This window comes from Ascaphus truei, unplaced genomic scaffold (assembly GCF_040206685.1).
Source record: "Ascaphus truei isolate aAscTru1 unplaced genomic scaffold, aAscTru1.hap1 HAP1_SCAFFOLD_380, whole genome shotgun sequence".
NCBI lineage: Eukaryota > Metazoa > Chordata > Amphibia > Anura > Ascaphidae > Ascaphus > Ascaphus truei.
The window spans coordinates 100,203-228,079 of record NW_027456710.1 but is presented as its reverse complement, the minus strand read 5'-3'; the positions used below and the strand labels follow the sequence as shown (position 1 = coordinate 228,079).

Sequence of the window (127,877 nt, the reverse complement as noted above, 5' to 3'; positions counted from 1 at the left end):
GGTGTAAACAGTCTTAAATCTATTGGTTACCCTCTGTAGCTAAACATCTATAGGGTCTCTTCTGGTGTTTCCTTAGTTATCAGAAAAGGTAGGTCAGTTGTAGGCAACATGAAATACTTCCAGGACCCTATGTGCATCCCTTACACGCAGAAGAGATATTGCAGCTGTGGGAACGAGCGCCTCTCCAGTCAGCTTCTTGAAGCTGTGGGAACGAGCTTCTCCCCCTGCAGTCAGCTTCTTTGTGCCGGCGCGCTAATGAATACGGTCACCAGGTCACAAGCCGCGGAGCGACGAATACAAGCCCGCCTGTTGCCCACCAATTGTCCGAGAGCAGGCGTGGCGAACAGACGCTTCTTTCTCAGTATGACTCCTGACAAAGCGAAACGCGTAGAGTTCCTAAGGCCTCGTTCAGGGTGCCAGAGGCAGGAGTTGGAGGGCGGGCGTTCGCGTGTGCGAGCGGCAGTCTGCTGGGCGATGTGTGCACATCAGCCCAGCAGACTTTTTCAAGAGTTGAGGAGGCGGGGAGGGGCCGGGGCTACAGACCTCAGCTTAGGGATCAGAGTTGCAGTCTTGAAATCATTCTCAAGAATGATCTCATTGGCTGCCGAGGTCCCAGTGACGCTGCTGCAGCTTCAAAAAACGACTTGGGTTGTTTATTGAAACTGTAGCCAGCGTCAACCCCGTACTTCGGAGACAGGGCAGCTGCTACCTTGACAACCGCAATTCACTTTACATACATTGTTTCGGACTGCCGCCCTCACGTAAGCACGCCCTCCCTCCCTCCGAAGCCTGCACCCTGAACGAGGCCTAAGAAAGAAGCCTGCGGTTGGGGAAGGAACTCCGGTCAAGGCTACCGAGCGGTCACTACCGGAAGCAACACCAGCCGGCATCCAAACAGCTACCCATCAGCGTCGCGTCGGTGGCGAGATCTCCGCTCCAGAGAATCTGTTTTTATTGATATATGCCCAAAAGATTTGCCATATTGTAAGTGCGCATTTGATAGGCTTGTGTTTATTACCTTATAAAGTTTATTACATGTATTTTGCGCGACGGTGTTATCTTCTCCTGAGATAATCAGCTGCCTGCCGGCACTTGCCACAGATTGTGATAAGCTTATTGGCACTCACTAGAATGTGAGTATAACTTTCGGAGGTTCTTCTTAACACATTACCATTGATTTAGACATTACTAGTCTATGGTCTATTTTTTGTTTCCTTGATATATTTTTGATGTCCCCCGCTCCCTCCTGGAATACTGAGAGGAACTGGAGAATTGTTTCTCATTGAAGGTTGAGTGGAGGACTCAACATTTTTCACATCTTTGTGTCACTTCCACTATCCACCACTATGTGGCAGCAGTGGTCTCAGTCATTGAATAAATCAGAGGCACTTGTACTATGTGTCTGGCCATGTTTACTGCTTGCTGGCGGAAGCGTGCTGACGCGCGCTCCCGCTCAGCACTGAGCCCCTGCAGAGCGGCTTTAGTAGAGGCTCACCTGCGCTTGCGGAAGCGCAGGTCTTAGGGGAATTTAAAATTCCCCCGCTTGCCGGCGCGACAGGCCGGTCACGTGAGCGGTTCGCCCAATGAGGGCGAACCAGCTCCGTGACGTCACTGGCCCGCCCCCGGCCAGTGACGTGCCCGTCCCCGGCCCGCCCCGTGATGGCCCGCTGACGGTGCGTGCGGTAAGCAACCGCAAGGCCAGGGAAAGCACCCGCTTTCCCTGAGCCTCAGCGCGCCTCAGCGAGCAAGCAGGGAGCATGGACTCAGCCTAAGGCCTTGCCCCCGCTGTCTACTACAGCGTCCGCTGTGGCGGACGCTGCGCGCACGAGAGCTCTCCCCGCAATGGCGCAGGGCCCGCTGCGAGGGGGGGCCGCAGCGCTCGCGCGAGAGCTATTCCTGCTCTCAATAGAATTGAGAGCAGGACTCGCGTCGAGCGATTAGGCACGCCCCCCGGCGGTTCAGCCAATGAGGGCGAACCTGCCGGGTGACGTCATGGCCGCGCCCCCGTCACTCCTCCGCCACGCCCCCCCCCCCCGGTCTCTCCTCCTGCAGTGAGCTGCAGACCGGGGAATCGGCTGAACGCGCCGCCAAAAGCGCGGGCGCGCGTTACAGCGTCGTGACCGGGGCCTTAGCCTAAGGCCTCGTCCAGGGTTGCTGCTTGCTGGCGGAGGCGCGCTTCCGCTCGGCACTGAGCCCCTACAGCCGCAATTAGAGCGGCTTTAGTAGGGGCTCGCCTACGCTTCCGCAAGCGCGCAGAAGCGTAGGTCTTAGCAGATTTAAAAATTTCAGCGCTCGCCGGAGCGCAGGTCCGGTCATGTGAGCGGTTCGCCCAATGAGGGCGAACCAGCTCCGTGACGTCACTGGCCCGCCCCCGACACGCCCCCGGACGGTGCGCTGTCTAAGGCCAGGGAAAGCACCGCTTTCCCTGAGCCTCAGCGAGCCTCAGCACGCCAGCGGGGAGATTGGCCGAGGCCTAATACAACCGTGAGCAAAGCCTCAATAAAATGTCCCGTTGCTCCAATGTTTGGTGTTAAGAGCAACGTGGGACTCGGCCTATGCAATGAGAAAAACCCACCAAACACAGTGTAATGCTGTGCGATAAGAACAATGTTTAACCTTATGGTGAGTGGTTAATGAGATCCTCTGAGGTAGGAAATAAGGAGGTAGGAACTGTATTGCACATTGAATTGCGAATCTCTGCTGGGGGCGGCTGCTTTTCTTCTCCGGATAATGCATCTGGTGTCCTGGGTACGGCTTTTCCGGACCCGCTGCCGTATGCAGGTTCTCCTGTAGCCGCCGAAGTAGTGTCACTGCCTCTCTCCCCTTCTACCGGCGGCGTCCTGCAGTCGGAGTTGTTGTGCTCACGCGAGATCGGGTGATAGGGAGGGTCGGTTCCGGGTCTCCTGCAGTCTGACTTGTGCTCATGCGATTTTGGGTGGGTCCCTCGTGGATTGTACCACCGCAAACAATGTCTTTATTAATGCAGGGTGATCTGTGTCCTGGACCACAGGCCGCAGCCACCGTGCGGCATCTCCCTGTGTCCCTCACACTAATATTGCTAAGCAGGGCAGGGTCCCTATCTGAGGGGCAAGTCCCTATCGCAGCCACAAACTATGTGGGAGTCGGGGCCTAGCTGGGGCATAATAGGGGGTATCTGGCCTAGTGGAGATGTCACTGATATCTGCACATATAACTTACGCCTTCCTTATCCCAACTCCAACTGCCCCTCTCCGAACTGTCAGCTCACACGTCAAGCCCACCCAAAGTACCAATCTCCCCTCAGGAGATTCTAGCAGCCCTATTGGCTGTACTGAGTCATGTGTTGTGCAGCCCCTGGGGCTGCTGGAACCATTGCATGCGCGAACCTTTTCTGTGCATGTGAGCGCACAAACAAAATGGCGGCGCCCTTACCGGCTACCCGCCTGCAGCGGAGGCGAGCAGAGCTAAAGGGAGGACCAGGGTACATCTAGTATTTCGTACCTCTGAGGATCTCATTAACCACTCACCATACGGTTAAACATTGTTCTTATCGCACAGCATTACACGGTGTTTGGTGGGTTTTTCTCATTGCATAGGCCGAGTCCCACGTTGCTCTTAACACCAAACATTGGAGCAACGGGACATTTCTATTGAGGGCTTTGCTCACGGTTGTATTATTAAGACACATAGTACAAGTGCCTCTGATTTATTCAATGATGTTTTCCCATTAGTTGCATTAGAAACGCTTGCACTTCATTCCTAGTGAATTATTACGCTGTTAATATTAGCGCCAGGCGCTGCACAGAATCTGTTTTTCACTATAGTTTCCCTATCTGACCAGGGTGGTCAGATTCACTGATTGGCAGCCACCAATCACTACATCATTTAAGTTTAGATGTTTTTATCACAGTGCGCCATTTAGTCACGTGCTCCTACCACGGTTAGCGCAGTACACGTTTCCTTTATTGCACGGCCTCAGGTCTTGACCACACTGCTCTGCACGGGTTTTGTTTTATACACAGCATTTACACGGAGGATTGTTTGATCTGAGTGCACATCACTGTATGATTAAGCACGATGACTGAGGATAAAAATAACAGGAGTGGCGCTCTCAATCATTGACTGAGCCTCCTGTGCTGAAGCAGGGATAGCCTTAAAAGCCTGAGCTGTTGGGGGCCCTTGAGGACTGGAGTTAGCCACCCCTGGTCTAGAGGTTTTTTTTTTTATTTTTATTATGACCCTTTCCTCAATGGGGAAGAGATGAGCTGCACCCCACATCTTGGGTCTGGAGAAAGGGGGATTCTGACCGCTCCCTTGTATAACAGCAGATTCTTGCTATTCCTAGGGGGGGGGGGGGGAAACACACACAACCTTTAAAAATGTCATCTTCAAATACGTGGGAAGGATACAGGCACAACGCTCCTTCATGGGTAGCTGGGAGAATTAGATTTGGAATAATAGTCCTTTTGCGAGTCATGTTAGTTATTGGATGGATGGTATCTTGGTGCTCTCCCAGGAGATCCGCTTCTCCTCTACCTTCCAGAAGGGACACAGAGTCTGGAGACTGAGAACTATGGAGGCAGCGGTGTGCCTTCGCTGAGCCACTTTCTTATTTTATGTCTGTAAGTGCATTACTTACCTAGTGACTTCTCTGTATTAAAACTGTGCTTCACCATTAGCATCAATTGGGCTGCGTTTTATTCTATATAGAACTAATAATAACCCTGATCCTCCTACATACGAACACCATGATACAGGAATGTCACCACTGTGTCTTTCAAAGTGTCACCTTACAATGGACGGGTCCCCATGGTCTTTAGGTCGCTGCTTTCTGTCACTGTAAAGTTGATAGAGGCCTTTGGCCTATTCAATCCTGTTACCCACTGCGAGAGGGGAAATACTGAACTGGAATGTGTCATAGGTCCCCTAATTGTGGACTTGATCACACACACACACGCACACGCACACGCACATCATATATGTCCCTTTTTCTCAGCCAAGGAGTTGTATAAAACAGGTACATTCCAAGGGCCGTGGCTCCCATGCCACGAGAGAACAGGGTCACTTTGTCTCACCCTAACATGGGAAAGGGTGTCACTTCTGTGTGGCAATGCCACCTGAGTGGTAGGGTCAGACAGCGGGTGCTATTTTACCTGCGTCTCTATCACACTGGCATGGACCACCGATTCCTTGGACTAGAAGTTGTGTCTGTTTCTATGTTGCCAGTGCCGGGGCGCACACATCCCGTGGCTGGTCACACACATCCCGTGGCTGGTCACACACATTACGGTGGAACAGTCGAATACACTTTGAGAACATTCTATCCTCGTGTGACATAGAAATGGAAGGTCCGTCTGACACTGGGTACCTGAACATCAGAACTTCACACACTTCTACCAACCGCAGAAAGCATAAAAATCCTGCTCCGGCTGCAACAGTCACACAAGAAACTCAACAAATAAGTGCGGTGACAACCCCATCAGTGCAACACATTGAGACGCTAGGTGTTGCATACGCCTCTGGAACTGTAAGGGTTAAGCCGGATTTTTGGCAACTCTGCATGGAAGACATTATAACAGCGTCCAGCAGCAAAAGGAGATTAATACCACGACGGTCTCCTGTTTGTATGTGTTGTGTCAGAAGACAGCGGTGATAGGCACCGGCCCAGAGTCAAAAGATCAGACCCGGAAAGGGATGTGTTTGGAGGATTCTTAAGGTTGTTTTGTGTAAGCAGACGTTCCAGGGGAGCGGCAATGTATGGAAACGCAGTGCAAATGGCCAGACAAAACTCTGCGTACACCTACCTGTTACTTTATATACAATACAACCTTAAAAACTCAACACACCTGTGTTACGATCTCCGCTAGACACCCATGGACTGGCTTACACTTCTTCCATATCATTCATACCAGGGGTGGGCAACTCCAGCCCTCAAGGGCCACCAACAGGTCAGGTTTTCAGCATATCCCTGATTCAGCACAGGTGGATCAATCAATGTCTCAGTCTTTGACTGAACCACCTGTGCTGAAGCAGGGATATCCTGAAAACCTGACCAGTTGGTGGCTCCTGAGGACTGGATTTGGGTACCACTAATTTAGCAGGATACAGTCCAATAGGAGATGGTGCTCAGACTGGGTACAGGCCCCAAGTTAATAATGATATAAAACCACATAATGTCCAGAACTTCCTTAACAGAACATATAGTGGATATGCAAAGGCTTCAAGTCCAAAACAGCCACCAAAACCATGCAGTGTAATAAACATCTGCCACCATACAGAACGTGAAAACCCGCAGCTTAGGACAGAAATACAGCCATAAAAACTGGGGGCCCTCATTCCAGGCCGCCCGTCGTGTATCCTTATCATCAACTGGGACGTTCCGACGTGGGTCAATGAAAAGGGAGTTTCTTGCCTACAGAGCTAGTGTCCAAAAAAAATGAGGTGAAGTGCGGAGCGCCACCATCGATGAAAAAAAAGAAGAAGGATTGAGATCAAGAGACGACTCCAATAAAAAAACAAATGTATTAAATCAGATGGATTGCAGAGGTAAAAATGCACCTACGCGTTTCACACAACCACACTGTTACGCACGGTTGACAGCAGCTCTGAAACCTGGGCCAGGTCAGAGGGTCTCATCTACCAAGTCTCCGTTTCTGCAACACACACACGCACTCACAGACACGCACTCACAGACACACACACTCACAGACACACACACTCACAGACACACACACCTCCTCCTTCCCCCCCAGGCATCTAGCAACCCTCAAGACAAAGAAACGGGGGTACGAAAATCTATTTTTATATTAAGTTATCATAACTCTAAAATAACCAACTTAGAGGTTAAATAAAATAGAAAAATCATACCCAAAAATCGGTGTTAAAAACATTACAAAATGATCCCCCGCCCACTGCCGCCTGAATTTTTTTTCTTCTTTTTTTTCCGGCTTAGTATAAAAATTAGATTTTTTTTTTTTTTTTAAATCTCCTCTGAGAATCAGTGCTTAACCCTCTGTGTGCTGGTGGGATCTCCAGAGAAAGGCTCCGCAGTGCTGTGCAGGCCAGTCCACGCGCAACGCTCCGCAGTGCTGTGCAGGCCAGTCCACGCGCAACGCTCCGCAGTGCTGTGCAGGCCAGTCCACGCGCAACGCTCCGCAGTGCTGTGCAAGTTACTCGTTATACGTATTCCTGCATTCCTGGGGATTCTGGTCCAGATGTCGGGAGATTTGGCAAAAGTCACAGTATCCACCCAACGTTTGAGCAGTGGGCAGAGACCGTCACTGCATGGGAAGACCCAGGTCAATGTCACCCTGTTACCCAATGCCACATTGCAAAGGGCAGCCACCGCCAATGGCTCAAGTGGCATCTGGGAACAGAACACGTATCGCCAAGGTCACAGAGGTCAAACGCAGGTGTGGTGACCTCTTGACTGTTTTTCGTCACTTCTGTCTTCACATGCACCAAATAACCCCGCTGAGATGCACATCCAGGTCATAACACCAACACGTGACAACTGAAGTGTCCTCCCCCACAGAGGCACCAAATCACCTCTGCCCAACAGTGAGAGAGTCCTAGAGGTTAGTCCAGCCAGGGGCATGTTACACAGGAGGACTCGGTGTGCACACATAAAATCTTTCCCAGAATGCCGGCTCCCTCCTGTGCCCCCCTCACATAGCCCCAAACAACAGAACTGAAGTCCAGTTTCATCCAAAGAGGGAGGGAGGGAGCCGAGCGCCCACACAAGATACTATGCCTTCTGATTAGTTGAGTAATGTTGGGAAGGAGTCAACAGACTTCATGTATCCCGTCCTCCCCCATCTCATGTCCTCCGGTGCCTCACACCTCGCTCTCGGTGGAAGGTATGTGCTTGCCGCTCCAGCCCGTGTCGGACAACGAGACGTGGCGTTCAGGGCTAGGGGGCAGCGTGACACTGCCGCTCTCAGACTGTTCCTCCTGCAGTAGCTGCTGTGTCTCGGTCAGGTCAAGAGAGGCGGTACTGGCCTGCAGAGACACCGTGTCCGTCTTGATACACACATGGTCCCGCAGGATGCTGCCACGAGACGGCTTCACCTGTTTCAGGTCGTCCCAGTCACACTCCTCCCCTGACAGCAAACCGAAGCCCTCTAAGATCCGAATCTTCTCTTTGGTGTAACCACTGTCAGGAGAAGCCTGAGGGGAGAGTAGGGGAGTGAGGAAGGAGAGAATGACCTTACCTTCTGTTGTGCGGAGAGCGAGCGATAGAGAGATGGAGCGAGAAAGAGAGAGATGGAGTGAGAGAGAGATGGAGTGAGAGAGAGTAATGGAGCGAGAGAGAGAGCAATGGAGCGAGAGAGAGAGAGTGATGGAGCGAGAGAGAGATGGAGCGAGAGAGAGAGAGAGAGAGAGAGAGAGATGAAGCAAGAGAGAGAGAGATGAGAGATGGAGCAAGAGAGATGGAGAGATGGAGCGAGAGAGAGATGAAGCGAGAGAGTGATGGAGCGAGAGAGAGAGAGAGAGAGATGAAGGGAGAGAAAGATGAAGCAAGAGAGAGAGAGATGAGAGATGGAGAGAGAGAGAGATGGAGCGAGAGAGAGAGAGAGATGAAGCGAGAGAAAGATGAAGCAAGAGAGAGATGGGGAGAGAGAGAGAGAGATGGAGCGAAAGAGAGAGATGGAGTGAGAGGGAGAGAGAGAGAGAGAAATGGAGCGTGAGAAAGCGAAGTTGCTCAAATCCACACGGTTTGAAGAGTGAGAGTAGGCAAAAGAAACAGGAAAGAAGCGGGATGCAGGAGAGAACTCAACACTTCCAGCCATGTGGAGAAGAGAGAGACGAAAGGAGAAAAAGACATAGAGGGACAGTGAGAAAGAGACGCAGGGAATAAAGAGAGCGAGTCAGATGGGAAGAAGCAGCACATGTCAACACTCACAGCACCCAGACTGAGTGGATAGAGAGGCAGGAGGGGACAAGGTGTTAAGGGGCTGAGGGTGGTAGAGGAGGGTGAGAAGGGCATAACGGGAGTCACTATCGTGCAGCAGCCTCTGATACCTGTGTGTGTGACGGCAGGACTCAGAAGAGGAAAGGAGAGAGACTGTCAGGGGGAGCAGAGCGCTGCCGGGCGAGACAGTGTGACTTAGTCAGACAGGTGCAGGGGAAGTGACCCATGCGTCCTTTTCAAAAGTGTGCTAATGCCTGCAACTTCCACACAGTGACAAGCACCCCACAACATACACACACGTCACACGGCTCCCCACCACAAACACACACACACACACACCTTTATGCTCTCACCTATCACATAGTTCCACAGCACACACACCGCCATCCCTTCCATATACACACACTGCACTGCTCTCCACGCGCACACACCAGCCCTGCCCTCCGTGCGTGCACAAACATGCACACGCACCCTCAATGCGTGCGCGCACACACACACACAAACACACACACACTTCCCCAGTCCTCACCTCTTTGCACTGACACACATACACAAACACACACAAACACTTCCCCAGTCCTCACCTCTTTGCACTGACACACACACAATCACCCCTTGATGTGTGTATTTTAGTAAATGCAACATGTAATAATCTACGTAAAAACCTATATTTGAATCCTGTCTCCAATCGCCCCTTGATGTGTCTCTTAATTAAATTCAGCCTGTAACACTTAAAGCAGGACAACAACCTGTTCAGAAATACCATTTGTTTTAAGGTGCCTCACATGTGCTAATTAGGCTGGCTGGGCTGAACTTAATTCAGTCACGTGACTTTTTAGAGCTATATAACTAAAAGCACAGCAGCCTATGCTGTCTTGCAGCTAGATTTTAAAGCAGTCCTTGTTTCAAGTAGCCCATTTTAAGTAGCTTACAAAGTGGAGTTTAACAGGGAGTTCAAAAGGGGAGAATAAATGGACAACACAACGCCTACTGGCCCTGATTCCTGAATTTGAACTATGCTGGAAAGGAGGATATTATCTATCTCAGACTGCACATCTCAGCACTTTACTATTTATATTTGCTATGGCCTCACTTCTTCTCAAATTACACACTTCTTTCTACAGCCTCAGTATGTCTCTAACTCTATTCATATATCTCCATCTCTCCTATCTTCACCACTTCTCAGTTCACATGAACTCCTTTCTTACCTGCGCCCTCTGTCACCACACAGCTATACACCCTGCACTAAAATACACCCCTACAAATCATCCTCACACATTCTCTTTCTTTCCATGCTTCTCCTCCTTGCTTCTGGGGATATCTCTCCCAATCCTGGTCCCTGCCTTATTCCTACATGAGCTCGTCCTCGCCTGCCACATGCAATGTCTACTCCTTCTGGTGCCAACCCCTCTAACCTCATACCCATCACCTGCCACCCTCCCCCCTCTCTCCCTTTCTCCTGTGCCCTTTGGAATGCTCGCTCCCTTTCTAACAAGTTCCTCTCTGTGCATGACTTCTTTCTCTCTCACTCTCTGCTCCTATTTGCTATAACTGAGACCTGGCTCACTCAGTCTGACTCTGCTCTGGAAGCTGCCCTCTCATGGTGGCCTTTCCTTCTCCCACACTCCGCGCCCTGATGGCAGGGGTGGAGGCGTGGGGCTACTCCTCTCCTCTCGCTGTCGTTACTGTACCTTTCCTATTCCTCCCTCTCTTGCTTTTCCCTCCTTTGAGGCTCACACTGTCCAGATCTTCTCTCCTCTCCCGGTCCATGTGGCGGTAATCTATCGCCCACCTACCTCTACTCATCCCCCTTTTGCCTTTCTCTCTCACTTTGAATCCTAGCTCTCTTTCTTTCTCTCAGACTCCCCCCTGTTCTTCTCCTTGGGGACTTCAACTGCCACATTGATGACCCCTCTCTCCCTTGGGCCTCCCGCTTTCTCTCTCTAACCTCTTCTTTTGGCCTTCAACAGTGGACTGCAGCCAGCACCCTCAAGGATGGCCACTACCTAGACCTGGTTTCCACTAAAAACTTTTCTCTCTCGGATTCCTCCATTTCCCCCTTTCCTCTCTCTGACCATCACCTCATCTCATTTTCTCTCTCTCGCTTCTCCATCTCCATCTATCCCTCGTTTCTGCCGAGACCTGCGCTCTATTAACCTACCCAGCTTTTGATTCCACTTTACGCTCCTCCCTCTCCTCTCTCAGTTCTGCTCCAGATCCTGACAACCTGGTCAGGAACTACAACTCTGCCCTGTCCTCACGATCTACATGCCCCGCTTTCTCTCTGTCGTTCTCGCCCTTCTAACCCCAGACCCAGGCTAAATTCCCACACGTGCATGCTGCGTTCCTCCACTCGTTCCTCTGAACGTCTCTGGAGGAAATCTCACACTCGCAGACTTCCTTCACTACAAATTTATGCTGTCCTGTTTCAACTCTGCCCTCTCAAAAGCCTAAACAAACCTACTTTTCTTCACTATTCAAAACGCACAAATCTAATCCAAGCCGACTCTTCTCTACTCAAACCACCCTCAGCTGCCTCTTCTTCCTCCATCTCACCTCAGGACTTTGCTGACTATTTTAAGGATAAGGTGGAATACATACATCAGGACATCTCCTGTTTTCTCCTCCCATCCTACACCTCTTCCAAACTCTCCTTCCTTGACTCTTTTTCTGCTGTCATAGAGGAGGATGTGTCACTGTTGAAATCCTCTTCTCCCTCTACCACCTGCCCTATTGATCCCATTCCCTCCCATCTCCTAAAACCTCTTGCTCCTACAGTACTATAATCCCTACGCTCACACAGATTTGTAACTCCTCCTCCTACTCGGGTACCTTTCCCTCCTCCTTCAAACATGCAACAGTCATACCATTACTCAAAAACAGCAAGCTGGACCCTACCTGTCTTTCCAACTATCGACCTGTCTCCCTCCTGCCTTTTGCCTCTAAACTCCTTGAACGTCTTGTATTCTCTCGCCTGCTCCATTTTCTCAACACCTATTCTCTCCTAGACCATCTACAATCTGGCTTCTGAACTGCTCACTCCACTGAAACAGCCCTCACTAAAATAACTGACGACCTCCATGCTGCCAAAGACAGAAGTCATTACACTCTGCTCATATTACTCGACCTCTCTGCAGCATTTGACACCGTCGACCACCCTCTTCTCCTTCACATTCGCCATACCCTTGGTATTCGTAACAAAGCTCTATCCTGGATCTCCTCTTACCTCTCCCATCGTACTTTCAGTGTATCTTCTGCTAAAACCTCCTCCTCTATCGATCTCTCTGTGGGGGCACCAGAGGGCTCTGTTCTGGGACCTCTCCTCTTTTCTCTGTACACTCTCTCTAGGTGACCTAATCACATTTCTTGGGTTCAAATATCACCTCTATGCTGATGACACACAAATTTACTTCTCAGCCCCTGACCTTCCACCTGCTATACAGACCAAAGTTTCTGAATGTCTCGCTGCGATATCATCCTTGATGGTCCTCCGCCGACTTAAACTCAACATGTCAAAAACAGAGCTCCTCCTAATTCCTCCCAAATCTGGCCCTACTACCTCCTTCCACATTACTGTTGGAAGTTCAGTCATACAACCAGTGGCGCAGGTACGCTGCCTAGGGGTCACACTCTACTCCTCGCTCACATTCAAAACATATCTAAAACCTGCTGCTTTTTCCTCCGCAATATTACAAAAACTCGCCCTTTCCTCTGTTTCTTGACTGCTAAAACTCTGACACAGACCCTCATTCTCAGGCACAGACCTGTTATTTGTATTATTTGTTATTTATAAGATTGTCACATGTATTACTACTGTGAAACGCTATGTACATTAATGGCGCTTTAGAAATAAAGACACACACACACACTTTCCCAGTCCTCACCTCTTTGCACTGACACACACACTTCCCCTGTCCTCCCCTCTTTGCACTGACACACACACACACACACACTTTCACAGTCCTCACCTCTTTGCACTGACACACACACACACTTCCCCAATCTTCACCTCTTTGCGCTGACACACACACACACACACACTTCCTCAGTCCTCACCTCTTTGCACTGACACACACACACACACACACCCCCAGTCCTCACCTCTTTGCACTGACACACACACACACACACACACACACACACAACTTCCTCAGTCCTCACCTCTTTGCACTGACACACACACACACACACTTCCCCAGTCCTCACCTCTTTGCACTGACACACATACACAAACACACACACTTCCCCAGTCATCACCTCTTTGCACTGACACACACACACTTTCCCCAGTCCTCACCTCTTTGCGGTGTCGCTGCAGGTGGCACGGGGCGGCTTTGTGCACAGCCTCGATCTTTACCTCCTGAGTGGACGTGCGGTATGAGGGGTTACTGTAAGTGAGAGTGCCCAGGCCGGGGTCTGACAGCTTTGCACGGCGGTGCCTGTGAGAGACGGAGATTAGGGTGGGACATGACAGTGAGGGGGACTAGTCAGAAACGGGGGGCAAGGTGATGGGGGGCACTGACCTGTAGATTAGCAGAGCCGAGAGGAGCAGGAGCAGGCAGAGCACAGACAGAGACCCAGCAATGATATACGGCACACGTAGCCTGTCCCCTAAAGAGACACCGAACCATCAGGGAGATGATCACTCAGACACCACCCACCGTGTGCACACCCCATACTCCAGTATTAACCACACGTCCATACACAAGCTAACCTGCAGCTTAGGACATGCACTTATAGACACCCTATATCCCCCCTTACATCTATTCATAGATAACACCCTATACTCCAGTATTAACCACACGTCCATACACAAGCTAACCTGCAGCTTAGGACATGCACTTATAGACACCCTATATCCCCCCTTACATCTATTCATAGATAACACCCTATACTCCAGTATTAACCACACGTCCATACACAAGCTAACCTGCAGCTTAGGACATGCACTTATAGACACCCTATATCCCCCCTTTATATCTATTCATAGATCACACCCCATACTCCAGTATTAACCACACGTCCATACACAAGCTAACCTGCAGCTTAGAACATGCACTTATAGGCACCCTATATCCCCCCTTACATCTATTCATAGATAACACCCTATACTCGGCCCACATCACACCAAAACATTTGCCTCCTGTTGCTGCCCTCACCGGCACTGGCTGGCACTGCCCCATTGGGCTCACAGAGCCCCCGCGATGCCTCCTGGTCTGAGCAGCTGCAGGAAAGGAGAGAGGACTGGTCAGAGAGATGGGGAGTTGGGCGAGGAAGGGATTGGGCAGGTGAGGAAGACATCGGGATGGCACACAGTGACACCGCCCTATACCATCCCACACAGCAATGCCAGGCAGTCTCCGTGCTCCCATACCTTCCTCTCGTCACCCCCAGAGTGCTGTCCCCTCGCCCGCTCTGGGTGTTGGGGCTGAAGGAACCGGAGCTCCTCCCGCTGCTGTCTGTTGGCACTGGAGCCGAAGCCAGAAATCCAGGGACTGTAAGACAGGAGTATGCAGGGATTAAGCAGGGAGGGAAGCTGCAGGAGGCAAAACAGCACTCCCTGCCTACTCCCAAGAGAGGATTGTGTGAGAGTGAGTGCGCTGCCTACAGGGGGCGGCAGGCAACAGTATAAAGAGCAGGGCACTCAGTGAGGGAGCTGTATAATGGGGAGAGCAGTATAAAGAGCAGGAGACTCACTGAGGGAGCTGTATAAGGGGGTAGGACACTCTCTGAGGGAGCTGTATAATGGGGGGGGAGCAGTATAAAGAGCAGGACACTCACTGAGAGAGCTGTATAATGGGGAGGAAGCAGTATAAAGAGCAGGGCACTCACTGAGGGAGCTGTATAAAGAGCAGGGCACTTACTGAGCGAGCTGTATAAGGGGGAGGACACTCACTGGGGGGGCTGTATAATGGGGGAGCAGTATAAAGAGCAGGGCACTCACTGAGGGAGCTGTATAAGGGGGAGGGCACTCACTGAGGGAGCTGTATAAGGGGGGAGGGCACTCACTGAGGGAGCTGTATAAGGGGGAGGGCACTCACTGAGGGAGCTGTATAAAGGGGAGAGCTGTATAAGTGGGGAGGACACTCACTGACGGAGCTGTATAAGGGGGAGAGCAGTATAATGGGGAGAGCAGTATAAGGGGTGAGAACACTCACTGAGGGATCTGTATAAGGGGGGAGGGCACTCACTGAGGGAGCTGTATAAGGGGGAGAGCAGTATAAGGGGGAGAGCAGTATAAGGGGTGAGAACACTCACTGAAGGAGCTGTATAAGGGGGAGAGCAGTATAAGGGGTGAGAACACTCACTGAGGGAGCAGGGCTCCGAGTCCATCTCATCAGGACAGGCGCACACAAAATCACTGGTACGAGCGAAGCAGAGGTGGGAGCAGCCACCGTTACTCACTCCACAGGGGTTACTACCTGAGGGGGGGGAGAGCAGAAAAGGAGGGAGAGTGAGACGCAGAGCAAGGAGAGAGGGTGGGGGGGGGGAAGCAGGGAGAGAGGTGGGGGGGAAGCAGGGAGAGAGGTGGGGGGGAAGCAGTGGGAGAGGTGGGGGGGAAGCAGGGAGGTGGGGGGGAAGCAGGGAGGTGGGGGGGAAGCAGGGAGGTGGGGGGGGAAGCAGGGAGGTGGGGGGGGAAGCAGGGAGAGTGGTGGGGGGGGAAGCAGTGAGAGAGGTGGAGGGGAAGCAGGGAGAGAGGTGGAGGGGAAGCAGGGAGAGAGGTGGAGGGGAAGCATGGAGAGAAGGAAGCGATGGAGAGAAAGGGAGAACGCTAGGGCAGAGCAAGGAGGGAGGGAGAGCAGGGAGAGCAGGGGGGAGCAGGGAGAGAGAGGGGGAGCAGGGAGAGAAGGGGGTCAGGGAGAGAGGCAGAGCAGGGATAGGCAGAGCAGGGAGAGAGGGGGAGCAGGGAGAGAGGTCGAGAGGCAGAGCAGGGAGAGAGGGGGAGCAGGGAGAGAGGGGGAGCAGGGAGAGAGGCGGAGCAGGGAGAGAGGCAGAGCAGGGAGAGAGGCAGAGCATGGAGAGAGGCAGAGCAGGGAGAGAGGCAGTGTGACGTTCGTGAGGATTTGGCCCGGGATTAAAGGGGTTACACCCCAATTGGCCACCCTCTAACCTCACCAGGGAGACAAGGGGTTAACTGGGCTGAGGTCCAGAAATGTGATTCAACCCTTGTTATAACATGAAAATGTATATTCCCTTGCTCCCATGTATTATTGTTATATCAGTGTCTGCATAACACACACACTGGGGCTTAAGGGGTTAATATTATATGCATTGCTGTCCCTATTTTGGCAGGCTAGTCACTACCTGCAGGGCTGAATAACAGGAGCCGTTCCGTTAAGACTGCTAATGTAGGAACGTAGTGAGCCAGCACCCTGATTGTTGGTGTGCAGCCTCAGGGTAACCCCCCAAGAACACACCTATTAAAAATATAACTTTGTCATAAGGGAAACATATATTTTTGATAAAGTGCCTTTCTGTTGCAGTTTTAAAATGTACAGGCAGGATGCTATTGTTTCTGCCTGCCTTTGTAATGCATTAAGGAACAAATGTTATGCATACCAGAACCAAATGTTTTGACACCTATGAGCTGGGTCACTTGCCTATGCAAGCAGAACAGCTTGCTAGAATTTACATAGCCTGGTGATCAAAGGCTAATTACCTAATTGTTTATGCGGGACCCAGGAACTGGAGTGGGTTGTGAGCGTTAAAACTCACACTTACAAACGAAGGTATCCTGCAAGAATAAACATAACACAGGGGACAAATGTCCCCCCCCCCCCCCCCAGGGGTCCCTGCTTCAAAGGATTTATTGATGGGGCAAGGGGTAGGGCTACCCAAGAAGAAAATCAGAATGAGTGACCTTATTAAATATAAGAATATTATGAGATGTCCTTGGCTGAACATGCTAAGAGTTACATATGTGTATTCATGGGACATACCCACAACTAACGGTTACAAACACCTGATGTTTAGCCGGTTCGAACAGACAGATATTAATATCTCTCTTAATTTTAATATTACACTGTAATATTTAGTCTCTTTGGGAGCGTCAGGTGTGACGGAATGTATTAATATGTCTTGCATGCCAGTAAGTACTACTGAACTGAAGTTATGAAGTTATTTAGATAGGGATAAGCAGTTTTTAAACGTCGTGGGGTGGGAGGAGTTTTACTCTGAGGAAAACTGTCAACTTCACCACTGATTTATGAGAGGGGCTGGGTTTAGGTGGTGTTCAAAGGGAAATAATTGTATAAGAACCAGACTCAGCCTATGGCTATTGTCCTTCATGTCTTCATGCAAAAGTCCTTCATGTTCTGCGTGTGTCCTGCATGTATTGCTGTGATGACTACATCTGAACCTGAATTATGGAACAAATGGCCAATCCTGTAAACTGATGACTTTCTTGTCCTAAACCTTAAGTAAGTGACTATATTTTGCCTGTTATTTGTATATTTTGTGTGTTCACCTTTATCAAGGAATAAATTATATTTTATCATATCTAAGTCTCGTCCCAGTTCAAACCCAGTTATATATATATATATTATATATTTTTGTGTAAATTACAGCCTGTCATAAAGTCACCGTGACAGGCAGAGCAGGGAGATTGGCAGAGCAGGGAGAGAGGCAGAGCAGGGAGAGAGGGAGAGAGGCAGAGCGGGAGAGAGGCAGAGCAGGGAGAGAGGCAGAGCAGGGAGAGAGCAAAATGAGGTGGAGTGTGAAAGACAACAGTAAATGGAAAGAGGGGAGAGAAAGGATACGTAACAGAGGGAGAGAAGTGGGGAAAACAGAAAGAGTGAGATTGAAGGAGAAGAAAGGGAGGCACAGGGATACTTCACACCCTTGGAGGTGCCCGTGGTACCTGTCTGTCTGTGAGCCGACACCACGATAATGTCCATCAGCCCCTCCACATTCCCCAAAATAGTCTCCTGGTTCCGCCCAGAGTATTTATCCACCCGCTGGATGGACTTGGTCTGCCAATCCGTCCAGTAGATAAAGCGACCCTCCTATTAAGGGAAAAACCATAGTATGTACCCGGGTACCAGACACCCACTCCTACCTATCACCAACCATAGAGATCCCCAGATGCCCACACACCCGCCCCTCATCTCCTCACATGTGATAATGATGCCACAGATAGGACCACGTGGTCCTCCTCTCCCTTTGTTCTAGTTGACGTTGCAACTGGTTAACATGACATTTCAGTGGCATATTTCTCAATCCTCTTGGGCACGGGTGAACTGGAAGAATGCTTTAGGCAAGTTCAAGGAGGACCACATACTCAAAATGGGAAGAGACAACAGGTAGACACGGAGCGCTCACCTGCGTAAGGGCAAAAGGGTGGGAGATCTGACTGACCAACACCTGCCGGAGCTTCCCGTTCAGGTCAGAACTCTCGATACGATCCAGGTGGGCATCCACCCAGTAAATCCTGCAAGAAGAGAGAAGGCTTGACCTGCAGTTTGGTCACCTTGGAATAATGGAAGCACCAACCACAGCAGGTGAGGTGGGCACTGACCTGCGAGTGTCATAGTCCAGCGTCAGCCCGTTGGGCCACCCCAGGTCGGTATTAATGAGGGTCTTGCGGTCAGAGCCGTCCAGGTGAGCTCTTTCGATCTTAGCAACATGACCCCAATCAGTCCAGAAAATGAAACTGCAATGGTGAGAACGTAAACAAAACCCACTTCAAACTTGGGACCCAAACCAAATGCCCCTCACAACATCGCATGCAAGCTAAAATCTTCTCTCCAGCTTGTCTCCTAAATCACTCCCCACCCAACATGGCACCTTCTCCGGCATCTCCTCCCCTCCTCATCGCTGTGACGGCACGTTGTCATGGCAATGTGATGCTGCGAAGTTGCAGAGATAAGGAGCAGGAGTAGCCATAGAGAAGGTAGGGGACACTTAGAGGCCTCGCGCTCTTCCCCAGCAATCAGTTTAAGAGTTGTGGGGAAGAGCGCAGGGCCTCTGTGTGCGCGGGGGGCCTCTGTGTGCGCGGGGGGGCCTCTGTGTGCGCGGGGGGCCCTCTGTGTGCGCGGGGGGGCCTCTGTGTGCGCAGGGGGGCCTCTGTGTGCGCGGGGGGGTCTCTGAGTGCGCGGGGGGGCCTCTGTGTGCGCGGGGGGGGCCTCTGTGTGCGCGGGGGGGGCCTCTGTGTGCGCAGGAGGCCTCTGTGTGCGCGGGGGGGCCTCTGTGTGCGCGGGGGGGGCCTCTGTGTGCGCAGGAGGCCTCTGTGTGCGCGGGGGGGCCTCTGTGTGCGCGGGGGGGGCCTCTGTGTGCGCGGGGGGGGCCTCTGTGTGCGCGGGGGGGGCCTCTGTGTGCGCAGGAGGCCTCTGTGTGCGCGGGGGGGCCTCTGTGTGCGCGGGGGGGGCCTCTGTGTGCGCGGGGGGGGCCTCTGTGTGCGCGGGGGGGCCTCTGTGTGCGCGGGGGGGTCTCTGTGTGCGCGGCGGGGCCTCTGTGTGCGCGGCGGGGCCTCTGTGTGCGCGGGGGGGCCTCTGTGTGCGCGGGGGGGCCTCTGTGTGCGCGGGGGGGCCTCTGTGTGCGCGGGGGGGCCTCTGTGTGCGCGGGGGGGCCTCTGTGTGCGCGGGGGGACCTCTGTGTGCGCGGGGGGACCTCTGTGTGCGCGGGGGGACCTCTGTGTGCGCGGGGGGACCTCTGTGTGCGCGGGGGGACCTCTGTGTGCGCGGGGGGACCTCTGTGTGCGCGGGGGGACCTCTGTGTGCGCGGGGGGACCTCTGTGTGCACGGGGGGACCTCTGTGTGCACGGGGGGGCCTCTGTGAGCGCGGGGGGCCTCTGTGTGCGCGGGGGGGGGCCTCTGTGTGCGCGGGGGGGGCCTCTGTGTGCGCAGGAGGCCTCTGTGTGCGCGGGGGGGCCTCTGTGTGCGCGGGGGGGGGCCTCTGTGTGCGCAGGAGGCCTCTGTGTGCGCGGGGGGGCCTCTGTGTGCGCGGGGGGGGCCTCTGTGTGCGCGGGGGGGGGCCTCTGTGTGCGCGGGGGGGGGCCTCTGTGTGCGCGGGGGGGCCTCTGTGTGCGCGGGGGGGCCTCTGTGTGCGCGGGGGGGGCCTCTGTGTGCGCGGGGGGGGCCTCTGTGTGCGCGGGGGGGCCTCTGTGTGCGCGGGGGGGTCTCTGTGTGCGCGGCGGGGCCTCTGTGTGCGCGGCGGGGCCTCTGTGTGCGCGGGGGGGCCTCTGTGTGCGCGGGGGGGCCTCTGTGTGCGCGGGGGGGCCTCTGTGTGCGCGGGGGGGCCTCTGTGTGCGCGGGGGGGCCTCTGTGTGCGCGGGGGGGCCTCTGTGTGCGCGGGGGGGCCTCTGTGTGCGCGGGGGGGCCTCTGTGTGCGCGGGGGGACCTCTGTGTGCGCGGGGGGACCTCTGTGTGCGCGGGGGGACCTCTGTGTGCGCGGGGGGACCTCTGTGTGCACGGGGGGACCTCTGTGTGCACGGGGGGGCCTCTGTGAGCGCGGGGGGCCTCTGTGAGCGCGGGGGGGCCTCTGTGAGCGCGGGGGGGCCTCTGTGAGCGCGGGGGGGGCCTCTGTGAGCGCGGGGGGGGCCTCTGTGAGCGCGGGGGGGGCCTCTGTGAGCGCGGGGGGCCTCTGTGAGCGCGGGGGGCCTCTGTGAGCACGGGGGGCCTCTGTGCGAGTGAACTGATTGAACCGCCAGCCAGCCCTGCTTGTGTGTTTATAGGGGTGTTACACGTGTATTTTTTCTTTTATACTTGAAATATTTTGCTCTACTGCAGGGATGACAAAATCCAGTCCTCAAGGGCCACCAACAGGTCAGGTAGTAAACATGTATGTATGTATGTATGTATATATGTATGTATGTATGTATGTATGTATGTATATATGTATGTATGTATGTATGTATATATATATGTATGTATGTATGTATGTATATATGTATATATGTATATATGTATGTATGTATATATATATGTATGTATGTATGTATGTATATATGTATGTATGTATGTATGTATGTATATATGTATGTATGTATGTATATATATATGTATGTATGTATGTATGTATGTATATATGTATGTATGTATGTATGTATGTATATATGTATGTATGTATGTATATATGTATGTATATATATATGTATGTATGTATGTATGTATGTATATATGTATGTATGTATGTATGTATGTATATATGTATGTATGTATATATGTATGTATGTATATATGTATGTATATATGTATGTATGTATATATGTATGTATGTATATATGTATGTATATATGTATGTATATAGCTCTATAGCTTAGTTTTTTGCGTACCCTCTTTTATTATTACCACCCCAAGTAGTGAAACAGATCTGACCCCAGCGCCCCGGCGGTTCTCACCCCTTCCTCGGGAACACCGCGATGGCGCGAGGCTCGTCCAGGCTGTTATTAATCAGCACCTTCCGGTACTGGCCGCCAAGCCGTGACACCTCGATGGTGTTCCGTCCGGTGTCCGTCCAGTACAGGTTTCTGGCCACCCAGTCTACAGCCAGCCCGTCCGTGGTCTTCAGCCCCTCGCCGATGACCGTCTCCATGCTGCTGCCGTTCAGATCCGCCCGCCTGAAAGGAACACAGCCACCGGCTGACATCGCTTACAGAGAGGAGCATCTCACACCATCCCAGAGCCCCGCAGAGCATCGCTCGTTCAGATCCGCCCGCCTGAAAGGAACACAGCCACCGGCTGACATCGCTTACAGAGAGGAGCATCTCACACCATCCCAGAGCCCCGCAGAGCATCGCTCGTTCAGATCCGCCCGCCTGAAAGGAACACAGCCACTGGCTGACATCGCTTACAGAGAGGAGCATCTCACACCATCCCAGAGCCCCGCAGAGCATCGCTCGTTCAGATCCGCCCGCCTGAAAGGAACACAGCCACCGGCTGACATCGCTTACAGAGAGGAGCATCTCACACCATCCCAGAGCCCCGCAGAGCATCGCTCGTTCAGATCCGCCCGCCTGAAAGGAACACAGCCACCGGCTGACATCGCTTACAGAGAGGAGCATCTCACACCATCCCAGAGCCCCGCAGAGCATCGCTCGTTCAGATCCGCCCGCCTGAAAGGAACACAGCCACCGGCTGACATCGCTTACAGAGAGGAGCATCTCACACCATCCCAGAGCCCCGCAGAGCATCGCTCCATGAACCGCTTCACGTCTGCAGACTGTCGCTGCTTGTACTCCGTTCTGGTATTAACCCTTGCCCTACTACTAAAGGCCCACAGTGCTGTGCCATAAACAGTTCATCTGCTTAATGAAGTAACAGCGTCGCTCTTTGAGAAGCGAATCTCTCCGGGGGGGGGGGGGGGGGGGTCCCTCGCCTGGCTTCCTATTAACCCTTTGGGTGCCGGAGGGGCCCAGCGTCACACGGCCCCTCCGGAACTCGCGATCATGTGATTGCTCCATCACTGTTGATGGAACAGAAAGGGAGAAGTCACACACCCCCCCGCCCCCCCAATGCCGATCATGTCCGGATCGCTCCATAGCTCAGGACGCCCCTCCCCATAGGAACCGGGGGGGGGGGCTCTACTTAGGGCATCCAGGGTGCCAGAACCCATAATGTACCTACGACCTAGGGCACGCACAGGGTTAAATCCCGTATTACTTACTTCTTGTGTGGATGTCTAATTTTATTATTATAGTGCCAACGATGTACTCAGTGCTTTACCCTAATATCTCGCTGTACACCCCTCTGCCCCTCCTTACAGCTCACCCTAATATCTCATTATGCCCTCCTCTGCCCCTCCTTACATGTCACCCTACACCCCTCTGCCCCTCCTTACATCTCACCCTAATATCTCACTATACATCCCTCTGCTCCTCCTTACAGCTCAGCCTAATATCTCGCTATACCCTCCTCTGCCCCTCCTTACATTTCACCCTAATACCTCACTATACACCCCTCTGCCCCTCCTTACAGCTCACCCCAATATCTCACTATACCCTCCTCTGCCCCTCCTTACATCTCACCCTACACCCCTCTGCCCCTCCTTACATCTCACCCTATCTCACTATACCCGCTTCACATCTCACCCTAATATCTCACTATACACCCCTCTGCCCCTCCTTACATGTCACCCTACACCCCTCTGCCCCTCCTTACATCTCACCCTAATATCTCAGTATACATCCCTCTGCTCCTCCTTACAGCTCAGCCTAATATCTCACTATACACCCCTCTGCCCCTCCTTACATCTCCCCCTAATATCTCACTATACACCCCTCTGCCCCTCCTTACATCTCACCCTATCTCACTATACCCTCCTCACATCTCACCCTAATATCTCGTTATACACCTGCTCGCCTCTTGCTAAGGGATGTCTTCTGTCTAACCCTTTTATATCTAAAGCCCTAAAACCCTCCTTTCTCACTGCCCCACGCCTCTGGAATGCCCTACCCTTCAATATCTTAAAATACACCTTTTTAATGAAGCATTTTGGCAGCTTAATTTGCTGATATATAGATATAAAAAACCAAACAGCAGCAGCGCGCCCCACAGTGCATAACAGTGTAATACATTTATTAGGTGGAAGAAACCTTACAAATACACACTCACAAACAAATGTATTAAAATCGCATTGTAGAAAAAATACATTTGTTTGTGAGTGTGGTTTCTTCAGCCTAATAAACGCATTACACGGTAACACCGCGGGGCGCGCGCTTCTGCGGTTTGTTTGTTTTTAGATCCCTTGGAACTCGGTTTATTCCGCAGAAGCTGCTCAGACCCCAGGAATTTGAACCCAGGAATTATTTGAGCCATCTTCTCCAAATCCTTTTTTTCCAATTCACCTGGACTGGTTGTATTGATCAATATCCTCTAATAGGCATACTATTGGAAGATTAATTGATTAATTGCTATATATATCTATATATATATCTATATATATGCATTTACTGAACCTTAGATTGTAAGCTCTTCGGGGCAGGGACTCCTTTCCCCCACTATTTGTTTGTATGCCTGTGGCGCTTATTCCCACGATGACGTGTATTACTGCTGTAATATATATATATATATATACGCACACTCATACGTGAACCTTGTCACTGCGCACTACTGCTCCAATAACCACAGGTGTCACCGGATCAGCCCTCTAACCCGCAGGTCACTGCGAGGGTTAATCTTAACACATCCCCTTTCCGATCATTGACCCCTTCCCTGCCGGCCCTGCTCAGCACCTGATCACATCCAGCAGGACGTCGGTGTAGTAGATTTTGCTCTCCACGCTGTCGTAATCCAGGGAGATGACATTGTGCAGCTCTGGGGCGGGGATGTACACATCTGTGTGGTCATCAGTGTCCAGCGAGATCCTGCGTATGGACCCCCGGCTGGAGAACAGCAGGTAGGTGTCCGGGGAGGGGTCACATGTCGTCCCGTCCTCTTTCAGCTGGATACCAGTGGGACAGGCGCAAGAATAACTGGTGGGATTCGGCAGACACAGGTGGGAGCAGCCCCCATTTCTGTCCCCACACTTGTTATACCCTGTAAGGGGCAGAAGCTTTGCTATTACATGTATCAAAGGGGCAGGGAAGAGGGCGCCGGAGGGGGGCAGCGAGGCTCGGGGGCAGTGCGAGGCCCGGGAGGAGGGCGCCGGAGGGGCACAACGAGGCCCGGGAGGAGGGCGCCGGATGGGCGCAGCGAGGCCCGGGAGGAGGGCGCCGGATGGGCGCAGCGAGGCCCGGGAGGAGGGCGCCGGATGGGCGCAGCGAGGCCCGGGAGGAGGGCGCCGGATGGGCGCAGCGAGGCCCGGGAGGGCGCCGGATGGGCGCAGCGAGGCCTGGGAGGAGGGCGCCGGATGGGCGCAGCGAGGCCCGGGAGGAGGGCGCCGGATGGGCGCAGCGAGGCCCGGGAGGAGGGCGCCGGATGGGCGCAGCGAGGCCTGGGAGGAGGGCGCCGGATGGGCGCAGCGAGGCCCGGGAGGGCGCCGGATGGGCGCAGCGAGGCCCGGGAGGAGGGTGCCGGATGGGCGCAGCGAGGCCCGGGAGGGCGCCGGATGGGCGCAGCGAGGCCTGGGAGGAGGGCGCCGGATGGGCGCAGCGAGGCCTGGGAGGAGGGCGCCGGATGGGCGCAGCGAGGCCCGGGAGGGCGCCGGATGGGCGCAGCGAGGCCCGGGAGGAGGGTGCCGGATGGGCGCAGCGAGGCCCGGGAGGGCGCCGGATGGGCGCAGCGAGGCCTGGGAGGAGGGCGCCGGATGGGCGCAGCGAGGCCTGGGAGGAGGGCGCCGGATGGGCGCAGCGAGGCCCGGGAGGGCGCCGGATGGGCGCAGCGAGGCCCGGGAGGAGGGTGCCGGATGGGCGCAGCGAGGCCCGGGAGGGCGCCGGATGGGCGCAGCGAGGCCTGGGAGGAGGGCGCCGGATGGGCGCAGCGAGGCCCGGGAGGGCGCCGGATGGGCGCAGCGAGGCCCGGGAGGAGGGTGCCGGATGGGCGCAGCGAGGCCCGGGAGGGCGCCGGATGGGCGCAGCGAGGCCCGGGAGGGCGCCGGATGGGCGCAGCGATGCCTAAAGGGTGCAGTGAGGCCCGGGAGGAGGGCGCCGGAGGGACGTAGCGAGGCCCAAAGGGTGCAGCGAGGGGGGACAGGGGCGGGGAAGAGCACATGGGGGTGAGACCAAATGCAAGTACAAAAGAAAAGAAGACGCGAGGAATAAGGCCGAAAGAAAGATTTGAGGACTGACCGAGGGGACGTGTCCTGTCCACCGCCTGAATGTCCATGAGTCCGGGTAGGTTGTCTCGGACCACAATGACGTTCCCCCCAGTGTCCTTATCTGCCCTCTGGATGCTGCGCGTCTGCCAGTCTGTCCAGTATATGTGCGCGTCCAGCAGAGTCAGACCGTACGGATGCTGGACCGGAGACACCAGTATCCTTCTGTTCCGCCCCATGAGATCGGAGGCCTCTATTCTCTGGGGAACGTGGGAGGGAGTGAGGTTGGGAGGCGGGAGAGACAGCGAGGAGACAGATAATGTACGGAGGGGATAAAGAGGCAGAGGGAGACACAGAGAGATGCCAACATATAAAGACTACCGGAGAGAGGAAGGGAAAGCATGGAGGGGAAGTGATTCTGTGTGCTAATCCCCTTCCCATAATACAGAGACCCCACTTCATCTGCATCCTCATCCCAAACTCTAGCTTACTTATGCCTTCCTGAGCACTCAATAGTCACTCCCTGACCGTACCTCTGTGTGTGCGTCTGCCCACAGTAGCTGCGATCCAGCCTTGTCCACTGCCAGCCCATTGGGCCAGCCTAGGTTCAGGCTTATCAGAACCATGCGGTCGGAGCCATCCATTCCTGCCCGCTCCAGCTTGGCGTTCTCCCCCCAGTCTGACCAGTACATGTACCTGTAAAAGCGCACAGGTCAGCAGGGGAGTAGCAGAATATAAACCCCATGCCGGATACTCGTTGACAGATCAGGAACATGGTGCAATGCTGGAACACAGCCGTGTAGCAGATGGAAAGTCTGAAGCACCAGGTGTTATTTAGGACAATTGGGGATTTAAAAATGGCCACCACTTCTTTATATCAGTGGCCATGTGCTCTGGAAGGGTAATTGATGCAAGTAGGTTTTTTTTACCGAAAGGAGACTCGTGGCACAGGGCAGTCATCCCATCTCGTGGCACAGGGCAGTGGCTCGGGGACTGGGCAGTCATCCCATCTAGTGGCACAGGGCAGTGGCTCGGGGACTGGGCAGTCATCCCATCTAGTGGCACAGGGCAATGGCTCGGGGACTGGGCAGTCATCCCATCTCGTGGCACAGGGCAATGGCTCGGGGACTGGGCAGTCATCCCATCTCGTGGCACAGGGCAATGGCTCGGGGACTGGGCAGTCACCCCATCTTGTGCACAGGGCAATGGCTCGGGGACTGGGCAGTCATCCCATCTCGTGGCACAGGGCAATGGCTTGGGACTGGGCAGTCACCCCATCTTGTGGCACAGGGCAATGGCTCGGGGACTGGGCAGTCACCCCATCTTGTGGCACAGGGCAGTGGCTCGAGGACTGTGCAGTCATCCCATCTCGTGGCACAGGGCAATGGCTCGGGGACTGGGCAGTCATCCCACCTCGTGGCACAGGGCAATGGCTCGAGGACTGTGCAGTCATCCCATCTCGTGGCACAGGGCAATGGCTCGGGGACTGGGCAGTCATCCCATCTCGTGGCACAGGGCAATGGCTCTGGGACTGGGCAGTCATCCCATCTCGTGGCACAGGGCAATGGCTCGGGGACTGGGCAGTCATCCCATCTCGTGGCACAGGGCAATGGCTCGGGGACTGGGCAGTCACCCCACCTCGTGGCACAGGGCAATGGCTCGAGGACTGTGCAGTCATCCCATCTCGTGGCACAGGGCAATGGCTCGGGGACTGGGCAGTCATCCCATCTCGTGGCACAGGGCAATGGCTCGGGGACTGGGCACTCACCCCATCTCGTGGCACGGGACAATGGCTCGGGGACTGGGCAGTCATCCCATCTCGTGGCACAGGGCAGTGGCTCGGGGACTGGGCAGTCATCCCATCTCGTGGCACAGGGCAATGGCTCGGGTACTGGGCAGTCACCCCATCTCGTGGCACAGGGCAATGGCTCGGGGACTGGGCACTCACCCCATCTCGTGGTACAGGGCTATGGCTCGGGGACTGGGCACTCACCCCATCTCGTGGTACAGGGCTATGGCTCGGGGACTGCCCAGGTTCTGCCACACAAGCACCCTCCGCATGGAGCCATCCAGATTCCCCACCTCGATCCGATTGGTCCCTGTATCCGTCCAGTACACCTTCCGGCCAATCGCATCTACTGCAAGACCGTCTGTGGTCACCAAGCCTAGAGAGAGAAGGAAGAATAATGACGCACGAGCGGGCAACATGACTGCAGTGGAGAGAGAGAAATTAAAAGACCCCTCCCGCTGAAAGAGCCCCCCTCCTCACACTTGGACCCCCTGAGGAAGAGTGTGATGAAGTTACCGGTGGTAATTATGTCCTGGTGATCGGACCCATCCAGAGCTGCTCTGCTGATTCTCCGCAGGGTGCTGTCTGCCCAGTATACGAGCCCTGCGAGGAGACCGGCACAGTTAGAGACCCCCTCACCAAGCAATCACCTGATCAACACAGCCAGGGACCCATCACACACTGCAGCAGTCACCCTCCGTGTAGAACCCCGAGACCTCCCCACCAGGGAATCCCTCACCGTTACACACTAAAGTGAACATACTGTATACCAATCACCCCGATCACTCACCCTCCGTGTAGAACCCCGAGACCTCCCCACCAGGGAATCCCTCACCGTTACACACTAAAGTGAACATACTGTATACCAATCACCCCGATCACTCACCCTCCAAGGGATCCACGCCAATGGCAATTGTGTTTTTCATGGTCACATTGATGGGAAACACAACATCCGCGAAATATGGGATATCCAGAGAGACGGAGCGAATATCTGTCCGCCGAGCAAAGATAAGGAAGCGATCCATTCCTGAGAGGGAGGGGACGCAGGAGGGGTGAGAGAGAGAGCGCGAGAGAGCGCGAGAGAGCGCGAGAGAGAGAGCGAGCGACAGGGACGAGAGAGAGAAAGAGCGAGCGACAAGGACGAGAGAGAGAAAGAGCGAGCAACAAGGACGAGAGAGAGAAAGAGCGAGCAACAAGGACGAGAGAGAGAAAGAGCGAGCGACAGGGACGAGAGAGAGAAAGAGCGAGTGACAAGGACGAGAGAGAGCGAGAAAGAGAAAGCGACAATGATGAGGGAGAGCGACAATGACGAGAGAGAGGGAGAGAGTGACAAGAATGAGAGAGAGAGAGAGAGCGACAAGCACAAGAGGGAGAGAGCGACAAGGACGAGAGAGTGTGAGAGCAAGAGAGCGACAAGGACGAGAGATTGTGACAAGGACGAGATAGTGTGACAAGGACGAGATAGTGTGACAAGGACGAGAGAGAGCAAGAGAGCGACAAAGACAGGAGAGTGCGACAAGGACAAGAGAGCGCGACAAGGACGGGAGAGCGCGACAAGGACGGGAGAGCGCGACAAGGAAAGAAGAGAGCGCGACAAGGACAAGAGAGCGCGAGAGCAAGAGAGCAACAAGGACGAGAGAGTGTGACAAGGACGAGAGAGAGCAAGAGAGCGACAAAGACAGGAGAGTGCGACAAGGACGGGAGAGCACGACAAGGACAAGAGAGCGCGACAAGGACGGGAGAGCGCGACAAGGACAAGAGAGCGCGACAAGGACAAGAGAGCGCGACAAGGACGAGAGAGCGCGACAAGGACAAGAGAGCGCGACAAGGACAAGAGAGCGCGACAAGGACAAGAGAGCGCGACAAGGACGAGAGAGAGCAAGAGAGCAAGAGAGCGACAAAGACAGGAGAGTGCGACAAGGACGGGAGAGCACGACAAGGACAAGAGAGCGCGACAAGGACGAGAGAGCGCGACAAGGACAAGAGAGCGCGACAAGGACAAGAGAGCGCGACAAGGACAAGAGAGCGCGACAAGGACGAGAGAGCGCGACAAGGACGAGAGAGCGCGACAAGGACGAGAGAGCGCGACAAGGACGAGAGAGCGCGACAAAGACAAGAGAGCGCGACAAGGACGAGAGAGCGCGAGAGCGCGACAAGGACGAGAGAGCGCGAGAGCGCGACAAGGACGAGAGAGCGCGCGACAAGGACGAGAGAGCGCGCGACAAGGACGAGAGAGCGCGCGACAAGGACGAGAGAGCGCGCGACAAGGACGAGAGAGCGCGCGACAAGGACGAGAGAGAGCGCGACAAGGACGAGAGAGAGCGCGACAAGGACGAGAGAGAGCGCGACAAGGACGAGAGAGAGCGCGACAAGGACGAGAGAGAGCGCGACAAGGACGAGAGAGAGCGCGACAAGGACGAGAGAGAGCGCGACAAGGACGAGAGAGAGCGCGACAAGGACGAGAGAGAGCGCGACAAGGACGAGAGAGAGCGCGACAAGGACGAGAGAGAGCGCGACAAGGACGAGAGAGAGCGCGACAAGGACGAGAGAGAGCGCGACAAGGTCGAGAGAGAGCGCGACAAGGACGAGAGAGAGCGCGACAAGGATGAGAGAGAGCGCGACAAGGACGAGAGAGAGCGCGACAAGGACGAGAGAGAGCGCGACAAGGACGAGAAAGAGAGAGAAAGAGAGCGCGAGCGACAAGGATGAGAGAGAGCGACAAGGATAAGAGAGAGAGTGACAAGGATGAGAAGGAAAGAGAGCGACAAGGACGAGAGAGAGGGAAAGAGCGACAAGGATGAGAGAGCGTGACGAGGATGAGAGAGAGAGAGAGACAAGGATGAGAGAGAGCGTGACAAGGATGAGAGAGAGAGAGAGAGTGACAAGGATGAGAGAGAGAGAGTGACAAGGATGAGAGAGAGAGAGTGACAAGGATGAGAGAGAGAGAGTGACAAGGATGAGAGAGAGTGCGTGACAAGAGAGAGAGAGCAACAAGGATGAGAGAGAGAGTGCAACAAGGATGAGAGAGAGTGCGTGACAAGGATGAGAGTGAGTGCAACAAGGATGAGAGAGAGTGCAACAAGGATGAGAGAGAGAGAGAGAGAGAAAGAGAGCGCGAGCGACAAGGATGAGAGAGAAAGAGCGACAAGGATAAGAGAGAGAGTGAGGGAAAGAGAGCGACAAGGACGAGAGCGAAGGAAAGAGAGCGACAAGGATGAGAGAGAAAGAGCGACAAGGATAAGAGAGAGAGAGAGAGTGAGGGAAAGAGAGCGACAAGGACGAGAGCAAAATGTGACCACAACGACAGCAGAGATTGGGCATCACAGACATACACTATACACAGTGTCAGACCAGTGTCACTATACACAGTGTCAGACCAGTGTCACTATACACAGTGTCACTATACACAGTATCAGACCAGTGTCACTATACACAGTATCAGACCAGTGTCACTATACACAGTATCAGACCAGTGTCACTATACGCACAGTGTCAGACCAGTGTCACTATACACAGTATCAGACCAGTGTCACTATACACACAGTGTCAGACCAGTGTCACTATACACAGTGTCACTATACACAGTATCAGACCAGTGTCACTATACACAGTATCAGACCAGTGTCACTATAAACAGTATCAGACCAGTGTCACTATACACACAGTGTCAGACCAGTGTCACTATACACAGTATCAGACCAGTGTCACTATACACAGTATCAGACCAGTGTCACTATACACAGTGTCACTATACACACAGTGTCAGACCAGTGTACACGTGGAACTTACCTGAGGAGCAGGTCCTGCCATCTCCAAGCAGATTAACCCCCGTGGGGCAGGCGCAGCTGTGGCCTTTCGGGTGGGGAGAGAGGAGGCAGATATGGCTGCAGCCTCCGTTATTAATGGAACAAGCAGATCGAACTGTGGGGAAGAGAGATATACATACACCTGTCAACGGAGTGTTATAGGGAGAGGGGGCCCTGTAATAGAGGGGTGAGAGGTACAGGACAGTTATATGGGGAGGGGGCCTGTAATAGAGGGGTGATAGGTACAGGATAGTTATAGGGAGAGGGGGGCCTGTAATAGGGGAGGGATAGGTACAGGACAGATATAGGGTGAGGTCCCTGTAATAGAGGGGTGATAGGTACAGGACAGTTATAGGGTGAGGGGTCCCTGTAATAGGGGAGTGATAGGTACAGGACAGATATAGGGTGAGAGGTCCCTGTAATAGAGAGGTGATAGGTACAGGACAGATATAGGGTGAGAGGTCCCTGTAATAGAGGGGTGATAGGTACAGGACAGTTATAGTGTGAGGGGTCCCTGTAATAGAGGGGTGATAGGTACAAGACAGTTATAGGGTGAGGGGTCCCTGTAATAGGGGAGTGATAGGTACAGGACTGATATAGGGTGAGGTCCCTGTAATAGAGGGGTGATAGGTACAGGACAGATATAGGGTGAGGTCCCTGTAATAGAGGGGTGATAGGTACCGGACAGTGATAGGGGGGGGGGGGTCCTGTAATAGAGGGGTGATAGGTACAGGACAGTTATAGGGGGAGGGTCCCTGTAATAGAGGAGAGATAGGTACAGGACAGTTATAGGGTGAGAGGTCCCTGTAATAGAGGAGTGATAGGTACAGGACAGTTATAGGGTGAGAGGTCCCTGTAATAGAGGGGTGATAGGTACAGGACAGTTATAGGGGGAGGGGTCCCTGTAATAGAGGAGGGATAGGTACAGGACAGTTATAGGGGGAGGGGTCCTGTAATAGAGGGGTGATAGGTACAGGACAGTTATAGGGGGAGGGTGTCCTGTAATAGAGGGGTGATAGGTACAGGACAGTTATAGGGGAGGGGTCCCTGTAATAGAGGGGTGATAGGTACAGGACAGTTATAGGGTGAGAGGTCCCTGTAATAGAGGAGTGATAGGTACAGGACAGTTATAAGGGGGAGGGGGCCTGTAATAGAGGGGTGATAGGTACAGGACAGTTATAGGGTGAGAGGTCCCTGTAATAGAGGAGTGATAGGTACAGGACAGTTATAGGGGGCGGGGGCCTGTAATAGAGGGGTGATAGGTACAGGACAGTTATAGGGGGAGGGGTCCCTGTAATAGAGGAGTGATAGGTACAGGACAGTTATAGGGGGAGGGGTCCCTGTAATAGAGGGGTGAGAGGTACAGGACAGTTATAGGGGGAGGGGTCCCTGTAATAGAGGAGTGATAGGTACAGTACAGTTATAAGGGGAGGGGTCCCTGTAATTGAGGGGTGATAGGTACAGGACAGTTATAGGGTGAGGGGTCCCTGTAATAGAGGGGTGATAGGTACAGGACAGTTAGTGGGGGAGGGGGTCCCTGTAAAAGAGGGGTGATAGGTACAGGACAGTTATAGGGGGAGGGGTCCCTGTAATAGAGGAGAGATAGGTACAGGACAGTTATAGGGTGAGAGGTCCCTGTAATAGAGGAGAGATAGGTACAGGACAGTTATAGGGTGAGTGGGTCCCTGTAATAGAGGAGAGATAGGTACAGGACAGTTATAGGGGGAGGGGTCCCTGTAATAGAGGAGAGATAGGTACAGGACAGTTATAGGGGGAGGGGTCCCTGTAATAGAGGGGTGATAGGTACAGGACAGTTATAGGGGGAGGGGGCCTGTAATAGAGGGGTGATAGGTACAGGACAGTTATAGGGTGAGTGGGTCCTGTAATAGAGGAGGGATAAGTACAGGACAGTTATAGGGTGAGTGGGTCCTGTAATAGAGGAGGGATAGGTACAGATCAGTTATAGGGTGAGGGGGTCCTGTAATAGAGGGGTGATAGGTACAGGACAGTTACAAGGGGAGGGGGCCTGTAATAGAGGGGTGATAGGTACAGGACAGTTCTAGGGTGAGGGGGTCCTGTAATAGAGGGGTGATAGGTACAGGGCAGTTACTGGATGTTAACACGCCAGCGAGTCTCATACCTGGGGTCCGGTGACGGTGGAACACGTGAATGTCCATCAGGTTCTCCAGATTCTCCCGCACAGTCTGACGCCCGAGCCCTGTCTTGCGATCTGCACTCTCGATGCTTTTTGACTGCCAGTCAGTCCAGTAAATACGGTCCCCATACAGGGTCAGGCCAAAGGGGTGTGGGAGGTCGGTCCCAATCAGCACCTAAAAGCCCCTCAGAGCACAAGGGTTCCCCTTTAATATTTCTGCTGCCCTAGTGATATAAAACACACACACACACACACACAGAAAATGGAAGGGGGCCGGACATACAGTTCGACAAAAATGTCGACCAAAACGAAGATAGGAGTACGATCAGAAAATGTGTAGCAGCGACACGGAGGAGAGAGTCTGGAACCGCAGTACCTGGAACGTCATTGGAGAACTCTCCATCCAGCGGGGGCGAGATGGGGGCTGAACATTATGACACACGCGCAAAGTCTACATAGAGAGACTTATGTCAGGTGCGCTCACCTGTCGGTCGGTTCCGTCCAGCCTAGCCGACTCTATGGTTTTCATGCCGGCATCGGCCCAGTACAGGCGCTCTGACTCGTAGTCTATGGCCAGTCCATTGGGCCAGGTGAGGTTGGACGAGATGATAACCAGGCGGCTTGAGGCGTCCATCCCTGCACGCTCGATCTTTGGGCTGGCTCCCCAGTCTGTCCAGTACATGAACCTGGGGGCAGACACACAGCTTGTAACCGCGCAGGGGGAATGGAGGGGCCTAGGAACACACACTCACCCCAATATGTAAAAACTTGCCCCATACTTACCCAAAAGCAGACACACAGCTTGTAACCGCGCAGGGGGAATGGAGGGGCCTAGGAACACACACTCACCCACCCCAATATGTCAAAACTTGCCCCATACTTACCCAAAAGCAGACACACAGACACACACACAACCCCCACGTGGAAAGCTGCCCCCAACACACAGACGCACCCTCCTATCGGATCCACCACGATGTCCCGGGGTCGGTCCAGGTTCTCCCAGATCAGCACGCTGCGCAGGGACCCGTCTGTGTTCGCAACCTCAATGCGGTCTGTGCCTGAGAGCGAGATGGAGGCGTCACAATGGCCAGGACCACCTAACAGACGGCAAAGCGTCTCTCCCGCGCCCTTGTGTTCATCGTGATGCTACGCTGCATTGTGACATTGTTCCAGCATTTCCAACCATGTCAAATTGTTTGTGGGCGGCTTCTTCAAATGGGACTGGATCACTTTTTTCACACCATTTACAAAGCCAGGCCCGTTCAGGGCTAACTGCAGAGTTTTCATTAGGCCCGGGGCCTATGGCGGCAAAATTTGGGGGCGGCAAAAACGTCTGCCCCGGTTTACAAATACCGCGCTTTAGGGCGACACTTACCCGTGGTGGCTGCCTCCTTCCCGAATCGCAGCGGACGTCACCAACGTGATGTCACACGGCGTCATCTTGCCATGGCAATGCGAAGCCGTGTGACGTCGCGGTGGTGCCGTCCGTAGCGTCATTTGACGCTGTGATTCGGAAGGAGAAGCAGGTCGGCCCCGGGGGCCGAGAAAGTTATATTTGGTGAGTTTTCCAGCCTAAATTTGAGCCGTTTTTACACGTTTGCGCCATGATGTAGGAAATGAAGGTGTCTGATGGCGGGGTGTTTGTAAGGATGTGTGGTGAACTCCGGCAGTGCCGGGCGGCTCAGTAACAAACTCCTCCGTCGCGCAGGTGGGGTTAAGAGGCAGCATGTGCTGGTACAGCACCGAGTATAATACCTGCGTCCGTCCAGTAGAGCTTGTGAGTCACCCAGTCGATGGCCAGCCCGGCCGGACTTTCCAAGCTGCTCTCTACGACAACCTGGGGATGCAATGAGAAAACACAGGTGAGGACTGCAGAGCATCTCATCAACACGGGTACAGAGCATCCCTCCTTTTACACCAGACATTGTAAAAACAAAAAAAAAGCATTGCACACCATTGATCTAAACCAGGGGCGGCCAACTCCAGTGCTCAAGGGCCACCAACAGGTCATGTCTTACGGATATCCCTGCTTCAGCACAGGTGGCGCAATCAGTGGCTCAGTCTTTGACTGTGCTGAAGCAGCGATATCCTTTAGACATGACCTGTTGGTGGCCCTTGACTGGAGTTGGCCGTCCCTGATCTGTGAAGGTTCCCTGTGAAGAGTCCTGCAGAACGCTGCAAAGCCCTATCACAGCTAAACCCCTACATTACCCTGTTATATGCTCAATGAATCCCTTTGCCACTAACCCTGACCATTGACCTGCCATGCTAGCCATCGCTCTGCAAACCTTTCCATGCCAGCCACCTGCCGTGCCCCAACTCCCCGTCACACCAGCGCAGAGCGTCGCCCCGCGTCCCCCCCCCCCCTCACCTCCTGGCCGCTACCGTCCCACTTGGATCGGCTAATGGAGTCGGTGGTGATGTCGCTCCAGTACATGAGGTCAGTGGCAGCGTCCCAGTCCAGCGCCACCGCGCTGCGCACGTCGGACAGCGGGATGACGTCATCGGACAGGTCGTCCGTGTCGAAGCTGATCCTCCGGATGTCCGTCCTTCGGGCAAAAAGCAGGAACTTGTCAAGACCTGATCAAAGGTCAAAGGTCGTCTTAATTTCTTCAGCTTCAAAACAGCACAAACAGAGCAACAAAAAAAAAGGGGGGGGGGTGGGGACGAGCAGTATATGGAGGGAGGGAGGATGGAAGAGCAGTATATGGAGGGAGGGAGGATGGAAGAGCAGGCAGCTGTATTAACAGGGGGGAGGGGAGAGAGCATGTTTAGCTGTTAAAAGAGGAATGCTCATGGAAATCAGCTGTATAAAGAGGGGGTAATGAAGGAGGTAGGTCCAAGTTTTTATATATATTAACACAGGAGTGAAGCAGGGGGTCTCTATTCCTTTCAGCTCCGGGACCCCCTGCTCCCAGAGATACCTCGCTCCGTAGCGGGAGCCGGTACCGGTGGAATTTAAATGTCATCGTCAGACGAGCCAATAGGAAGCTGCACCGGATGATGTCACATCTTCCTATTGGCCCGCGTGACGCATTTAAACGCCGCCATTTTGTTAGGCACACTGTTCCCCGACTACATAGATACCGACCGGCACCCCCTACAGACGTAAGGGTCTGTGGAAGCAGGGGGTCCCCAGAGCTGAAATTCATGGGGTTCAGCTCCCGAGACCCCATGCTTCAAAAACAACCAATGAATGAAGGCAGTGTTGCTGCATTAAAAGGATAGAGCAGGGTAATCAGCTGTATAAAGAGGGATGGCCGAGATAATCAGCTGTATAAAGAGGGACGGCCGAGATAATCAGCTGTATAAAGAGGGGTGGCCGAGATAACCAGCTGTATAAAGAGGGGTGGCCGAGATAACCAGCTGTATAAAGAGGGGTGGCAGAGATAATCAGCTGTATAAAGAGGGGTGGCCGAGATAATCAGCTGTATAAAGAGGGATGGCCGAGATAATCAGAAGTATAAAGAGGGGTGGCCGAGATAATCAGCTGTATAAAGAGGGGTGGCAGAGATAATCAGCTGTATAAAGAGGGGTGGCCGAGATAATCAGCTGTATAAAGAGGGATGGCCGAGATAATCAGCTGTATAAAGAGGGATGGCCGAGATAATCAGCTGTATAAAGAGGGATGGCCGAGATAATCAGCTGTATAAAGAGGGATGGGCGAGATAATCAGCTGTATAAAGAGGGATGGCCGAGATAAATCAGCTGTATAAAGAGGGGTGGCCGAGATAATCAGCTGTATAAAGAGGGGTGGCCGAGATAACCAGCTGTATAAAGAGGGATGGCCGAGATAATCAGCTGTATAAAGAGGGATGGCCGAGATAAATCAGCTGTATAAAGAGGGATGGCCGAGATAACCAGCTGTATAAAGAGGGACGGCCGAGATAATCAGCTGTATAAAGAGGGACGGCCGAGATAATCAGCTGTATAAAGAGGGATGGCCGAGATAATCAGCTATATAAAGAGGGATGGCCGAGATAATCAGCTGTATAAAGAGGGATGGCCGAGATAACCAGCTGTATAAAGAGGGACGGCCGAGATAATCAGCTGTATAAAGAGGGACGGCCGAGATAATCAGCTGTATAAAGAGGGATGGCCGAGATAATCAGCTGTATAAAGAGGGATGGCCGAGATAATCAGCTGTATAAAGAGGGATGGCCGAGATAAATCAGCTGTATAAAGAGGGATGGCCGAGATAATCCGCTGTATAAAGAGGGATGGGCGAGATAATCCGCTGTATAAAGAGGGATGGCCGAGATAAATCCGCTGTATAAAGAGGGACGGCCGAGATAATCAGCTGTATAAAGAGGGACGGCCGAGATAATCAGCTGTATAAAGAGGGATGGCCGAGATAATCCGCTCTATGAGGGGCATTGATATGGGAAGAGGGCAGACTGGCGCATCGGGCTGGAAGGAGAACACGTGGTATAAAGAGGGGGGGCGGGCTCTAGCACGGCCCTCTCTGTATATATAAAACCCGCCTGTTCCCGGTCACTCCCAGCCCCGTACCCCCGGCCCTTACTCTTGGCGCAGATCTGCGGGCTGGTCTTGCGGAAGCCGGTGGGGCAGGCGCAGGAGAAGGTGTCCACACTGGGGAGGCAGAGGTGGGAGCAGCCGCCGTTATCATCACCGCAGCGGTTTGTCCCTAGAGAGAAGAGGGGAAACAACTCTGATGAGGGACAGAAAGCAAGGAAAATGGGGCTTCTGTGACCAGGACGGAGTACACTGCCAGCGCTGGGCGACACTATACACACACACACACACACACACACTGCCAGCGCTGGGCGACACTATACACACACACACACACACACTGCCAGCGCTGGGCGACACTATACACACACACTGCCAGCGCTGGGCGACACTATACACACACACTGCCAGCGCTGGGCGACACTATACACACACACACACACACACACACTGCCAGCGCTGGGCGACACTATACACACACACACTGCCAGCGCTGGGCGACTCTATATACACACACACACACACTGCCAGCGCTGGGCGACACTACACACACACACACACACTGCCAGCGCTGGGCGACTCTATATATACACACACACACACACACTGCCAGCGCTGGGCGACTCTATATATACACACACACACACACACTGCCAGCGCTGGGCGACTCTATATATACACACACACACTGCCAGCGCTGGGCGACACTATACACACACACACACACACACACTGCCAGCGCTGGGCGACACTACACACACACACACACACACACACTGCCAGCGCTGGGCGACTCTATATATACACACACACACTGCCAGCGCTGGGCGACTCTATATATACACACACACACACACTGCCAGCGCTGGGCGACTCTATATATACACACACACACTGCCAGCGCTGGGCGACACTATACACACACACACACACACACACACACACACACTGCCAGCGCTGGGCGGCTCTATATACACACACACACACACACACACACTGCCAGCGCTGGGCGACTCTATATACACACACACACACACTGCCAGCGCTGGGCGACACTATACACACACACACACACACACACACACTGCCAGCGCTGGGCGACACTATACACACACACACACACACTGCCAGCGCTGGGCGACACTATACACACACACACACACACACACTGCCAGCGCTGGGCGACTCTATATATATACACACACACACACACACACACACACACACTGCCAGCGCTGGGCGACTCTATACACACACACACACACACACACTGCCAGCGCTGGGCGACACTATACACACACACACACTGCCAGCGCTGGGCGACTCTATACACACACACACACACACACACACACACACTGCCAGCGCTGGGCGACACTATACACACACACACACACACTGCCAGCGCTGGGCGACACTACACACACACACACACACACACTGCCAGCGCTGGGCGACACTACACACACACACACACACACTGCCAGCGCTGGGCGACACCACACACACACACACACACACACACACACTGCCAGCGCTGGGCGACACTACACACACACACACACACACACACACACACACACACACACACACTGCCAGCGCTGGGCGACACTATACACACACACACTGCCAGCGCTGGGCGACTCTATATACACACACACACACACACACACACACACACACTGCCAGCGCTGGGCGACTCTATATACACACACACACACACACACACTGCCAGCGCTGGGCGACTCTATATACACACACACACACACTGCCAGCGCTGGGCGACTCTATATACACACACACACACACACTGCCAGCGCTGGGCGACACTATACACACACACACACACACACACTGCCAGCGCTGGGCGACACTATACACACACACACACACACACACACTGCCAGCGCTGGGCGACACTACACACACACACACACACCCTGCCAGCGCTGAGCGACACTATACACACACACACTGCCAGCGCTGGGCGACTCTATATACACACACACACACACACACACACACACACACACTGCCAGAGCTGGGCGACACTATACACACACACACACACACACACACACACACTGCCAGCGCTGGGCGACACTATACACACACACACACACACACACACACACACACATACTGCCAGCGCTGGGCGACACTATACACACACACACACACACACACTGCCAGCGCTGGGCGACACTATACACACACACACACACACACACACACTGCCAGCGCTGGGCGACACTATACACACACACACACACACACACACTGCCAGCTCTGGGCGACTCTATATATACACACACACACACTGCCAGCGCTGGGCGACTCTATACACACACACACACACACACACACACACTGCCAGCGCTGGGCGACACTATACACACACACACACACACACACACTGCCAGCGCTGGGCGACACTATACACACACACACACTGCCAGCGCTGGGCGACACTATACACACACACACACACACACACTGCCAGCGCTGGGCGACACTATACACACACACACACTGCCAGCGCTGGGCGACTCTATATACACACACACACACTGCCAGCGCTGGGCGACACTATACACACACACACTGCCAGCGCTGGGCGACACTATACACACACACACACACACACTGCCAGCGCTGGGCGACACTATACACACACACACTGCCAGCGCTGGGCGACTCTATATACACACACACACACACTGCCAGCGCTGGGCGACACTATACACACACACACACACACACTGCCAGCGCTGGGCGACTCTATATACACACACACACACACTGCCAGCGCTGGGCGACACTATACACACACACACACACACACTGCCAGCGCTGGGCGACACTATACACACACACACACACACACACACTGCCAGCGCTGGGCGACACTATACACACACACACACACACACACACACACACACACACACACACACACTGCCAGCGCTGGGCGACACTATACACACACACACACACACTGCCAGCGCTGGGCGACACTATACACACACACACACACACACTGCCAGCGCTGGGCGACTCTATATATACACACACACACACACACTGCCAGCGCTGGGCGACTCTATACACACACACACACACACACACACACTGCCAGCGCTGGGCGACACTATACACACACACACACACACACACTGCCAGCGCTGGGCGACACTATACACACACACACACTGCCAGCGCTGGGCGACACTATACACACACACACACACACTGCCAGCGCTGGGCGACACTATACACACACACACACACACACACACACACACACACATACACTGCCAGCGCTGGGCGACACTATACACACACACACACACACACACACTGCCAGCGCTGGGCGACACTATACACACACACACACACACACACACTGCCAGCGCTGGGCGACTCTATATATACACACACACACACACACACACTGCCAGCGCTGGGCGACTCTATACACACACACACACACACACACACACTGCCAGCGCTGGGCGACACTATACACACACACACACACACACACACACACTGCCAGCGCTGGGCGACACTATACACACACACACACTGCCAGCGCTGGGCGACACTATACACACACACACACACACACACACACACTGCCAGCGCTGGGCGACACTATACACACACACACACTGCCAGCGCTGGGCGACTCTATATACACACACACACACTGCCAGCGCTGGGCGACACTATACACACACACACTGCCAGCGCTGGGCGACACTATACACACACACACACACACACTGCCAGCGCTGGGCGACACTATACACACACACACTGCCAGCGCTGGGCGACTCTATATACACACACACACACTGCCAGCGCTGGGCGACACTATACACACACACACACACACACACTGCCAGCGCTGGGCGACTCTATATACACACAAACACACACACACACTGCCAGCGCTGGGCGACACTATACACACACACACACACACTGCCAGCGCTGGGCGACACTATACACACACACACACACACACACACTGCCAGCGCTGGGCGACACTATACACACACACACACACTTCCAGCGCTGGGCGACTCTATATACACACACACACACACACACACACACTGCCAGCGCTGGGCGACTCTATATACACACACACACACACACTGCCAGCGCTGGGCGACTCTATATACACACACACACACACACACTGCCAGCGCTGGGCGACTCTATATACACACACACACACACACACACACTGCCAGCGCTGGGCGACTCTATACACTCACACACACACACACACACACTGCCAGCGCTGGGCGACTCTATACACACACACACACACACACACTGCCAGCGCTGGGCGACACTATACACACACACACACACACACTGCCAGCGCTGGGCGACTCTATATATACACACACACACACACACACACACACACTGCCAGCGCTGGGAGACTCTATACACACACACACACAGACACACACAGCCAGCGCTGGGCGACTCTATATACACACACACACACACACACACACACACACACTGCCAGCGCTTGACGAGGGCTATCATGTGCCCGTCTATTCCTTGCCCGGCTATTTCTTGCCCAGCTGCGGCTATTACCTGCCCGGCTATTACCTGACCGGCTATTCCTTGCCCGGCTGCTGGCTATTACCTGCCCGGCTATTCCTTGCCCGGCTGCTGGCTATTACCTGCCCGGCTATTCCTTGCCCGGCTGCTGGCTATTACCTGCCGGCTATTCCTTGCCCGGCTGCTGGCTATTACCTGCCGGCTATTCCTTGCCCGGCTGCTGGCTATTCCCTGCCGGCTATTCCTTGCCCGGCTGCTGGCTATTACCTGCCCGGCTATTACCTGCCCGGCTATTTCTTGCCCAGCTGCGGCTATTCCTTGCCCGGCTATTCCTTGCCCGGTTGCTGGCTATTCCTTGCCCGGTTGCTGGCTATTACCTGCCGGCTATTCCTTGCCCGGTTGCTGGCTATTACCTGCCGGCTATTCCTTGCCCGGCTGCTGGCTATTACCTGCCCGGTTATTCCTTGCCCGGCTATTCCTTGCCCGGTTGCTGGCTATTCCTTGCCCGGCTGCTGGCTATTACCTGCCGGCTATTCCTTGCCCGGTTGCTGGCTATTCCTTGCCCGGCTGCTGGCTATTACCTGCCCGGTTATTCCTTGCCCGGTTGCTGGCTATTACCTGACCGGCTATTTCTTGCCCGGCTGCTGGCTATTACCTGCCCGGTTATTCCTTGCCCGGCTGCTGGCTATTACCTGCCCGGCTATTCCTTGCCCGGCTGCTGGCTATTACCTGCCCGGCTATTCCTTGCCCGGCTGCTGGCTATTCCTTGCCCGGCTATTCCTTGCCCGGCTGCTGGCTATTACCTGCCGGCTATTACTTGCCCATCTGCTGGCTATTACCTGCCCGGCTATTCCTTGCCCGGCTGCGGCTATTACCTGCCCGGCTTTTCCTTGCACCGGCTATTCCTTGCCCGGCTGCTGGCTATTACCTGCCCGGCTATTACTTGCCCATCTGCTGGCTATTACCTGCCGGCTATTCCTTGCCTGGCTGCTGGCTATTACCTGCCCGGCTATTCCTTGCACCGGCTATTCCTTGCCCGGCTGCTGGCTATTACCTGCCCGGCTATTCCTTGCCCGGCTGCGGCTATTACCTGCCCGGCTTTTCCTTGCACCGGCTATTCCTTGCCCGGCTGCTGGCTATTACCTGCCCGGCTATTCTTTGCCCGGCTGCTGGCTATTCCTTGCCTGGCTATTCCTTGCCCGGCTGCTGGCTATTACCTGCCCGGCTATTCCTTGCACCGGCTATTCCTTGCCCGGCTGCTGGCTATTACCTGCCCGGCTATTCCTTGCCCGGCTGCGGCTATTACCTGCCCGGCTTTTCCTTGCACCGGCTATTCCTTGCCCGGCTGCTGGCTATTACCTGCCCGGCTATTCTTTGCCCGGCTGCTGGCTATTCCTTGCCTGGCTATTCCTTGCCCGGCTGCTGGCTATTACCTGCCGGCTATTCCTTGCCCGGTTGCTGGCTATTACCTGCCGGCTGGCGCTGTGGGTGCAGGGTGTGGATGTCCATGGGGAAGTGCAGCTTGCTTCGTATCACCTCTTGGTTCTTCCCGGTGAATTTGTTGGCACTGTTGATGCTCTTTGTGTGCCAGTCCGTCCAGTACAGGCTATCCTCAAACACTGTGATGGCAAAAGGGTGCGGGAGACCTGAGGGTCAAGAGAGGAAAGGTCAGCAACCCCAACAGCCACCGAGCGCACTTCCAGAGCATGGAGGAGCCAAGTATTGCTGAGACAAGGGTAGGTCATGTGGTAACGCTCTGCAGGCTTCCTAAACTGCCCAGCAGGGCGACGGGTTGGGCAAGCCGTGCTCTGCAGGGCGACGGGTTGGGCGAGCCGTGCTCTGCAGGGCGACGGGTTGGGGCGAGCCGTGCTCTGCAGGGCGACGGGTTGGGGCGAGCCGTGCTCTGCAGGGCAACAGGTTGGGCGAGCCGTACTCTGCAGGGCGACAGGTGGGGCGAGCCGTGCTCTTCAGGGTGACAGGTGGAGTGAACCGTGCTCCGCAGGGCGACGGGTTGGGGTGGGCCGTGCTCTGCAGGGCGACGGGTTGGGGGCGAGCCGTGCTCTGCAGGGTGACAGGTTGGGGCGAGCCGTGCTCTGCAGGGCGACGGGTTGGGGCGAGCCGTGCTCTGCAGGGCAACAGGTTGGGCGAGCCGTACTCTGCAGGGCGACAGGTGGGGCGAGCCGTGCTCTTCAGGGTGACAGGTGGAGTGAACCGTGCTCCGCAGGGCGACGGGTTGGGGTGAGCCGTGCTCTGCAGGGCGACGGGTTGGGGGCGAGCCGTGCTCTGCAGGGTGACAGGTTGGGGCGAGCCATGCTCTGCAGGGCGACGGTTTGGGGTGAGCCGTGCTCCACAGGGCAACAGGTTGGGGCGATCCAAAAGATGTGAGAGAAAGAATGCTCTGCAAGCAGGAAGGTGCTGGGGAGTGATGCTCTGCAAGCAGGAAGGTGCTGGGGAGTGATGCTCTGCAAGCAGGAAGGTGCTGGGGAGTGATGCTCTGCAAGCAGGAAGGTGCTGGGGAGTGATGCTCTGCAAGCAGGAAGGTGCTGGGGAGTGATGCTCTGCAAGCAGGAAGGTGCTGGGGAGTGATGCTCTGCAAGCAGGAAGGTGCTGGGGAGTGATGCTCTGCAAGCAGGAAGGTGCTGGGGAGTGATGCTCTGCAAGCAGGAAGGTGCTGGGGAGTGATGCTCTGCAAGCAGGAAGGTGCTGGGGAGTGATGCTCTGCAAGCAGGAAGGTGCTGGGGAGTGATGCTCTGCAAGCAGGAATGTGCTGGGGAGTGATGCTCTGCAAGCAGGAATGTGCTGGGGAGTGATGCTCTGCAAGCAGGAATGTGCTGGGGAGTGATGCTCTGCAAGCAGGAATGTGCTGGGGAGTGATGCTCTGCAAGCAGGAATGTGCAGGGGAGTGATGCTCTGCAAGCAGGAAGGTGCTGGGGAGTGATGCTCTGCAAGCAGGAAGGTGCTGGGGAGTGATGCTCTGCAAGCAGGAATGTGCTGGGGAGTGATGCTCCGCAAGCAGGAATGTGCTGGGGAGTGATGCTCCGCAAGCAGGAATGTGCTGGGGAGTGATGCTCCGCAAGCAGGAAGGTGCTGGGGAGTGATGCTCTGCAAGCAGGAAGGTGCCGGGGAGTGATGCTCTGCAAGCAGGAAGGTGCTGGGGAGTGATGCTCTGCAAGCAGGAAGGTGCTGGGGAGTGATGCTCTGCAAGCAGGAAGGTGCTGGGGAGTGATGCTCTGCAGCAGGAAGGTGCTGGGGAGTGATGCTCTGCAAGCAGGAAGGTGCTGGGGAGTGATGCTCTACAAGCAGGAAGGTGCTGGGGAGTGATGCTCTGCAAGCAGGAAGGTGCTGGGGAGTGATGCTCTGCAAGCAGGAAGGTGCTGGGGAGTGATGCTCTGCAAGCAGGAAGGTGCTGGGGAGTGATGCTCTGCAAGCAGGAAGGTGCTGGGGAGTGATGCTCTGCAAGCAGGAAGGTGCTGGGGAGTGATGCTCTGCAAGCAGGAAGGTGCTGGGGAGTGATGCTCTGCAAGCAGGAAGGTGCTGGGGAGTGATGCTCTGCAGTGGCTCTCCTCACCTTGGCTGATCACAGCCTTGCGGTTGGCCCCGTCCAGGTCTGCACGCTCAATGACATGGTGCTTAGCGTCCACCCAGTACATGCGTCTCCCGGCGTAGTCTATTGTCAACCCGTTGGGCCAGAAGAGGTGAGTGTTCGCGATAACGCGGCGGTTTGAGCCGTCCATGCTGGCGTATTCTATGCGCGGCGTGTTACCCCAGTCTGTCCAGTAGATGGTGCTAGAGAAACATGAGACATAAGCCTCAAGATGACCCCCCAAAAAACAGTGGTTCTCAATATTTTAATCTACCCCCCCCAAGTAGAATTTTATTAAAGTCGGGGTGCTCAGGGGTATTTTTTTTTTAAATAGAGGTGCAGGAACCCAAAAAGCATCTAACCCTCCCTCCCAGACTGCTGCATTCCTACTAATAGTTTCAGAACCACTGTATGGAGTTTTTGTATTGATCCCTAAAAAAGGCGCCAGAACTGTTCCCCTGATACACCCCAAAGAAAACCCTAGGGCAGGGGTGGGCAAATACAGCTCTCAAGAGTCACCTACAGGTCAGGTTTTCAGGATATCCCTGCTTTAGCAGAGGGGGCTCAGTCAGCCCCCTGTGCTGAAGCAGGGATATACTTAAAACCTGACCTGTTGGTGGCTCTTGAGAATGGGAGTTACTCACCCTTGCCCTAGGGTTATCAATGGAGGGAATCTGACTTCTCTCTCCTATAGAGTAGAAATGACTTGCTGGCCACTCGGGCACTGAAATGGGTAACATACGCCTCCATGGGGTGCAGGGCAATGGCTCGAGGCTTCTCCAGGTTGTTCCACAGCAGGACTTTGCGATGAGACCCATCCAGATTGGAGACTTCAATGCGTGAGGTGCCAGAATCCGTCCAGAACAGCTTGTCGGTGATCCAATCAATGGCCAGACCCCCTAACCACAAAGAGGGGGTCAGCAGAGGTCAAAAGGTAACTCACAGTCCCTCCGTGCCACCCCATTTGTGCCCACGTAGTGTTCATCTCCCCATCCTGAGTGGCACTGCGTTCTTCTAAACTGGACTGCCCCACAATGGGCTGTTGCCCTCCTCACTTAAGACTTCTCCACCAACTGCAGACCCCGTCCCCCCATCCTCACCTCGCTCTGTCCACTCTTGGCTCATCCTGACACTAGGTTACCCCTCCCCACACTCACTCCTTGGTCCCTTACACACCTGGACTCTCCAGGCCGGTGGACACCACCTCTTCCACGTTGCTCCCATTAAGGTTGGCTCTCATAATACGGTCCAGTGTGACGTCTGACCAGAAGACCAGCTCGTTCCGGTGGTGGAAGTCCAGCGCAATGGCATTTTCAAGGTTATTGAGCAGCAGGGTGTACTCGGAGCGGTGCGGCAGGACCTGCCGGATGTCGATCCGATTGGCGAAAAGCAGAACCGGCTCCGGCCCTTGGGGAGGTCAAAATATATACATAGCAGCGCTGTACGTAGCATTTTGCTGATACCAATCCCTGTCCTGAGCACATGCATGCACACACACACACACACACACACACACGCACACGCACACACAATATTTTGCTCCAATTGGTTTGGTAACACATGCTGACCCCTCAATAACATGATCGCGGTCAGCCATGTCATTTGATAACCTAGGATATGTTCGAAACGTTGCAGACTTCAGAATAAAAACGACACGATGTTAGAATACTAGAAGATGTAACAGGGACTCGGGATCAGCGGGAGGTGCCGATTATTATATACATTTCAGGGTGTTTATTTCATTGTGATTGGTGCTGCAGTGTAAGGGTGTCACAGTGTAAGGGTGTCACAGTGTAAGGGTGTCACAGTGTCACAGTGTAAGGGTGTCACAGTGTAAGGGTGTCACAGTGTAAGGGTGTCACAGTGTCACAGTGTCAGGGTGTCACAGTGTCAGGGTGTCACAGTGTCACAGTGTAAGGGTGTCACAGTGTAAGGGTGTCACAGTGTAAGGGTGTCACAGTGTAAGGGTGTCACAGTGTAAGGGTGTCACAGTGTAAGGGTGTCACAGTGTAAGGGTGTCACAGTGTAAGGGTGTCACAGTGTAAGGGTGTCACAGTGTAAGGGTGTCACAGTGTAAGGGTGTCACAGTGTAAGGGTGTCACAGTGTAAGGGTGTCACAGTGTAAGGGTGTCACAGTGTCACAGTGTAAGGGTGTCACAGTGTCACAGCGTAAGGGTGTCACAGTGTCACCGTGTAAGGGTGTCACAGTGTCACCGTGTAAGGGTGTCACAGTGTCACTGTGTACGGGTGTCACTGTATACGGGTGTCACTGTGTACGGGTGTCACCGTGTACGGGTGTCACCGTGTACGGGTGTAAGGGTGTCAGTGTCACTATGTAAGCAGGGCATCAGGCCCCCATTAAGCCCCCTGCTGTATGATGCACTATACGTCTGTCCAGCGATGAAGGGGTTTAACGAGTCCTATGTATTGTTGGGGGATGTAACAAGGTCCCTTACCCAGCGCCTTGCAGCTGCGTCTGTAACAAGGTCCCTTACCCAGCGCCTTGCAGCTGCGTCTGTAACAAGGTCCCTTACCCAGCGCCTTGCAGCTGCGTCTGTAACAAGGTCCCTTACCCAGCGCCTTGCAGCTGCGTCTGTAACAAGGTCCCTTACCCAGCGCCTTGCAGCTGCGTCTGTAACAAGGTCCCTTACCCAGCGCCTTGCAGCTGCGTCTGTAACACGGTCCCTTACCCAGCGCCTTGCAGCTGCGTCTGTAACACGGTCCCTTACCCAGCGCCTTGCAGCTGCGTCTGTAACAAGGTTCCTTACCCAGCGCCTTGCAGCTGCGTCTGTAACACGGTCCCTTACCCAGCGCCTTGCAGCTGCGTCTGTAACAAGGTTCCTTACCCAGCGCCTTGCAGCTGCGTCTGTAACAAGGTCCCTTACCCAGCGCCTTGCAGCTGCGTCTGTAACAAGGTCCCTTACCCAGCGCCTTGCAGCTGCGTCTGTAACAAGGTCCCTTACCCAACGCCTTGCAGCTGCGTCTGTAACACGGTCCCTTACCCAGCGCCTTGCAGCTGCGTCTGTAACACGGTCCCTTACCCAGCGCCTTGCAGCTGCGTCTGTAACACGGTCCCTTACCCAGCGCCTTGCAGCTGCGTCTGTAACAAGGTTCCTTACCCAGCGCCTTGCAGCTGCGTCTGTAACACGGTCCCTTACCCAGCGCCTTGCAGCTGCGTCTGTAACAAGGTTCCTTACCCAGCGCCTTGCAGCTGCGTCTGTAACACGGTCCCTTACCCAGCGCCTTGCAGCTGCGTCTGTAACAAGGTTCCTTACCCAGCGCCTTGCAGCTCCGTCTGTCCGGCCGCAGCTGGTATCCCGTGTCACACGAGCACTGGAATCCTCCCTCCGTGTTACTGCAGCCCTGGCTACAATACCCCTCCTCATCGCACTCATCCACGTCTGTGCGGGGCAGAGAGTCATGGGTCAGCCTGCCCACGTGTGGCACGCACATCCCAAAACATGCAGAGAGTCAGGGGTCAGCCTGCCCACGTGTGGCACGCACATCCCAAAACATGCAGAGAGTCAGGGGTCAGCCTGCCCACGTGTGGCACGCACATCCCAAAACATGCAGAGAGTCAGGGGCCAGCCTGCCCACGTGTGGCACGCACATCCCAAAACATGCAGAGTCAGGGGTCAGCCTGCCCACGTGTGGCACGCACATCCCAAAACATGCAGAGTCAGGGGTCAGCCTGCCCACGTGTGACACGCACATCCCAAAACATGCAGAGTCAGGGGTCAGCCTGTCCACGTGTGACACGCACAGCCCAAAACATGCAGAGAGTCAGGGGTCAGCCTGCCCACGTGTGACACGCACATCCCAAAACATGCAGAGTCAGGGGTCAGCCTGCCCACGTGTGACACGCACATCCCAAAACATGCAGAGTCAGGGGTCAGCCTGCCCACGTGTGGCACGCACATCCCAAAACATGCAGAGTCAGGGGTCAGCCTGCCCACGTGTGACACGCACATCCCAAAACATGCAGAGTCAGGGGCCAGCCTGCCCACGTGTGGCACGCACATCCCAAAACATGCAAAGTCAGGGGTCAGCCTGCCCACGTGTGACACGCACATCCCAAAACATGCAGAGTCAGGGGTCAGCCTGCCCACGTGTGACACGTACATCCCAAAACATGCAGAGTCAGGGGTCAGCCTGCACACGTGTGACACGCACATCCCAAAACATGCAGAGAGTCAGGGGTCAGCCTGCCCACGTGTGGCACGCACATCCCAAAACATGCAGAGTCAGGGGTCAGCCTGCCCACGTGTGACACGCACATCCCAAAACATGCAGAGTCAGGGGTCAGCTTGCCCACGTGTGACACGCACATCCCAAAACATGCAGAGAGTCAGGGGTCAGCCTGCCCACGTGTGGCACGCACATCCCAAAACATGCAGAGAGTCAGGGGTCAGCCTGCCCACGTGTGGCACGCACATCCCAAAACATGCAGAGTCAGGGGTCAGCCTGCCCACGTGTGACACGCACATCCCAAAACATGCAGAGTCAGGGGTCAGCCTGCCCACGTGTGGCACGCACATCCCAAAACATGCAGAGTCAGGGGTCAGCCTGCCCACGTGTGACACGCACATCCCAAAACATGCAGAGTCAGGGGCCAGCCTGCCCACGTGTGGCACGCACATCCCAAAACATGCAAAGTCAGGGGTCAGCCTGCCCACGTGTGACACGCACATCCCAAAACATGCAGAGTCAGGGGTCAGCCTGCCCACGTGTGACACGTACATCCCAAAACATGCAGAGTCAGGGGTCAGCCTGCACACGTGTGACACGCACATCCCAAAACATGCAGAGAGTCAGGGGTCAGCCTGCCCACGTGTGGCACGCACATCCCAAAACATGCAGAGTCAGGGGTCAGCCTGCCCACGTGTGACACGCACATCCCAAAACATGCAGAGTCAGGGGTCAGCTTGCCCACGTGTGACACGCACATCCCAAAACATGCAGAGAGTCAGGGGTCAGCCTGCCCACGTGTGGCACGCACATCCCAAAACATGCAGAGAGTCAGGGGTCAGCCTGCCCACGTGTGGCACGCACATCCCAAAACATGCAGAGTCAGGGGTCAGCCTGCCCACGTGTGGCACGCACATCCCAAAACATGCAGAGAGTCAGGGGTCAGCCTGCCCACGTGTGACACGCACATCCCAAAACATGCAGAGTCAGGGGTCAGCCTGCCCACGTGTGGCACGCACATCCCAAAACATGCAGAGTCAGGTGTCAGCCTGCCCACGTGTGGCACGCACATCCCAAAACATGCTGTTTACTTCCGACCACCAGTGTATTGGCCCAGCCCCCATTAACCCCTCGGCTGCAGGGCCGGTGTAAACTGCGCACATGGAAATGAAAGCATTGAAGCCGTCCCACATTATTATGTATGGGGGGACATGAGAGAAATATGAATACCCTTCCCCAAGAATGTCTCCGCCCTTGTGGGCCTTTCTGGCAGCAAAGGGGATATGTATTCGTGATCCCACGGGATAAACCCAAGGCCCAAACCCAACAAGCGTCTCATTAGACCGCGACAGAATGAGACTGAAAATCAGGTACAGCACTACAGGTGAAGAGTGCCAGGATCCCTGCAGACAGCGTTAGGAGTGGGCAGTGACAGGGGTACCCGTTGATAATTTGGGGTTTTGTGTGTGTGTTCTCACCCTGGCACGACCTCCTGTCCTCCATCAATCTGTACCCAGTCTGGCACGTGCACTGCACCAGCCCCCGCACGGTCTGACACTTCTGAGCGCAGCCCCCGTTCTCGTGGTTACAATTCTCCTCCACGGTGCGAGGTCCTGGTGAGGAGGCGAGAGGACGGCGGGGAGCAGCGATCACAAGATGGAAAACGGCAGGGGGGGGAGGGGGTACGGGGTCAAAGAGAGAGAGCGAGAACAGGAAAAACAAGGAAGCAGAGACACATGGGCGCGTGTTGGGGTGCAGGTAGCTCCCCTCCGGGCAGTGACACTCACGGCAGTTTTGCTGAGGATTCTCATCGCTGCCGTCGCCACAGTCATTGACCCCGTTGCATAACTTCCTCTGCCCGATGCAGCGGCCGCTGCTGCAGAGAAACTGGTCCTGAGCACACTGCGGGGTACCTGCCAGGGAGGAGGCGTACAGAGGGGCTCAGGGAGGAGGCGTACAGAGGGGCTCAGGGAGGAGGCGTACAGAGGGGCTCAGGGAGGAGGCGTACAGAGGGGCTCAGGGAGGAGGCGTACAGAGGGGCTCAGGGAGGAGGCGTACAGACAGGCTCAGGGAGGAGGCGCACAGAGGGGCTCAGGGAGGAGGCGTACAGAGGGGCTCAGGGAGGAGGCGTACAGAGGGGCTCAGGGAGGAGGCATACAGAGGGGCTCAGGGAGGAGGTGTAGAGGGGCTCAGGGAGGAGGCGTACAGAGGGGCTCAGGGAGGAGGCGTACAGAGGGGCTCAGGGAGGAGGCATGCAGAGGGGCTCAGGGAGGAGGCGTGCAGAGGGGCTCAGGGAGGAGGCGTGCAGAGGGGCTCAGGGAGGAGGCGTACAGAGGGGCTCAGGGAGGAGGCGCACAGAGGGGCTCAGGGAGGAGGCGCACAGAGGGGCTCAGGGAGGAGGCATACAGAGGGGCTCAGGGAGGAGGCGTACAGAGGGGCTCAGGGAGGAGGCGTACAGAGGGGCTCAGGGAGGAGGCGTACAGAGGGGCTCAGGGAGGAGGCATACAGAGGGGCTCAGGGAGGAGGCATACATAGGGGCTCAGGGAGGAGGCGTACAGAGGGGCTCAGGGAGGAGGCATACATAGGGGCTCACGGAGGAGGCGTGCAGGGGGCTCAGGGAAGGCGTGACTTCAGCACACACCGCGGGGCTCTCGGTTTAAACACACACCGCGGGGCTCTCGGTTTAAACACACACCGCGGGGCTCTCGGCTTACACACACCACGGGGCTCTCGGCTTACACACACCACGGGGCTCTCGGCTTACACACACCACGAGGCTCTCGGCTTACACACACACCGCGGAGCCCTCGGCTTACACACACACCGCGGAGCCCTCGGCTTACACACACAGCGGGGCTCTCGGCTTACACACACCACGGGGCTCTCGGCTTACACACACCACGGGGCTCTCGGCTTACACACACCACGAGGCTCTCGGCTTACACACACACCGCGGAGCCCTCGGCTTACACACACCACGGGGCTCTCGGCTTACACACACCACGAGGCTCTCGGCTTACACACACACCGCGGAGCCCTCGGCTTACACACACAGCGGGGCTCTCGGCTTACACACACCGCGGGGCTCTCGGCTTACACACACACCGAGGCTCTCGGCTTACACACACACACACCGCGGGGCTCTCGGCTTGCACACACCGTGGGGCTCTTGGCTTACACACACACCGAGGCTCTCGGCTTACACACACACACACCGCGGGGCTCTCGGCTTGCACACGCCGCGGGGCTCTCGGCTTGCACATACCGCAGGGCTCTCGGCTTACACACACACCGAGGCTCTCGGCTTGCACATACCGCAGGGCTCTCGGCTTACACACACACCGAGGCCCTCAGCTTACACACACACACCGGGGGGCTCTCGGCTTACACACACCACGGGGCTTTCGGCTTACACACACAGCGGGGCTCTCGGCTTACACACACCACGGGGCTCTCGGCTTACACACACACACCGCGGAGCCCTCGGCTTACACACACAGCGGGGCTCTCGGCTTACACACACCGCGGGGCTCTTGGCTTACACACACACCGAGGCTCTCGGCTTACACACACACACCGCGGGGCTCTCGGCTTGCACACACCGTGGGGCTCTTGGCTTACACACACACCGAGGCTCTCGGCTTACACACACACACCGCGGGGCTCTCGGCTTGCACACGCCGCGGGGCTCTCGGCTTGCACATACCGCAGGGCTCTCGGCTTACACACACACCGAGGCTCTCGGCTTGCACATACCGCAGGGCTCTCGGCTTACACACACACCGAGGCCCTCAGCTTACACACACACACCGGGGGGCTCTCGGCTTACACACACACCGAGGCCCTCAGCTTACACACACACACCGGGGGGCTCTCGGCTTACACACACACCGAGGCTCTCGGCTTACACACACACCGCGGGGCTCTCGGCTTACACACACAGCGGGCTCAGGCGTGACTTCAGCAAACATGGGCTCGCGGGGAGCATGACTTCTACATACACACGGGGGGGAGACACGACCCCCCCACACATAGGGGCAGAGGTTTAACTCGGCGTGTCCGCTCAGGAGACACGACCCCCCACACATAGGGGCAGAGGTTTAACTCGGCGTGTCCGCTCAGGAGACACGACCCCCCACACATAGGGGCAGAGGTTTAACTCGGCGTGTCCGCTCAGGAGACACGACCCCCCACACATAGGGGCAGAGGTTTAACTCGGCGTGTCCACTCAGGAGACACGACCCCCCCACACATAGGGGCAGAGGTTTAACTCGGCGTGTCCGCTCAGGAGACACGCCCCCCCCCCCACACATAGGGGCAGAGGTTTAACTCGGCGTGTCCGCTCAGGAGACACGGCCCCCCCCCCCACACATAGGGGCAGAGGTTTAACTCGGCGTGTCCGCTCAGGAGACACGGCCCCCCCACACATAGGGGCAGAGGTTTAACTCGGCGTGTCCGCTCAGGAGACACGACCCCCCCACACATAGGGGCAGAGGTTTAACTCGGCGTGTCCGCTCAGGAGACACGGCCCCCCACACATAGGGGCAGAGGTTTAACTCAGCGTGTCCGCTCAGGAGACACGGCCCCCCACACATAGGGGCAGAGGTTTAACTCGGCGTGTCCACTCAGGAGACACGACCCCCCCACACATAGGGGCAGAGGTTTAACTCGGCGTGTCCGCTCAGGAGACACGGCCCCCCACACATAGGGGCAGAGGTTTAACTCAGCGTGTCCACTCAGGAGACACGACCCCCCCACACATAGGGGCAGAGGTTTAACTCGGCTTGTCCGCTCAGGAGACACGGCCCCCCACACATAGGGGCAGAGGTTTAACTCGGCGTGTCCACTCAGGAGACACGACCCCCCCACACATAGGGGCAGAGGTTTAACTCGGCGTGTCCGCTCAGGAGACACGGCCCCCCACACATAGGGGCAGAGGTTAACTCGGCGTGTCCGCTCAGGAGACACGGCCCCCCACACATAGGGGCAGAGGTTTAACTCGGCGTGTCCGCTCAGGAGACACGGCCCCCCACACATAGGGGCAGAGGTTTAACTCGGCGTGTCCGCTCAGGAGACACGACCCCCCCACACATAGGGGCAGAGGTTTAACTCGGCGTGTCCGCTCAGGAGACACGGCCCCCCACACATAGGGGCAGAGCTTTAACTCGGCGTGTCCGCTCAGGAGACACGACCCCCCACACATAGGGGCAGAGGTTTAACTCGGCGTGTCCGCTCAGGAGACACGACCCCCCCACACATAGGGGCAGAGGTTTAACTCGGCGTGTCCGCTCAGGAGACACGGCCCCCCACACATAGGGGCAGAGGTTTAACTCAGCGTGTCCGCTCAGGAGACACGGCCCCCCACACATAGGGGCAGAGGTTTAACTCGGCGTGTCCACTCAGGAGACACGACCCCCCACACATAGGGGCAGAGGTTTAACTCGGCGTGTCCGCTCAGGAGACACGACCCCCCCACACATAGGGGCAGAGGTTTAACTCGGCGTGTCCGCTCAGGAGACACGGCCCCCCACACATAGGGGCAGAGGTTTAACTCGGCGTGTCCGCTCAGGAGACACGGCCCCCCACACATAGGGGCAGAGGTTTAACTCAGCGTGTCCACTCAGGAGACACGACCCCCCCACACATAGGGGCAGAGGTTTAACTCGGCTTGTCCGCTCAGGAGACACGGCCCCCCACACATAGGGGCAGAGGTTTAACTCGGCGTGTCCACTCAGGAGACACGACCCCCCCACACATAGGGGCAGAGGTTTAACTCGGCGTGTCCGCTCAGGAGACACGGCCCCCCACACATAGGGGCAGAGGTTAACTCGGCGTGTCCGCTCAGGAGACACGGCCCCCCACACATAGGGGCAGAGGTTTAACTCGGCGTGTCCGCTCAGGAGACACGGCCCCCCACACATAGGGGCAGAGGTTTAACTCGGCGTGTCCGCTCAGGAGACACGACCCCCCCACACATAGGGGCAGAGGTTTAACTCGGCGTGTCCGCTCAGGAGACACGGCCCCCCACACATAGGGGCAGAGCTTTAACTCGGCGTGTCCGCTCAGGAGACACGACCCCCCACACATAGGGGCAGAGGTTTAACTCGGCGTGTCCGCTCAGGAGACACGGCCCCCCCACACATAGGGGCAGAGGTTTAACTCGGCGTGTCCGCTCAGGAGACACGACCCCCCCACACATAGGGGCAGAGGTTTAACTCGGCGTGTCCGCTCAGGAGACACGACCCCCCACACATAGGGGCAGAGGTTTAACTCGGCGTGTCCGCTCAGGAGACACGACCCCCCCACACATAGGGGCAGAGGTTTAACTCGGCGTGTCCGCTCAGGAGACACGACCCCCCCACACATAGGGGCAGAGGTTTAACTCGGCGTGTCCGCTCAGGAGACACGACCCCCCACACATAGGGGCAGAGGTTTAACTCGGCATGTCCGCTCAGGTGACACGATCCCCCACACATAGGGGTAGAGGTTTAACTCGGCGTGTCCACTCAGGAGACACGGCCCCCCACACATAGGGGCAGAGGTTTAACTCGGCATGTCCGCTCAGGTGACACGATCCCCCACACATAGGGGTAGAGGTTTAACTCGGCGTGTCCGCTCAGGAGACACGGCGCCCCCCCCCCCACACATAGGGGCAGAGGTTTAACTCGGCGTGTCCGCTCAGGAGACACGGCCCCCCACACATAGGGGCAGAGGTTTAACTCGGCGTGTCCGCTCAGGAGACACGGCCCCCCCCCCACACATAGGGGCAGAGGTTTAACTCGGCGTGTCCGCTCAGGAGACACGGCCCCCCCCCCACACATAGGGGCAGAGGTTTAACTCGGCGTGTCCGCTCAGGAGACACGACCCCCCACACATAGGGGCAGAGGTTTAACTCGGCGTGTCCGCTCAGGTGACACGCCCCCCCCCCCCCCCCACACATAGGGGCAGAGGTTTAACTCGGCGTGTCCGCTCAGGAGACACGACCCCCCCACACATAGGGGCAGAGGTTTAACTCGGCGTGTCCGCTCAGGAGACACGGCCCCCCCCCCCCACACATAGGGGCAGAGGTTTAACTCGGCGTGTCCGCTCAGGAGACACGGCCCCCCCCCCACACATAGGGGCAGAGGTTTAACTCGGCGTGTCCGCTCAGGAGACACGACCCCCCCACACATAGGGGCAGAGGTTTAACTCGGCGTGTCCGCTCAGGAGACACGACCCCCCCCCACACATAGGGGCAGAGGTTTAACTCGGCGTGTCCGCTCAGGAGACACGGCCCCCCCACACATAGGGGCAGAGGTTTAACTCGGCGTGTCCGCTCAGGAGACACGACCCCCCCACACATAGGGGCAGAGGCTTAACTCGGCGTGTCCGCTCAGGAGACACGACCCCCCACACATAGGGGCAGAGGTTTAACTCGGCGTGTCCGCTCAGGAGACACGGCCCCCCACACATAGGGGCAGAGGTTTAACTCGGCGTGTCCGCTCAGGAGACACGGCCCCCCCACACATAGGGGCAGAGGTTTAACTCGGCGTGTCCGCTCAGGAGACACGGCCCCCCACACATAGGGGCAGAGGTTTAACTCGGCGTGTCCGCTCAGGAGACACGGCCCCCCCACACATAGGGGCAGAGGTTTAACTCGGCGTGTCCGCTCAGGAGACACGGCCCCCCCCCCACACATAGGGGCAGAGGTTTAACTCGGCGTGTCCGCTCAGGAGACACGACCCCCCCACACACATAGGGGCAGAGGTTTAACTCGGCGTTTCCGCTCAGGAGACACGGCCCCCCCACACATAGGGGCAGAGGTTTAACTCGGCGTGTCCGCTCAGGAGACACGCCCCCCCCCCCCCACACATAGGGGCAGAGGTTTAACTCGGCGTGTCCGCTCAGGAGACACGGCCCCCCCACACATAGGGGCAGAGGTTTAACTCGGCTTGTCCGCTCAGGTGACACGATCCCCCACACATAGGGGCAGAGGTTTAACTCGGTGTGTCCGCTCAGGAGACACGACCCCCCACACATAGGGGCAGAGGTTTAACTCGGCGTGTCCGCTCAGGAGACACGACCCCCCACACATAGGGGCAGAGGTTTAACTCGGCGTGTCCGCTCAGGAGACACGGCCCCCCCACACATAGGGGCAGAGGTTTAACTCGGCGTGTCCGCTCAGGAGACCAGCTCACACAGGACAATGTACAACTCCCTCCCCTCTCTCTCACCGGTTTTCTCACAGGCACTCTCATCGCTGTTATCCGAGCAGTCGTCCTCGCCGTCACAGCGCCACGAGAGTCGGACGCAGCGCCCCGAGCTGCAGCGGAACTGGTCCGCCGTACAGACGGAGGTCGCTAGGGGAGTGAGTAGTAGAACACGCATCACGAGCTTCATAAATACACGTGTACAGTGTGCAGAGCAGGACCCTCCGGCTTCAAATGGGTTAACCCAGGGGCTCTCAACTCCAGTCCTCAAGACCCCCCCAACAGGTCAGGTTTTCAGGGTATCCCTGCTTCAGCACAGGTGGCTCAATCAGTCCCTGCTTCAGCACAGGTGGATCAGAGGCTCAGCCTTTGACTGAGCCCCTGATTGATCCACCTGTGCTGAAGCTGGGATACCCTGAAAACTTGACCTGTTGGGGGGGGCGGGGGGGCGGGGGTTGGGGACTGAAGTTGCGCGCCCCTGGGTTAAACGTTTTTAGCACAAACCTAATTAAGAAAAGGCCTGCACAAGACACCAGCTGTAATTCCACATCCTGCCTGTACCACACGTAGGGTACAAAGCGCCAGGGAAAGATTTCGCGTGCTCGGATTGGTTGTTACAGATTCTGCTTCAGCACAGAGTTCATTATTCCGATCTCCACCAATTCTGAGCGAAATCTAGAAATATTTCAGGTGTTTTTTTTTAAGCCTAATTACACAAATAATTTTATAGTTAATGGCGCTATTAAAGTTGTAATTCCCGTTAGAAACGCGCGGTTCATTGTAAATAGAAAGTGCTAGAAATGACCAGACTGTTGTAAATAAGAACCAACAGGTGGGGAGGGGGGAGTGTACCCCCCCTCTAAACATTAACGGGTCTCTCATGCTGACTGTAATAATTAAGCGGACAGGTGTACGAGAGCAGGCGAATGCTCGGTGACTCGCCCGGAGGAGAGACGCCAAAGACGTGATAGAAACTGGCTGACGATACAGTAACAGCGTTAGTGTTTTAATAAACAAAGTGGGAATTTACAAAATCTGCAGAAACAGAATGGAATATTTAAACGAGGAACGTGCTGTGTTATGTATGAAGGAGAACGTAACGTACAAGATTCTATCATTTCCAATAAAAAGATAAGAAACCGCGCGGCTTGTGAAACTCACTGCAATTCCGCTCGTCGGATTGATCGTCGCAGTCCGAGTCGCCGTCACAGCGCCAGCCAGAGTTGATGCACAGGCCGCTGTTACACATAAACTCGCCCGACCTGCAGGGCTGGTGAGAGGCTGGAAGACAGCAAGGGGTTAATATGGAAGGAGTGGGGTGTAAGACATAGGAGTGGAACGGGCATGACAAGGCAGGTGACAAACTACAACACACAGGCCGGTGACAAAGTCACAAGGAGCTCCGGTCCCAGCAGGGTATAGGGTGAGAAGGGGACACAGCCAGACAATGACAGAATACAGGAGACACTGGGTGGGACATGGCAGGACATGGTGCAAAGCAATGACGGCAGTAACCGGCGTGAGGGCTAAGCAGGTGAAAACAGACACACGGAATGGGCAGGTGACAGGTGCCCGGGTAATCAGGCGACAGCCGCACTTACAACAGTCGGACTCGTCGGACCAGTCCCCGCAGTCATCGTCCCCATCGCAGTGATAAATGTCCAAGATGCAGCGTCCGTACGCACACTGAAACTCCTCCACACTGCAGCTGGGGGCTGGGACGTCCGAGGCTGTGGGGGGCAACAGAGGGCAGGTCGCAGGGCAAGAAGAGCGAGTAGTCCACTGAACCACCCTCCAGTGCCATGGTCAGCCCTCCCAGTAAAAATCCATTGAAGATCCTGAGAAGGTCGTAATCACCGACCTCTCCAGCGGCATTCAACCGCTGGACAGTTTGCAGGCGAGTCCCAACCCGCACGGAGCTGCCAGAGGGGCAGCTCAAGAAACGGGGTCACGTTTCCAAAACCAGAGATTAAACCCTTCGGTGCTGATGGGCTAGCAACCCAAAAGCACCGAACGTGAAAAATAACAGTTTGTAAACGGGTCAGGTGGGGCAGGAGGGGTTTTGGGCGAGCTTCGGGTCAGGGAGGGCAGGAGGAGTTCGGGGCGAGCTTCGGGTCAGGGAGGGCGGTTCTGCAGCCCGGAGCCAAGCTTTAAAAAGTCACAACAAGATTCAACCCTTGGGCCGCCTCCAACCCCTCCCAAAACACATTAGTTTTGCCTCTTGCACCCCTCTTCTGTATTCAGTGTGCAAAGGTTTGGATCCCCCCCAAAATCCAATGTGATGAAGTATCTCACAGTGGAAAGGATATTGCCACAGGGGAACGCCCTCCTCTCCAGCACTCCTCTGTCTGTCGTTCTATGGCAGGGCGGCCAACTCCAGTTCTCAAGGGCCACTAACAGGTCAGGTTATCCGGATATCCCTGCTTCAGCACAGGTAGCTCAATCAGTGGCTCAGTCAAAGAATTCACCACCTGTGCTGAAGCAGAGATATCCTCAAGAGCAACCAACAGGTCAGGTTTCCAGGACTGGAGTTAGCCACCCCTGCATCTCCAGGTGTGTATATCCTTCCAATCACTGAGCCCCCCCCCCCCCCCCCCATATGCAAGTCTTCTGCGCCCACCCCCACCCTGGGAAACAGCTTTAACCCCTCGAAGGCTGGAGGGTCCTTCCTCTACCCCCAGGACACTTACGGCAGGATTCTTCATCCGACCCGTCCTTGCAGTCAGTGTCTCCATCACAGAACCAGTGCTCGGCGATGCAGCTCCCGTCTGTGCAGCCAAACTCCTTCTCTGAGCACTTCCTCATGTCTGTGAGGGGGGGGGGGAGGCGTGAGAGCAGGGACGCCACGCTCACCAACAACATCTCGTGTAAAAGGGCACACTCACGGGGTGTCCGTCTAGTACCCCAAGGCCCGATACTTCTCCCCAAGTAATAACTTTACAGCATGGGATAATAGGCGGGAATGTATAGACAAGCTACAATAATAAGGGGCCCGCTTGCTGCGATGAAACTATCCGTCTGTATCCTCTGCGGAACGATCTGAATAGATTGTGTATATTTTTATGCATCGCTACACTGTTTCCTTGTACACTTATTCCACTCACTGTTCGGTATATACACTTACTGTTTACTATGCAACAATACTGGTGCAATTTGGTGCCAACAGTTCCCGCGGTTTCCTGGAAGGCGGCGGGGGGGGGACAGGGGTTATTAACGTCTTTTCATTCTGTTTACATCTCGAAAAAATTAGCGACCAAAAGGGCGATCTTATTAATAAACCTTTTTTTTCACCATTCAGTCGACGTGAGTTTCTGCGGTTTTTATCCCTTCTATGAAGTTATGCTCACTTGCGTACTCACTGGGAAGCATACTCGCTCACTTCCTGTGTGCTCACTGGAAAGCACACTCGCTCACTTCCCTCGTGTACTCACTGGAATGCACACTCGCTCACTTCCTGTGTGCTCACTGGAAAGCACACTCGCTCATTTCCCTCGTGTACTCACTGGAAAGCACACTCGCTCACTTCCCACGTGTGCTCACTGGAAAGCACACTCGCTCACTTCCCTCGTGTGCTCACTGGAAAGCACACTCGCTCACTTCCCTCGTGTGCTCACTGGAAAGCACACTCGCTCCCTTCCCTCGTGTGCTCACTGGAAAGCACACTCGCTCCCTTCCCTCGTGTGCTCACTGGAAAGCACACTCGTTCCCTTCCCTCGTGTGCTCACTGGAAAGCACACTCGCTCCCTTCCCTCGTGTGCTCACTGGCAAGCACACTCGCTCCCTTCCTTCGTGTACTCACTGGAAAGCACACACACTCACTTCCCTTCTCTACTCACTGGAATGCACATTCGCTCACTTCCCTCGTGTGCACACTGGAAAGCACATTCGCTCACTTCCCTCGTGTACTCATTGGAAAGCACACTCACTCACTTCCCTTGTGTACTCACTGGAAAGCACACTCGCTCACTTCCCTCGTGTGCTCACTGGAAAGCACACTCGCTCACTTCCCTCGTGTGCTCACTGGAAAGCACACTCACTCACTTCCCTCGTGTGCTCACTGGAAAGCACACTCACTCACTTCCCTTGTGTACTCACCGGAAAGCACACTCGCTCACTTCCCTTGTGTACTCACTGGAAAGCACACTCACTCACTTCCCTCGTGTACTCACTGGAAAGCACACTCGCTCACTTCCCTCGTGTACTCACTGGAATGCACATTCGCTCACTTCCCTCGTGTGCTCACTGGAAAGCACACTCGCTCACTTCCCTCGTGTACTCACTGGAAAGCACATTCGCGCACTTCCCTCATGTGCTCACTGGAAAGCACACTCACTCACTTCCCTCGTGTGCTCACTGGAAAGCACACTCACTCACTTCCCTTGTGTACTCACCGGAAAGCACACTCGCTCACTTCCCTTGTGTACTCACTGGAAAGCACACTCACTCACTTCCCTCATGTACTCACTGGAAAGCACACTCGCTCACTTCCCTCGTGTACTCACTGGAATGCACATTCGCTCACTTCCCTCGTGTGCTCACTGGAAAGCACACTCGCTAACTTCCCTCGTGTACTCACTGGAAAGCACACTCGCGCACTTCCCTCGTGTGCTCACTGGAAAGCACACTCGCTCACTTCCCTCGTGTGCTCACTGCAAAGCACACTCGCTCACTTCCCTCGTGTACTCACTGGAAAGCACACTCTCTCACTTCCCTCGTGTGCTCACTGCAAAGCACACTCGCTCACTTCCCTCGTGTGCTCACTGCAAAGCGCACTGGCTTGTCATGCGTGTGGAATAATCAGGCTGAGAGCAGTGATGTGCCACTAGAGGGCAGTGTCCTCCTCCTGACCGCTGCTCTCAGACAGATCATTCCATTAAAGGTTTAAAAACCCAAACCTGCACAGCCCCCGTTTACAATCCCCAAGAGCGGAAAACATAAGAAGAGGAACAAACCGATGTGGGGTTTCTTACACACCATCAGAACCCATGCAACGCGTCTCCCTGCCTCTGATAAGCTTAGGCTGGGGCCATGGTGCAGCAGACCGTGCGGAGGCGTTCGCACGCGGAGCCATCAGACTGGCGTAAGGCAGTGTTCGCGTCCATGCGGCGGGCGCGTGCGAGCGCTGCACAAGAAATCAGTTCAAACTGATTTCTTGGCGCGACAGGCCGGTCACGTGAGCGGTTCACCCAATGAGGGCGAACCAGATCCGTGACGCCCCTAGGAACGCCCCCCACGGCCCATCCACCATGGCCGGAGAAAGCCCCCCCGCTTCAGGCGGGTCACTTGCCAGCCCCCGCGCGGGCGAAGGCGCCATGGCCCCAGCCTAACACCTCAAAGCAGCAAAACATGTGAAATCTTATATCTTTTTTCTAAATAAATCAGTTCTGTAGTATTAGATAGTGAGTTTTTGTTTGTTTTTATTCAACTACTAATGCAATTTTTAATTAATTTTAACGCTTCCTTTGTAACACTTTCCTGTTTGTGATCATTTGTTGCCAATGTTCCCAGCAGTTTGAGCTGCAAGCTGTAACAGTATATAATGTTTCTGTAATAACATAAGGGGATACATTGTAGCTGCCGCGTTACACTGACTATAGCAGACATTAAGTTAGGCCGCGATTATAGTTGCGGCGTACGCACAACATCACGTGCCGCGAGAACAAATGTGTGTTCCTCAATAAGGCCGCCCATATTTGAGCGTGAGCGCTGCAGAGCGATTTTAGAAAATACAAATTAATTTGTTTTTTTTTCGTGTCACGTGAGCTGAACCGCTCAGCCAATGAGGGCAAAGCAGCCTGGTGACTCCCCCGCCATGCCCCCGCGACATCACGCACGCACACAATCAGTGTTTTTACACATTCATCCCAGGAGCACCAAACGATTGCCAGTTTAGGTAAGAATGTACAATTATACATCGTCACACGCTTTACATATAAACGAAAACAGTTGGAAAGCAGTACTGCTGCTAAACCCCTGCCCCCCCCTTTCCTACTGATGCTTGGACGCACACGTGCACACGTGCACACACACACACACACACACACACACACACACACACACACACGCACCCTTTCATCCATTTATTGCCCCGCCTGTTTATTTACCCTTCCCTCTGCCACTCTCTCTACCTTATCTGGCTTGGGCCCACACCCACAAGCTTTAGCCTTTACTCCAGTTCATTTAAAGCAGCCGTCCAAGCTGCCGTGTTTTTATTTTATTTAATTTTTCCCCTTCAATATGTGCATCAATAGAATCCACACACTGATTAGTAATTAGCCAAGTTGCCGATTGATCGGCAAAGATTCAGCTCAGGGGTTCACTAAATGGCTGTCAGTGCAGCAGAAGAGGACCAAAGATGCAAAGTTCTGTGGGGAAGATCATGTGACCAGGCAGTCACTAGATACAATTGGTGCACTGCTAGAGAGAGTGCAGGGCTCAAAAAGGGGTGTGCCAGAGGCTGTTTCATTAGAGGAAGGGGATGTGACTTTGTAAATGGTTGCTATAGAAACAAAAAATGCTTGTTACATTATAATACGTTAAAAATGACAGTTTTTTTTAATGCTACGAGTATTTTTTCATAGTACAGCGCGCTCGCGCGGCTCCTCCTTTACCCCGCGCTCCTCCTTTACCCCGCGCTCCTCCTTTACCCCGCGCTCCTCCTTTACCCCGCGCTCGCGCGGCTCCTCCTTTACCGCGCGGCTCCTCCTTTACCCCGCGCTCGCGCAGCTCCTCCTTTACCCCGCGCTCCTCCTTTACCCCGCGCTCGCGCGGCTCCTCCTTTACACCGCGCTCGCGCCGCTCCTCCTTTACCCCGCGCTCGCGCGGCTCCCCCTTTACCCCGCGCTCGCGCGGCTCCCCCTTTACCCCGCGCTCGCGCGGCTCCCCCGGCTCCCCCTTTACCCGCGCTCGCGCCGCTCATCCTTTACCCCGCGCTCGCGCCGCTCCTCCTTTACACCGCACTCGCGCCGCTCCTCCTTTACACCGCGCTCGCGCGGCTCCCCCTTTACCCCGCGCTCGCGCGGCTCCTCCTTTACCCCGCGCTCGCGCGGCTCCTCCTTTACCCCGCGCTCGCGCGGCTCCTCCTTTACCCCGCGCTCGCGCGGCTCCCCCTTTACCCCGCGCTCGCACGGCTCCCCCTTTACCCCGCGCTCGCACGGCTCCCCCTTTACCCCGCGCTCGCGCAGCTCCTCCTTTACCCCGCGCTCGCGCAGCTGGCCCGGCGCGGTGTTTCTGGGTGTATTAGGAGCAGATTGGTGGTTGTGTTTATTCCTATGCAGGGATAATAAGGAGGGACCCCCGGGTGTCTCAGTACCCCCCTCCCTCCCTGGGTGAGCCGAGTGGGGAGAAGGGGGGACTGGCTGTGTTCTTACCGCACTGCTCGTCGCTGTTGTCTCCGCAATCGTTGTCACCGTCACAGTGCCACAGGCTGCGGATGCAGTATCCATTCTGACAGGAGAACTCGTCCTCCTCACATTCCCGGGGAGCTGCGGGGGGGGGGGGGGAGAGACAGAGGTCACCTAGGGACCCCACCACATCCCAACCTGTGACCCAGTCACACAGGCTCTGCTCAACCCTCTACCAGAACCAGCTCTCGCGGCAGAGGCTCTGCGCCCACCCCGGGCCAGAACTCACGGCAGTCCTGCTCGTCAGAGTCGTCCTCGCAGTCATTGTCTCCGTCGCACACCCACGAGCGGCGGACACACTTCCCGTTGTCACAGTGAAAATCCAGCGGTGAGCAGGTGGGCAGCACTGGGGGTTAGAGACAGATGTGAGTTACACACACACACAACACAACACACAACATACCAGCCATATGTATATCCTGACACACACACACCAGCCATATGTATATCCTGACAAACACACACAACACACCAGCCATATGTATATCCTGACACACACACACACACACACACACACACACACACACACAACACACCAGCCATATATATATCCTGACACACACACACACACACACACACACACACACACACACACCAGCCATATGTATATCCTGACACACACACACACACAACACACCAGCCATATGTATATCCTGACATACACACACACACACAACCAGCCATATATATATATATCCTGACACACACACACACACACACACAAAACTAGCCAAGTGTATATCCTGACACACACACACATAACCAGCCATATGTATATCCTGACACACACATAACCAGCCATATGTATATCCTGACACACACAACCAGCCATACGTATATCCTGACACACACACACAACCAGCCATATGTATATCCTGACACACACAACCAGCCATATGTATATCCTGACACACACACACACAACCAGCCATGTGTATATCCTGACACACACAACCAGCCATATGTATATCCTGACACACACACACACACACAAAACTAGCCATGTGTATATCCTGACACACACACACACATACACACACAACGAGCCATATGTATATCCTGACACACACACACACAACCAGCCATGTGTATATCCTGACACACACAACGAGCCATATGTATATCCTGACACACACACACACACACAAAACTAGCCATGTGTATATCCTGACACACACACACACAACGAGCCATATGTATATCCTGACACACACACACACAACCAGCCATGTGTATATCCTGACACACACAACCAGCCATACGTATATCCTGACACACACATAACCAGCCATATGAATATCCTGACACACACATAACCAGCCATATGAATATCCTGACACACACAACCAGCCATATGTATATCCTGACACACACACACACACAACCAGCCATATGTACACCCTGACACACTTTCAGTGTGGGGCAACTTACTGCAGCCATCTTCATCGCTGTGATCCCCACAGTCATTGTCACCGTCACACTGCCACTGCGCTGGGATACATGTACACTCGCCAAACGCGCTGACTGCGCAGGTGAAGTGATTGCGCCCGCAGGAGCACTCTGATGAGCTGGAGAACCCTGAGAGAGACATGAGGGGGGTAAGAGAAGCGCCGGGCAGGCCCCACGCCTACAAACACTACCTAGCAAACAAGCGCCCTACGCAAAAGGCAGAGCTCAGATACAGCGTCAGCGCAGCGAGGCATTGAGGGGCCATCCTCTGGCAGCTCCTGTGGTGATCAAATGTATTAATTAGGGGGTTCGCTGAACAAATATCTTCTAGCGGGGGATTTACAATGTAAAAAAGGTCGGTTTGGGAAGCGGTGACCCCACAAACAGCACACTCCCCAAATTAGACACATAGACGCATCGGTCCCAGAGGGATGTACGCTACGTCTACATGTTGGGCTAAATAAACCTCCCAACTTATACTCTGTAATGTATTTACCCCATCAGTGTCAGACACGAACAGACAGGGGATAAGGAAAGGGGGCCCCCATAGTGTGCGGGGTGCCGGAGCAGCAGCTCCCCATGCAGCAGCCTGGCGGTCACTGTCTGCCATACTCTGCCCCCCTCCCGTCAGCACCCCGAGCGGAGGAGGGAGCTGCAGAGTCCCCGGACCTCACCCACGGTAAGGTGATGTGTGAGGGTGCAAGAGAGAGGGGTCTCTCACCTACTCCAGAGCAGCCCTCCTCCTGCGCCGCTGCGTCGCCATGGCGACCCGACGTCAAAGGACGCCGCAACATCACACGCCAATGCAACGTCACAACACTGCAGGAGGAGGTTCGCCTCGAGGGAAGGCCCCAAAACCTTGCTACGCAGGGGCCCCAGAGGGTCTTAATCTGGCTCTGGGGCTGCTGTAGTGTAATGTTGTAAAGCACTGTATACATTGTTGGTGCTAAATAAAGAAACATTATACATATATACAGGAGAGACATTATTGAAATAACCTTTTTTTGTTGCAGCAATAATCTTGGGAAGTATAAATAAAAATAATCATAAAAAAAAAAGATTTTCCAATTTTTCTATGGCGCTCGTGTTTGAATTGCACTGTAGTTCAGACTTTAACCCCAGAGGCACCGCACCCACACAATACACACACACACACACAACACACACGATTCTGCTCTCTATTCTCTGTGCAGAAGAAGAAATTCAAAGGGCCAAACATAACATTAATTAATCAACTTTGACCCAGTATCTTGATATATGTAGTGGCCGAGAGAGAGCGCGACGAGAGAGAGAACGCAGAGAGAGCGCGCCGAGAGAGAGAGAGAACGCAGAGACAGAGAGAGCGTGCCGAGAGAGAACGCAGAGAGAGAGAGCACGCCGAGAGAGAGAACGCAGAGAGAGTGCGTCGAGATAGAACGCTAAGAGAGAGCTTGTGCCAAGAGTGCCGAGAGAGAGCGCGCCGAGAGAGAGCACGCAGAGAGAGAGCACGCAGAGAGAGAGCACGCAGAGAGAGAGCACGCAGAGAGAGAGAGAGCGCTCCGAGAGTGTATAAATAACACACACAATTTAAATGTATATCGCGCCAACCATGTACGCCGCACCTTATCACATTACAATGGGAGTAAATAAAGTGCATTACAAGCAATAAGAATAAGTGCAGCCGGTACAATACAAGGTTAAAGGAAACCCTGCCCCAAAGAGCTTACAGTCTACGCATCCAACACACGTTAGTCCCACTGGATGTGGCGCTGCGCTCGTAGCTTTCGCGTCTCTCTTGGGAATTCCCACGTGCGCCCCGGTGCCCGTCAGCGGCTTCTGCATCACAGTTTGGATTTGGGGTTTCTGCGTTCACCAAGATTGCTTACTTTTAATGATAGGCAAGATCTAGCGCTGGCATTTAAAAGGCAGACTTTTGGTAAAATGGCATCAAAACTCCCAAGATAATGAAATAAGTACAAAGCGGCACATTGCAGAATGCTGAGTGATGCACATTTTAAACCCCGGACCGGAACAAGCTTATTGAACTACTGAAATACAGTTAGTTGGCAGATGTGTTATTATAAGGGGGCTGCGTATCAAACCCAAACCGGCCCTAAAAATGACAGCGAGAGACACACGGAGTCTGATTCCCAGGACTGAAATCCCACAAACATGCGGCGTATCAGATACAGGAGTACCGCAGACACGCCAACCTGACGCCACAAACATCTAGAGACTCAGAGGATGCAGCGCGTGAAATCATCGCCTGCAATCCGCGCCATTCATACGGATAGAAGGGAACCAGCTCCCCAAAGTATAAAGGCATCCTCCGCTTTAATAGAGAGGTAATATAGTTCCCCTTACCGCCTTGTCTGGTGGCAGTCCCAATAGAAAGTCCGACACGTGGTTACATTAGGGGACAGAGGCTGATTTTGTGTGGGGTAACCAGGCACAGGATGGGATGAACCCAACGGTGCAGCCAAAGCCACCAGTGGTCTCCCTATTACCTGCCTGGCACCTGCTCATCCCCAGCACCCGCTCCCACAAAGGAACATATTGCCCCTCCAACCACTGCCCTCACGCCATATAATGTGCCATCCGACTCTGCCCCACTGCACTTATCCAGCCCCCTCACCCCTTATCGCCCTGCCCCCCCCCCTCCCCCACACGCGTACACACACTTATTGTTCCTCCAGGACAATGATCCCTCTATAGTCTGCCTTCCGCCGGCCTGTCCTGCTGTGGCAAGGAGGGGAAGGGAGACGGCGGTGCGGGGTTAATGATTACCGTGGCTAGATAAAAGCAGCGAATCAGTACAGATAGGAATGCTATGGTGCCTGCGTTTGTGGTCTTTCCTTTATCGTGTGAGTGCGAGTGCAAGTGTGAGAGTACGAGATATACACCAAGCCGAGTACCTCAGCAGGAGGGGAAGGTGATGCGCGGTAAAGGAAACGGCCAAGTGAAAATACCGGCACATCACAAGGACTTTAAACAATAAGGATTTATTTCGTCCAACATGCAGAAGTATCGGTCCTAGAGGGAAGTAGGATACGTCTACATGTTGGACTAAATAAACCCTTATTGTTTAAACTCCTCGTGCTGTGCCGGTATTTTCATCACTTTTTGTGACACACACACACCCCTTTGACAACTGTCTTTTTGCCCTGTTAAAATGTTACGCTTCACAGTGTAATGGCAACGCAACAAAATAATGGCTTACTCCCTGATCAGTGCAAGCTTGTGATCAGTGCGTCATCTTTCCCTTATCCAGGTATGAGCAAGGACACACTCACAGCAGCAGGGAAGGGAGGGTGGTCTCGTGAGTCCAGGTGCAAGCAGCAAGGACCCCAAACATTATCCACAGATACATTGATGCAGGCTATCAGAAACCGTGCGATCGTTAAAAGAACATCGAGGGAGGATTCAGAAACCCAAAGACGTGAGGAACAAACAGAACGCAAGATTTTCTGCATATAGGAAAAGATTAAAAACGTTCCATTACACAGGCCCCCCCCTGCCACTATAGTAAAGGAAGCAGCACCCTTGTTAAAGCGACAATTCCCGCTTTATTTGTTTTTACCCAGGATTGAAGCGGGGGAGGGGGGGGGGTCTGGAACTGAACCCCATTCATTTCAGATCCAGGGAGCCCCTGCTTCCGGAGACACTCACCTCCGTAGTACGTGCGATAACTGGTAGCCAAGCAGAGCGGATCACATGATGGCGACGTTTGGAAGCTCCCGCTGCCCTGCGGGCCAATAGGAAGCCGTGACGTCATCGGGTTCGGCTTATTGGCCGGCGTCACGCAGGAGCTTTACACTTTACACCCCCAGCTAGCTCAGCCGAAGCGGCTACCTGCCCCCCCCCCCCCCCCCCCCGACGTAGTGACGTATCCCCGGAAGCAGGGGGTCCCCGGGGCTATTAATGCGGTTCAGTTCCAGGGACCCCCTGCATCAATAAAAGTATAAAAGATTCCGCCTTCAAAAGTGTCCGAAGGCCTTAAAAACGTACCAGCTGCTCTCTCGCGGGGGCTGGAGCGCCGTACAAAGCGGGGCGGGGGTCTTGCACCTCACGTGGCTGCCGGATCTGTTCAGATCCAGTTACCGCCTCAGTAGCTCTACGACTAATATTATCGTTTATTTGTAAAGTGCCAACATATACTGCCGCGCGGTACAAAAAGGGGTACAGCGATTTGCTCATTACATTAACAGCATCACATACAAAGAAGGACGACCACGCACAAACCGATAGAGAGGTGGAAGAGGGCGCTGATCCGGACATGACCATTATGGGCCTCGGACTTGCTAATAACCATTTCGGGCAACTGTACGTTGACAATCTCCCCCCCCCCCCTCTCTCTTTATATAGAAATCTGGTAATAAATAAAATAAAAACAGCCATTAGCAACAAGAACATGGCACTATAATATTAAATAGGGGGGGGCAGCGACCCTTAAATCACAGCAAGGTCCTGCCGGGATGTCTAGCCAATCTGGCTACTTGGCATCGCCTCTCTTGATTTAATCATTAACTCTTTCATTGCCACCGGAAGGGTGGCCACAAGTTGAGAAGCAACAGGTCACGATCTCTCTGGCTGCAGATTATAATGAAAACACATTGCAAAAAAAAAAAAAAAAAAATTCTCTCTCTTTTTTTTTTTTTTTAAGACCACACACTTTTTTGGGTTAAAAAGAGAAATCTGAATGGAGTGCACAAATGCACACAAATAAAAACACAGTTGAAAAGCCTCCTCTTCGCTCCCCCTGATTTAAAAGGCTGATTAGTAAAAAAGCCTTGGAAATATTTGCCCAAAGCCGGTGCCAGTCCCGGGTTCAGAGGTATTGTTGCAAAGAACTGGGGTTCGGAAAACCAGCAGGGGGCCACAGCGAGAGGCGGGGGCTGCAGCGCCATCCATTGAGAGAGTGCACTGCAGGTGCTGAGAAGCTATTGTGCACAGGGAAGAGAGAGGCACTATATGGACAACACAACATAACCCCGTATACACAAACACACAACAGGGGCAACACCTCCACACAACACGCACAAAGCCCAAAATGGTTTCTGTTTTCTTCTGTAAAGTAAAAGAGACCCCCCCTCCCTCCCTCCCTCCCTCCCGCAGAGTGTAAAGAAACAAACAGGAACTGTGCAAAGACCCTTCATGGAGACAAGCAGTCCCCTACCGATTTGGGCACAGCACCGCCAGGCTCCTGGGGTCTGCTTTCTGAAGCCGCTTATTATCAGGCTCCAGGGGTGAGCAGGGACTGCTACATTCCCACAATCCCCCGCAGGGGGGGGGGGGGGTAGGGGAGGGGGGGTGAGATTAAATAGTAGGAGAGGGAAGGGAGAAGAATGGAGTTATTGCAGACAGGTCTGTCTGAGGGGTGGGCGAGGAAAGAAAACAAACCCAGGCCTCTCTTTTTTTAGTTGCATTAATGGGAAGCCACTCGCCCCTATAGCAATTGCTGCGAAGGTTTAACCCTTTCCGCCCCAGATCGGATTGCCATGCAATGCAAGCCCATGTGTGACGGAGCGGGGAATGGAGAGATAGCAACGTTAGATTCCAAAGACCGCAACGGGGTCGGGCGAGGCGAGGGCTAAAGCTTCGGCTGGCGCAGGGGTGTCCACAAGGGCCACCAACAGGTCAGGTTAAGGATATCCCTGCTTTAGCACAGACGAAGATTGAGCCACCCTGTGCTGAAGCAGGGATATCATGAAAACCTGACCTGTTGGTGGCCCCGTGAGGACTGGAGTTGCCCGCCCCGTAGCTATACGATGAGAGTGCTGCACCTAGTCCAGTGTCCCAGGTGTCTGGGCTGCGGTATAAAAGCACAAACAAAAATTACAGGCGGACATTTTCTTTCTAAACGCGCGCTAAAAACGGGTCTTTTACGGGAACATTTCTCTGCATTATTTATTCCTAACAATGTTATACCCGGATGTACAGTAATACATGGAGAGGTAGGCCGCGTCCATGCTCAGCGCGGCCGGTGGCGCGTATAAGGCCGTGTCCCAATGGGTGCGCGCCACCCGTTTTACACGCGTCAAAATAATTTGCTTTTGTTCTGCGGCGGCCCCGTCATGTGAGCGGCTCAGCCAATGAGGGCGAAGCAGCTCCGGGCACGGAGTTATAATGACAGATACATGGGTACATTTAGGTGAAAGAGGTTATATATTATATACAAGACATGGCATGCACAGTTACAGATAATATATATTATAGGCGTATGTAACAGTTACAGATAATATATATTATAGGCGTATGTAACAGTTACAGATAATATATATTATAGGCGTATGTAATAGTTACAGACCAGATTAAAATGTGAGACAGCTTTAGTTATGAAAGAACTTAGACTGGTGGCGGCTGTGAGAGTCTCCGGTAGGTTGTTCCAGGTGTGAGGCGGACATGAAAGAGGGAACACGGGCAAATTAAATGAACAAATGATGGTACAATGGGCGGACGAGGCAGGAACTGATGGGATAACATTTTTTTAAAAATAGGGCAAAGAAATGTTCGTGATTCAGAAACGCAGCGTGTCTATCACCCGACATCCGGGGGAAAATCAGGCTTGCCCACATCACAGCACAAGAACAAAATCAATTTACCCCAGTACCACACCCAAAGCAGAGACAAGTCACACACACATTCCCATCTCACCCCACACTCCTCCCCAACATCACTAAACCCTGCCCAAGGCCAGCACAGAGCAGCTGTCTCATTAACCCAACATGCACAGACAGCCTGTGACTAGCACGCAACCTTCACTCGGGCACGGGGATGGTAACGGTGGGAATGGGTGCCATCAAGTCTTCCCCCCCCCCTGGGAAATCAGGCCATATTCCTCCATGGGATACAGAACTCCCAACGGATAATGTCTCGGATGAGGACATTTCCTCCGTGTAACACCGTGTGACGGGTAATGTCTGCAACAAGCACAGTCCGGGATATTTAGATTGTCTATGCGGTTCTCACAAGACCCTCAGTCCAAGAATAGGATGAAAGGTGCTGGTTTTACCAGACAATTGCCCCCCTTTTAATAGATGTGTATATGGGGGGAGGGGGGAGGTGTAAGGGGGGGGAGGTATAAGGGAGAGGGAGGGAAGTGTGCTCATTGTCTAGAATAGCAAGTACTCACAAGAACTCCGAGATGATCCAAAATTCAGCCAGACCCACCCCCTATTCCATACACCTCTCACAACGGAGCGGGAACACAATTCGTGAATCAAAATCCACCACTAAACCCCCAAAACAAGGTGTGGCAGGCCAGGGTGGGTGCAGAGCCATCTCCGTGTTCCCTATCATGCATCCTGGGTATATATCTGTGTTATTTTTCTGTTCTATACATTTGGGGGATTACAGGCTGGTTCCCTAACCCAGGGGGTCTCAAGCCCACCCCCCTCCAACAGGTCAGGTTTTCAGGATATCCCTGCTTCAGCACTGGTGGCTCAATCAGAGCCACCTGTGTTGAAACAGGCACTGATTGAGCCACCTGTGCTGAAGCAGGGATATCCTTAAAAGCCGACCTGTTGGGGGGGGGGGGGGACTGGAGTTGAGCACCCTGCTCTAACCCATCACCTGTTGCATATCAGACACCAGCAGAGACAGAGTGAAGGACAGGATCCATAGTTCTGTTGACAAAGCTCTTCATAGAGGAATGTTCCCTGCTTGGCAGACAGCCAGGGGGCGACTAATACCCCGTCACATGTCTGCGGAGACACCACCACTTCCAAATATAACCTGAAGCCTGACAAGGCCTCCATGCTGAACCTAGCTGGCCACACACAGCTACCCAATGCTGCGCCTGAGCCTCACGGGAAGGACTTCAAGAGAGGGGACTAAGGCACAGATTCACTAAGGGGTGCTAAGCTTTGGCCTGCCTTGTCTCCTATTCAAATCAAAGCGTCAGGGCATGCTAAAGCATGGCGCCATTTAGTGAATCGAGGCCTAGAAGAGCAATGCTCTGCGGAGAGCAGACAATATGTAACACAGTAACCTTAAGGCTGCTCTTATAGTGCCGGCGAAGTCGGCGAAAACAAATGTATTGCCGCCATCGCATGCGCTTATAGTAAGCGCGACGCGACGGAGTGACGCAAAATTTGGAAGCCGGTCAAATTTGATTTTTCACTCGATGACCTGGTCGCCCGCGACATCGCTGCAAAGCGAATTACAACTTTACAATTACAACTTTCGCTAGCGGCGACGGGTGATGTCACCGTCGCGCGCACTATAAGTGCGGCCTCAGGAACACGATGCTCAGAGACACTGGGTTATTTGCAGAGAATGGATTTGCCCTGTTCAGGCCTGAAATGCCACCAGTAGAAATACGCAGTATATAGATGGTGCTAGCCTTTGCCAGGGCCACCGGAGCCCATTTGGCCAGCATGGGGCAGGAAGTCAATGTGATTATCTTACTAGCTGCATCATGGTATGAAATACTGAGGCGCCGTTACGTGCTGCGCAAGCGAGAGGGGACATGCACACCATTGTCCCTTTAACTACGTCACCGCTTTGTAATGCGTTGCTGGCCACTGTCAGGAAGGGACTTAAATCTGTCTCTTTCCTTCCAGAGTCTACCGGGTCTGCTCTGCCTTTCAGTATGCCCTCCTACTCCAACCCCAGTATACCCCAGTCTCTCCTCTCCTTACTCCCAGTGTGTGCCCTTTCCCTCTCCATTGGGTTCCAGTTCTGTCCGTAGCTCCCCAGCAGCGCATCTCAAGCCATTCCTGCATTCCTGCCCTCCCCCCATCGCTCCTCAACGTCCCAGGGCGGGAAATTCTTTTTATTTTCGGGCCTGTGCTTGGCCACTCTGAATCTTTGTCCTCCCCAAATCTAATTTTATCTTCCCTCCGAGTGGCGTGTTGCTTAGTGGCTGTGCGAGTTCATTTTCAGTTTCTAACCAGTCGCGCAAGAACATCGACTTTCACTCTTGATAACACGCGCTCTGGTCATTAAGTTGGGGCTCATCGCGGGGAAGAACAAAAACAGGTGAAAAAACACTGGTCTACACCAAATTCAATCATTTGTATAAAATACACCTTCAATCTGCCTGGTTACTTCCCATTGAACAATTTAAATTCATTATTTTTTTTTTTTTAATGAATGAAAGAAAAGGCCAATATTACGTTATGGGGGTCACTGTTTGCGACCCCTATAAACAAGCCCCAAATTCTGACCGGTATATCTGCTCTGCCCGATGTGTCAGGCAACCAATAGGAACCATGAATTTGGTTATCAGTAGTAATGTCAACGTGTGCAGGAAGAAACAGGAAGCACGTCTCAAACCTTAAATACTTGTAGGTTGTGATAGGTTTTAGGGGTATTCAATTATAATGCAGAGAGCTTTAGAATCCAATAGGTTTCTTCTCATCTATGGAGACGAAACGTGAGATTTGGAAAACAACTATGAAGATCCCTAATGTAAGTCCCCATAAAAGCATCATCACAGCCTACAAATAAATACTCCGTGTGAGCACATTCACATGTGACTGGTCTGCAACCCTGTCATTTCCCATTATCTCTTAGGCGGTGTCCATGGTATGGACGACCGCGCACACACTGTGCGAACAGACTGCCTCAAGCCAGTGATCGCGTCCATACGCGTGCAGGCGCGTGCGGAGGTAGGAGGGGACACGCAATGCGTGAGAAATCAGTTCAAACTGATTTCTCGCATGATAGGCCGGTCACGTGAGCGGTTCGCCCAATGAGGGCGAACCAGCTCCGTGACGTCACTGGGAACGCCCCCCACGATCCGAGTCCTATGGCCAGGGAAAGCACCCGCTTTCCCTCAGCCTCCGCGCGCCTCCGCACAGCTGCACTCTCTATGGACGCAGCCATAGGCTTTGTCCATAGTGCAGGACACGGCGCGAGCTACGTAACAAACACTAAAACGCCAATGCATATATCTCACAGACAGCTGCTTCAACCTTTTGGGTGTCAGTGTGAGGGTGGTTATACTGGCTTTGCAGTGTGGGTGTCAGTGTGAGGCTGGTTATACTGGCTTTGCAGTGTGGGTGTCAGTGTGAGGATGTTATACTGGCTTTGCAGTGTGGGTGTCAGTGTGAGGGTGGTTATGCTGGCTTTGCAGTGTGGGTGTCAGTGTGAGGCTGGTTATACTGGCTTTGCAGTGTGGGTGTCAGTGTGAGGATGTTATACTGGCTTTGCAGTGTGGGTGCCAGTGTGAGGATGTTATACTGGCTTTGTTGCAGTGTGGGTGTCAGTGTGAGGCTGGTTACACTGGCTTTGCAGTGTGGGTGTCAGTGTGAGGATGTTATACTGGCTTTGTTGCAGTGTGGGTGTCAGTGTGAGGATGTTATACTGGCTTTGCAGTGTGGGGGTCAGTGTAAGGGTGGGTATACTGGCTTTGCAGTGTGGGTGTGAGGATGGTTACACTGGCTTTGCAGTGTGGGTGTCAGTGTGAGGATGTTATACTGGCTTTGCAGTGTTGGGGTCAGTGTGAGGGTGGTTATACTGGCTTTGCAGTGTGGGTCTCAGTGTGAGGCTGGGTATACTGGCTTTGCAGTGTGAGTGTCAGTGTGAGGGTGGTTATACTGGCTTTGCAGTGTGGGTGTCAGTGTGAGACTGGTTATACTGGCTTTGCAGTGTGGGTGTCAGTGTGAGACTGGTTATACTGGCTTTGCAGTGTGGGTGTCAGTGTGAGGGTGGTTACACTGGCTTTGCAGTGTGGGTGTCAATGTGAGGCTGGTTATACTGGCTTTGCAGTGTGGGTGTCAGTGTGAGGCTGGTTATACTGGCTTTGCAGTGTGGGTGTCAGTGTGAGGATGGGTATACTGGCTTTGCAGTGTGGGTGTCAGTGTGAGGATGTTATACTGGCTTTGCAGTGTGGGTGTCAGTGTGAGGCTGGTTATACTGGCTTTGCAGTGTGGGTGTCAGTGTGAGGATGGTTATACTCGCTTTGCAGTGTGGGTGTCAGTGTGAGGGTGTTATACTGGCTTTGCAGTGTGGGTGTCAGTGTGAGGATGTTATACTGGCTTTGCAGTGTGGGTGTCAGTGTGAGGATGTTATACTGGCTTTGCAGTGTGGGTGTCAGTGTGAGGATGTTATACTGGCTTTGAAGTGTGGGGGTCAGTGTGAGGCTGGTTATACTGGCTTTGCAGTGTGGGGGTCAGTGTGAGGCTGGTTATACTGGCTTTGCAGTGTGGGTGTCAGTGTGAGGCTGGTTATACTGGCTTTGCAGTGTGGGTGTCAGTGTGAGGATGGTTATACTGGCTTTGCAGTGTGGATGTCAGTGTGAGGATGTTATACTGGCTTTGCAGTGTGGGTGTCAGTGTGAGGATGTTATTCTGGCTTTGCAGTGTGGGTGTCAGTGTGAGGATGGTTATACTGGCTTTGCAGTGTGGGTGTGAGGATGGGTATACTGGCTTTGCAGTGTGGGTGTCAGTGTGAGGATGTTATACTGGCTTTGCAGTGTGGGTGTCAGTGTGAGGATGTTATACTGGCTTTGCAGTGTGGGTGTCAGTGTGAGACTGGTTATACTGGCTTTGTAGTGTGGGTATCAGTGTGAGAATGTTATACTGGCTTTGCAGTGTGGGTGTCAGTGTGAGGATGTTATACTGGCTTTGCAGTGTAGGTGTCAGTGTGAGGATGTTATACTAGCTTTGCAGTGTGGGTCTCAGTGTGAGGATGTTATACTGGCTTTGCAGTGTGGGTCTCAGTGTGAGGGTGGTTACACTGGCTTTGCAGTGTGGGTGTCAGTGTGAGGCTGGTTATACTGGCTTTGCAGTGTGGGTGTCAGTGTGAGGGTGGTTATACTGGCTTTGCAGTGTGGGTGTCAGTGTGAGGGTGGTTATACTGGCTTTGCAGTGTGGGTGTCAGTGTGAGGGTGGTTACACTGGCTTTGCAGTGTGGGTCTCAGTGTGAGGGTGGTTATACTGGCTTTGCAGTGTGGGTCTCAGTGTGAGGGTGGTTATACTAGCTTTGCAGTGTGGGTGTCAGTGTGAGGATGTTATACTGGCTTTGCAGTGTGGGTGTCAGTGTGAGGATGGTTATACTGGCTTTGCAGTGTGGGTGTCAGTGTGAGGATGGGTATACTGGCTTTGCAGTGTGGGTGTCAGTGTGAGGATGGGTATACTGGCTTTGCAGTGTGGGTGTCAGTGTGAGGATGTTATACTGGCTTTGCAGTGTGGGTGTCAGTGTGAGGGTGGTTATGCTGGCTTTGCAGTGTGGGTGTCAGTGTGAGGATGTTATACTGGCTTTGCAGTGTGGGTGTCAGTGTGAGGATGGGTATACTGGCTTTGCAGTGTGGGTGTCAGTGGGAGGATGTTATACTGGCTTTGCAGTGTGGGTGTCAGTGTGAGGATGTTATACTGGCTTTGCAGTGTGGGTGTCAGTGTGAGGGTGGTTATACTGGCTTTGCAGTGTGGGTGTCAGTGTGAGGATGTTATACTGGCTTTGCTTTGCAGTGTGGGTGTCAGTGTGAGGATGTTATACTGGCTTTGCAGTGTGGGTGTCAGTGTGAGGCTGGTTATACTGGCTTTGCAGTGTGGGTGTCAGTGTGAGGATGGTTATACTCGCTTTGCAGTGTGGGTGTCAGTGTGAGGGTGTTATACTGGCTTTGCAGTGTGGGTGTCAGTGTGAGGATGTTATACTGGCTTTGCAGTGTGGGTGTCAGTGTGAGGATGTTATACTGGCTTTGAAGTGTGGGGGTCAGTGTGAGGCTGGTTATACTGGCTTTGCAGTGTGGGGGTCAGTGTGAGGCTGGTTATACTGGCTTTGCAGTGTGGGTGTCAGTGTGAGGCTGGTTATACTGGCTTTGCAGTGTGGGTGTCAGTGTGAGGATGGTTATACTGGCTTTGCAGTGTGGATGTCAGTGTGAGGATGTTATACTGGCTTTGCAGTGTGGGTGTCAGTGTGAGGATGTTATTCTGGCTTTGCAGTGTGGGTGTCAGTGTGAGGATGGTTATACTGGCTTTGCAGTGTGGGTGTGAGGATGGGTATACTGGCTTTGCAGTGTGGGTGTCAGTGTGAGGATGTTATACTGGCTTTGCAGTGTGGGTGTCAGTGTGAGGATGTTATACTGGCTTTGCAGTGTGGGTGTCAGTGTGAGACTGGTTATACTGGCTTTGTAGTGTGGGTATCAGTGTGAGAATGTTATACTGGCTTTGCAGTGTGGGTGTCAGTGTGAGGATGTTATACTGGCTTTGCAGTGTAGGTGTCAGTGTGAGGATGTTATACTAGCTTTGCAGTGTGGGTCTCAGTGTGAGGATGTTATACTGGCTTTGCAGTGTGGGTCTCAGTGTGAGGGTGGTTACACTGGCTTTGCAGTGTGGGTGTCAGTGTGAGGCTGGTTATACTGGCTTTGCAGTGTGGGTGTCAGTGTGAGGGTGGTTATACTGGCTTTGCAGTGTGGGTGTCAGTGTGAGGGTGGTTATACTGGCTTTGCAGTGTGGGTGTCAGTGTGAGGGTGGTTACACTGGCTTTGCAGTGTGGGTCTCAGTGTGAGGGTGGTTATACTGGCTTTGCAGTGTGGGTCTCAGTGTGAGGGTGGTTATACTAGCTTTGCAGTGTGGGTGTCAGTGTGAGGATGTTATACTGGCTTTGCAGTGTGGGTGTCAGTGTGAGGATGGTTATACTGGCTTTGCAGTGTGGGTGTCAGTGTGAGGATGGTTATACTGGCTTTGCAGTGTGGGTGTCAGTGTGAGGCTGGTTATACTGGCTTTGCAGTGTGGGTGTCAGTGTGAGGATGTTATACTGGCTTTGCAGTGTGGGTGTCAGTGTGAGACTGGTTATACTGGCTTTGTAGTGTGGGTATCAGTGTGAGAATGTTATACTGGCTTTGCAGTGTGGGTGTCAGTGTGAGGATGTTATACTGGCTTTGCAGTGTAGGTGTCAGTGTGAGGATGTTATACTAGCTTTGCAGTGTGGGTCTCAGTGTGAGGATGTTATACTGGCTTTGCAGTGTGGGTCTCAGTGTGAGGGTGGTTACACTGGCTTTGCAGTGTGGGTGTCAGTGTGAGGCTGGTTATACTGGCTTTGCAGTGTGGGTGTCAGTGTGAGGGTGGTTATACTGGCTTTGCAGTGTGGGTGTCAGTGTGAGGGTGGTTATACTGGCTTTGCAGTGTGGGTGTCAGTGTGAGGGTGGTTACACTGGCTTTGCAGTGTGGGTCTCAGTGTGAGGGTGGTTATACTGGCTTTGCAGTGTGGGTCTCAGTGTGAGGGTGGTTATACTAGCTTTGCAGTGTGGGTGTCAGTGTGAGGATGTTATACTGGCTGTGCAGTGTGGGTGTCAGTGTGAGGATGGTTATACTGGCTTTGCAGTGTGGGTGTCAGTGTGAGGATGGGTATACTGGCTTTGCAGTGTGGGTGTCAGTGTGAGGATGGGTATACTGGCTTTGCAGTGTGGGTGTCAGTGTGAGGATGTTATACTGGCTTTGCAGTGTGGGTGTCAGTGTGAGGGTGGTTATGCTGGCTTTGCAGTGTGGGTGTCAGTGTGAGGATGTTATACTGGCTTTGCAGTGTGGGTGTCAGTGTGAGGATGGGTATACTGGCTTTGCAGTGTGGGTGTCAGTGGGAGGATGTTATACTGGCTTTGCAGTGTGGGTGTCAGTGTGAGGATGTTATACTGGCTTTGCAGTGTGGGTGTCAGTGTGAGGGTGGTTATACTGGCTTTGCAGTGTGGGTGTCAGTGTGAGGATGTTATACTGGCTTTGCAGTGCGGGTGTCAGTGTGAGGATGGGTATACTGGCTTTGCAGTGTGGGTGTCAGTGTGAGAATGTTATACTGGCTTTGCAGTGTGGGTGTCGGTGTGAGGATGTTATACTGGCTTTGCAGTGTGGGTGTCAGTGTGAGGATGGGTATACTGGCTTTGCAGTGTGGGTGTCAGTGTGAGGATGTTATACTGGCTTTGCAGTGTGGGTGTCAGTGTGAGGATGTTATACTGGCTTTGCAGTGTGGGTGTCAGTGTGAGGATGGGTATACTGGCTTTACAGTGTGGGTGTCAGTGTGAGGATGGGTATACTGGCTTTACAGTGTGGGGGTCAGTGTGAGGATGTTATACTGGCTTTGCAGTGTGGGTGTCAGTGTGAGGCTGGTTATACTGGCTTTGTAGTGTGGGTGTCAGTGTGAGGATGGTTATACTGGCTTTGGAGTGTGGGTGTCAGTGTGAGGATGGGTATACTGGCTTTGCAGTGTGGGTGTCAGTGTGAGGATGGTTATACTGGCTTTGGAGTGTGGGTGTCAGTGTGAGGATGGGTATACTGGCTTTGCAGTGTGGGTGTCAGTGTGAGGCTGGTACGTGTGCAGAAAATAAAAAGTACCACGTGTGAGCACACTCACGTCTCAGACAGGTCTGCCTTTCCCCATTATCTCTTAGTACAGGGGGGGAACAAGATTTTCCTGGGGAGGCACGGCGGTTGCAGAGGTCTCGCGCTCTTCCCCAAGTCATTTAAATTAAATGCCAGGGGATCGCGTGATGCCCCTGTAACTCACTTTCCGGGATTCAGATGCGTGGTATGATGCGTCACCATGGGAAAGCGGCATCAACTGACGCTGCGCGATCACGACATGACGTCACATGACCCCGTGGCATCATTTGACACTGGAAAACGAGGTAAGGGGGGCGCGAGTACCGGAGGAGCAAGCAGGGGGGGCACAGCTCCAGTAGTTTGCGCACCCCTGTCTTAGCATACCATGCTTCCACTGCAGCTAGGGATTCTGGGTAGCCCTACAAACAATCTGCATGTCTTCAGGACCAATACAGATACTAGAAATGTGAACATTTTAAAAACATGAAAAAAAAAAACGTTATTATAAACCAATGTGAAAACAAAGAAAATAATCATAATAAAAAAGGTGGATGTTTCCGAACCCACTTTGCCCCTTACACGTCACTTGGGACATTAAGCATGGACGTTGTATGGCAATAAAGGGGTTAAAGGAAATGAGTACCCACTAAATCTTTGAGGAGAGTGCAAATGGGATCTGTGCTCTGCCATGCGTGTGTCTGGAAGCGAGGGAAAGGTTTCGGATCTCACACCCCTTGATAAATCATTACATTTACACATCCGCTGGCAGTTTGGCATCAGTTACACCGCCTGTTTTAATCTTAACAAGCGTCTAAACATATCCCAACGTTACACAGAGCCGTCCCTAACTGTACAGGGTGTGCGGATAAATTACAGCGACCCCCTTCATTACATTTCCAGTACATCACAGGGTTTCTTATTTAGTTGGCTGATCGATCGAAGGAGCGCCCCCCAATATTTTATATTACTTGCCATGGCGGTGAGAAAAATAATTATATATATATATATATATATATATATATATATATATATATATATATATATATATATATATATATATATATATATATATATATATATCCTGGTCCTCCCTTTAGCTCTGCTCGCCTCCGCTGCAGGCGGGTAGCCGGTAAGGGTGCCGCCATTTTGTTTGTGCGCTCGCATGCGCAGAAAAGGTTCGCGCATGCAAAGTTTCCAGCAGCCCCAGGGGCTGCACAACACATGACACAGTACAGCCAATAGGGCTGCTAGAATCTCCTGAGGGGAGATTGGTACTTTGGGTGGGCTTGACGTGTGAGCTGACAGTTAGGAGAGTGGCAGTTGGAGCTGGGACGCTTGACGTGTGAGCTGACAGTTAGGAGAGTGGCAGTTGGAGCTGGGACGCTTGACGTGTGAGCTGACAGTTAGGAGAGGGGCAGTTGGAGCTGGGACGCTTGACGTGTGAGCTGACAGTTAGGAGAGGGGCAGTTGGAGCTGGGACGCTTGACGTGTGAGCTGACAGTTAGGCGAGTGGCAGTTGGAGCTGAGATGCTTGACGTGTGAGCTGACAGTTAGGAGAGTGGCAGTTGGAGCTGGGACGCTTGACGTGTGAGCTGACAGTTAGGAGAGTGGCAGTTGGAGCTGGGACGCTTGACGTGTGAGCTGACAGTTAGGAGAGTGGCAGTTGGAGTTGGGACGCTTGACGCGTGAGCTGACAGTTAGGAGAGGGGCAGTTGGAGCTGGGACAAGGAAGGAGTAAGTTATATGTGCAGATATCAGTGACATCTGCACTAGGCCAGATACCCCCTATTATGCCCCAGCTAGACCCCGACTCCCACATAGTTTGTGGCTGCGATAGGGGCTTGCCCCTCAGATAGGGACCCTGCCCTGCTTAGCAATATTAGTGTGAGGGACACAGGGAGATGCCGCACGGTGGCTACGGCCTGTGGTCCAGGACACAGGTCGCCCAACATTAATAAAGACATTGTTTACGGTGGCACAATCCACGAGGGACCCACCCAACATAGAGACGGAGGCTTCACAGTATGAGCAACGGATCCGTGGATCCCAGCATCGTGGCATCAGCACGCCCAGGTGTGGCATCACCCGGCAAGTACCCAACGCATCAGTGCACCAACTCAAACACTTTAGTGGGGCAGCGCTGTCACACACCTTGGCTGGGGGAGCAGAGCATTGGAGGGTACGGCCGTGCGTGGCATATATATATACACACACACACACACACACACACACACAAACAAACACACACACACACACACACACACGTCCTAGGTTATTTATGTTCAGTAAAACTGTTATCTTTCATAAGTGTGTGTTTTATTGTATGCGGGTCCTGTAGCGGGGTTATTCTATATCATAGAATCCTGTACAGGTGGAGGCGATACCGACTGAACATCGACTCAGGTATACCCCAGGTTCCCAGTAGCAGAGACCCAGATCTCCTCTGCACCACAGGTATTTCACCATATACACACACTGTAGCCACACATCTCTCGGGGGGTGGGGAAAGCGCGCTACAATGAAGGCGCTGCTGAGATATCAGACCTGGGGTGCCCTACTCAACAGTCTAAATTTGTGAAACCCTTCAGTCCGCCATGTTCACACCCACCCGGCAACTTGGCCCTAGAATACCGCGTGTCCCTGCGCCATGTGGACGCGGTGGGAGGAGTATCCATAATTACTTCAATAACTGCTGTCCGTGACCACGCACAAAACTTCCCGGGTCTGGCCAATGCCGGGATCTTAGGCCGCAAACTTGACGTGGGTTTCCGCTCTAGTGCCATACTATTGGCCACGAAACATGAGATATGCTTGGACACGGACCCACAGGCCCTAAACCCATCCGAGGCCCTGCCCACAGGGCACCCACTGATATACCCTGAGTTACCAACCTCCGTAGGGACCTTCACTCCAAGACTCACCTCCGAGGTTTCCTATCAGGATAGACCGGCCATCTCGGGGCTTTCCGCCTAGTTCCTTTCTCACGCTGAAGGGTCAACCTCCCCCTACAGTCCTGGGGGCTGGATGGCCGCAAGTACCCCAGTTCGAACAGACCTACCTGTACCCAGGGTCGCTTTCACCTCAAGTGTGATTCCCTGCCGTCAGCCGGTATCAGAGTAACCCTACCCCAACTCCCAATCAGAGCCCAGTTTATAGCCACCTGCCTCCGGGAACTTTCAGCTTAGGAGTGACGCTACCGCAACTAGTAGAGGCCCTCACACAGTCAGCTCACCGTCACCAGCACCGGCGCCCAAAAACCTTCTCAGGAGTACAACCCACATCACTGGGCGAAGAGACGTTCGACGATTGGCGGGATCACGCGGAACAGGTGGACATGCTCAGATGCAATACACAACGGCCACCAACATCGTGCGGTTGTATCGCGAAGGTCACCTCGACGCGGAGGCTCAAGACCTGGTACGTGCGTTGACTAGGATCAGGTATGAGGGATATCCCTGCTTCAGCACAGGTGGCTCAATCAGTAACCTTAGTGAGAATGACTTAGCCACCTGTGCTGAAGCAGGGATATCCCGACCTATTTGTGGCCATTGAGGACTGGAGTTGGACACCAGAGGGTCTGCAAATACACTACAAGGATTGAAATGGATTGTGCTCTCCTGTAAATCACAGTCACACTATTTATTAGTACTCTGAATGCCTATGCTGAGCTAAACGGAGGGCTCTCCATATATTTTAATTGCACATGTTTTTAAAACTTAAAAAGGTCTCAAAAAAAAAAAAAAAAAGATTTTTGTGGTTAAGAAAAGCTGGGAAGAAAACGGTGTCCATGAATCTCACCCCTCAGAACATCCCAGGCACACCAGATCTCAGGAACAACCAATTAGCCGATGGGAATGTGCTTCGTTTACATATGAATGGAATATTGGTTGGTAATTCCCAACCCATGGTCTTGCCAAGGTTCCCTTGGGATACAATTGAAAGCCCCTGAACCATACTGCTAAGGACTTCGTTAGTCAATTAAAAAAAGGTTTCACTGCTGACAAAGATTAAAACAGCTAGTGCAATTTAGCATCTACTGTGAGAATGCACAGTAATTACTCTGCGGAAGGGCTTAGTAATGCAGTAGGTTGTAGATACCTATAGATAAATAAAACACAGTGTCCCCCCCACATACAAAAAAAAGTTCCATTATTACTATCCCTGGCAAATGTTACCCTCTTTACGACCCCCTGGCACTGAGGGGGTTAATTCAACCAATACATAAGCCCGCACCTCCCCATTCAGTGAATATGAACTCTATTATCACTTAGACTGCCCATCTCCGGAGGACTCTGAAAACTCCACTCTAGCTACAGGGCCTTCTGGGGACGTGGCCTCTAGAAGTGGCAGTGTTTTTAGATGGTTTCACCACTCCCTCTACACCAGGGGTGAGCAACTCCAGTCCTCAAGGGCCACCACACAGGTTCGGTTTTCCAGATATCCCTGCTTCAGCACAGGTGGCTTAATCAGTGCTTCAGTCAAAGATCTGTTGGTGGCCCTTGAGGGCTGGAGTTGGCCACCACCGCTCTACACCCAAGAACTCATCTCTACGTTCTTACAACACGTTTATATCCTCTGTCTTTTGGGGTGTGAACCACATCCCTGTCCCACAGCCCGAGATCACCTGCACACTTAAGGCCACAAATGAAGAAATGAAAGACAATGGACCAATATTTGGACTTCTCACCTATTGTCCCCTACACGTTATCACAGTAAAACATAGAATTGAATGGCAGAGAAGACCAAATTGGCCCAACTAGTCTGCCTATTCTTCTACCAGTTGTAAACCCCCAGACCTTATTTAAAATCCTTGGCTGTCATATTTAGGACAGCCTTGTGTCTAGCCCAAGCACACCCCATTGACCAGTTCCGAGATGCTATTCCACAAATCAACCACACTTCACATGAAGTGCGGCCCCCGATCCCCCAGCACTCAGAGCAAGACCCCTTGTGCTAGCACTTAATGCTTCCAGCCTGCACCTTGTTGAAATTATCCCCTTCCTCCCCCCACCCCCCAGGATGTACAAGTTTAGGGTCTTGGTCTTAGCACTTCCCACTACAACACAGCCAATTTAATTCTAGTAGCAAGGATCAAAGGCAACCAGGTCTCGGGAGCTGCCATAAGAAGATGCCAGTTGGGAGCCAAGACGTGCGAGCCTTTTTCAATTCCCGCAAGGTGGAGCATAACAATGGGACGTAGGAACCCATGGCACTGAAGGAGTTAATGTATAGGTCACAAGTCATACTGAATTCAAATGACCCCAAGCATCAGATGGAGGGTCGAAATAACATGTACATTAGCAAGGGTGCAGTCCTAGAGACACTGGGCGCGCCAATGTGGAGGGGTGCATTCCGAAAGACACTGGGTGCATCAGCGGGGGGTGCAGTTCCATAGACACTAGGTGCAGTAAGGGGGGTTCAGTCCTAGAAACACTGGGTGCATATGGGAAGGGATGCAGTCCTAGAGACACTGGGTGCATTATCAGGGTGCGGGGGCTGCATTCCTAGAGACTCTGGGTGCATTATCGTGGGGTGCAGTTCTAGAGACACTGGGTGCATTATCAGGGGGTGCAGTCCTAGAGACACTGGATGCATTATCAGGGGGTGCAGTTCTAGAGACACTGGGTGCATTATCAGGGGGTGCAGTTCTAGAGACACTGGGTGCATTATCGGGGGTGGCAGTGCTAGAGACACTGGGTGCAGTAAGTGGGTGCAGCTCCTTACCTCGCAGACAGAGCAGTAGCAGTGCTATGGGGGCGCACCCCAGTAGCCTCATGCCCCCCGGCTCCGGTTCTTCTTTCCAAGCCCGGGCCCCGCACCAGAGAGCCTCTAAGAACCACCAAGTCAGGCGAGCCCAACAGTCTCCAAAATGTCTGAGCTGCCTCTCACAGAGACTTCAGTGCAGGACTGTCTCACAGGTACCAGGAGCAGGGCTGTCTCACAGAGACCCCTCAGTGCAGGGTTGTCTCTCACAGGTCCACAGATGTCTCTCTCACAGGTCCAGGGCTGTCTCTCTCACAGTCACATTTGCCCGCTGTCTCTTCACTGCTTCAGTTCTTCTCTTCTACTCAATACTGCCTCCCGCTCTCTCTGTTCCTGTCTGATTGGAGAACTTTCTACTGCTCCCTCCTGCACTCTCTTCCTGAACTCTCTCTAAGCTCCCTCCTGTACTCTCTCTCTCTAAGCTCCCTACTGCACACACTCTCTCTCAGCCCCCTCCTGCACTCTCCCTTTTGTTGACTTTAAACTCTTCTGTCTGTCTTGGAGTCTCTCTTATCTTCAGTTTATTGCATTCTCTTTGACTGCAGCCTACTCTCCTCACTCACCCCTCACTCTCTCCCCTCACTCTCTCCTACTCTTCCAGTCTCTCTCCCCCCACTCTCTTGCCTCTCTGCTTCACTCTGGTGCCTCTTCCCTCTGTCTCTTGCCTCACTCCTCTCTTCCCTCTGTCTCTTGCCTCTCCACTCACTCTGCCACTGTCTCTCCCCCCCCCCACTCCTCTCTTGTCGCTCTCCCCCCCCACTCTCTCCTCTCCCCACTCTCTGTCCTCTCTCTCTCTCCTCACTCTGTCTCTCTCCTCTTGTCTCTGTGTCTCTCTCTCCTCCTCTATGTCCTCTCTCCTCTCCCCGTCTCTCTGTGTGTCTCTCCCCCCTTCTCTCCTCTCTCTCGCTCTCTGTGTTTACCTCTTCTTTCTCTCTCCTCTCCCTCTCTCTCTGTCTCTGTCTCTGTCTCTGTGTGTGTGTCTCTCTCTCCTCTCCCTCTGTCTCTCTCCCTCGGAATCTTCTCTTGGAAATTGGAACAAACCAAATGTGACGCCCATGAAGGGGGGGGGGGGGATCCTCCCCATATCCTCTCACACCTTGCCCACCCCGCCCCCGGAACCCGGACCCCCGCAGTACTGGGAGGGGGCGGGTGTTACAGGCAGTCACACAATAGGAGGGGGACCAGTAATGGGGTCTGCACCGGGATACTTCAACCCCCCCCCCCCCCCCCCCCATGTCCCGGAGCCGCCTGTTTTACAAACTTGTGAAGAGGGAAAGAAATGCATCTAATAATATATATACACATATATATACAGTGTAACATTCACATCTAATAGTAATATACAGTGGTACAGTGTAACAATCTCATGTAATATATATATATATATATATATATATATATATATATATATATATATATATATATATATATATATATATATATATATATATATATAGTGTAACAACCACATCTTATAGTAATAATATACAGTGATACAGTGTAACAATCTCATCTAATAGTAATACTACACAGTGATACAGTGTAACAATCAAATGTAATAGTAATAATATACAGTGGTGCAGTGTAACAATCACATCTAATAGTATACAGTGTAACAATCACATGTAATATACAGTGTAACAATCACATGTAATATACAGTGTAACAATCACATGTATTATACAGTGTAACAATCACATGTATTATACAGTGTAACAATCACATGTATTATACAGTGTAACAATCACATGTATTATACAGTGTAACAATCACATGTATTATACAGTGTAACAATCACATGTAATATACAGTGTAACAATCACATGTATTATACAGTGTAACAATCACATGTAATATACAGTGTAACAATCACATGTATTATACAGTGTAACACTCACATGTAATATACAGTTTAACAATCACATGTAATATACAGTGTAACAATCACATGTATTATACAGTTTAACAATCACATGTAATATACAGTGTAACAATCACATGTAATATACAGTGTAACAATCACATGTAATATACAGTTTAACAATCACATGTAATATACAGTGTAACAATATATACAGCGTAATAATATACAATGTAACAATATATACACAGTGTAATAATATACAATGTAACAATATGCTCTAATAATATACAATGTAACAATATATACAGTGACAATAATAGACTCTAATAATTTACTGTGTAATAATATACAATCTAATAATATACATTGTAACAATAATATACTCTAATCATATACAATGTAACAATCGATACACAGGGACAATAATATACAGTGTAACAATATATACAGTGTATCAATATACCATGCAATAATTTACAGTGTAATAATATACAGTGATACAGAGAGGAGATACACTCACATCTAATAATAATATACAGTGTAATAATATATACAGTGTAATAATAATATAGTGTAACACAATACAGTGTAACAATATGCATTATAATAAAATACAGTGTAATAATATATACAGTGTAATAATATACAGTGATAGAGAGGAGATACACTCACATCTAATAATAATCATATACATTGTAATAATATACAGCGGTAGAGAGGAAATACACTCACAGCTAATAATAATATACAGTGTAATAATATACAGTGATACAGAGAGAAGATACACTCATATCTAATAATAATAATATACAGTGTAATAATATATACAGTGTAATAATAATATACAGTGTAACAATATACATTATAATATAAAGTACAATAATATATACAGTGATACACTCACATATAATAATAATAAATATATACAGTGTAATAATATATACAGTGGTACAGAGAGGAGATACACTCACATCTAATAATACTATCCAGTGTAATAATATACAGTGAGGATATAAACTCAACTAATAATAAATATATATAGTGTAATAATATACAGTGTAATAATATACAGTGATACATAGAGGAGATTCAATCACATCTAATAATAATATACAGTGTAATAATATACAGTGTAATAATATACAGTGATACTGAGAGGAGATACACTCACATCTAATAATAATATACAGTGTAATAATATACAGTGATACAAAAAGGAGATTCAATCACATCTAATAATAATATACAGTGTAATAATATACAGTGTAATAATATACAGTGATACATAGAGGAGATTCAATCACATCTAATAATAATATACAGTGTAATAATATACAGTGTAATAATATACAGTGATACAGAGAGGAGATACACTCACATCTAATAATAATATACAGTGTAATAATATACAGTGTAATAATATACAGTGATACAGAGAGGAGATACACTCACATCTAATAATAATATATACAGTGTAATAATAATATACAGTTTAACAATATACATTATAATAATATACAGTGTAATAATATATACAGTGTAAGAATATACAGTGACACAGAGAGGAGATACACTTACATCTAATAATAATAATATACGGTGTAATAATATATACAGTGTAATAATAATATACAGTGTAACAATATACATTATAATAATATACAGTGTAATAATAATATAGTGTATCAATATACATTGTACCAATATACAGTGCAACAATATGCATTATAATAAAATACAGTGTAATAATATATACAGTGTAATAATATATACAGTGTAATAATATACAGTGATAGAGAGCGGAGATACACTGTATATTATTATTAGATGTGAGTGTAATAATATACAAAGACAAGGAGGAGATACACTCATGTAATAATAATATAGTGTAATAATATACAGTGATACAGAGAGGAGATACACTCACATCTAATAATAATATACAGTGTAATAATATACAGTGATACATACGCGCTATTAGAGAGGGTTGGGGTTCCTTAAACTACATCTGATCTCAGACGCGCTATTAGAGAGAGTTGGGGTTCCTTACAATGTATCTGATCTCAGACGCGCTATTAGAGGTTTGAGGTTCCTTACAATGTATCTAATCTCAGACGCGCTATTAGAGAGGGTTAAGGTTCCTTACAATACATCTGAGCTCAGACACGCTATTAGAGAGGGTTAGGGTTCCTTACAATGCATCTGATCTCAGACGCGCTATTAGAGAGGGTTGGGGTTCCTTACAATGTATCTGATCTCAGACACGCTATTAGAGAGGGGTGGGGTTCCTTACAATGCATCTGATCTCAGATACGCTATTAGAGAGGGTTGGGGTTCCTTACAATGCATCGGATCTCAGACGCACTATTAGAGAGGGTTGGGGTTCCTTACAATGCATCTACATAGTTAAATAGGAGATGAGGTTGAAAAAAGACATAGATACGTCCATCAAGTTCAACCTATGCTAAATTTAGACGACAGATACTTTATCCTATATCTATACTTCCTTATTGATCCAGAGGAAGGCAAACAAAAAACCCCAGTGACATATCATCCAATGATATCTCATAAGGGGAAAAATAAATTCCTTTCTGACTCCAAGAATTTATTTATTATTATTTATTTATAAAATATTTTACCAGGAAGTAATACATTGAGAGTTACCTCTCGTTTTCAAGTATGTCCTGGGCACAGAGTTAAGACAAATAATACATGGTTACAAATACAGTTACATAATGAGCAGGGTATACATTACAGGCATACCCCGCATTAACATACGCAATGGGACCGGAGCATGTATGTAAAGCGAAAATGTACTTAAAGTGAAGCACTACCTTTTTCCCACTTATCGATGCATGTGCTGTACTGCAATCGCCATATACGTGCATAACTGATGTAAATAACACATGTGTAACAGGCTCTATAGTCTCCCCGCTTGTGCACAGCTTCGGTACAGGTAGGGAGCCGGTATTGCTGTTGAGGATGTGCTGACAGGCGCATGCGCGAGCTGCCGTTTGCCTATTGGGCGATATGTACTTACTCGTGAGTGTACTTAAAGTGAGTGTCCTTAAACCGGGGTATGCCTGTATATACAAGACATTGCATACACAGTTAAAGATAATTTATATTATGGGCGTATGTAACAGTTACAGACCAGATTAAAATGTGAGACAGCCTTAGATTTGGAAGAACTTAGACTGGTGGTGGATGTGAGAGTCTCTGGTAGGATGTTCCAGTTTTGGGTTGCACGATAGGCCTCGGCCATGCTCCCTGCTGGCGTGCTGAGGTGCGCTGAGGCGCAGGGAAAGCGGGTGCTTTCCCTGGCCTTGCGGTTGCTTACCGCACGCGCTGTCAGCGGGCCATCAGGGGGCGGGCCGGGGGTGGGCGCGTCACTGGCCGGGGGCGGGCCAGTGACGTCACTGAGCTGATTCGCCCTCATTGGGCGAACCGCTCACGTGACCGGCCTGTCGCGTCGGCAAGCGGGGGAATTTTAAATTCCCCTAAGACCTGCGCTTAAATTTTAAAATCTGCTAAGACCTACGCTTCCGCGCATTTGCGGAAGCGTAGGTGAGCCCCTACTAAAGCCGCTCTAATTGCGGATGTAGGGGCTCAGTGCTGAGCGGGAGCGCGCGTCAGCACGCTTCCGCCAGCAAGCGCTAAACATGGCCAAGGCCTAAGAGAAGGTGGAGCGGCCGAATTGGCAATCGGATTATTCCCTGGATCAACATCCTTCCCATGTTTACTTATTAGGTATATCTCTGTATACCTTTACTTTCAAAAAAGATGTTCAACCTTTTTTTGAACAAATCTATTGTATCTGCCATCAGTCTCCATGGGTAATGAATCCCACATTGTAACTGCCCTTACTGTAAAGAACCCTTTCCTTTGTTGCTGGAGAAATCTCCAACTTTAAGGGATGACTCCCGCATCCCATGTACTGCCCTTGGGATGAATAGTTATTTTGAAAGCATGTACTGTCCCCGAATATTTATATATAGTTATCATATCCCCTCTTAGACGCCTCTTTTCTAATGTAAACAAATCTAATTTAGCTAGCCTCTCCTTATAAATCAGATTGTCCATCACCTTTATTAATTTGGGGCTCTTCTCTGCGCTCTCTTTAGTTCCATAATGTATTTTCTAAGGAGTGGTGCCCAAAATTGTACTCCATATTCAAGGTGTGGTCTTATCTGATCTCAGACGCGCTATTAAAGAGAGGGTTGGGGGTTCCTCAGAATTTCACTTAGGATTCCTTAACCAAAACAAGGTTAGAAATCATTGCTATATACAATTAGGTATATACTTGTATACATTACACACAAAGCCACCATGTACAGATATACAAATATATATGGTGGGATTGTAGTCTTGGGGTAAATTCTCATTCTCTTTGAGTCGCTTTGTCTGGCGCCACCGAGACAAAAACATCTCATTATTAGAACCACAGGAGGAGAGTCCAAAAACAGCAGGTTTTATCCTCAATTCTTAAGAAAATATTATTGGCATGCTAGGAGCTGGGGCTCAGAGGAAACCCCAGACATTAATCGAGATAAAGTGAGCAAGGAAAGCCAGCCAGAGGCTGATAGGATTTTCTTCTGAAGGGGCAAAAGGAAGCACAGCTGGGGAGAGGAGTGATGGATTAGGGAGGACAGACAGCCCCTCTCTCTAACTCCAATAGTGGGAAGGGGGGGGGGCATGTCTCTCCTAAATACAGTCTCTGCCTCCTCTGCTGGGGATACAATCTTTACCTCCAAAGATTGGAAAATGAGGCATAATAATCTTTGCTTCCAAAGATTTGGGCGGGGCAGTTTCTGCTTCCAAAGATTGGGCCGGGGTTTGGGGCAGTCTCTGCTTCCAACATTTTGGGGATTTGGCACCGCATCTGTTTTCTCTGATTGTGTGGGGGGCACAATCTGCTTCCGAGGTTTGGGGGGAGGGAGGTGGGCACAGTCTGTCTCCTCTGCTGGGGGCACAGTCTCTGCTTTCGAGGTTTGGGGGGAGGGAGGTGGGCACAGTCTGTCTCCTCTGCTAGGGGCACAGTCTCTGCTTCCAAGGTTTGGGGGAGGTAGGTGGGCACAGTCTGTCTCCTCTGCTAGGGGCACAGTCTCTGCTTTCGAGGTTTCGGGGGAGGGAGGTGGGCACAGTCTGTCTCCTCTGCTAGGGGGCACAATCTCTGCTTCCAAGGTTTGGGGGAGGGAGGTGGGCACAGTCTGTCTCCTCTGCTAGGGGCACAGTCTCTGCTTTCGAGGTTTCGGGAGAGGGAGGTGGGCACAGTCTGTCTCCTCTGCTAGGGGCACAGTCTCTGCTTTCGAGGTTTGGGGGGAGGGAGGTGGGCCGTCTGTCTCCTCTGCTAGGGGGCACAATCTCTGCTTCCAAGGTTTGGGGGAGGGAGGTGGGCAGTCTGTCTCCTCTGCTAGGGGGCACAATCTCTGCTTCCAAGGTTTGGGGGAGGGAGGTGGGCACAGTCTCTGCCTCCCCTGCTGGGGGCACAATCTCCTTTTCCAAGGTTTGGGCGGAGGGAGGTGGGCACAGTCTGTCTCCTCTGCTGAGGGCACAATCTCCTTTTCCAAGGTTTGGGCGGAGGGAGGTGGGCACAGTCTGTCTCCTCTGCTAGGGGCATAGTCTCTGCTTTCGAGGTTTCGGGAGAGGGAGGTGGGCACAGTCTGTCTCCTCTGCTAGGGGCACAGTCTCTGCTTCCAAGGTTTGGGGGAGGGAGGTGGGCACAGTCTCTGTCTCCCCTGCTGGGGGCACAATCTCCTTTTCCAAGGTTTGGGCGGAGGGAGGTGGGCACAGTCTGTCTCCTCTGCTAGGGGGCACAATCTCCTTTTCCAAGGATTGAGGGGTGGGCGCAGCCTCTGCCTCCTTTTCTTGGGGCACAATCTCTGTTTCAGAAAATGCATATTTTTGCCTTGTTTTGAAGGCACGGGTTGCTAAGCAGTTCAAATGTACATTCATTTCTGAATGATCCCTTTATTCCCTCAACATAAGAACATGTCAGCACTCCTCCTCCACTAGCCTCCCGCCTACCAGGTTAAGGGGCTAATACATATAATCAGATAGATGTAAGAATTATGCACAGCTAGAAAAACGATACCCAGGGAGAGCCTAGTTGTACCGTCTCAGTCTCTGCAGAGGGAGCACACAGTTTGACACACAACCAAAGAAGCAAATCAAGCAGCGGAGTCTCTGATAAATAGCCACAATATCTCCATGTGCCTCATGGATAACTTAGATTGTAAGCTCTGTGGGGCAGATTCATTGTGTATACAGTATATATTATAAGCTCTGCACATGCTGTCAGCCCTATATAAGGATAAATGATGTTTCCAAGAATTTAGGACACAACGAAAAATGTTTTGAGTATAGCGTCCGTCGCTAAGCATGACGACTCTTGTCTCCCGTTTTAATGTGGAAGTAGGAACATACAGTATGCAGAATTTAAGGGGGGGCATTTGTGAAAGTCTCGCTGCACATCTGCTACAGTATTGTGGCCAAAAAACAGCACCTGATTTACCAGAGAAAAACCTACGCATTTATAATTATAACCAATTACCTTTCTTAAATCGAGTGTCCCACGATAACGAGCCGGCATCGTACAAATGTGACAAAATCCATTATGATATCTAGACTATTCCCTCTCTGTTTATAAACGGAGATTCAGATCCATCAACATCCACAGACCAAGACCACCGAGATGTGTTTATTTTGAACCAGACAATGGCATTTACTTGGAAAAGTGTTGATTTTTATCAGTGAGACTCCATGTGAGGGAGGGAGGCTGCAGATAAAATGGGAATGAGTAGCTTTGCTCTATCCCGAGAATAAGCACTTAGGGATTGGTGAGATCGATTCGTGCCGGACAGGGTTGGCCGACTCCAGTAAGTCCTCAAGGGCCACCATGAGGTAAGCAGGATATCCTTGCTTCAGCACAGATCAATGAGTGCACCACCTATGCTGAGGCAGGGATACCCCTAAACCTGACCTGTTGGTGTCCCTCAAGGACTGGAGTTGGCCACTCCTGGTGCAGGGAAGCCCACTACACACAAAGTCATACAAGTCCATGGCGGCCCGTTGTCCAGTACGAGGAGAATCAATTCGATGTCCGCATCTTGCTTAATCTAACTTTGCAGAAAAATACACGAAGCACAACGTTTCTGGAGTGTTAGCTCCTTGGTCAGGTGTAGGTAGTTGGGGTCCTGCGTCTGACGAAGAGGCTTAGACCCCCAAAACGTGCTCAGTGTATTTTTCTGCAGAAATTAGATTAAGGAAGATGCTGACACTGAATTGATTCTACTGCTGCTGGTAAAATCACAGAAAACCAGTAAGTCCCAGTCTCTTTGCCAGGTGTACGGTATTGAACCGGACTGTCCTGTATTTGGACACTCTGTCCAGTAACAAATGAGAGGTAATACTGGACATGTATGTGTATAACAGTATTACCTCTCTGGGTGTGTATGTGTATACCGGTATTACCTCTCTGGGCGTGTATGTGTATACTGGTGTGACAGGGTAAATAAAAGCCACCAGTTATATGCCTGGAAAACCTATGTCTAGTCTGCAGTGCAGCACTGACTAGGTTAACTTCAGCTGGGAACCTCAGGACAATTAGTTGGATCCCAGCTGCCTAATCAAGGTGTGTTAAAACCCAGGCTATAGACACATGGATCTTGGTTGTTGATGAGAGAGGAGTAAGCTGCTGCTAAAGAGATTTCCTGACACAAGGTCTGATTAACAAAGTAACTGAATTATAAACTGTCTGTCTCCTGCTTAGAAAAGGGATTGCTGCCTGAGTTACACACTGTCTGCTAAAGAGAAACTGTTTCGTTTTGTTTTTGCTGAAGAAAAGCTATTTTTGTTTTGTGTGTTGTATATCTGTTAAGGCTAAATAAATAAGCCTTGGCAAGAAACCCACGTGTGTAGTTGCATGTACCCTGCAACATATGGTGTCAGAAGTGGGATGTTTTTTTTTCAAAAGGCTCCTGCAGTTAAAAGGCCACACACACACACAAGAATGGAAGAAATGTTGAAAGAGTTTCTGTGTGAGCAAACCAGACAGCAGGGACAGTTAATGCAGGAGCAGACCAAACAGCAGGGACTGTTAATGCAGGAACAGGCCCGGCTGCAAGTGGAGAGAGATGAAAGACTACAAGCAGCACAGGATGAACGGATTGCCAAGCTGCTGACCCAATTCCAAGGGTCTGCCAGTGCAGAACTAGCAAGCAGACCCCCTCTACTCCTGAGGAAAATGGCTCCGAACGAGGATCCAGAGGCTTTTTTTACTGACTTTTGAAAGAGTTGCCAAAGCTCAGGGCTGGGCTACAGATCGCTGGGCAACTGCTTTGGCCCCGCTCCTCATAGGAGAAGCCCAGGGTCTCCCAGCAGATCAGGCAATGGACTACCGACAAGTAAAAGCCGCCATACTGGATCGCTTAGGTCTGACCCCAGAGACTTACCGGCAGCAGTTCCGGAACATGAAGTACACCGCTAAGATGAGACCCCGGGTCCTCGCTCAGCAATTATTGGACTTATCTACGCGCTGGATACAACCCAAGGAGTGAACTAAGGAGGCAATTCTTGAGCAGGTGGTTTTGGAACAATTTCTACAAATAATACCCCCTTCCGCACGCTCGTGGGTAAAACGCCACGCTGCTGAAACCCTAGCTTTGGCGGTCTGACTCGTGGAGAACTTCCTTGGGGCTGAGCAGCAGGCGAGTGTCCTGGACCCGACTCCACCGGCACCTGCGGACGCCCAAAGAGGGAAGTCGGATCAACGGGGAACCTACGGCCCGTCACGGAACCGCCAAGTCCAATGGAAGGAGCTGTCATTCCAGCAAGGACGGAGTCCAAATGCTGGTCCCCGCCGAGACCCTCATCTCCTTCCGGATGTCGGCTCGTCACAAAATGAGAGGAACTTCCGAGGACGGCGCCCACCGGACCCACCAGATGCCTGGTCTCCAGTAACCGGTCCAGCGGAGCGCTATCCACAACCCCCTCCTGCGAAGGAACCCTCTCCATGTTCCGCCTGCGGAGAACAACACCACCGGTATGTGGACTGTCCACAGATGGATTGTTCATTCAGCAGAACCGTCGCCTCGGCCTTTACTGGGGAAAATTACAAGCCCTGGCTACTTCCAGCCCTGATTGGGGGAAAAACCATCCAGGCCCATTTAGATTCGGGCTCTGGGAAAACTCTGGTCCTACAGGAACTGTTACCGCCCAACGTGTGTTCTTTTGACTCCCCGTGGAGCATAGAATGTATACACGGCGATGTAAAACGCTATCCGACGGCCAAAATCCGGCTACAGGTAAAAGGTCAGGAGGCTTACCTCGAAGTAGGAGTCGCTCCTTGGCTCCCTGCCCCCGTTGTGCTCGGTCGGGACTGGCCTTTCTTTCGGACCTAATGGCCCCAGTCTTTCACGAGGAGCCTCCTTCTAGGGCTCAGGAGAACCCTGGCAAACTGTTCCCCTTCTCGGCAGACCTTTTTACAAGTAGACACCGGGTTCAAAAGACCCGGAAGCAAAGACGCTTGGACAAACAGGACTGGTTGCAGAAATCTGGGTCTCAAGGTGACCATTCTAGTAGTCAGAGGTCACAAGTGATGGCTGGGGATGGCCAAAGGGAGGGGGATATAGGCCCTGGAGATTTACCAGACCTTTACCTCCCTGACTTTCGCCAGAAGCAAAGGGAAGACCCAGTCCTTGCTAGACAGTATGACAAGGTGGTGAAAATTGATGAACAGATTTTAGATGCACAGGGGGTGATAGTATTCCCCCATTTTGAGCTTTCAAATTATATCCTTTATAGGGTGAATAGGCAGACACAAACAAGGGAGGTCACCAGACAGATATTGGTTCCCAAGGCATTTGTTAAATCTGTGTTCACTCTAGCCCATACTGTCCCTTGGGGTGGTCACCTGGGCAGGGATAAAACATTGGACCGTATTTCATCCCGATTCTATTGGCCAGGGATGCATAGTGATATTGCTAAGCTATGTGCAGCATGTCCGGAGTGCCAGCTAACTAGTCCAAAAGGACAAAAACCAGCCCCTTTGGTTCCTCTACTCTTGGTGTCAGTTCCCTTTGAGAGGATTGGGGTAGACTTGGTAGGACCTCTAGAATCTTCTGCGAAAGGACACAGGTTTATCCTTGTAATAGTGGACTATGCAACAAGGTATCCTGAAGCGTTCCCCCTGAGAACAGCAACGGCGAAGCAAGTAGCCAACAAGTTGTTGGAACTGTTCTCACGGGTTGGACTTCCCCAGGTTATGTTGACAGACCAAGGTACAAATTTCATGGCTAAACTGATGCAGGATGTCTTAAAGTTACTAGAGGTCAAGTCTGTTCGGACATCGGTCTACCATCCACAGACTGACGGATTGGTGGAATGATTTAACCGAACTCTAAAAGGGATGCTGAGGAAATTTGTAGATTCAGAGAAGAGAGCCTGGGATAAACTTCTCCCTTTTCTGCTGTTTGCAGTGCGGGAAGTTCCCCAGGCCTCCGCGGGATTCTCTCCATTTGAATTGCTCTATGGCCGCCAACCCCGGGGTATCCTAGACCTTCTAAAGGAGTCCTGGGAGGAACAGCGGTCCCCTTCTAAGAATACCCTGCAATATGTACTAGACCTTAGGAAGCGCCTAGATGTGGTCGGCCATTTCGCCAGGGAGAATCTTAGATCAGCCCAGGACAGTCAGGAGAGACATTACAATCAGAATGCTCGCATGAGAGTGTTTCACCCAGGAGACCAGGTGATGTTATTGTTACCCAGTTGCGAGAGTAAACTCCTGTCCAAATGGCAGGGCCCATTCGAAGTACTCCGCCGTACGGGTGATGTGGATTACGAGATCGCTCAACCAGGGTCCAGGAAGGGTAAACAAATTTACCATGTGAACTTGCTGAAACCCTGGAAGATGCAGCGGTCTCTATTCATCCACCCGGTGGAGGAGGAAACAGACTTGGGTCCTCAGCCTCCACGGGAGAACATCGTGAGTGACGATAAAATCCCAATGGGTAAACAGTTGTCCTCTGAACAAAAAGGGGACTTGTTAGCAATAATTACACAATTCCAGGATGTTTTTTCTGACTTACCAGGACAAACTAACTTAATTTCCCATGCAATCGAGATAGCACCTGGGGTAAAAGTACGTTCCCTTCCTTATAGGTTGCCTGAAAGTCGTAGGGCTCTGGTAGAGAAGGAGGTACAAGAAATGTTACACTTAGGAGTGATTGAGGAATCATGCAGTGAGTGGTGTAGTCCACTAATTATGGTCCCTAAACCCGATGGGAAGGTAAGATTTTGTGTGGACCTCCGAAAGATTAATGCGGTATCCAAGTTTGACGCATATCCGATGCCAAGGGTGGACAAATTAATTGACGCCCTTGGTAACGCGGAATATATATCCACATTGGACTTGACAAAAGGATACTGGCAAATACCCTTAGAGGAAAAGTCCAAATGCAAAACAGCCTTTGCCACTCCCATGGGTTTATACCAGTTTGTGACAATGCCATTTGGATTGCATGGAGCCCCAGCCACATTTCAGAGACTCATGGATAAGGTACTGAGGCCCCATAGGACTTATGCCGCAGCCTACCTAGATGACATTGTCATTTATAGTAAACACTGGCGGGCCCATCTAAATAGGCTGAAAGCGGTCCTCAAATCTCTAAGAGAGGCAGGGCTCACTTCCGACCCTAAGAAATGTGCCTTGGGTAAAGCGGAAACCAAATATTTAGGGTATGCAGTGGGAGGTGGAAAAGTAAGGCCACTAGCCGACAAGGTAGCTGCCCTGAAAGAAGTTCCGACCCCCCAAACAAAAACGCAGGTACGCTCTCTGCTGGGTTTAGCAGGGTACTACCGGCGGTTCATCCCCAACTATTCGGAAGTGACAGCCCCTTTAACGGACCTCGCAAAAAAGTGTGCCCCTACACAAGTGGTGTGGTCAGGGGATTGTCAGAGAGCCTTTGAGGACATAAAAAAGGTGTCTATCAGAGGGTCCCATCCTTAGAAGCCCAGACTTCAACAGCCCTTTTATAGTGCAAACAGATGCATCAGAGATAGGGCTAGGGGCAGTGGTGTCACAACAGTTTGAGGGAGTTGAACATCCTATCCCTTTCCTGAGTAGGAAATTGTTCCCAAGGGAAAAAACTACTCAGTGATTGAGAAAGAGTGCCTCGCAGTAAAGTGGGCAATCGAGGCTTTGATGCATTACCTGGCAGGAGTCCATTTTACTTTGGTGACGGATCATGCTCCACTGAAGTGGTTAAATAGCATGAAGGATTCCAATGCTAGATTGACTAGGTGGTATATGGCCCTCCAACCCTTCTCATTTGAGATTCAGCATAGGCCGGGAAAAGAGAACGCAAATGCTGACTTCTTTTCTAGAGAAGGGGTGGATGGTCGGGCTTCAGCCGTGCGTAGCCCCAGCCACACACTAACAGGGGAGGAATGTGACAGGGTAAATAAAAGCCACCAGTTATATGCCTGGAAAACCTATGTCTAGTCTGCAGTGCAGCACTGACTAGGTTAACTCCAGCTGGGAACCTCAGGACAATTAGTTGGATCCCAGCTGCCTAATCAAGGTGTGTTAAAACCCAGGCTATAGACACATGGATCTTGGTTGTTGATGAGAGAGGAGTAAGCTGCTGCTAAAGAGATTTCCTGATACAAGGTCTGATAAACAAAGTAACTGAATTATAAACTATCTCCTGCTTAGAAAAGGGATTGCTGCCTGAGTTACACACTGCCTGAGAGAAACTGTTTCGTTTTGTTTTTGCTGAAGAAAAGCTATTTTTGTTTTGTGTGTTGTATATCTGTTAAGGCTAAATAAATAAGCCTTGGCAAGAAACCCACGTGTGTAGTTGCATGTACCCTGCAACAACCGGTATTACCTCTCTGGGCGTGTATGTGTATACCGGTATTACCTCTCTGGGCGTGTATGTGTATACCGGTATTACCTCTCTGGGAGTGTATGCGTATACCGGTATTACCTCTCTGGGCGTGTATGCGTATACCGGTATGACCTCTCGGGGCGTGTATGTGTATACCGGTATTACCTCTCTGGGCGTGTATGTGTATACCGGTATGACCTCTCGGGGCGTGTATGCGTATACCGGTATTACCTCTCTGGGCGTGTATGTGAATACCGGTATTACCTCTCTGGGCGTGTGTGTGTATACCGGTATTACCTCTCTGGGCGTGTGTGTATACCGGTATTACCTCTCTGGGTGTGTATGTGTATACCGGTATTACCTCTCTGGGCGTGTGTGTGTATACCGGTATTACCTCTCTGGGCGTGTGTGTATACCGGTATTACCTCTCTGGGCGTGTATGTGTATACCGGTATTACATCTCTGGGCGTGTATGTGTATACCGGTATTACCTCTCTGGGCGTGTATGTGTATACCGGTATTACCTCTCTGGACATAGTGACCTGACCGGCTTGGGGGGCCGTGGGATTTCCCAGAGCAGGGCTATCGCTATGGGGCTGGGCATCAGGAGGAGGTGTCAGGAGTCTGGGGGTGGGGCCAAGGAGAAGAGGAAACAGCATAGAGGGGATAGGTGTGTGCGTGCTTGCCTTGACCGTGTGTATGCGTGTGTCTCGAGCACGTTGCACCTTTCACCATTGTGCAGTATTTTTGGAGAAGCCGCCTGGCAACGCTAAGCTCAGGATGTATTCCAGGCAGTTATGTCACACAGCAGGGCCATCTTAAGGGTAGATCCACAGAGCTGTTGTAATTACCGCAGGGATTTAACGAGGCGTTAGTTAGCATACCCCAGATTTAACGGATCTCCCCCCATAGACTGGTGATGTCAGCATACACATCCTGTATGTATATTTTTCTAACGCCTGCCAGGTACCCGGCGCTGTACCATTTGTACAAACATTACAAAACAGGGACTATAATAATACAGATGGGATAAGTGGGTCAATACATAAAAGTAACGTTGGGAGAGAGGAGTCCCTGCCCTGAAGAGCTTACCATCTAATAACAAAATAGTTTGTTTTAGGGATGCACTCTGTGTGACGAGGAGTACTTCACATGTTGCTGTACATACGGCTGCAATGTGTTATGCAGGTGGTTTGCATTAAGCTGCAGTGAACTGGATCATGTGGAAACGGTTTAGTCAAAAGGGCACTCCAAGTTGGAACGAAAGTGAATTAAGGACAGCGGCGTGTCTAATAGGGTAAATGGGCCCAATTAACACCTTTTAAGAAACATTGGACAAGAATAAGTATTTGACTTCCCCCCCCCCCCTTATTTTTTAACATTTCCATTGTGGACTAAAGTATTGCAGAGTTTTTACATTCTTTACCTTTGTTTTTTAGGGGTACGCCCGGGGCTGCCACTGTCTACTGAAGGCCAAGCCGGAGACAACGTTTAAAACAGCGGCGCTTACCTTCGGCGGTGCCGTCTCCCTGGCATTGTTCCAAGATCCTCCCAGCATCAACCGCTGCAACCCTTCAATAGTCACATGGCGCCACGTTGCCATGACAACGGGATGCCGTATGGCGCCGCGGTGTCACGTGACATTGCGATGTCGTGGCAATGCGGCGCCGCGATGTCACGTAGTCATGGCAACGGGCATCACGTGATGCTGTGACATCATGTAGCGTCCCCGTTTACGTGGCAGCGCCTTTTGACGCCACGCGGCCATACTGACAGGAGTTACTTGCGAGGGAAGATGCCGGGAGGATTTTGAGGGAGCCGACGCCGAACGCCTCCACCCGGAGGTTTACCAGGTAAACCAGGAGCCCGGAGATACGTGGTCAAAACCCCGGGTACGGCTGTTTGGCAAACATCAAAATCTCTGTTCTTAGTTTGCAAAGTAATGATGACGCCTTCATTAGTCAGATACACAATTAGACTGCAAGCCCTTCGGGGCAGGGACTCCCTTTGCCTTATGTTGCACTTAACCATGCCCGTATTTAGGCATAGGCCTACTAAGCCTGGGGTGGCAAATTGGGAGGGGGGGTGGCAAATTGGGAGGGGGGGGGCAAATTGGGAGGGGGGGCAGGGTGTTACAGAAGCCCCGCGCTCTTCCCCACAACAATGAACTGATTGCCGGGGAGAGTGCAGGGCCTCCGTAAAGGCGCCGCCCTCCTCCTCCTGCAGTGCCGCCGTCCTCCTCCTGCAGCGCCGCCCTCCTCCTCCTGCAGGGCCTTCTCCTCCTCCTGCAGCGCCTTCTCCTCCTCCTGCAGCGCCTTCTCCTCCTCCTGCAGCGCCTTCTCCTCCTCCTGCAGCGCCTTCTCCTCCTCCTGCAGGGCCTTCTCCTCCTCCTGCAGCGCCTTCTCCTCCTCCTGCAGCGCCTCCCTCCTCCTGCAGCGCCTCCCTCCTCCTCCTGCAGGGCCTTCTCCTCCTCCTGCAGCGCCTCCCTCCTCCTCCTGCAGCGCCTCCCTCCTCCTCCTGCAGCGCCTCCCTCCTCCTCCTGCAGGGCCTTCTCCTCTTCCTGCAGCGCCTCCCTCCTCCTCCTGCAGGGCCTTCTCCTCCTCCTGCAGGGCCTTCTCCTCCTCCTGCAGTGCCTCCCTCCTCCTGCAGGGCCTTCTCCTCTTCCTGCAGGGCCGCCCTCATCCTCCTGCAGCGCCGCCCTCATCCTCCTGCAGCGCCTCCCTCCTCCTCCTGCAGCGCCTCCCTCCTCCTCCTGCAGCGCCTCCCTCCTCCTCCTGCAGCGCCTCCCTCCTCCTCCTGCAGCGCCGCCTTCCTCTTCCTGCAGCGCCGCCTTCCTCCTCCTGCAGCGCCTCCCTCCTCCTCCTGCAGCGCCTCCCTCCTCCTCCTGCAGCGCCTCCCTCCTCCTCCTGCAGCGCCTCCCTCCTCCTCCTGCAGCGCCTCCCTCCTCCTCCTGCAGAGGAGGGAGAGGGAGTGTCGGGCTAGGAAAGGAATCCATGTAGTAACAGAGGAGGGAGTGTCGGGCTAGGAACGGAAGCCGTGTAGTAACGGAGGAGGGAGAGGGAGTGTCGGGCTAGGAACGGAAGCCGTGTAGTAACGGAGGAGGGAGAGGGAGTGTCGGGCTATGAACGAAAGCCGTGTAGTATCGGAGGAGGGAGAGGGAGTGTCGGGCTAGGAATGGAAGCCATGTAGTAACAGAGGGAGAGGGAGTGTCGGGCTAGGAACGGAAGCCGTGTAGTAACAGAGGAGGGAGAGGGAGTGTCGGGCTATGAACGGAAGCCGTGTAGTAACGAAGGAGGGAGAGGGAGTGTCTGGCTTGGAATGGATGACGTGTAGTAACAGTGGAGGGAGAGGGAGTGTCGGGCTAGGAACTGAAGCCGTGTAGTAACAGAGGAGGGAGAGGGAGTGTCGGGCTAGGAACGGAAGCCGTGTAGTAACGGAGGAGGGAGAGGGAGTGTCGGGCTAGGAATGGAAGCCATGTAGTAACAGAGGGAGAGGGAGTGTCGGGCTCGGAACGGAATCCATGTAGTAACAGAGGAGGGAGAGGGAGTGTCGGGCTAGGAATGGAAGCCATGTAGTAACAGAGGAGGGAGAGGGTGTGTCGGGCTAGGAACGGAAGCCGTGTAGTAACGGAGGAGGGAGAGGGAGTGTCAGGCTAGGAACGGAAGCCGTGTAGTAACAGAGGAGGGAGAGGGAGTGTCGGGCTAGGAATGGAATCCATGTAATAACAGAGGAGGGAGTGTCGGGCTAGGAACGGAAGCTGTGTAGTAACAGAGGAGGGAGAGAGAGGTGTTGGGCTAGGAACGGAAGCCGTGTAGTAACAGAGGAGGGAGAGGGAGTGTCGGGCTAGGAACGGAAGCCATGTAGTAACGGAGGAGGGAGAGGGAGTGTCGGGCTAGGAACGGAAGCCATGTAGTAACAGAGGAGGGAGAGGGAGTGTCGTGCTTGGAACGGATGATGTGTAGTAACAGAGGAGGGAGAGGGAGTGTCGGGCTAGGAACGGAAGCCGTGTAGTAACAGAGGATGGAGACGGAGTGTCGGGCTAGGAACGGAAGCCGTGTAGTAACAGAGGAGGGAGAGGGAGTGTCGGGCTAGGAACGGAAGCCGTGTAGTAACAGAGGAGGGAGTGTCGGGCTAGGAACAGATGACGTGTAGTAACAGAGGAGGGAGAGGGAGTGTCAGGCTAGGAATGGAAGCCATGTAGTAACAGAGGAGGGAGTGTCGGGCTAGGAACGGAAGCCATGTAGTAACAGAGGAGGGAGAGGGAGTGTCGGGCTAGGAACGGAAGCCGTGTAGTAACAGAGGAGGGAGAGGGAGTGTCAGGCTAGGAATGGAAGCCATGTAGTAACAGAGGAGGGAGTGTCGGGCTAGGAACGGAAGCCATGTAGTAACAGAGGAGGGAGAGGGAGTGTCGGGCTAGGAACGGAAGCCATGTAGTAACAGAGGAGGGAGAGGGCGTGTCGGGCTAGGAACGGAAGCCATGTAGTAACAGAGGAGGGAGAGGGAGTGTCGGGCTAGGAATGGAAGCCATGTAGTAACAGAGGAGGGAGAGGGAGTGTCGGGCTAGGAACGGAAGCCATGTAGTAACAGAGGAGGGAGATGGAGTGTCGGGCTAGGAACGGAAGCCGTGTAGTAACAGAGGAGGGAGAGGGAGTGTCTGGCTAAGAACCCCTGAGATATATGGAGGTGCAGAGGGGTGTTCCTAGCCCAACACTCCCTCTCCCTCCTCTTGTTACATCCCTCTGCACCTCCATATATCTCACCTCTGACCTCTCGTTACACCCCTCTGCACCTCCATATATATCTCACCTCTGATCGCTCGTTACACCCCTCTGCACCTCCATATATCTCACCTCTGACCTCTCGTTACACCCCTCTGCACCTCCATATATCTCCTCTGATCTCATTACACCCCTACTCGCCTCTTACGCTCGACCAAAGGTTGTCTCACCTGTGCACCCCTCTCCTGTCTCCTCTCTATACCTATGGAACGCTCTCCCCCTCCATATTCGTCAAGCATCTTCTCTCTCCGCATTCGAAGCCCAGCTGAAAAATGCACCTCTCATGACATTTAATACGTCCCTACTATGAACTCCATGCACTTGACCTCCTTAATACACTCTTACTCCGACTGTGTCTGTAAACCTCTCAACATATTTAGATTGTAAGTTCTGCAGGGCAGGGTATCCCTTTCCATATCTTGTCATTTACCTGTTGCACTTATACCCACTGTTTGTAATGTATTAGCTTGTATTGTAATGTTGTAATGCGCTGCACACAGTGTTTGCGCGGTATAAACAACATTATACAAAGTGTAAAGCAGTATATTTGCCTATAATGTCTCCCTATTTGTGTGATAATTTCCTTATAATACTCTGATCCGCAGCCCTTTGGTGAGATTGCCATGTCCCTAAGTGCAAAAGGTACCAATAGATGATAATGCACAGTCAGACAAGGATTAGAAGACAAAAACAAGTCTGCTTATTACAGATACAGCCAGGGGGTGACAACGTTTCGCTCCCTAGGGCCCTGCCTCGGGGAGGTGTGGGGACCTGTAAAAAAAAAAAAATATATATATACTTGTCTTTTTAATGCTAATTGTTGGGCTCTGTGCCCCTCAGTCCCCCCTGACTGCAGTGCCAAGAGGTGACACATGCAGGCCTAGCACAGTCGCGCCCCGCGTCCTGCCTCCTGCACACTGCCTCCTGCACACTGCCCCCTTCCTCTTGCCTCCTGCACACTGCACACTGCCTCCTGCACACTGCGCCCTGACTCCTGCGCCCTGCCTCTTGCCTCCTGCACACTGCGCCCTGCCTCTTGCCTCCTGCACACTGCGCCCTGCCTACTGCACGAACTGTCTCCAGCGCACACTGCCTCCTGCGCACTGCCCCCTGCCCCCTGCGCACTGCTCCCAGCCTCCTGCGCACTGCCCCTTGCGCACTGCTCCCAGCCTCCTGCGCACTGCGCACTGCCCCCCTGCTCCCAGCCTCCTGCGCACTGCCCCCCTGCGCACTGCCCCCTGCCCCCTGCGCACTGCCCCCTGCGCACTGCCCCCTGCCCCCTGCGCACTACCCCCCTGCCCAGCCTCTCCCCCGGCCCTTTACTCTCAGCGGCCGGGTTTCTGGTCGGGCACAGCATAACTTTGCTCCGGAAGTGCTGGTTGCCGTGGTGACAGCCGGACGCCTACGACGACACCGACACGGAGGAAACATGAGTCTCGATCGCCTGTCCCGTCCCGAGCGCCTGTCCCAGCCCGGGCCGGAGTACCTGGGTGAGCGTTATATACAGCGGTGTTATTATATAGAAGTATCGCAGTATTATGATAATAATAATACGTGTATCAGTGTGTGCGTGTGTATGTATATATATATATATATTCTTATAGGTATCGGTATGTATGTGTGTGTGTATATATATATATATAATCAATATTTGTTATTGTACGTATTAGTGTATGTATATGTATATGTGTGTGTGTGTGTATAGAAATTAATAGTGTCCACAGTGTGTACAGTGCTTTGCAAAAGGTGTGTGTGGAGTGGGCGTGTGTACCAATGATGTGGGTAGGTGTAGAAATGTAAGAGTGTGTTGCATTACTAAAGGTGTGTGTAGATACTATGTGGTCCCTATTGGTATATATGGATGGAATAACATGGAGTATTTGTATGTGTTAGAGACAGCTGTGTGTGCATACATATAGCGCAGTATGTATAGACATGGCCTTTGGCCAGAGTCAGAGAAATGTTCGCCGACAGGACTGTCTCTTGTTCCGCGTGTGATGCTGTGGCGATGCAGATTCATTTTCTTCTTTAGCCCCTGCCCTGTCTCACCTATGTAGTAGCAGCAGCTCCCTGGACAATTCATGCACATGATGAGGTACACGACATTGCTGGAGGAACAGGTGAACCTTCCTCTGATTTTGTATTCCAGATTCCTGTGTGGTATTTGTATTGTGCCCGCTGTGTGGAGCATTGCGCAGGTTTTGCATCTTGCGTCCTGGCATGGTCTCGTCCCGCATTCAAAATACTTTACTCCTCACCATCATTTCTTGAGATTATGAGGTTGTCCGTATGATAATAAGTGTGTTTTAGGGAAGACCTGTTGCAGTCTTGTATCTTTCTGGAGAATGAGTTGTAGTTCCCTGGCTATCTTGCGTAGGGCTTCTAGGTGTGGGTTATATGTGACCACCAAAGGTACCTTGTCGCTTGTCTCTTTCTGTCTGTATTAAAGGAGATCACTTCTTGGTTTCTGGTAGCGTTGTGGAATTGCTGGTCTACAATTCTGTGGTTATATCCACGGTTTATGAAATCCGATCTCACGGCTGTAATCCGCTGGCCTCTGTGTGTTGTGTCGGAGCATATCCGGTTGTATCGTATGGCTTGATAGTAGATGGTTGCATGCTTAGTGTGTGTCGGGTGGAATCTGTTGTCCCTCAAATAGCTGGCTCTGCCTGTAGTTTTGCGGTATACAGAGGTCTGTAGTTGGTTGTTCTTTATAGTAATGGTGGTGTCTAGGAAATATACTTCGTCCGGGGAATGGGTGAGTTTGAGGTTGATGGTCATCGAACTGTATGAGGTCCTGTTCACCAGAGGTCCAAATCAGGAGGATGTCATCCATGTACCGAAGGTATGCAAGGGGTTTCAAGTGACAGGTGGCAAGAAAGTCACTTTCCAGTTTTGCGCAGAACAGATTGGCATACTGGGGCACCATCCGAGTGCCCATAGCGGTCCCGGTTGTCTTGAGGTATGTGTCATTTACAAATGTAAAGTAGTTATGGGTCAGAATAAATTTGATGCATTTAGTCACTGTCTCTGTTAGTGGCTCCTGCGGTGGCTGAAATTCCATCTTTGTGGGGGATGTTTGTGTAGTGACTACATCCATGGTTGCTTGTAGTGTTCCTGTTGGGAGGGGGCCAATGGCATTAAATTTGTTAAGCAGGTCGGTGGTGTCCTGGATATAGCTGGGTGTGTTCCTGACAAGTGGTTTGAGAATGCCCTCCACCCAGCCAGAAATATTCTCAGTCAGTGTGCCAGATCCAGAGATAACAGGGGGCCCAGGGTTACCCTCTTTGTGAAATTTAGGGAGCATGTGGAATGTGCCAGGGTTTGGGTTAGCTGGTATCAGGTCCAGAATTTGCTCTCTTGTGTGGGTCGGGAGTGTTTTAATGATCCAGTTGAGTTCTCTCATGTATTTTTTTGTTGGATCCTCCTGCAGTTTGGTGTAATACTTTGCATGAGGGAGTTGCCTGTGCGCTTCCCGCAGGTAGTCTGTGGTGTTCATTATGACCACTGCTCCTCCCCTGTCCGCAGGTTTGATTCTTATGTTGTGGTTGTAGAGATGAAGGGAAGCAAAGGATGCACTGCAACTGGAAGGTTATTTTGAAAAAATATATGGGCAAACTCCAAAATAAAATAGAGGGTATTTATTACATGGCCTCACAAATGGGTGTATATAACGGCCATTTGTGTGTCCATTTAATAAATACCCTCTATTTTATTTTGGAGTTTGTCCATATATTTTGTCAAAATAACCTTCCAGTTGCAGTGCATCCTTTGCTTCCCTTCATCTCTATTGCTTCAAGACATCAGGATTGCACGCAGAGGAACCTTCATCCGGCTTTGACGTTCCAGATTCCAGTATACCCCCAGGGCAGGTAATGGGCATTAGCCCTTATCTTATTACCTGTTACCCCTATGGGGATGTTTATGCACTAAGGGTGGGATGTGCAATATTGACCATCTTTGCGGTAGTCAGGCAGACTGACCGCTAGGTCTTTATTTTTGCCTCCCCTTATATGATGATGCTATACATATGAGCCTATGGATTAATACAGTGTTCCTATTTCTGGACTATCTTTTTCAATTATAAAGATGTATGTGTGCACACACGGTATTTGAGCATCGCTCTACCTACTCTTCTTATGTTGTGGTTGGCCTTTAGCGATTCTATGGCTCTTCTCTCGATATATATTTCTATCTCAAAATGTGTTCCTGCACCCACACAGTATAAATCTGCGATTGGGGGGGGGGGGAAACCCGTTACATATGTATATCTTTATTTATATAGTGCAGGCAGTGTACTCGATGCTTTACAAAGAAAATACAGTACAGGGAAATATAATAATACAATAAGTGCAGCAAAGTCAGACAATAGGAAAGGAAAAATACACAGGAACATTTGGAAGAAAAAGAGAAAACAACACATAGTGTAATCTGTATAAAAGAACCAGCAAATCCTGCTAAAAGAATTGCACTTACAAGATAATAGCTAAAAACCAGCAATTTATCAGGTTCTCGGCTTGCTTCATAAGGATGGTAACCCCTCTCCGTCCGATCAACCAACTGTATCCTCCACGATAGGACTTGTATCCTCCAGGACAATAACCTGATGAGCCCAGAGGAATAATATAGGAAAAGTACCCAATGTACACACAAAGTACAAATATTTAATAATCGATAAAACTAAAAACATAAGCAAAAGGATATCTCCACCGGAGTAACACACATCCGCCGCAAAGCTAAAAAGCTAGAGACCCGGGGGGGTGGTGACCCCCACTCCCCTCACAATATAGTCCTGCTCACCGGCACCTTTCAGTCCAAGGCCCTTTGGAGCGACGACCCGCGTTCTCCTCCGCCGGTCTGTGTATCCAGATTTCCTCCGCGTCACGTGAGATTCCCTCTCGTCTCGCGAGACTTCTGACACTCAGAAGTGTTCAGTCACTCGGTGCGACAGTTCTCCAGCTCTATCCTTCCTCAAAGGCAAAGGCTCCAACTGTGCTTCCCAGAGTCTGTCTCTTCGGATAATACCCAGCATGAATCTCTCCATACTTCTTTGAGTTGTCTAAGGCCCGGGCCATAGAGGTGTGGGAGAGCGGAGGCGCGCTAACGCTGAGGCTCGCCTGCTTCAGTCAGCGCGATTGCACGGACTTGCGGGGGGAGCCTGGGGGAGGTGGTTGGAGGCGGGGCAGTGACGTCGCTGGGCCAATCGCCCGCGACGCACTGACGTCAATGTCACGGCGCCGACGTCACGGCGCCGTGACATTGATGCTGCTGTGCTGTGATTGGAGGTTTTCAGCCGACAGCGCGCTGAAAAACAGCTTAGCGCTCGGCTGAAACCTCCAACTCGTCAGCACGCCTGCGGACGCTCGTGTGAGCCCCCTCTCAAGGCATCCTCATTGAGGATGCAGGGGCTCAGCGCGGAGCATCCGCACGCCTCAGCACGGCTGGTCCATCTATGGACGCAGCCTAAAGCAGGGGAGCGCAATCTTCCCCTGCTGCGCCCCCCTGCCGGCTCTCCCTCCCTGCTCGCGCCCCCCCCTCCTTACCTTGTCTTTGGCGTCAAATGACCACGAGGCCGCGTTGCCATGGAGATGCGTCGCTGAAGACAAGGGACGTAGCAGAGGCCTCGCGAGATCCCCCAGCATTATTTTAGATGCCTTGGGGGAAGAGCGCGGGGCATCGGCAACCACCGCACCTCCCCTGAAAAATCTTGCGCCCCCCCCAGTTTATGCACCCTTGGTCTAAAGCTTCTAATTTATGTTCGCGTCTAGGGTTCAAGTCTCGCCTCCGTACGTGAGCACGGGGAGAATACACTGGCATACAAATACGCTCCATCCCATCTTCCTCCTCCTATTGATTTAATTCACAAGGTCCCCACCCATTGTTAGGTGCCGGCCAAGGTAGACATCGTCTTTAAGTTCTATTCCATTTATTTCCATCTTTGTAGGCTTGACACATTTGTTGGACATAACTTTGGTCTCCCTGAAATTCATATAGAGGCCTCTTTCTTATTTGCTTCTGCGAGTTTTTCAATTTGTTACAGGAGGTTTTCTAAACTTCTGGGGAAGATAACATAATGTTATCTGCAAATCGTAAGGGACACCCATACTCGCCTTGATTTTGAGTCCTTTTTCTTCCCAATTTGATGTCTTGAACAATTCTTCAAGTATATGTTATATGTATATCAATATTATTAATTATATATCAATACTATTCCATGTATCGATATCATTATTGGTCTTAGTGTTATTGTATATGAATATCATTATAAGTATCAGTGTTTTATTTAGCAGTGTTATTATATATCAACGTTATTATAGGTAGCATTTTTATTATGAATAAATATTATTAAAGGTAGTCATGTGTACTATTATCAAAGGTATCAATGTTATTATACATATCAATATTATTATGTGTGTTATAAATATATGTATTATTATCTGTGTTGTTACCTTTTAATAAGGATGGATACCATTGTTGCCCTCAAATGTCTTTGTTTCATTGTTTTATTTAGGAGAATAATGATCACTATTATCCTCATCCTGCGCATGATTTGAATTATAATTATTCCAAGCCTCCGCTTTTTGACCCCGAAAGTGCATAATAATAGGATAAGACTCTGCTGAAATGTTACGAGACCTGGATTCTGGGAATGGGAGCAAGATCTGACAGGTCTGCTCATAATTATTAAATGAAGGATCCCAATTACCTCTACTGTCAATTTATCATCACCTTCAATTTCTCTGCTATTATTGTAATTGCGGATATTATTTTTAAGGGGGGGAGGGTGGACTGTGGGAAAGATTTATTTGTGGTTCCTGTCTGCAAAATGATGGCAGTGTTGGTGCCAAAAAAAAAGAAAAACAAATGGGATTTATAAAAAAAAAAAAAAGACGTCCCTCTATTCTACCTCCTATTATCCAAAGTGATGAGAAAATACACTAATTCCAAACTAAGCAACTTCGAGAAAAAGTCACATTTACTAAGTGAATTCCAATCTGGCTTTCAAACCAAATCACTCCACAGTAACGACCCCCTTAAAATTTGCAACAAAATCTAATGTGGTATGGAACAGGGACTATTGACCGGTGCAATAGTCCTACATTTTGCAAAGGCTTTTGATACTGGTGGTCAGCTATTATGTTACAAAGCTCCAGTACTCTGGTATTGGACCACATGCTTTTAAACTGGTTTAACTGCGATTTTTCAGGAAGATCCCAACATGTGTCTACCTCTGGCTCCAACTCTAACTACTTGGAAATTACCTGTGGGGTCCCCCAAAGCTCAGTTCTAGGTTCCTTCCTTTTTTCTGTCTTTATTAATTACCTGCCCACAGTTTGTAAGACAGCTTCTCTGCACATGTACCTGTATGCTGCTGATACTATTCTATACGCATACAGTCCCAGCCTCTCTGCACATGTACCTGTATGCTGCTGATACTATTCTATACGCATACAGTCCCAGCCTCTCTGCACATGTACCTGTATGCTGCTGATACTATTCTATACGCATACAGTCCCAGCCTCTCTGCACATGTACCTGTATGCTGCTGATACTATTCTATACGCATACAGTCCCAGCCTCTCTGCACATGTACCTGTATGCTGCTGATACTATTCTATACGCATACAGTCCCAGCCTCTCTGCACATGTACCTGTATGCTGCTGATACTATTCTATACGCATACAGTCCCAGCCTCTCTGCACATGTACCTGTATGCTGCTGATACTATTCTATACGCATACAGTCCCAGCCTCTCTGCACATGTACCTGTATGCTGCTGATACTATTCTATACGCATACAGTCCCAGCCTCTCTGCACATGTACCTGTATGCTGCTGATACTATTCTATATGCATACAGTCCCAGCTTCTCTGCACATGTACCTGTATGCTGCTGATATTCTATACGCATACAGTCCCAGCTTCTCTGCACATGTACCTGTATGCTTCTGATACTATTCTATACGCATACAGTCCCAGCCTCTCTGCACATGTACCTGTATGCTGCTGATACTATTCTATATGCATACAGTCCCAGCTTCTCTGCACGTGTACCTGTATGCTGCTGATACTATTCTATACGCATACAGTCCCAGCCTCTCTGCACATGTACCTGTATGCTGCTGATACTATTCTATACGCATACAGTCCCAGCCTCTCTGCACATGTACCTGTATGCTGCTGATACTATTCTATACGCATACAGTCCCAGCCTCTCTGCACATGTACCTGTATGCTGCTGATACTATTCTATACGCATACAGTCCCAGCCTCTCTGCACATGTACCTGTATGCTGCTGATACTATTCTATATGCATACAGTCCCAGCCTCTCTGCACATGTACCTGTATGCTGCTGATATTCTATACGCATACAGTCCCAGCCTCTCTGCACATGTACCTGTATGCTGCTGATACTATTCTATATGCATACAGTCCCAGCCTCTCTGCACATGTACCTGTATGCTGCTGATATTCTATACGCATACAGTCCCAGCCTCTCTGCATATGTACCTGTATGCTGCTGATATTCTATATGCATACTGTCCCAGCCTCTCTGCACATGTACCTGTATGCTGCTGATATTCTATACGCATACAGTCCCAGCCTCTCTGCACATGTACCTGTATGCTGCTGATACTATTCTATATGCATACAGTCCCAGCCTCTCTGCACATGTACCTGTATGCTGCTGATACTATTCTATACGCATACAGTCCCAGCCTCTCTGCACATGTACCTGTATGCTGCTGATATTCTATATGCATACAGTCCCAGCCTCTCTGCATATGTACCTGTATGCTGCTGATACTATTCTATACGCATACAGTCCCAGCCTCTCTGCACATGTACCTGTATGCTGCTGATACTATTCTATACGCATACAGTCCCAGCCTCTCTGCACATGTACCTGTATGCTGCTGATACTATTCTATATGCATACAGTCCCAGCCTCTCTGCACATGTACCTGTATGCTGCTGATACTATTCTATACGCATGCAGTCCCAGCCTCTCTGCACATGTACCTGTATGCTGCTGATATTCTATATGCATACAGTCCCAGCCTCTCTGCATATGTACCTGTATGCTGCTGATACTATTCTATACGCATGCAGTCCCAGCCTCTCTGCACATGTACCTGTATGCTGCTGATACTATTCTATACGCATACAGTCCCAGCCTCTATGCACATGTACCTGTATGCTGCTGATACTATTCTATACGCATACAGTCCCAGCCTCTCTGCACATGTACCTGTATGCTGCTGATACTATTCTATACGCATACAGTCCCAGCCTCTCTGCACATGTACCTGTATGCTGCTGATACTATTCTATACGCATACAGTCCCAGCCTCTCTGCACATGTACCTGTATGCTGCTGATACTATTCTATACGCATACAGTCCCAGCCTCTCTGCACATGTACCTGTATGCTGCTGATATTCTATACGCATACAGTCCCAGCCTCTCTGCACATGTACCTGTATGCTGCTGATATTCTATACGCATACAGTCCCAGCCTCTCTGCACATGTACCTGTATGCTGCTGATATTCTATATGCATACAGTCCCAGCCTCTCTGCATATGTACCTGTATGCTGCTGATACTATTCTATACGCATACAGTCCCAGCCTCTCTGCACATGTACCTGTATGCTGCTGATACTATTCTATATGCATACAGTCCCAGCCTCTCTGCACATGTACCTGTATGCTGCTGATACTATTCTATACGCATACAGTCCCAGCCTCTCTGCACATGTACCTGTATGCTGCTGATACTATTCTATACGCATGCAGTCCCAGCCTCTCTGCACATGTACCTGTATGCTGCTGATATTCTATATGCATACAGTCCCAGCCTCTCTGCATATGTACCTGTATGCTGCTGATACTATTCTATACGCATACAGTCCCAGCCTCTCTGCACATGTACCTGTATGCTGCTGATACTATTCTATACGCATACAGTCCCAGCCTCTCTGTACATGTACCTGTATGCTGCTGATACTATTCTATATGCATACAGTCCCAGCCTCTCTGCACATGTACCTGTATGCTGCAGATACTATTCTATACGCATGCAGTCCCAGCCTCTCTGCACATGTACCTGTATGCTGCTGATACTATTCTATACGCATGCAGTCCCAGCCTCTCTGCACATGTACCTGTATGCTGCTGATACTATTCTATACGCATACAGTCCCAGCCTCTCTGCACATGTACCTGTATGCTGCTGATACTATTCTATACGCATACAGTCCCAGCCTCTCTGCACATGTACCTGTATGCTGCTGATACTATTCTATACGCATACAGTCCCAGCCTCTCTGCACATGTACCTGTATGCTGCTGATACTATTCTATACGCATACAGTCCCAGCCTCTCTGCACATGTACCTGTATGCTGCTGATACTATTCTATACGCATACAGTCCCAGCCTCTCTGCACATGTACCTGTATGCTGCTGATACTATTCTATACGCATACAGTCCCAGCCTCTCTGCACATGTACCTGTATGCTGCTGATACTATTCTATACGCATACAGTCCCAGCCTCTCTGCACATGTACCTGTATGCTGCTGATACTATTCTATATGCATACAGTCCCAGCTTCTCTGCACATGTACCTGTATGCTGCTGATATTCTATACGCATACAGTCCCAGCTTCTCTGCACATGTACCTGTATGCTTCTGATACTATTCTATACGCATACAGTCCCAGCCTCTCTGCACATGTACCTGTATGCTGCTGATACTATTCTATATGCATACAGTCCCAGCTTCTCTGCACGTGTACCTGTATGCTGCTGATACTATTCTATACGCATACAGTCCCAGCCTCTCTGCACATGTACCTGTATGCTGCTGATACTATTCTATACGCATACAGTCCCAGCCTCTCTGCACATGTACCTGTATGCTGCTGATACTATTCTATACGCATACAGTCCCAGCCTCTCTGCACATGTACCTGTATGCTGCTGATACTATTCTATACGCATACAGTCCCAGCCTCTCTGCACATGTACCTGTATGCTGCTGATACTATTCTATATGCATACAGTCCCAGCCTCTCTGCACATGTACCTGTATGCTGCTGATATTCTATACGCATACAGTCCCAGCCTCTCTGCACATGTACCTGTATGCTGCTGATACTATTCTATATGCATACAGTCCCAGCCTCTCTGCACATGTACCTGTATGCTGCTGATATTCTATACGCATACAGTCCCAGCCTCTCTGCATATGTACCTGTATGCTGCTGATATTCTATATGCATACTGTCCCAGCCTCTCTGCACATGTACCTGTATGCTGCTGATATTCTATACGCATACAGTCCCAGCCTCTCTGCACATGTACCTGTATGCTGCTGATACTATTCTATATGCATACAGTCCCAGCCTCTCTGCACATGTACCTGTATGCTGCTGATACTATTCTATACGCATACAGTCCCAGCCTCTCTGCACATGTACCTGTATGCTGCTGATATTCTATATGCATACAGTCCCAGCCTCTCTGCATATGTACCTGTATGCTGCTGATACTATTCTATACGCATACAGTCCCAGCCTCTCTGCACATGTACCTGTATGCTGCTGATACTATTCTATACGCATACAGTCCCAGCCTCTCTGCACATGTACCTGTATGCTGCTGATACTATTCTATATGCATACAGTCCCAGCCTCTCTGCACATGTACCTGTATGCTGCTGATACTATTCTATACGCATGCAGTCCCAGCCTCTCTGCACATGTACCTGTATGCTGCTGATATTCTATATGCATACAGTCCCAGCCTCTCTGCATATGTACCTGTATGCTGCTGATACTATTCTATACGCATGCAGTCCCAGCCTCTCTGCACATGTACCTGTATGCTGCTGATACTATTCTATACGCATACAGTCCCAGCCTCTATGCACATGTACCTGTATGCTGCTGATACTATTCTATACGCATACAGTCCCAGCCTCTCTGCACATGTACCTGTATGCTGCTGATACTATTCTATACGCATACAGTCCCAGCCTCTCAGCACATGTACCTGTATGCTGCTGATACTATTCTATACGCATACAGTCCCAGCCTCTCTGCACATGTACCTGTATGCTGCTGATACTATTCTATACGCATACAGTCCCAGCCTCTCTGCACATGTACCTGTATGCTGCTGATATTCTATACGCATACAGTCCCAGCCTCTCTGCACATGTACCTGTATGCTGCTGATATTCTATACGCATACAGTCCCAGCCTCTCTGCACATGTACCTGTATGCTGCTGATATTCTATATGCATACAGTCCCAGCCTCTCTGCATATGTACCTGTATGCTGCTGATACTATTCTATACGCATACAGTCCCAGCCTCTCTGCACATGTACCTGTATGCTGCTGATACTATTCTATATGCATACAGTCCCAGCCTCTCTGCACATGTACCTGTATGCTGCTGATACTATTCTATACGCATACAGTCCCAGCCTCTCTGCACATGTACCTGTATGCTGCTGATACTATTCTATACGCATGCAGTCCCAGCCTCTCTGCACATGTACCTGTATGCTGCTGATATTCTATATGCATACAGTCCCAGCCTCTCTGCATATGTACCTGTATGCTGCTGATACTATTCTATACGCATACAGTCCCAGCCTCTCTGCACATGTACCTGTATGCTGCTGATACTATTCTATACGCATACAGTCCCAGCCTCTCTGTACATGTACCTGTATGCTGCTGATACTATTCTATATGCATACAGTCCCAGCCTCTCTGCACATGTACCTGTATGCTGCAGATACTATTCTATACGCATGCAGTCCCAGCCTCTCTGCACATGTACCTGTATGCTGCTGATACTATTCTATACGCATGCAGTCCCAGCCTCTCTGCACATGTACCTGTATGCTGCTGATACTATTCTATACGCATACAGTCCCAGCCTCTCTGCACATGTACCTGTATGCTGCTGATACTATTCTATACGCATACAGTCCCAGCCTCTCTGCACATGTACCTGTATGCTGCTGATACTATTCTATACGCATACAGTCCCAGCCTCTCTGCACATGTACCTGTATGCTGCTGATACTATTTTATACGCATACAGTCCCAGCCTCTCTGCACATGTACCTGTATGCTGCTGATACTATTCTATACGCATACAGTCCCAGCCTCTCTGCACCTGTACCTGTATGCTGCTGATATTCTATACGCATACAGTCCCAGCCTCTCTGCACATGTACCTGTATGCTGCTGATATTCTATACGCATACAGTCCCAGCCTCTCTGCACATGTACCTGTATGCTGCTGATATTCTATATGCATACAGTCCCAGCCTCTCTGCATATGTACCTGTATGCTGCTGATACTATTTTATACGCATACAGTCCCAGCCTCTCTGCACATGTACCTGTATGCTGCTGATACTATTCTATACGCATACAGTCCCAGCCTCTCTGCACATGTACCAGTATGCTGCTGATATTATATATGCATACAGTCCCAGCCTCTCTGCACATGTACCTGTATGCTGCTGATACTATTCTATATGCATACAGTCCCAGCCTCTCTGCACATGTACCTGTATGCTGCTGATACTATTCTATACGCATACAGTCCCAGCTTCTCTGCACATGTACCTGTATGCTGCTGATATTCTATATGCATACAGTCCCAGCCTCTCTGTACATGTACCTGTATGCTGCTGATACTATTCTATACGCATACAGTCCCAGCCTCTCTGCACATGTACCTGTATGCTGCTGATACTATTCTATACGCATACAGTCCCAGCCTCTCTGCACATGTACCTGTATGCTGCTGATACTATTCTATACGCATACAGTCCCAGCCTCTCTGCACATGTACCTGTATGCTGCTGATACTATTCTATACGCATACAGTCCCAGCCTCTCTGCACATGTACCTGTATGCTGCTGATACTATTCTATACGCATACAGTCCCAGCCTCTCTGCACATGTACCTGTATGCTGCTGATACTATTCTATACGCATACAGTCCCAGCCTCTCTGCACATGTACCTGTATGCTGCTGATACTATTCTATACGCATGCAGTCCCAGCCTCTCTGCACATGTACCTGTATGCTGCTGATACTATTCTATACGCATACAGTCCCAGCCTCTCTGCACATGTACCTGTATGCTGCTGATACTATTCTATACGCATACAGTCCCAGCCTCTCTGCACATGTACCTGTATGCTGCTGATACTATTCTATACGCATACAGTCCCAGCCTCTCTGCACATGTACCTGTATGCTGCTGATACTATTTTATACGCATACAGTCCCAGCCTCTCTGCACATGTACCTGTATGCTGCTGATACTATTCTATACGCATACAGTCCCAGCCTCTCTGCACCTGTACCTGTATGCTGCTGATATTCTATACGCATACAGTCCCAGCCTCTCTGCACATGTACCTGTATGCTGCTGATATTCTATACGCATACAGTCCCAGCCTCTCTGCACATGTACCTGTATGCTGCTGATATTCTATATGCATACAGTCCCAGCCTCTCTGCATATGTACCTGTATGCTGCTGATACTATTTTATACGCATACAGTCCCAGCCTCTCTGCACATGTACACTGGCGACACACTTTATTCGAGCTTGGCTAGTCCCACGAATTCGGGTATACCCGGGTGTATTGAGGTTTGTGACTGTTTTCTGCCCGAGTACATTGAGTTATTTTCCAAGCAGGGATTGAAGCATTTTATTCCCGCTGGCTGCAATACTGCACAGTATATATATATAAACTGCATTACAATTCATGAATTTATGCCATCTGGTAGACACGCGAAGCATTGCAGCCTATTAAATCCTAATCATTATCATTTAACAGATCAGCCGCCCATCAGCCAGGCATGAACCCAGGCTGGGAAGGCAAATGCAACGGGGCTTGTCAGAGGTTAGGAGTGGCGCATTCCAGGTATCTGCCAGGTACATACCGGGTATTTGCTCGAATAAAGTGTGTCGGTGCAGTACCTGTATGCTGCTGATACTATTCTATATGCATACAGTCCCAGCCTCTCTGCACATGTACCTGTATGCTGCTGATACTATTCTATACGCATGCAGTCCCAGCCTCTCTGCACAAGTACCTGTATGCTGCTGATATTCTATACGCATACAGTCCCAGCCTCTCTGCATATGTACCTGTATGCTGCTGATACTATTCTATACGCATACAGTCCCAGCCTCTCTGCACATGTACCTGTATGCTGCTGATACTATTCTATACGCATGCAGTCCCAGCCTCTCTGCACATGTACCTGTATGCTGCTGATACTATTCTATACGCATACAGTCCCAGCCTCTCTGCACATGTACCTGTATGCTGCTGATACTATTCTATACGCATACAGTCCCAGCCTCTCTGCACATGTACCTGTATGCTGCTGATACTATTCTATACGCATGCAGTCCCAGCCTCTCTGCACATGTACCTGTATGCTGCTGATACTATTCTATACGCATACAGTCCCAGCCTCTCTGCACATGTACCTGTATGCTGCTGATACTATTCTATACGCATACAGTCCCAGCCTCTCTGCACATGTACCTGTATGCTGCTGATACTATTCTATACGCATACAGTCCCAGCCTCTCTGCACATGTACCTGTATGCTGCTGATATTCTATACGCATACAGTCCCAGCCTCTCTGCACATGTACCTGTATGCTGCTGATATTCTATATGCATACAGTCCCAGCCTCTCTGCATATGTACCTGTATGCTGCTGATACTATTCTATACGCATACAGTCCCAGCCTCTCTGCACATGTACCTGTATGCTGCTGATACTATTCTATATGCATACAGTCCCAGCCTCTCTGCACATGTACCTGTATGCTGCTGATACTATTCTATACGCATACAGTCCCAGCCTCTCTGCACATGTACCTGTATGCTGCTGATACTATTCTATACGCATGCAGTCCCAGCCTCTCTGCACATGTACCTGTATGCTGCTGATATTCTATATGCATACAGTCCCAGCCTCTCTGCATATGTACCTGTATGCTGCTGATACTATTCTATACGCATACAGTCCCAGCCTCTCTGCACATGTACCTGTATGCTGCTGATACTATTCTATACGCATACAGTCCCAGCCTCTCTGTACATGTACCTGTATGCTGCTGATACTATTCTATATGCATACAGTCCCAGCCTCTCTGCACATGTACCTGTATGCTGCAGATACTATTCTATACGCATACAGTCCCAGCCTCTCTGCACATGTACCTGTATGCTGCTGATACTATTCTATACGCATGCAGTCCCAGCCTCTCTGCACATGTACCTGTATGCTGCTGATACTATTCTATACGCATACAGTCCCAGCCTCTCTGCACATGTACCTGTATGCTGCTGATACTATTCTATACGCATACAGTCCCAGCCTCTCTGCACATGTACCTGTATGCTGCTGATACTATTCTATACGCATACAGTCCCAGCCTCTCTGCACATGTACCTGTATGCTGCTGATACTATTTTATACGCATACAGTCCCAGCCTCTCTGCACATGTACCTGTATGCTGCTGATACTATTCTATACGCATACAGTCCCAGCCTCTCTGCACCTGTACCTGTATGCTGCTGATATTCTATACGCATACAGTCCCAGCCTCTCTGCACATGTACCTGTATGCTGCTGATATTCTATACGCATACAGTCCCAGCCTCTCTGCACATGTACCTGTATGCTGCTGATATTCTATATGCATACAGTCCCAGCCTCTCTGCATATGTACCTGTATGCTGCTGATACTATTTTATACGCATACAGTCCCAGCCTCTCTGCACATGTACCTGTATGCTGCTGATACTATTCTATATGCATACAGTCCCAGCCTCTCTGCACATGTACCTGTATGCTGCTGATACTATTCTATACGCATACAGTCCCAGCCTCTCTGCACATGTACCTGTATGCTGCTGATACTATTCTATACGCATACAGTCCCAGCCTCTCTGCACATGTACCTGTATGCTGCTGATACTATTCTATATGCATACAGTCCCAGCCTCTCTGCACATGTACCTGTATGCTACTGATACTATTCTATACGCATACAGTCCCAGCCTCTCTGCACATGTACCTGTATGCTGCTGATACTATTCTATACGCATACAGTCCCAGCCTCTCTGCACATGTACCTGTATGCTGCTGATACTATTCTATACGCATACAGTCCCAGCCTCTCTGCACATGTACCTGTATGCTGCTGATACTATTCTATACGCATACAGTCCCAGCCTCTCTGCACATGTACCTGTATGCTGCTGATACTATTCTATACGCATACAGTCCCAGCCTCTCTGCACATGTACCTGTATGCTGCTGATACTATTCTATACGCATACAGTCCCAGCCTCTCTGCACATGTACCTGTATGCTGCTGATACTATTCTATACGCATACAGTCCCAGCCTCTCTGCACATGTACCTGTATGCTGCTGATATTCTATACGCATACAGTCCCAGCCTCTCTGCACATGTACCTGTATGCTGCTGATACTATTCTATACGCATACAGTCCCAGCCTCTCTGCACATGTACCTGTATGCTGCTGATACTATTCTATATGCATACAGTACAGTCCCAGCCTCTCTGCACATGTACCTGTATGCTGCTGATACTATTCTATACGCATACAGTCCCAGCCTCTCTGCACATGTACCAGTATGCTGCTGATATTATATATGCATACAGTCCCAGCCTCTCTGCACATGTACCTGTATGCTGCTGATACTATTCTATATGCATACAGTCCCAGCCTCTCTGCACATGTACCTGTATGCTGCTGATACTATTCTATACGCATACAGTCCCAGCTTCTCTGCACATGTACCTGTATGCTGCTGATATTCTATATGCATACAGTCCCAGCCTCTCTGTACATGTACCTGTATGCTGCTGATACTATTCTATACGCATACAGTCCCAGCCTCTCTGCACATGTACCTGTATGCTGCTGATACTATTCTATACGCATACAGTCCCAGCCTCTCTGCACATGTACCTGTATGCTGCTGATACTATTCTATACGCATACAGTCCCAGCCTCTCTGCACATGTACCTGTATGCTGCTGATACTATTCTATACGCATACAGTCCCAGCCTCTCTGCACATGTACCTGTATGCTGCTGATACTATTCTATACGCATACAGTCCCAGCCTCTCTGCACATGTACCTGTATGCTGCTGATACTATTCTATACGCATACAGTCCCAGCCTCTCTGCACATGTACCTGTATGCTGCTGATACTATTCTATACGCATACAGTCCCAGCCTCTCTGCATATGTACCTGTATGCTGCTGATACTATTCTATACGCATACAGTCCCAGCCTCTCTGCACATGTACCTGTATGCTGCTGATACTATTCTATACCCATACAGTCCCAGCCTCTCTGCACATGTACCTGTATGCTGCTGATACTATTCTATACGCATACAGTCCCAGCCTCTCTGCACATGTACCTGTATGCTGCTGATACTATTCTATATGCATAAAGTCCCAGCCTCTCTGCACATGTACCTGTATGCTGCTGATACTATTCTATACGCATACAGTCCCAGCCTCTCTGCACATGTACCTGTATGCTGCTGATACTATTCTATATGCATACAGTCCCAGCCTCTCTGTACATGTACCTGTATGCTGCTGATGATATTCTATATGCATACAGTCCCAGCCCCTCTGCACATGTACCTGTATGCTGCTGATACTATTCTATACCCATACAGTCCCAGCCTCTCTGCACATGTACCTGTATGATGCTGATACTATTCTATACGCATACAGTCCCAGCCTCTCTGCACATGTACCTGTATGCTTCTGATACTATTCTATGCGCATAAAGTCCCAGCCTCTCTGCACATGTACCTGTATGCTGCTGATACTATTCTATACGCATACAGTCCCAGCCTCTCTGCACATGTACCTGTATGCTGCTGATACTATTCTATATGCATACAGTCCCAGCCTCTCTGCACATGTACCTGTATGCTGCTGATACTATTCTATACGCATACAGTCCCAGCCTCTCTGCACATGTACCTGTATGCTGCTGATATTCTATATGCATACAGTCCCAGCCTCTCTGCACATGTACCTGTATGCTGCTGATACTATTCTATATGCATACAGTCCCAGCCTCTCTGCACATGTACATGTATGCTGATGATATTCTATATGCATACAGTCCCAGCCTCTCTGCACATGTACCTGTATGCTGCTGATACTATTCTATATGCATACAGTCCCAGCCTCTCTGCACATGTACCTGTATGCTGATGATATTCTATATGCATACAGTCCCAGCCTCTCTGCACATGTACCTGTATGCTGCTGATATTCTATATGCATACAGTCCCAGCCTCTCTGCACATGTACCAGTATGCTGCTGATATTATTCTATATGCATACAGTCCCAGCCTCTCTGCACATGTACCTGTATGCTGATGATATTCTATATGCATACAGTCCCAGCCTCTCTGCACATGTACCTGTATGCTGATGATATTCTATACGCATACAGTCCCAGCCTCTCTGCACATGTACCTGTATGCTGATGATATTCTATACGCATACAGTCCCAGCCTCTCTTCTCTTGAAAATGTTCTGCAATCCAGTTTTCAACCTTTTTGAGAAATCAGATCACCCAAAACAAACTGTTTTTAAACACTGACAAAACAGTAACTATGGTGTTTGGGACAGAGGCTAAAATTCGTAAGCTGCCCATGACTTCGCTACTGATTAGAACCAGCTCTAACACTAATCTCGCCTCAGTTACTAGCTTTCAATATTTAGAAATGTGGCTTGACTCCAATTTAACATTTCGTTTGCATATTGACTGTCACGATGACACCAACTTTTATCAACACATTTTATATTTCTGGGTACTTGATTGAACAGAACAAGTTGCAAAATAAATTGTGATTTATTTCCTTAATAGACAAACACACGACATCTGCAGAATACACTTGAAAACAACACTTACTGGAATAAGGGAATGAAAGAAATTGTCCTTTGAAACAAAAGAAATTGTCCTCTGCTTGCAAGGGCAAGAAATGCAGCCTTGGTTTTAAAAGTCCTGTGGTTATGTGGTTATTAACCCCTT

The 127,877-nt window shown here is 51.7% G+C and overlaps 1 protein-coding gene across 2 annotated transcripts; it reads right to left on the bottom strand.

The window, feature by feature from the left end:
* Positions 1–6,765: 6,765 nt before the first annotated feature.
* Positions 6,766–88,897, bottom strand: LRP4 (LDL receptor related protein 4). 2 transcript variants are annotated; one of them, XM_075583801.1, is made up of 39 exons: positions 88,114–88,897; positions 67,136–67,282; positions 65,934–66,050; positions 65,672–65,785; positions 60,992–61,108; positions 59,903–60,031; positions 59,463–59,582; positions 58,326–58,451; positions 51,900–52,025; positions 51,591–51,725; positions 49,200–49,325; positions 47,101–47,331; positions 46,667–46,823; positions 45,910–46,127; positions 43,811–43,987; positions 37,798–37,920; positions 35,644–35,852; positions 35,028–35,109; positions 34,225–34,330; positions 33,757–33,958; positions 33,258–33,447; positions 31,101–31,232; positions 28,198–28,338; positions 27,828–27,914; positions 27,516–27,687; positions 26,056–26,218; positions 25,557–25,782; positions 24,063–24,366; positions 21,231–21,449; positions 18,411–18,545; positions 18,215–18,323; positions 17,754–17,898; positions 15,202–15,315; positions 14,268–14,388; positions 14,053–14,117; positions 13,417–13,504; positions 13,191–13,332; positions 9,004–9,066; positions 8,016–8,148 (listed from the first exon to the last, which is right to left on the bottom strand). In XM_075583801.1, exons 1-38 carry the CDS (start codon positions 88,163–88,165, stop codon positions 9,025–9,027), a joined length of 5,409 nt encoding a protein of 1,802 aa, XP_075439916.1. In that variant the 5' UTR covers positions 88,166–88,897; the 3' UTR covers positions 8,016–8,148; positions 9,004–9,024. The 2 variants fall into 2 exon arrangements, with proteins under 2 accessions (XP_075439915.1, XP_075439916.1); XM_075583800.1 differs by lacking the exon at positions 9,004–9,066 and having other exon boundaries at positions 6,766–8,148; positions 88,114–88,896.
* Between the last annotated feature and the right edge of the window lie 38,980 nt (positions 88,898–127,877).

Excerpts from the sequence above, each read along its gene's own strand:
- LRP4 (XM_075583800.1), bottom strand. The coding sequence starts at position 88,165 with ATGAGGCTACTGGGGTGCGCCCCCATAGCACTGCTACTGCTCTGTCTG. Across the intron at positions 59,583-59,902 it reads GTCCGACGAGTCCGACTGTT|CCTCTCACCAGCCCTGCAGG; the intron begins GTAAGTGCGGCT and ends GCTGTCTTCCAG. Across the intron at positions 34,331-35,027 it reads GCTCTACTGGACGGACGCAG|GCACAGACCGCATTGAGGTT; the intron begins GTATTATACTCG and ends TCTCGCTCTCAG.